General features: G+C 36.2%; 2 protein-coding genes across 11 annotated transcripts; one reads left to right on the forward strand and one right to left on the reverse strand.

Moving 5' to 3' along the window:
• The first annotated feature begins 44,138 nt into the window (after window positions 1-44,138).
• LOC138112513 (heparan sulfate glucosamine 3-O-sulfotransferase 1-like) lies at window positions 44,139-98,152 on the forward strand. 8 transcript variants are annotated; one of them, XM_069019756.1, is made up of 4 exons: window positions 44,139-44,227; window positions 48,402-48,560; window positions 49,727-49,830; window positions 94,517-98,152. In XM_069019756.1, exons 2-4 carry the CDS (start codon window positions 48,547-48,549, stop codon window positions 95,563-95,565), a joined length of 1,167 nt encoding a protein of 388 aa, XP_068875857.1. In that variant the 5' UTR covers window positions 44,139-44,227; window positions 48,402-48,546; the 3' UTR covers window positions 95,566-98,152. The 8 variants fall into 8 exon arrangements, with proteins under 8 accessions (XP_068875857.1, XP_068875864.1, XP_068875856.1 ...); XM_069019757.1 differs by having other exon boundaries at window positions 44,170-44,290; XM_069019758.1 differs by lacking the exon at window positions 44,139-44,227 and adding an exon at window positions 46,444-46,465.
• Window positions 98,153-104,886: 6,734 nt separating this feature from the next.
• On the reverse strand, window positions 104,887-116,952 carry LOC138112514 (endogenous retrovirus group K member 10 Gag polyprotein). 3 transcript variants are annotated; one of them, XM_069019764.1, is made up of 3 exons: window positions 116,758-116,952; window positions 112,335-112,433; window positions 104,887-110,386 (listed from the first exon to the last, which is right to left on the reverse strand). In XM_069019764.1, exon 3 carries the CDS (start codon window positions 110,285-110,287, stop codon window positions 108,548-108,550), a length of 1,740 nt encoding a protein of 579 aa, XP_068875865.1. In that variant the 5' UTR covers window positions 110,288-110,386; window positions 112,335-112,433; window positions 116,758-116,952; the 3' UTR covers window positions 104,887-108,547. The 3 variants fall into 3 exon arrangements, with proteins under 3 accessions (XP_068875865.1, XP_068875867.1, XP_068875866.1); XM_069019766.1 differs by having other exon boundaries at window positions 104,887-110,461; XM_069019765.1 differs by having other exon boundaries at window positions 104,887-110,472.
• Between the last annotated feature and the right edge of the window lie 4,944 nt (window positions 116,953-121,896).

Raw genomic sequence — 121,896 nt, forward strand, 5'->3', positions numbered from 1 at the left:
CCAATTTTATATTTTTCTCTCTTTTCTTTTTACCTTATCTAGCTCTTTATGTACATTGCCTGAAAATGGATTTTTGTAAGCTTTTCAGCACTCAAAGGTCTCTTATTATCTGTCAGTTAATGTCTCTGATTTCTCTATTGATCTGCTATCTTTTTTGTCTGCCTTTCGTTTTTAAACTATCTCAAAGAATATCTATCCCTTTCTTTTACTGGTTAGACAACAATGAGAAAATTGTTCTCCAGAATAAGCACAATTGATGCCATTTTTTGCTTGTAATTGCTTATTTGATCTGTCAGTCATCCCACCAATTTCAAACACAGAAATAAAAGTTGGACTAGAGAAAAATAGAATGAGGGTGAGTACTCTTTAGCCTTCTACACAAGGCTATAAATACAAAGAGATTTCTGACTGTAACTTCTGTCGTATCTTTGAATAATGAACTTTAAACACAATGGTTTTATGCATGATTTAGCAACTAAACAAAAAAAGGCAGATTTGGTATATTAAAATGTTTAAAAGGCAAAAATATCATTTTATGCAAAGAAAGAACAAGTCTATAAGGAAAAAGTTAGAGGTATTTTAAAGGAGGGAAATATGTAGAAGGAAAATAGAAAATCCTGGTTCCTCAAATTAAGCAGATATCCTATTATGGACATTTCCTTGGTCATTTTTCTGAAACAATTCCATGTTTTGCACTTAATTAAGTGCAGGTATAGTTTTCATATGGCTTTCCATTTTCTGTAGATTATAAACTGACTGGGGCTGCAATAACAGTAACAGAAACAGCTGTGTTAGAGCTCCAATTCTGAAGGAAAAACAACTGTACATCAAAAAATAACAAGTCTGAAGACAATTGGCTCCACATATTTGAGCACGTACAGAAAAACTCTTCCAATTCAGGTGTGACTACACACCAACAAGTGTCAGTCAAAGAAGATGGGTAACATTTAAAGAGATAGAGGACAAAGGAAATAATTGTATTTTAAGTATCTGGTGCAATCATAACATGCACACCACGTTATGCACAACATGACACTATGTAACACTTAGCATTCTTGTTCCCAATTTTCTTCTCTGTCATTTTGCTACTCTTTGTCATACCTAAAATTACACTGTATGTTCCTTGGAGGCAAATCCTCTGTCTTTATTTTGCAAACTGCCGACAGTCTTTAGGTGCTGTGTAATAATGAGATGTATCTCGTTAGCTTGCAGATGTATTTTGATACAAGTAACAGAATGTGATTAGGTTGCTAATAAATTTAGTCAAAATTAGGGTTTTATTCCCCATTATTTCCTGCTACCTTCTCCTCTTTCTGTTTAAACCTGTGTGCACTTTTATGCAAATACTCCTTTGTTAGACCTCAATCCTGCATATTTGTTAAAACAGGATAGTTTCAGGGTATAACTGGACAGAATCTATTTCTTTTTTGTATTTCAGTGTGGCTTGTGCTTAAAAGGAAACACAGGTGCTCAGTATCTCAAAGGATGTTCTCAGAAATTCAGCCTTTTTATGCTTAACTCAGGCAAAACTTAGGATGAAATCAGAGTGGCTACAGCCTGTAAGTCCATGAATATCTGCTGTTTCTAAAGTATCAGATCTCAGCTGATGGCTCAGTGGGAATTTACTTTGTGGTAATGTGGTACAGGATTTCTTCATCTCTCATTGGCTTCAATGACAATTCAATGACTTCAAGCCTGGATTCATTAGCTCAGTGGATGATGGTGGGTAGCAGTAGAAATTTAAGTGCCCAAATCACTGAGTATCTGAATATTAAGACTGAATAATAGTAGGTGTTATACCTGCCTAACAGTGGGATGTCCTCAAAAGGGGCAGTTGTGGTTTCTCTTCCCCTTCCTCTCAATTTAGTGATCTCACGGAAAACAAGTGGTTTTGGGGCCTTTGTAGTATTTTTTTTTTAATATTGAAATTACAGAGTAACTTCATATGTGATCACAAATTGAATAGACTGGATCCGAATATTAAATGAAGGATGGAAAAAGTGGGAACTAGTTGATAGCATCCTGTTCTTAGGTGTTCTTCAATATATTTTGAAACTGCACCCAGTGATCGAAGAGATCTCACAAAGTTCTGATTTTTTATTTACTTAACAGCACATGGGAGGACTACTTTAGATAGAATTATCAGCGTGATGATGTTCTGACAGTTTTGTCAAATCACTGTTTGGCATTAGATTGGTTCACACACCTGGAAATTTCCTTTGCTGGTTTTTCCATACAGATTTTGGGTAATTCTAGATTTTCAAAAATTTGAAATAAATAAGCTTCAGTCTTGAGCCTTTTTGTAATCAATTTGCTCTCCTCTACAGATGGCACGCTTTCTTCCTAGAAGCGTTGGTCTTTAAAAAGTAAATTTACTTGTTTGTGTGACAAAAGAGTTAGTGCACTTCCTTCCTTTATATTCAGATATATCCCAATACCAGTGGAATATATTATACTACAATAAATGGAGAATATACTGTTTGGTGGCCTAATTAACACAAATTGCATTCTGCAGTACACCAACTCTTTTGTACAACTGTATTATCTGCATCTTCCACTTTGAAAATGGTTATACAGATAAATTAAATCCAAAGTCAGAAGGAATGATTATTATTGATACTCATTGGACTCAGTGACTTCAAGCCTGGATTCATTGGCGTATTTAATTCAGACATGCAAAGTTATTTGTCACTCTGTTAGTCACCAAAATTCCCTTGGTAACCATCAGAGCAAAAGAGGAGCTGCCAGAAGGTTCAGTGCTTCCATCTTAAATACCCAATGAGGAATCATAGACAACAAGCTCAGTCAACCTGTTTCAAGATGACTAAATTTAGGTGAAAAAAATGCCCTTCCTTTGTTAATCTATGTTTGTTTAAAAAAAGAAAAAAAAAAGTCTTGAAGATTGATTTCAATGGAACAAGAGGTGTGTCCAGTGAGCTAGATCATTGAACTGGGTTTTAAAATTTGTTTTAATTAGATATTAACTGATTCTCACTATCTGACTGTAGAACTCTGTAGTTAGTAGAAGTTTATCATTAGGAACTTCATCAAAGAGTTTCTAAAAATATAAATCAGTAATGTCATCTGCTGTTAAAATTTGTAAGTTCCACTATAATATCCACAAAGCTAGTTGGGTAGAATTTTCCCTATGCTGTACTATGCTAGTTATCCCTTATTAAATTATTGCTATCCCTTAGAGGCATGCTTGAAATACCTCCTACCTACTTATTTTTTCAATGTTATTTCTCATTGCTAATTACCTGGAAAGATGTAGATGACATCTGACCCAAATTTTTAAGAGTAAAAAGGTGTTTTCCAATCTTTAAAAAGAAACTTGTGCTTTTCTTCTGATTAACATGAGATTTTATGTTCTGTATGATGAGACAGCCTCAAAACAAGATTCTGTCTTCTCAGACTCTTCATGGTTCAAACTGGAAGGCAAAGAAAAATAAAAGGAGCAAAGAATCAATTTTAAAAGTCATCTCTGCTTGCCATTTTGCCTACAGTTTATCCAGGGTCTGAAACAGCCCTCACAACTTAGAATAGTTTACAAGACAGTTTGCATGGTTGTGAATTTCTGAAGTGTGGTATAATCTGCTTTGCACTTCTCAGACCAAGTTCACCCAGTGATGTTCCTCACGTGCCAAACAAGTCAGCAGGTACTTGTAAGTCCAGTACTCAGACAGAAACATACTCTTCCTCCAGTTATTCCTGTAAGCACAATTTCTTTTCTGTTTGCAAAGAGGTTAGAGGGTGTGATGAGACTTGGCTCCAAGAATATGTGGCAAAAGTAGATTTTTGCTCCATAAATGAAAGCCTCTATATCCAGAGCTGCAGTTCAAACACTTCTTTGTCAGAAGATGAGGAGTTCATGATTCTCCATCCCTGTATCCAGGCAAATCATAGAACTTTTGGTTTGGAAGGGACCTTAAAGATCATCTAGTTCCAATGCCCCTGCTGTGGGCAGGGACAGCTTCCACTACACCAGGTTGCTCAAAGCCCCATCCAACCTGGCCTGGAACACTTCCAGAGGTGGGGCATCCACAGCTGCTCTGGGCAACCCGTGCCAGTGCCTCACCATCCTCACAGCATAAAATTTCTTCCTGATATCTAAGTTAAATCTCCCTCTCTTAGTTTAGAGCCGTTTCCCCTTGCCCTATGGGTACATGCCCTCATAAACAGTTTTTCTCCAGCTCTTTTGTAGGTCCCCTTAAGGTACTGGAAGGTGGTGCAAGGTCTCCCTGCAGCCTTCTCTTTTCCAGGCTGAACAGCCCCAGCTCTCTTAGGCTGTTTTCACAGGACAGGGCTCCAGCCCTCTGATCATCTTTGTGGCCTCCTTTGGGCTCACTGGGAAGAGAACCGGCAGTATGAGAATGACAACTTTCTATTTCAGTAGCTTCTTATGTCTAGTACTTTGCCTTCAGAGTTCTGCAGACAATCACTAAGTGCTCTAGGCGATGTTGATCAAGAAAGTTATGTAGAAATTGACCAGAACTCATAGTTCAAATCTTGCAAGTCTTAAATGGCTTGGTGTAGAGTGCCAGGGAATAGTGTTTTGTTGTTTTAGAAATTATGCATTTTTTCAGTGAAAAGAGATCAGTGGTGTCTAAGTACACTTCAAAGATCTGCTGGATGATTAAGGACAAGAGATTGAAGTGAGAACTTTACAAGTGTATAATGTTGCTCTGTGCCATTATTAATGACAGTCTTTGAAAAACAGTCTTTAAGTAATACTTCATATTTGTAAAAAATTTAAAAAATAATTATGTCGCTACTTTAAAATGATAAAATTTATAAATGAATGCAATACCAACTATGGTAATAAAAATACTTATTTTATTCTCAATATTTTTTAAAAATACTACTTTTTATAAAGTATTTTCAATTTATTCACTCATTTGAGAACAGATTTCTTCATTTGAAATTTTTAATTACCTACAATTTCTGTTTTTATCCTTGTTCTGGATGTTTTATTCCATGGTTGACCAAAACACTCAGAAAAATACACCACTTTATCAAAAAAGGGGACTTTCTATTTTCATGAAGGGGATGAAACTACTTTCTCTGATCTTCACTGGAGAGATTTACAGAGAATATTCCTGAAGAAATTGTATTTCTATAATCTGATTTGAACAGAAGTTACCTCAGCAACATTCTATTTTTCTTTCACTATCACTCAGTTTAGATCACCCATATAGGGTTTTATAGGTGGCATTATGGGGGTTTGGAGGTCAGTCATTATCACTAAAAAGACTCTAAAACTCTGTCAGGTTATTTTGCCAATACCTGCATTGCTCAGCATCCCTTGTAAATTGTGGGCTGGCCAGGGGACAGGGATCCTGCAATGGGAAGAAGCTAAAGCAACACCTGGTTGAGAGGCCCAGTGCTTACATATCCTTCTTACTCCCATCAGTCTTATCAGCGTTGTATTGGCATTCCAAAATTGTGGTCACCCAAATGTTGAATCATGAGATAATAGAAACTAACCCAAGATCAGAAAGGACAAACACATTCAGTGTTTTGAGCTGAGCCATCTGGCCGCAGAGCTGTAACTGATTTATTGGAAAACTCATTTTTGCCTGGGTAGGACCAAAGGCTGGTTGCAGGCCATGTAAACACCATATTGTTTAATTTATGACATGGCAGCTTATTAGCTTTTGGCAGATTTAGTAAGGTCTCTAAGTAAATAAATAAATACCTCTGATTAGTCAAGGAATTGAAAAGAGAAAGAAGAACATTACAGACTGCACTGAGTTTTCCTTTATTCATTTCCAGGCACCATTTACTTCAAGGAAGGAGAGAAGTGAATTTTTTGAGAAGAATTTAAAAAGTGACAGGATGTAAGCCTCAAACAATAAAGAGAGGTTACTTGGGGAAATGCCTAAGGTAGCCATTTTTTCCAGCTCAGTGAGAGATTTCTTCATACACATTGTTTTGAAGTTTGCTGTTAAAAAGAAATCAGTTTAATATTTATTTACATAGTCACATTTAGTGGTAGAAGTACTAATGACTGGAGCTACCTTATTGTTACTTTAATACGTATTGCAATAATTATATGAGTTGATATGTCCTAAACAAATGTATATCCTCTTCTGAGAAAAAATCCAAATGATACAAGTTAAATATATTAACACAGCTTTTTACACATAGGTAACTCATGCTGTATCATTTATTTCAGTGAGTTACAAATGACCTCGTAACTTATGAGTGATTGAGCAAAACAGAACTGGAAGTGACTTAGGAAAAATTTTCTGCAGAAATAAATAGCCTATACAGAGTCAGTCTGCTCTACCAGTTCTCTTTATGGAACACCACTTTTCATTGATGGACTGTAACATTTTTTATTAAGTGCTGAAGCATCATTGGTGCTTTGGTTGAAGGGTGGTATTGCCAGTGGTTTCAAAATAAGTAATAAGCAGGCATGTGAAGGTGAATGAAGGGTCATATTGTATTTTTTTATCCTTTCTCCTGAAACTATTACTACTAACACAAGCAAAGATAGACAAGTTTGAAGAGAAAACAAATGGTTTGTAATTTTTTGCAAGTGTATTATCAAACAGCACAGAGATCCTGTTTCCCAAAATTTTCAGACAGCCCTCTATCAAATACAGAGGAAGTGGTAGACCCAGAGAAGAAGTTCATAATGAGTTTAGAAGAGTTTTTTCATCCTATTGGCTGTAGAATTTGCAAGGAAATGTAATAAAATTCCAGGTTCATTGCAGAGAGCCGAATTGTCGTTGTGTAATCTCCCACTCCTACTTCTGGTCTTTTATTAATACCAAGGAGTTTCCAAATGAGGAGTTCACTCTGTCTTTACACAAGATAAATGAAGATAGCTCACTTGAAATATGGATCATCCTCTAAAGGAACTTTTCTTTGTATCTTGTTTATATAGGAACTATGGACAATTGAGTTTCCGAGTCTCAAGAGATGCGACAGAAGTGCAGCTCAAACTGGACTTCAGTACAATGCTCTGTGAAAATTGCTACTGCAAACTATGCACAAGGGGTGAGTGAACATGGGTGGAGAGGTTAGCTTTGCTTTAACCAGTTCAAGAATTGGGGGCATGGATTGCTAAAAACAGAAGGGTTAAGAAAAAAGGGATTATTTATTAAAGCTGGAGAAAGTTGACTTATAGATAGAGAGGCATGACAAAAATGAACTTGTTCTGCATGGTCTCCCAAAGAAGTGACTTAATGATGATCTAGAAGTACCAAAAAAAAAAAAAAAAAAAAAAAAGACAAAAAAAAAAAGCTAAATGTCAGAAGATTATTTAAGCTAGCTAGCAGAAAAAAAAATTAAAACTTCTGGCTGGAAGCTGAAACCAAACAAATTCAAATGAGAAATAAAGCACAATTTCACTGCAGCAGTAGTATTTAACCTTCAGAGCAAAAAGCCAAGGGCAGTGTGACTCTTCATCTCTCTGCCTTCAAATCAAGAGTAGATATTTTTCTGTAAGATGTTAAACATAAACTACTAAGCCGAGTAGAATTGAAAATGAAATCTAATGGCCTATGACATACAGGGTCAGAATAGATGATCTAATGGATCCTTCCTGTCTTGAGCTATATGAAAAAGTTAATGGGGCTGAACTGTTTTACAGAGATGAAGAATCCGTCTTTCATGTCCATTACTCAGCACATTTTGTCCTATTTTTTTCAACTGGTTTGCATAAGTAGATTGTAGAAATGGTTTTCCTTTGAAGACCTTATTCCATTTATTACTGTACTGAAACACAGATGGCTATCTCCTCACATTGAATTTATTTTTCAAGAATATTTCAATTTTCTGAAAGTATTAGTACCATCCTCATCACTATCTAATGCCAAACAAATATGCTCCTCAGTAGGGTCTTTGCTCTCAACATGTTTTTGTGTCTCTAATTAATTCAGATCTAATCATTCACTACATCTTCATTCCCATATTTCTCCTTCTCTGCATCTCTGAGGTTTTTGGTAATTAGAGGGTTGGAATTATGAATTCACATAGTCTTTTGGGGTTTTTTTACCTTCTTTTTCTTGCCTCATCTTTAAGCAGAATTTTATTCTCACCTCTCTTCTTGCCCTAGAGGTCTCTACAACATCCCTAGTGCTGTCCTTATTATTTTTTCTGTCTAGTAGCTTAATCCCAGATTGATTCATTATATTATGCTTATTCTCCAGTCATTTCTCTGAGGCTCACTATAGCAATTTTTCAGATCTGATTTTTCTCTTGATTCACACAGCTCTACTTTCCCCTCAGTCTCTTTCATGTTTTTGTCTTCCAGAAAGTCTGGAAGCCTTGTGTTTAGAATTAATATACTTTCTTGGGAATAAATCATGTTTCTCATGTAAGTACTACACTGCCATGCATTTGATTACCAGATGTTCATATTCTGAATATCATATTTCTGTAATGGCATCTTCAGAAACAGTATCCTGGTTACACGCTGGATGTAGAGGCACCCACGAATATTTCATAACTCTGCTCATGGAAGATTATACTAAAATGTCTTTTATAGATTAGTTACATGGTGAATCAGCTGTCCCATTGTTAAGGAAGTCCTTTCTAAATATTATGGTTGGTTCTATTAGTTCTGACCCTCAAGTCTTAATGCTACAGCTTAAGTAATTACGCAGTCTTTTTCTTTGTGTGATAGTGTGTCTAAAAAAGGGGGACTTGTTGTGACTGTTCTGGTCAAGAACTGAACTTTATGAAGTACAGTGGGAATTCTAGTTATGAGTAGATGAATTTTCCTTGAGTAACAGAACTAATGAGTCCTTTTAATTCAGTATCATAACTTTAATAGCAGGCAGTGTCAGAAGTTTGGTTGGAGAGTGAAACAGTTTTTCAAAAGGGAATTTTTTTTAAAACGTGAAGCACTGACTTACTTTTCAACATGAAGCTTATCTACTATTTATAAATTAATGTTTCTCTTTTTGATTTTTGGGTCATTTTCTAACTTCTCCTAATGCCTTTTAGAAAAAGGATATTTCATTAATTGTATTCATCTTTGAAGTTTATATAGAATGTATGAACTGACATACATATCTCAAGCCCAAGTATATTAAAATTATTTCCTGTCTCCAAGAGTTTAGCAGGTATACCACTCCCCCAAAATCTGTTTATTCTATATGACATGAGGAATTTTTTACTGATTTTTTACTGATTTTTCCTTACTGAAAACTCAATTATTTAAAATTGTAGCAGATTTAATTCTACTTATACTCTTCTCTACAGCTGAATAATTTCAAAGCCTTGGTTCTCTGAGGTTTTAGGTTATATGTACTTTTAACATTTCTATCAATTGGCAAACTTACTTGTAAATGTGTATTAGGGATGAAAAATTTAGTAGCTAAGGCTTTCAAATAGTAAAACCTTTAACAGCATGGCAGCTTGGCTCTGGGGTAGAATTTGGACCAGCAGACTGAGAGAAATAACATTTCTAAGAAATTATTTGTTCTGGTCCTTCTTTTAGAATGTTTGGAATTGAAGCAAATTTTACCTTGTAAACTGACTGTCGAGTAGAAAATAAACTGTAGATAAAGTTTGGGTGTGAGCTGGACCATTGTGGTTTCCTTTTAATGGCTAACACTTCATTAGTATCTTGCTTGTTATCAGTTAAATCGCTAACACTAGAACCTGGGGGGGAAGAAGACATCATTTTCCTGCCTCTAATATTGAAACTGCTTTCACTGTGAAGGATTTTAGATAGTGGGCTGCTTTTAATTTTTATTAAAATGTCTACCGGTTTTGACATTTTAACCAAAATAAGGTCGTATACTAAAATTCTGGGGGAAATAGGTCTTGGTGGAAATGTTTTTGTGGAAATAGAAATAAATGTTGAATTAAAAATTACAATGTTAAGGAAAACTGTATACCTCTCAGAAAACACTGGAAACATGGACAGTTTTAATTAATTTAATTTGGGAGGGTGAGGGGGTAGTATTAGAGTGAAAACCCTGAAAATCCTTACATGTGTAGCGGCCATAGAGACAGAAAAAAGTTACAAACCTTCAAAGTTCACCTAGACAAACATACTTGTTGGATGATGCAATCTAAGCTTATCTTCTTTCTCAGTCTTTTTGATACCACTGTAAATCTGAGAGGCTCAGGTATGCATGATACTCCAGTTGTTAAACACCATTTGCTTGGAAAGCAATGTGAGAAATGTACTAATTCCGTTGCTAAGAAATAACACCAAAACCTGAAATCCTATATAAGGTGCTTATTCTCCAGTCATTTGTGTATGTAACTGTAAACATAAAGCAATGGGGAAATTATGCAGTGAAATATATGCTTAAAAGGAAACCCCACTGAACATTTACTAATAATTCTTAACATTTGTTTCATTTTCTTAGTTATATTGGCTATCAAGCTGATATTTTTATAGAATTGTATGTCACAACCACAGGATCTTACTTCTTTTTGGTAACATTTTTCTTCTAGCTATCTCTTGGCTTTTTTCCCCAGGTGCACTACTTTACATTTATCTACACAAAATTTTTTCCACTGTAGGAGTTTGCAGTCAACTCATTCTTCCACAAATCAGGGTAGTTCATGACTGTGAAGGCTCAATATTTGAAGCATGTGCTAGAAAAGTTTGCTTAGGAGTACAATTGTCTGGGAGAGTAGTAGAGTTCAGAGGCAGCCACTTTCTGCAGTAGGTTTTCCATCTCTGCCAATGGGCAGTCATACAGATTTTATATTTACTTTGGAGCAGTAACACTTGAAATGGAGTAAGTACCACGGGAATGCAGATGCAGAGCCTAAGATTCTGCATTTTTTTCCTTTTTTTATTTAAAAAAACATACATGAAAAGTACTATTTTCAGCATTTCCTTTTCATTCATAGCAATTCTTCACCAGGATAATAAATACCAAATTATTTACTTCAGAGGATTGAGAGGATTACTTAGTTAATGTTTAAAAAGCACTTTGAAGATAAAAAGCACTATTGAACTGCTTAAGACTTACTGAATAGTTAATTATCTAAAGGTCCCATTCTCCCCCCTACAGGTTATTTCTACATAGGGGAGAGTAAACTCTGAGCTCCATATCATGACTTTCAAAGACAGGCGTTTTAAATCCTATTGGTTTCAAAATTTGGGTTTTTTTTCCAGTGGCCTGAATCTGATTCCTTTGAAGTCAATGGCAAAAGTCCAACACTGAAAAAAAGTCCACTAGAGCATAATGTAGCTGTTCAGAATAAACAAGTTGAAACTATGGTTAGAGCCCCTATCCATATTTACTTTTTGTCTTAGTGTGTATATATATGTATGTATAGATACACATATACACTCACATGTGCATAGGTAGGTATATGGACACACAGTGGATTGTGGACAAGTGAGATATGTTTTTTAATTTGGCATTTTAAGCATGTGGGACTAATTTCTTCATGAAGAGAAATTTTTAGAGGGACACACTGACCTTGCTGTGAACTTCCATGGGCAAAATGGATCTCATTGCAAGATCTGAACACAAAAGATGTATTCTTTTATAACAGGGGTAGGACAATATTAAGAAGTCTCCACAGGTGCCTGTTCTCTGGACCACTCACAGCTGACACAGATACCTCATACAAAGAAATGGAGATGAAGGAAACAGTTTTTGAACTCAACATTTGGAGTCAGCCCTTGTCCGTGACAGACTCATTGAAGGTAATTACTAGTCATTTTTCCTTCAGTATCTTAGCTATTAAAACTACCATAAGCAATCAGTGTAAGGTAAGTGTTACTCTCTGCTGAGGACAGGAATCTCCCTTTGAACTAGGTAGTCTGGAAAAAACTATTGCACACAAATCAGGTCTTGGCTGTAGAAGACATCGGTCCCCCAAATACCAGTGCATATATTTAATTTTGCAAATATTAAATACCTCTTGATTCTGATATGACTGATGAGGACTTAGATGTTAAGTATTTCTTAATACTTGCATAATTACAGCCTAGACTTATCAATATATGCCATTTGAGAAAAAGTTGCAAGAGTTATATATTTAACTGAAGTTCATAATTGATTCCTCCCTAAGACAAAGAACAGTATGTCAACCTGAACTCATTTAAGTTTGACCTTTTAATGTGCTACAGCAGCATACTATCTTATGATTTTAGCTGTGTTGGCTCTTAAATCAGGGTCTAGATGTAAAAGGTCGTACTGAATTCTTGAGCTGAATTTTTAACAAGGACAACTCTTAAGTTTTTTGTGATTAATACCAAGAACATGTAGGGATCATTAGAGGAAAGAGTAAAAGAGTGAGGAGAAATTTGATTAGCAAATTGCTTTCTGTATCCCCTATTCTGTTTGCAAACATACTCTAATTGGATGACATGAAGCACAGCTAAAGAAGTTATGGATAAAACACAATACTATGAAAAAAAATAGAGTTGATCTTGATAGTAAGAGTGTAAATCTTCAGTTAAAAAGAGAATGTTTGGCCCATGTGTGTTAGACATTTCCAAAGGGCAGAGGTAGTTATAAGTTTATGACTTTCTGCTTCTAAAATATTTCTCTCCCACAGGATCTCATGAAATATGTGTATGTTTACAGGAAATTGTGGAAATAGTGAGTCATCTTTTCAATAATTAACACAGGATAATTTCTTGAAAAACAAGATCAGCAGGGTTTTTTTATCCTGATTACAAAGAATTTTGGTTAGCTACTTTTGGATATGCTCAAAACAAGGAGAATTTTCAAAGTAGTATCTAAGTGACATTTGCTCTTTGGCAATACACCTTTACCACTCGTTGCTCCAGTTCTCTAAACCGTAGCTGTGTATCTGTCAATAGAATCTTTTAAAACTTCATTTTCTGACTGATGTTCTATTTTCCAAATACTTTTGTATGTAAATGTCGCAAGATGCTCCTAACACATGGAAATAGCTCAGGTTTCTCCAGTTCAGTAGGGTATGGTGTTTTTCATAAATATGATTGGAGCAATTGAAGGCAAGTGTTGGTCAATGGCTTCTAAAAAGTGATCGAAACCTAAATTGTCCGTTTTATCCTTAAACACTGCAAAAAGGAATGGAATGATGTCACACTAAATATTATGACTTTGCTGAGTTCAGTGTAAGTAGACAGAGTAACAAATAGGCTGTGTCAGAAAAAATTCACACACATGCACACTACTAACCAACCCTAGTAACCAGCTCAGTGAGTAGCACGGTGAAGTCCAGGGTTGTGTGACACTCTGTCTGATCAGTCTCTGTGCCAAGCCCTTGGGCAGAGGCTCAGCACCGATTCGTGAGCAGTTCCACCTCAGGCACTCTGCTTCCACACTTGGCTGTCCACGCAGTAACATCCTCCTCAACCCTAGCCTCTAGTACCAAGAGTCTTTATAGGCAAATATTGATGCAATCAGCTCTCAACATCCCCTTCCATCAGTTTCAGGTCCCATTCTCTGTCAGTTTTGATCCATGGTCCACACCAAGGCTCAGATCCTCTTTGTGCGTCAGATGTGGCTCATTATTCTCAGGCCTTGTTTGCAGTGTCCTCTTGACCATGGCTCATTATAGTGAGTCATTCAGGCCTTGGTTAAGGCAAAGCCATGATGTTGCCATGTGAAAGGAAGGACATTTTCTATAGCCCTCTACTCAAAGTAAGCATTTATCCCTCTCAGATGGTAGTTTGTGAAACTCTGGGATGGTTTTCTTCTTCATGTTTCTGCATACTAAATGTAAGAGCTGCCTGTGGATGGTCTAGTCCATGATGTAAATTACAAGACCTATTTGGGTTCCTCCAGTTCACATCTGAAACCAGAGCTCCAGGGGGAACAGGAATAACGTATGAACAATATAGAGGGGGTGTAATTTTTCCTTGGCTGCATCTCCTGTTGCAGGAACTGCAAGAAGAAGGGGTATAGAGTCACCAGAACACATAAAATGGAACCCCAGGATATTGTTATAATGATGTAGAAATATAATGAACTCTTTCAAGTATTTCTTATAGGCAGCCCTGTAGAACCTAACATTATTTTCATAATGAAGAAAATTCAGGAGCTTTATTGCTAAAAAATAGAGCAAGTTCTTGCAAACAGGACATGATGTCCAGTGTAATGAGTATGCTAAATGAATAGCCACAGGATACAGAAATTGTTCTACAAGTCTTCTCCATTAATCTTTTAAGAAAATGAGAATCTGCTACAACATTGGAATTTTGTTTTGGTACTTTCTAATTTAAAGCTTATTGTAGTCTTCATTTCATTTGGAGCCTGCAAATAGTAGCTAATGAAATTTGACCTCACAGAGAGAGAGTAAAATAAATAATATCAGTACTCATCAATTAAAAAAGCAAAACCTATCAGCACACATTTTAAATGTATGTAAAGAATACATTTCTGAACTGCAGAAGTATTTTAAATTCATGCAGTGACCTGTATGACCTTTTTATCAACATACCCCATATGAATAATGCAGCCATCCCAAACCCATGCCATTAAAAATTGTAATAGTTGTCTGACATGCACAAGCAATGTTACACCAGGGATCTATTTGGCCCAGAGCATTCCATTAAAAGTGAGTTTCAAATGTATATGTTAAAATGAAACATCAGCTATAATGAAAAAGGAAGCAGAACAGAGTGGGCTTTGGGTATTAGCGTGCATTTTCTTTTAGAAAAAATTTTGCCATGCTTGTACCATACCTAATGCCATTCTGTATTTGAAATAAAATCAATCCAAGTTTTATTTTGCTTTTAAAATTCTCCTATGAAATATATAAGGCAATCAATGTGCTGTGCTCTAGAGAGATGGTGGTATTATTGCAGTTGCTATTGCTATTTAATATTTAGTTTTCAATAAAGCGTTGACTATAGTCTATTGTATTAGCTACCATACAAGTACTGAGGAAAATGTGGTCCCCAATCTAAAGTTCAGCATTTCTGTTTGAATTATGAAGCTTAGGTAAGATTAGAAAAAGACAGGTAAAACACAATAGAGTGGACTGGTTATTATTTGTTCCTCATATATTATCCTGAACATTCAGAGACTGATCAGTCCACCATCTTCACATTCTTTGTATCAGCTCATGTAGCAGGATACTAAACCTTAGGATACCTAAGAAATCATCCTGTTGCAATTAGTGGGTTTTTTTAAAGTGATTCTAAACACCTTTGACACTACACAGTAGAGTACTGGACATTACACAGCTTTGAAGGATTTTCTTCCTAACACTGCAGAGTTCAGCCCTTCCCTTTAGCAGTGAGGAATTCAGTCATGGTGAGAAGAAAACTAAAAAAGTGTTTCTGGGTTTTCTACCAAGCACACAATCTATCTCCACAGATATCCTTGACATGAGAAGTGTATTCCAAAGTGTATCAGAGGTAAAGCAACAGTGGATCAATGACAGGAGAAGGTCATTTAAGACTTTAAAAATCCTGAACACACTCTGGGTTGACCGAAGACTGCAGGTGAAAGTTCTTTTAGTGTATTTATGTAACTTTAGTGGGGCTACTAGTGAGGAAAGTGGTTTTCCCTGATGCCAGAAGCACATGAAAATGTTAAAGCTTCTGTGAAAGTACTGGGAGGTAGACTTATTCCCAAAAGACAATACATGTAGCCTTTGGATTCCTACATCTATAAAGCCATTGTAGATAAAATGTACACTGGCATTCCTGAATCTCAAATATTATCGATAAATTTATTCCAGAAAATGAATACCTGTATTTATGCACTGCTCCCCACTGTAAGGTGTTTTTTTAATAGGAAGCAGCCAATGCTTCAAAACTTGCCAGCTTTTTGGACATTTGTGTTAGAGTTGATGTCTTTGTACATGTCCTGTGATTACTTTTATGCAACCTCACAGTTGTATGTTAAGACTAAATTTTTAGTCCACTTGTTCGGCATTGGCTAAAACAAAATAATTTTTCATTTTCCTGCTTCATTCTTCAAACTTGAACATAATAAACAATTTCTTAGGATTCTGAGAGAAAAAGGGCAGATTTTGTATAACAGAACAACACAAATTTTTAATATTTCAGATTAATGTGGTAAACATCAGATTTCAGCCTATAGTTAATTCTGTAACAAAGTGGTAAACAGGGATTTGGAAGAGAAGTACTGAGAGGTCTGTTACTAACATTTTAATAGTGTTGAATTTTCCATCATATGTAATTACTGTATTTGCAAGAGCATTTCCCAACACAGAGAAGGGCTATACTTAGTAACAGCCAGCCTGTTATCCTGCCTCATTTTTCAGCATTCCTGCTTATCTTGGAGGTCATTTTTAATGATTATGTACAAGTACCTGAAAAATCAGGCGCATAAATTGGCTACCAATTAAGGTAATTAAAAAAAAAAAAAGAAAGAAAAATGTAATTACTAGTTTCTATATATAAGTCCACTCATTGTCATGTGGGATGGGTGCATGTTTGTCTCGTGCATGTTTATCACGTAGCAATTACTGAGGCACAAAAGAAAAGTGACGCTTTCATTGTGCTGCAGTCCTGAAACTGCATGGAACATGAAGCAAAAGAACCTGCTCTCAAATTTACATGTCAGTGCTTACTGTTGAAAGAATATCACGATTTAATATAGCAAGTGCTTAATTATTTCTGTGTAACATTTCCCCACATTTAATATTACTGTCTGTCTGGAGTGGCTGTTGACCTAGTTTTCAATTAATTGCAGTGAGAATAAAAAAATGCCTTTAAAGCAGTGATTTTTTTTCCACTGGATTACCCATGACAACTGAAATGGTGAATTCATAATTGATAAACTTTGTTGCCACCATCAATAGTGAACTTGGCATTATTACACAAAATCTTACAAAATACTAATGGCATCAGAAAATATACAGAATGTTGAGAATATTCTGTGATTCTGTGAACAACCAGTATGCCTCTCCAGTAGATAGCATTTTAATATTTCTTTGAATATTTCACATAGGTTTAATCTTTGTTCAAAATGTAACTGCTGGAGTAGAACAAAAAGAAGACAACATGGTAGTGACAATGTCCCTTTTATATAACAAGCTTCGGTTCAATTCTTCAGTTATCTTTTATTTTAACTCATCTATCTTAATCTTATTTATCTTAACTCCCACTGAAACCCAGGAGAATCTAAATTCCTCTGTAAATATGATGCCTAGAAGTCAGAACCCTACTCAAAAATATTTAAGACCTAAAACTGAGGTTCTCTGCTGCCTGAGGGGATTCAAGCCCAGTATTCTCAGAGACTGAGCTGGTCCTGCCTACATCCAGAGTCAAAATACCACTTACCCATATATAGAATTTTGCTACCATCAGATGATATAATGATTTTATAACTGTATTTGTTTCATCAATTTTATTATGGATTCAAGGATTTTAATGTTAATAAGACACACAGATGGAAACTAAAGTCAACAGATGGTAAATACTCCCAAGTACCTGTGACCTCTCTGTTGTGCATCCAAGCATAATTCCTTCTACTTTTTTTTTTTACTTTTTTTAATGTTTTTACTTTTTTTCCCCAGAAACACCTCTCAAAGTAAACATTAAAAGAACAAGTGCTTAGCAATTAGGTTGTTGCTGACACGTCAGAATACAGGATGACTGCGTATAATTTAAGTAGCATGCAGACGGTAACTTACAACATTAGAGACATTTACTGTATGTTTTTTTCAGCACTGTAATAGCTATGGACTGTATTCAGCACTTGCTGGTAAAATTAGCCTCAGCTAACTGTATGTTATTTGTCTGTCTCTATTTCATTATTCACCACCACTTTTTGTTGATATCTACACTGTTAGCACCATGTGAATCACCTTAAAGTAATTTAATCAGCCAAGTTCTCCTGTCATTTAATCCTGGTCAGTTTAGGCTGCCCTGGTATTAAGTGAATGCATAATGTAGCTCAATGGATGAAAATTAAAGGAGATCATGTTGTTATACAAATTTCACTCTTATTATTTGGATTTCAAGTTGGTTGCCCTTTAGTAGGTTTTCCATCCTGCATAGCTCACTTTGGTGACAAGGGGTAACAATGGCCATAGTAGCTGTTAGTGTGATACAACTCACAGATACCACCCTCTGCTAACTGTCAGACCAGGTATTATTCCCCATAAAACTACTTTTAAGTATGCAAGTCAAGCTTGACAATATTGTTATGGTCAGGCATGGACAGTCCTTTATCTGCAAATATGTAAGAAATATTCTGGATTTTTATTAAAAAAAAAAAATCTGTATTTTTCTTTTTATTCACAGTGTTTTCCATATTGCTGGATAACAGAAGGGCAGAAGACAGAAATATATGAGAAGATCAAGGAAGATGCAACATGGGCTGGAATTCTGTACAGGCTGGTAAAATTATAAGGTCTCATATGATTAAACTTGTATGTAAGAATTTATTCGCTAATGTGAGAGGTTTCTGTGAATTTGCTTTTCTGTTCCAAAGCTCTCAGTCAGCTTTTGGCCTTAGGCAGAGAACCAGCACCTTCATTGCATTTTTGTGATCACATATCAGGGCCCAGGATATTAAAGCAATTTTGTAGGGTTTGCCAGTATCTTTAAGAACTCACTTCTAATAGTTTTCTGTAAACAGGAGAGAAAAATGTCTGTCTAATTTATTTTCACATCAGTCTTTTTTGCACAGATAATCTTCTCTGCTTAAGGTTTTTGTGATTTTTCTTTTTAATAGTTAATCTTAGCCCTTCTGACCTTTCTGCTCCATATAAATACAAGTGCAAGACTGTTTATTTTCATGACAGGAAGGTCAGAATTCTCTTCACTTAAGAGTGATGATTTTTACCTCTATGCCTTAACATGCATTAGCAAAGAAAATAATATTTAGAAGGAGAAAAAAGAATGAGGAAGATCTGTATTGTGCTATTGATTCTTCAGCTCCAGATGGTACAATACTGCAAATCAATATACTAACTCAGATGACAAATCTCAAAAGGAAGCATTTCCTTACCAGTTATGCCTTTTTATAATGCCACAGAGACAGATGTGCTGCATACCAAGAACAAGGGTAAGGCCACAGAAGCTGGAGTTGCAAGTAGATATTGTCCATAATTTCCTTAGGTATCCTCACAGTTTACTAGGAAGTCATTATGCAGCTGGAAGCAGAAAGGTACTTGCTTCTCCCCTGTGCCTTTTCTGTTTGACAGTTCCTAGAAAGGGAAATCTGGTGTCTCTGGATAACACATCTAGGATAAGGTTTATTGCAGTTATCCATGAGCACTATCAAAATACAAGATATCTGTAGGTTTTGAAAGATGTATTGCATGTAGAAGCTGATTTGTATCTTATGCACATAAATTTAAAGATAAATGATGCTTCTCCCCTACGTGGAAAAGACTTGGAAACTTCGGAGCTGCAGTTGCTGGAGCTGCCATCCTTCACTCTGAAGGCAGCTAAATGAAGTCACATGTCTAACAATACAGATATACTGCTGAGAAGCAGCCAGAGTGAGAAGAGAGTTTGCTGACAGGAAATGAATAGCAGGAGAAGGTAAAAAATCCCAGGCAGCACTAATGTTCCTCAAATAATCTTGTGTGAAGCAGAAACACTGTAAGTTAGAATTTTGAACTTTGAGGTTTGCTGTTTTTTAGCTGTACAATATTAGAAAACTTTAGAGCATTTTGTGGAAAGTAATAGAGGTGTTCCATAACTGATCTTTTAAAAAAAATTATAACGTTGGATTCTTCTTACACAAAATGCTTCAGATTTTATATCCACACTTTTACATTTTATATTTTGAAATTTCAATTCAACAAAACCAAGTAATATCAAAACAGCCAAGTATTTTAAGCATTATGTATATCAAAATCAAAAGGCATTTTTGTCTCTGATAAGAGCACATTTGGGGAAGGATAAAAATGCAAATATTTTCATCAGTTTTTCCCAGAATTGATAGAAAATGGATTTTTTATGTCTGCATAGTCACAGTCTTATTCCGGTCTTATGTGTTTATGTGACCAGATCAGCTTTGGAGGTTATAATGTTGTCAGAATATATATATATATATATATATATATATATATATATACACACAGAATACTTGAGCACCAATATATATAACTGCCATGACTTTATCATTAGGTACCTTTTCTACTCTTTCCACCATACACAGATTTTTACCAGAAGATTTTTTATTCTTTTTTAGTTCATTGGTAGAAGTACTGAGTAGCTTCAGGATTTATACTGACATCAAGAATGTCATCAGAAAGGTGTTTTTCTAGTCCTTCAATTAGTAACTTTTTTCTGTTTAGTGTAAGTGTATCTGTTCAGTTATTTTTATCAAATTTTGTTGAAGAATGAAATTACTTTGACAAGACAGAATATATTGTACATTTTCTACCTCATCTCTAGCAATTCCACAGTTTTTTTCCAAAAACATGTCTTTTTTGCCCTCCTAATATGATATAATCTAATATATTATGTAACACAATTAAAATATCATCCCTATTTTCCTTTGTTCGGCCATACATTTTCCTAATGTCTTATCAGCAAACTCCAAGTTGGTTCTACTGCTTGTGAACATTTTCTTTTCCTATTTCTGATATATTGACTTATATTAAAAATTACTGCATTCAGCTACCATGAACTTTCATCAAAACTGAAGCCCATAGTTAAAGGAACTATTTTTGTGTTGATTATTTTGGCCTTCCACTATCTTATGTTATGGATCTTGCAATTTAATAAATTTTCACTGACTTGTTCTGTGTAGTCGCTTCATGAATAATTTCCAGCATCTTAGGAAAGTTGCCACCAAGGATGTAAAAGCATGGATTAGACAGCCTTCTTTCCCACATCAACCCTGCCCAACACAGCGTGGTTTCTCTGTCACATGGCAGGGGAGAAGCTGCATCCTGTTCTTTGTCTTGTTTTTAATAAAACCAGATGATGATAATTATTCCCCATTTGATTACTGTCTTGAGAGTAATCCATTTTAATCCATGATTTTGTGGGCCAAAATGGTAATGTGTTGGGCAAAGTTTTGTTGGTTTTTGTTTGTTCGTTTGTGGTGTTTGTTTGTTTTAAATATTTTGTTTTAAATATTTCTTTATCACCACATACACAGAACTTCAAATGTATAGCTTCTATGTTATGTAAAAACAGTTTTTCTTCCTTATTGGAACACATTATTGACATGCCTTTTGAAAGAAACTCATCTGACTTTCTGATCTGATAGTCTGTAACAGATTCCTACTTTGGCATTGTTAACATTTTCATCTAGATGCGTGTAAAGCCTGTACTCCTGATTTACCAGGACTTCTAAAAGAGAGAGATGTAGAACGCTGAATACATACAACATCTTTTAGGTGGTCTATCTTTTTTCAATATGCAATAACCAGCTATATTAGTGTTCAAGCCATGAATCATCACATCAAGTCTCAGGAATGCCAGTTATGTTCAATTTCTTTTCCACAATGAGAATTTCTCATTCCTTTTATTATGGAGTTATTGTGGAGTCTCTTAGGATTTGTACATAAGCGACTGAAAAAGGTGGTCTTTTACTTTGTGGGTTTTGGGATTTTTCCATATCAGTTCAGTTTGTTCATGAGGGTGCAGATTTAAATCTAGTACAGTGATAACCAAGCTAGCTGTAAATGAGCTATCTTGGGTGTCAACAGCTACCAAGTTGCTACAGCATAAAATTCAGCTTAGGCTAATATACTCAGATATTGTCTGAGCTCACCTGAAATTGGGACTGTATTCTGTTTGCCTCCTTACTTCATAACATTGCTTATTTAGTTCCCTCTCATCTGGTTGAATCATCTCACAAGAATGCGACCCACAAGCTTGTTCTTTCTGCTTCACACTAGTTTCCCAATTAACAGTAAAATTTCCATACTTTCACTGCTAGAAAATCTTTCCCAATGTGGAATAAATATCCTCTCCCCTTCATGATGTAATTTTCAAAGACATTTCAATTACTTATAGTTCAGATCAGTTCAGAAACCTCTGAAGATGGAGATTCCCAGCACTGATAGGTCACTAAAACAGTGAAAGGGACCAGGGTTTATGAAACAATGCAACAATGCATTGATGTCTAGTGATATTTGGAAATCATGCACTAACCTTTTAAAAAATGTACGCAGGGCTTAAAACAAAACAAGCAAAAAATCTAAAGTCTCTCACACTTAGACTTTCTCTTGACATGTATATCACATTTTTCCTGTTACAACATTCACTTCCAAAGCTCTCTAACTGCTTCATTCTCATTTTAAACAAGAGTGCCAGATGGTACTTGCCCTGAGGCCAAACATACCTTCTATGTCTTGTCACTTCTTTGGTTTTAATGTGCCTCTTAAGAGAATGATACCTTTTCCAAAGCAGCAGCAAAGACATTAATGCATTTTTCAAAGATCCTCAGTTCCTGTAATTTATCCTTTGCTTTTCACTATCTTTATGGGTAGACTGATGGTCAATGTGCCCACTTCATGGCAATCTCCCTGTTCATTCACATCTCATTAGTAGGGTAGGAAAGGCAGTGAATTTGTTTTCTCAGTGTAGTTGAAATAATTATCAACCTACTCTGATGCCAAAAATAACTGAAGCAATTCCTAATCAATTATGTTGCAGAAGACTTCTGAGATCATCAAGTCACACCTATGACTGAATGCCACCTTGTCAATTAGCCCATGGCACTATGTGACATATCCGGTCTCCAACACCTCCGGGGCAGTGACTCCGCACCTTCCCGGCTGTCCATTCCAATGTTTAATCACCCTTTCTGTGATGAAATTCCTAAATTCCTCCTACTGTCCTACCTAAACCTCCCCTGGCACAGCTTGAGGCCATTTGCTCTCATCCTATCATTAGTTGCCCGGGAGAAGAGGCCAACTCTGCAAAAGGAACTCTCATATTCTGACAGTAACCATAAAAAATCATATTTGATATGTTCTGTTTACTTTGTTGTGCAATTAAGACCATACAGGATGGCAAATGGAAACTGATTTCAAACAGCACTTGATATTCCTCACTCATTACTATTTCATTGTTTTGAAGACTTCAGTATCTTCCTATCAATCCTCCAGCCCTATGCATCAAGTTTTACAGGGTATCCTCAGGTACAGTTGAGAGTTTCAGCTGCAATTGCTCTGGTGTTGTCTGCAGTGTCCAGTTTTAAGATGGTCCATGTCTGCTATCATATTTTCAGCCAGTGCCATCAGGTTTTTCTTTCCCTAACTGTCCAATACAAAACCCATTGAAGTCAGTGGAAGGGTTGTAATCATCTTTGGTGGGCTTTCATTGTCCACAGCCAGTCTCTCCGCTCACTATGGGCCTGTATTAGAATAACTGAGTTATAACTGAGTTATTCTAATACAAAGAAATACCTTGGAAACAAAACAGAGAAATATCTGTGGTCAAGTACTACAAAAGCTTATTTGACCAGTACTGCATATTCTCAATCAAAAAACTGTTTTCACTCTGGAGACCTACCAGTTTACCAGACAAGCAAATGAAGGCAGTGGATTAATTTATTATTTGTACAACAGTTTATGCTAATTTAAATCCACTTTATTGGTGCCCTTTGCTCAAGTTCAGAGAAGAAATAACAAATTTTTAAGAATAATGATTAGTTTCTTATATTATCTGTTTCTCTTTAGAGTTCTAGTAAGCCAAAGTAAAAGATGTTATTGAAATAAAGCTCAATCAGAAGAAAGCATTGGATTGCCTTGCCCTGTCCAGGTAGGTAAAGGGCCCTGGAGATCTTTCAAGACCAAATTCACCAAGGTGAGTTTAGTTCTGTGGCATTTTTCTCTGGACTAAACTTGATTGGCTCTTGGGGCGACATATTTTTGTATTTTGAAGCATTTAGAACTTTTTTTAGATACTTGGGAATGCATGATTTTTAACTCTACTATTGTTTTTTAAGACCCTCAAAGGTCACATCTATTTTGCAGTCAGAGCAACTCTGCAGGGAATCTTATCTCTGACATATGCCAAATTTTGTAGAATCTCAGCCATCTAATTGCACATCATGTACAGTGACTTTTAAGGAGTGTTTTTAGAGCTTCAAGACTGCTATTAACCTTTAAAAAGTACTCAATCCATTTGTTGTGTCACTGCCTATCACCTGTTTAATTTTGGTCCTGTATGATTGTTAAGTTAGAAAATATATATAAAAAAGAGACAACCAACAAACAACAAAACCCCAAACAAACAAAAAAACCACCAACACAACCCTCCAGCTTGACTAATTCCTTTGTGTGCTCAGAAAAATTTGCACCACCCATATTCAGGTGAATATTGAGGAGAATATCTCCTCTCTAAACAATCATGTTTTATGGCTCATACAAGGCACATCTCTGGCTTAATTGCAATGTCATCTTTTACAGGAATTTCAAAGATATTAGCCCCTTCATGTAGTATCTCTTTAGAAACCTCTTGCATGGCCTCTTCTAGTGCTGAATATTAACTTGTAGGACCAAATTTTATATGAAGATTCAAGCTATCATATTGATTTTGTCTCTGTGTATAAAGTGCTGAAATACACAGTTCTGAAGAATCTTCACTGGGATTAAAAGGAGTACATAGTAGATATTGAAATTCAATGGCAACTGAGTTCTTCATTCACAGAATTATATGTAAAGGTCTCTGCCAGTATCTTTCCTGTGCTTTTGATAAATTCAGGAATTGAACTTTAAAATGTGACACGGTCTTATTACTGCAATTTATACTTTTAGGAAAATTAATCATGCATATATATTTTATTTGTATAAAATAATAACAATGAGTTGATAAACTACTACATTTTCCAACTTGTTTAAACTGGCTTCCTTTTTGCCCAGTTTCTGCAAAACTGAAATTACTGTAGATTTCCAACATTGAATCATTCCTCTTTATATTAGAGGTCAGTGCTTGAGACAGATTCCTTAACCTAAAACTTGCCTGTCAAAAATTACAGACTCCTCCACATTCATGAAATCAAGAATAGTTTACATAGAATATGATTGCAGAAACGGATCCCAGCCACAATATGAAGACTTTGTATTTAAAACAAAGGAAAAATGAATGTATCATTTGGGTTACTTGTACCCCAAACAACTCAACAGAAATATCTGCCAGAATTAGCATCTAAGAAACTTGCATGGCTCAAATAAGAATGTTTTATCTACGTTAATGTTTCCTTAGCTTTGTGGATGACAATCAATCAAACCAGATTTTTTGGGGTTTTTGTCCATCATGGATAGACAGGTTTTTTTTAAATTCTGTATTTAACAGGAATAGAAATATTTCAAGTGTTTGCAATTTGCTTTTGTTATTATTAATCCCTAAATACTTGCCCTCCATTAAATGAAACAGAATAACTTTAAGGTTTCCTGTGCTAATATTTTTTTTCATAAAGGTGCAATTTGGAGAAAAAACCTGCATGTAATTCATTGTGGGACTCAATGTGTTTATGTAAATACATAGACTATAGACTAACAGACTGCATTGCTCTTCCTGACTCCTTCAGTGACTGAGACATTGTGGAAAAAATGTTACCTATTCTTTTTCCTAAAAAATTTTATGTAATTCACTAGGATCAGTTAGGACAAACTTTAATTTGGAATGTATGAAAACTGTCTAGTACATACACCACTTCATATAGTCAGTTCTTCCTAACAGCATTTAGGATTTCCCAGTGGTATCTGATTTGTAAAAAGTCCTTCTATGTACAGCATTTTTAGTTTTGCAGAAGCAGAGCATTTTCCGTGTTATATCCTGCAGACATGAACAGAGTTCATAGGCAGGAAATTGTACTGTGCAGAAATGTGAAGATGATGAATGTTTTTTATGTGCTGTTCATGCTTGGTTTAAGATTAATTTATTCAGACTGAAATGCTTTTCAGTTCATGATTTCATTTTAGAGTGATGAAAAAGAAAGATCGTTCCTTTTTAAGGCCCCCCGCCAAAAGAATAACTGCAAGGGTAAAGGGTGACATGATATGGTTAATAAATATCCCTGTATGTGTGACTACTGAACATCTTCAAAGGCACACAGAAAAATCCACATTAAAGATCAAGTCTGCCTAGATTCTCCCAGTTGCTGTATTTGGTAGTGAGAAGTCTGAAGTTCTAATCCATCCTGAGAACAACTGAAGTCTTTTCCTTCCACTCCCAATGAAACAGTAATGGAAAATGCTTTCTTTAGGCTCACTCTGCTGCCTAACAGCTGGCACATTTTTCACCATCTGTTGGTAGCACTGCAGTGATGTGTCTGTATCACAAACACCGAGGTGTTCTTTCTCTTTAGAGTGGTAAGGAGCACTTTTGCCTCTTTAGCAGGAGCACTACCTGACCCACAGTAACAGAAACTGTACAAAGATTCTTTCACTACAGGAATACCTTAGCATTGTGAAAGTAACTATGAAAACCATATTTTGTGCTGTACAATCTGATTCTGTGATGTGACTCTGGCAGCTATTCCTGAATTAAATGTAAAACCTACCCCAAGTGCGTTTTGTTGAAATAGCATTTGGCATTTAAATAGTCAAGATAAGTGTCCAGAGGTGTTTCTGTCCCAGACATTTTTTACTTTTGGACTGATTTTTTTTCCAAAGTAATTTAATTGTTAAATCACCTTTAATTCCCATATTAAAATTTTATCATTCTTCAGAAAAGTGGGAATGATTCTACAGTTTCTATGCTTGAAAGACACCTCTCTTTATATTTTATTGTTTTCATTTGTTATTCACACAAATATAAGCCAATAGTATTTCAGATGTATGTACTTCTGGAAAAAATTGATTGAAAAAATTAATAGCTGTTTATTGGCTTGCTGTTTCTTAAGGAACATAATACCATACGTTTACATTGCAGGAGCTAATAAATTATGGCAAATTCCTCAAGGCATTATCAAACTGTGTGAATTTGTGTATCTGATCAAATATTTATTAGTTGCAGTCTCTTCCTACACTGATTTTTCTTTTCATTTATTGCTCTAGGCCTTACTGCAGAACTCTTAGGTGATACTCATGGGCATATGCCCCCAAAAGAAAGGCAATCGTTATGAAATACCCAGCTTCAAAACAACAGCCTTTGTGAATTTTAATTTTTGTGGGGAATATTTTTTTAAAATTAACTGACACACTATTTAATTATCTTTTATAACTCATTTAAATGACCTATATTAAAATTAAACAGAAATGAAATTTCATCATCTAAGCTGCTAATAGATTTTAATTTTGATTGAGTGATGTCCTAAGCTTTTATACTTATATTTTTAATTTTATACTTCTATTTAAGCTCTTCTTATTGTGGTATAATTCTACAGAGAGTGATCTGATTCTTCATTCATTGTTTACACTCTCAGTAGAGGTCTGCTCTCTATTGTTTTCCTTTTCTATAAACATGTTAGGTGTGCAATGAATTCATTGCACTCAACTGGTGTGAAACTTTGGAACCAGTAAATGTAGTAACTCACAGTTGAATAAAAACGAAATATCAGTGAAAAAAATGAAATGTGTGCAAATTTCCCCACCACTCTCAGTTTCAGCACTGAAATGCTCCTTCCACAATGTTCATTTCAAGAAGGTTTTTTACTTTGTCATATGGGATAGTTTCACAGGATAGAGAACTCTCTTCTGGGCTGTGATCAATTATGCTTTGCAACAGGATTTTGCTTCTCTAAGCACCATGCAGCAAGTTGTCAGGATCTCTTTTTTAATTTGAACATCTGATGATTATTTTAAAATCAATTGAAAGAAAAAAAAATACTGGTTTTGGTCAGGAAAATAACATGTTCTTCGTTTTTCTGCATTTCTGTAGAGGCATAAGAAGCTCTGGAGTAACCTGTTTTCAGTACTTTCACCACAGGAAATGACATGTATATAGGGAAAATCAGAGGCACTATTTTCTTATTCCATTCTCTTTAATGTTCCTCAGAGATTCTCACCTTACCTCAGAGAGTATAAGCCAAAATAAGCCATGGAGACATTGTGTAAATAATACTCTGTATAATATCCCATGTTGTTTTAAATGGAGACATCTTCAGAACTAAGTTAAGCTGACATACTGCTGCAGAATGCAAACAAATGCACACAGGCAAAATAATCCTGAGTTACACTTACAAGAATTCACATTTCATAAAGGACAACAGGGAGAAAGTCTTGAGACAGAGCAAAAACACAGACTTGTGAGACCTATGTATCATTTAGATTCATACAAATAGATGAAGAAGTGCTTATGCTGAGCCCTAGGCAGCCTTAAAATTATGAATAAGCATAAGCATCATAAAGAATGAAGCACCCTGCAGCACTCTCTCCCATCCACAGCACTGGCTGTTAGACCTTACAGCAACAGGAAACAAAGAGAAACCAAGCCTCCCTTTTCCCTTTCTGATGAGGAACTGAGGTACTGGACCACACGATGCACATAATATTGGTTATTCCATTACCAAGATTTTCTTTATGATAGATAGATGGATAGATGGATAGATAGATAGATAGATAGATAGATAGATAGATAGATAGATAGATAGATAGATGATAGATGGATGTATCTTCTCTGTGCATATATATAGACTTGTATGAAATGTGAGAAATAATGGTCTGCATTTCCTTTGTTCAGTAGTAGTAAACAAATGTCTAATAAATAATCACTGACTGATACCTTTTTATAGCTACATAAACAATGTCTGTCCTGACAACTTTTAATTTTTCTTTTCTTTGTATTATCAATCAAAGATCCATATGGACAATTGATATAGCTAGAAGAAATTTAACATCAGTCTCAAGATTCCTTAACGATACATCAAGGATAAAGAGCTCTAGTCTACAATAATAAATTGGAGAAAAAGCAATTTTAAAATTTAAATTGTTAATAAAACAATAGTCATGCTTATATTATTTCATTAGTTTGGCTCTGGACACTGGTATAAGGGGGACAGTATTTAGGTAATTAAGTGGTACTATGTTTCATATTCTGAATTTTTTATGTCTAATAAACCATTGAAATCAGTGAAGCTTTTCCCCCAACACTAGGCAAATATCTGAAGTGTTGGGGGTTTGTAAGTCAGGAAGCTGGAAGGAAGTAACTTAATTAGGAGTTTCATTAGGAGAATGGTTCTCTTCTCTTGCATAGCAGCAGTTCAAAGTTATACAGAGCAAAATATTCTGTCATTCTGTCCTGGGGAGTGCTTCTGAATGCTGATCCTTTCCCTTCTTTGCTCTTTCCTTCCAAGTTCTGAGAAAAGACATGAGGGAACCATGTGATGAGGTAAGAGAGATGCGACTTTCTGTCTGTTTGATTCAGACAGGTTTGGATTTTCATATGCATTTGCAGAAGGCTAACTGCTGCACACAACTTCAAAAAGTGTCTGTTAAGATGATTACTCTTTTTTCATCTAAGTTCATATCTGTGTTTGAAAATTACACAGAATGAGATTCAAGATTTTGTAAATTATTGTTGCCTGTTTAGTTAAAGCAGCCGAGTATAAATATTTGTAATAAAATATTAGGATTTACACATTTAGTACACCTGTTTGTATTTCATGAAGTGTGCTATAATTTTGTAAACTAAGCCAAATTTAATTCCAACATCCTTAGTTTCTTTCTTTCTCCAGAGATGTCAATGTGCTTTGTTTTTCATACAGAGATGGAGAGATGATAACTAAATCACTTCCTCCACCTGTTTACATATGATATCTGGTATCCTTAAGGATTTACAGGAAGAGTTTCAAAGGTAGGAATTGCAATTAGGTATCTAACCCAATCAAGAAAACCCCAAGAACTCTGTTATAGAAACTGATAGAACATTTGCTTTTCCATAAGGAAAATGCAAATAAATTAATTTTGTTTGTATTTCCTCATATGAGCCCATGTTTCTAACAAATTCCATTCTGTAACTGCTGTAAAAATGGTTTCACACTGAAAATTTACCTTTATCTATACAGCTTTAATTATAGAAGAAGCCTAAACAAGATGAGGGGAAGAGTAGAATTTGTGATTGTAAATGCTTTGGTTGAAGTGGAGAAATGCAGAGATGAGCACTCTTATCTCAACATTGTCTACTGTATTCATTTACAATCATGACCATTCATTTGAGAATTAAATTTCATATTGCAAATGCTGTTAATCTTTTCTGATTTAAACAGTGACAGTTATTATATGAGTGGTAAAAGCATTGTGACTTAATATGAATGTTATCTTTAATCTGAACTACTTTTTTTAATCACACTTGCACTTTCATTGGGAAGCATTTTTGAGAGCAAAACAATAATAAATTTCACTTTATTTGCTGGAACTGTGTCTTTTTCCTGTGAAAGGAGAAAAAAGATGTTGGAGCAGAGTTCACTTGGGCTTTCTATCCTCACCACTTTTAACTGAATCAAAGAAGATGAAATAGGAAGTTGAGATGATGAAGACACTCACTGTTCCGAAAGTCAGGGCTACAGGTAATATGGAGGTTACAGGACTGGCCATGTGCATTTCTATCTCCCATTGGGGCAATCTCCTGAATTATCAGTTTTCTCATCATTCCTGGAAGCATTCCTTAAAGAAATAAGAAGAGAACAGCATTGATTCTGTACCTTTTTCATTCTTCTGGCAGCAGAAAACAAATGGAGAGCTGAACTAACTGGCCATATCCTTAGCTGACCAAAGCTTTGCCAAGAGGTGTTGTAGATACAACTCTTCTGGCATTCCCCAGCTTGTGGTGAGATTAAGAACAAATTTTGAAGCAACTTTGTGCTAGAGGCTGGCGTAGTAGAAGATCAGAAGAATGGATGACTGAGATTATTAAGTGTCTTTTCCTATTTGGAGCTTAGGGCAGACCTAGGGTCCTTGCCCCAAATCCCTCCTGGGCTTCTGCACCAGTTCTGTGGATTTTGGATAACGAGGCTGGGCTGAAAAATTACTGCCTAAGTAGCTGGGATAAATAAGTAACTTTTCTGTAAGAGAACTGAACTTTGTTCAAAAAATGGGCTACAATTCTTAGAGCAAGGCATAGAGAATTTTAAATAAATATTGAGTTTTCAGGATGTTACAAGTCGTATAACATCTGTAAGAATATAGCAGAAGTCACAGTTAGGAGGATGTGCTGAAAGCCCAGGTGTAAGGTAATATACGAACCAGCTTTTGTTTATCACTTTCTCCTCTAAGATACGATGTTCTGTTGTGTTTTGGGTTTTGTTGTTGTGGTGGAGGTTTTTCCCTGTGAGTTCTTTCCATTCCTATTCAATTGTATTTTCATTCATAAAGAAGCACCCTAAATTGGGATTTCTGGTGGTCAGTTGAAAGCTTCCTTCTTGGCAATATACAGGTGACCGAGTAATTGTGGATTAGTCACACAGCACAATGCGAGGCTCATTAGATATCTGTGCTTGTTCTGAACCAGTAATCATGGGTGACAGAAGTCCCTTAAATATAATTTCTATTCCAGGAAGACAGCAGCAGTATAATATACTGTCCTCAGCCTCAGCACACAATTGTGATTATGCTGTTCTTAAAACACAGGCTCCTGTCTGTATACTTAAGTATATTCTAAATGCAGTAACACAGTTCACTGGGCCTAAATCTCTATTGTCAGGCATTCAGAGATGCTCCGTGAAATATTTCAACTTGTCTTTTGATGATGTATTACACTGCATACAGAGGTAAAATATTCTTAAATCTTGCAGAAGAATATAGATTTGGTCCCAGTTCATTCTTTCATGGTGAATTTTGTTTTGATAAAATCACTCTGGTATATCTTTATTTGTAGTATCGTAGATACGGTGGCTTCAACTAGCATCAGAGTTCAGGCAATATAATCAAATTTGTGTCTTTGCTTGAAATAACAGCTAGAAAGCTAAAAGCTCAGTGTGAATGGAAATGGGAATTTCTAGAATTAGGAATACAAGCATAGTAACCTTAAATGAAGGTCATATCCTTACAAGGAGATTTATAATGAGGGTGACAAGTACACATGCTCCTGAAACATAACCCTCTGAACTGTACTGCATAGAAATTGTTGTAACAATTCATAGGATTTGTGGAGGTTTTTAATTGATTCAGTGATAGGTGAAATCTCTTGTGTCTTGCTTTTATTGTGTCTTTGTGATATTTGCCATATAATTACAATCTTTTAGTGTTTCACAGGATCTGCCAGCTATCTTTGGTTCTTGGTAAAATTCTTTTCACTGTTGCTCTATAGCATTATGATCGATTCTTTAAAAAAATTAGATCACAGTATTGTAGCACAGACTCCTAATGCCCAAAACTCAGGGCTGTAATAGGTGAGCATTTCCCAGGTTTCCAAGAGAAAGTCTTCTAAATTAAGGGTTTATAACTGGAGTTGTATTGCAATCTCAATTTTCTCCCTTCATCAGATGGTTTAAAAGGGTAGTAGTCTGAATGTCAATGATTTCTTATTCTTAGTCAAGAACCTTTGTTCATGTAGGTTTGAAGAATATTGATTAAATTACATTTCTGGCTAATTCTTAGTTGTAAAATTATTAAAAGGGGAAAATACTTGGAATCCTCTCAATGCTCTCTAAAATGTTCAGTGTGCTGTTCATTAATACCTCATACTTGGGTTGTTTCTCATTATATCTTTTGAAATTAAATAATTCTGCCTACAAAAATTAAATTCTTTTGCCTTATTGAACTTAAATTAACACACTGGATAAACTTTCCTTTGAAACTGTTCCCACAAGTTAGGTCAGATCAAGTCTGAAAAATATTAAAAACATTTCTCAGTTATTGTTCTAGTTGTATAGGTTTCTGTGCTACTACATGAAACTAGAGATTAAAATAGTTTATTTTGTTTTAATTTTATTTTGCAATTAAATATTTTTTACTTGAGGACATTCTTCCACAAATGGAAAAAAACAAATGTCCTTGATTAAATGTATGAGCTGTGATAATTAATGTATAGTTTTCATAGCACCTCACACATAAGCAAATATTGAAATCAGTGTATAAGATAAAAAAGTTTAGTACAACAGGTTGAAATATTTTGTTTTGAAGCTATGGAAGAATTAAGACAACAACTCTGAAAATAATTTTTAAAATTCATCCAACAGAGAAGCATAAAAGTATGATCCTCTCAGTGCAACTAAAAGCATGACAAAAGAAGATGACAATTATATCAGGTCAGAACTTGCAAGTGCACAACTTTGAAAGGAACTCCTCCAATTCAAATTATTTCAGCTGCTTCAGTTTTCTGTGGAATAGCAAACACTGTGTAAAATCATCATTTCCCTTAAAGCGAGGTTCTGTATTGGGTAATATTAGACACTCTATGAATTCAATTTATTACTTGAAAATATTTACATTTATATGTATCAGATTTGAGTTCTCAAACCTACTTAAGCAACGTATTTTTAAATGAGCTAAACTCTAATATTGCACAGAGACAACCATGGCATGATATGTTTTCTCACAGCAAAATCTGTTAATTGTACATCTTTGATATCAGTTTGGAATCAGATAGTTCTAAGACTGAAGGAATGCCACCTGTCTGGTGCAAACCCCATGGAACACTTATACAAGGTGTAACTGGTATCAGCATGCTTTTGGTTTTTGGGTCATATCTTAAATGGGAGGATTTTTGTATTGCAGTCTAGGACTGCAGAAGAAGCAGCAAATGGAGAGTGACATCCAGTAGTCTAGGAGAATGTTCTCTGACATTTTTAGCTTCAGTCAGCTCTGGCCAGTCTTTAGCTCATTGTGCTGGTTTGGCCAGTCACCCCAAGACACTCATATTGGTCAGCTGTAGACCCTCCCTGCAGAAGGAAGAACACAGCTACTGCAGACCCAGGTTACCTGTGAGATTTCAGGGTCTACATGTTGGGGGAGATCAATGCAAACATATGTCTCTAGCCATCAGGCCACTGCAGTAACATGCAGCTTCCAGTCAAAGCAGGCTGTTAAGGGCTATTTCAGATGTCTTTATATAATTTTTCACTGTGTGATACAGATATCTTCAGGTGGTTTTTTTTAAACGTGAGTTTAGGGTATTGCTTGATGAATGGGAATGGTAAAAGTGTTACAATTTTACTACCTCTCACTTTGCTGGGAATTATTGGTGGCTCAGCTGAGATTCACCAATGAAGTGTGTGTTTTCCATGTCCTTTCTTTGCCTAAGTTCCAGTGAACCTGTATCACTCTGCACTGAAACCAATGAGGATCGGTCACACTGTTCCTCTCACAAGGCCTGGATTACCTGTGAAGGGTAACTTTCTTAGTTTCTTTCACCAAATGGCTTGTGATTTTCTTATCAAACCAGTAACTGGCAATGTCACATGAATTTTTGAAAATGTGGAGATATCCCTTTACTAATCACATTTTTCTCCTTTCCCAACAAGGCCAAGCTCCTTCTGTGAATTTCACTTGACTTTTATTTAAATCACTGCTTTATAACAATTTAATCTTTTTTTTTCAGCACTTTCTTTCATAATTCACTGTAATGATCTAGTTTTTATCATAGTAGTACTGTCCTAAATTTGCATCAGGTAAGCCCTTTCAGATCCTTCTCTGTGTTTACAGCTTCACTGATACTAAAGATCTGGGGAAGAATATTCCAATTTAAATTTTTGAAAATGGTCCAGAGAAATTAGAAATTCTGAAGAGATTAGCATGAGAAGTAGATGTCTAACATAAAGGCATGTTAAGTAGCAAAAAGATTAATAACACTGGCAAAGTTTATTCGGCAGAAATATGTCTGATACATTGTTGTGAAGGATTATGGATGTCTTTTATACTTGGCAGAACTAATGGCTATGAGTCAGGACTGGCTCTAAGGTTTTATGCATGTGCAAGTTTCTTTAAGAAAACCAATTGAGAATGGAAACTTCATTAAAATGACAGCTTTTTTTAATCAGTCCCCTTCACAGCTGTCTTATTCTAAAGGGTACAAGAATGATAGCTGACCTTCTGGATATAGAAATGACATTTAAAAATATTAAAAAGTACAGATTAATCCAGTTATAAAAGGAAAACACATTATATCATTTCTTTGTCTTTGGTATTACTGTTTTGCAGTGATAACCTGTCTCAGTTGAAATCGGTGGGAATTTACAATTGATTTTAACTCAGCAAAATGTGCCATCTTCTGACATGGGAAAAAGACTGACTGGAGAGCTTAAGGTGTCTGTTGTATAATTTTATTTTTGGAAACTATGCAAATGGACTTCCTCATGTATTCTACCAAAACTAATGTTTACTGGGAGTGATTTGTGTTACTGCTTTAAGTATTTTTCCCACACTCACCTTCCAAGGATGTATTCTTGGGAAGTGGGAGGCATAGATTTGAATTTGCAGAGGCTAAGGAGAACAATCAGTTTTTATGCTTTTGAACAGATTAGCCTAATTTATGAGTTGATTTGAAAAAGGAAGGTATCATCAGCCAGCTAATCTTCAGAAAAAAGGGAGTCCCAACTAATTAAGTGCCTGTCTTCGGATAATTATTCCAGTCTGCAGAGGATGCATGTGTGAAGGTCCTTGATATGCTACTGGTACATTTGGTGGCATTATTGGCTCATTGCTATGCTGACAGTGGTTTAGTGGCTAGAACTGGTTATCTTCACCCCCAGGACCCCCCTCACAGAATGTTTTTTTGTCTGCTATTCTTCTGAGGTTTTTCTGTCTGTATTTACTTCTGAGGGAAACCTGGGTGTCTAACATCCCTGGATCATCTTGTGACTCCTTGGATCAACCTGGTAGAAACAGCCACCTACGTTTTTGCTGCTGCCTAAACTGAAAATACTTTGCCCTTTTCTTTTCATTCTAAGTTAATACACTTGATTTTCAGGAAATTGTTTTCTCACTGTCTATTGCTACATTTTTTTGTTCCAAAAAAAAAAAAAAAAAAAAAAAAGGAGAAAAGAATTTTTATATACTAGTATTCTTGCAGGGAAGTAAATCAGATGAACTTGATAATCAAAACTGATGTGGTAGTAACAGCTGTCCAAGGCTTGATCTGAAATTAGAAGAATAAGCTGGAATCAGTCTTTCAATTTTTGTCCCTGCTGTATTAACTGTGTTAGTGCTGTCACAAGTTAATTTATAACAAAGACTGGGCCTGGTTGGAAAAATTCTAACAGAACATTTCTATCAGACTGTATTAGTTTGTCAGGAAAAAGTGGAAATGTAGTAATTGTGTTCAGTTTTTTAATGAAACCAGACAAGTTTCTGGTAAAATCTAGTTTCCCAACAATTCACCTGATCTCATTGTCTCCGTGGTAGCCCATGGGAAATTACAGACCCAGGGACTGTGGGTTATCTGGATTCCCAGATAACGGACTATATTTAGTTTTCCAATCATAAAAACACAATTCCTTTTTTTTTTTTTTTATTATTATTTTTTTTTTTTATTTTAAGTCCCCAGCAGTTTTAAAGGGGAGTACTTTTTGCAACCTAAAATCTTTCAAAATGGATGTATTCCAGATTCTGGAATATGAAATCTCTTTACCTAGAGAAGAATTGTGGAATTTTTTGGTTCTTTTTTCCCAAAATCCTTGAAGGTAGAGAAAAGGCTGTTGGGGTTTTTTACTCCTGTAATATATAGGTTTTCATTTTAGATTGAGCACTGAGCAAGTTATCAGAATTTTGTAACTACCTGCTTCATGCAGTCCTTGATAATTATAATCATCACCATCAGTTTCGTGAGCTTGAAAATGTGCAGGGATTTTTGCTGTATCTTCTCTCACTGATTGTGTCTAACAGTATCTTTAAGAATGCATTGAACAAAGAGCGTGATAGCTGTCTCACTATACAGAAATCTGTATTTTGTTAAAATATGCTTTAACAAAAATTGAAAAGAGCATTATCTTTTCCTTTCTCTCTTCTTCAATGTAGTCTTTTCCTAAGCTGATGCTCAGGAAAAAAAATGACAAGGGCAAGAACTGCTCTTACTTTACAGCTGCAATATCAGCAAGAAGAAAAAGAAATTCCTGTGCTTTTTAGGCAGTGTCTATTCATGACAAATGCATCAATGAGTAGTATTGAGGGTTTCATTTCAGTAGTTGAATCATCTGATAAACCATGGAAACTTTTTTTAAAGTATGAATATAAGTATAAGCAGTTATGAGCAGTAGAAAACAGGGGTGGGCTTTGTCAGAATTTAAACCCACAAATCCTTAAGTTGTAGTTCCATCAGCCTCAATTTATAAGAAATTTTAAAGTGGTGGACGTCAGTAAATTCCCTCAGTGTGATAACAGTGAGCTGGATTTTTTCATTTCCTCATTTTTTCCATCAAAACCATTGTACCAGTGCAGAATATAACACATTATTGATCTGAGTTTCTCTGCTACCCATTCAGCAACGAGCCAGCAGTGTGCTGTAATGATGGCAGGTCAGAACACCATGTGTCCATTGTTTCTTTCACTGTCTCTCCTAAAAGAAGCCTATTTATGCCTTTAGTAGCAGATTCACTCATTTTTGCTTAGCAAATACAGAGAGTTTAAACTATTCTAAGACTGGCATAATAGTTGTGGATTTCTAACACCTTCGCACTTCAAAATCTACCTATTTATTACAGTGAGCAATTACATAAAGGCTTCAGTATCTTGGCTTGACACATTTTTCAAACTAGCAAAGCCTTACTGCATACACATGTTTTTCTATACGTGTGTGTATGGGTAGTTTTTTGTTTTTTTTTTTTTGTATTTCGCGTAATTAATTAATGCACAGTAATTAATGCCTTATAAACAAGCTATGGCTGCTGTAGTCATTGCAACAGAGATGACAGAGTTCTGTTGTTGCATTTGGCTTTTTGGCCTAAAGCCATTTAAAATTAGTTAATGGAATTTCATTTTTCACCCTGGTATTTAAACATGATACATTTTCCCATTAAAGATCCCTGACATTCTCATGTGACAGTAGATGAAACTGAGTGACATAAGCCTCTGCCCTCTTGTGGCAGATCAGGTTGATGAAGTAAGCAACGATTAGAGATATTTTCTTCAGCAGTGTCTCTTTTCTTTTCAGTGGTATCTCTATAAAACGATAAAAAGTTTTAAGGGTTCAGCTCTGCAGACACAGAAGTGTTTGCCTAGTTCCTAATGGAACTAGGCCCATAGGGAGAAAATGACTGGCATTTCTGATTCATCTCTGCTATTCAAACTCTGCTTTAAAGACTGATATTTTCAAATTTAAAAAAAAAAGGAGTCCCTATGCCATGGTGATGGATAAAGTTCTGCTTGCAAAAGATGTCTCATTTTCTGCAGCTTACAGCAGACAAATCATTGAATATAGGATTAATTTGTAACAGTTCAATCTTCTAAAGAGACCAGGAAGTGTTAAATGAAGGCATATTTGATCAATGGGTACTTCGATGTAAGTGTTAAACAGAGAAAACTAGTGTGTGAATGTCCTCGTATTAAAAGGAATCGGAGGAGTACAATTTGGACATTCGGGCAAGAAAGAAACTTTTCTCCTTTGTTGCCCTAGCAGCAAAGTACTTTTCAATAGTATTTTTCAAGGCACTTGCTGATTCAGCAAGTTCCCTTTCTTGTTTCGAGCTTCTGACATAGTTTGTGGGTGGTTCACTGTGAGAAGAGATATAATAATACAAAAATGATAGTGGCATGCAGGTGAACAGAAGTGAAAAGTCATGAAGAATTTGTGAAGACAAGCTAAAGAGCTCTGGGTACTTCAAAAGCTATAGGAGGTTATAGTAAATGAGTGATTCTGGTTAAAATGTAGAAATACAGAAAAATGTATTTAAAGAAAACTGGAGGTCAGGTTTTGCTTGTCTGTGTAAATCTGCTGTTCCAATTCACTCTTGGAACAAGATCAGAAGGATCATCTTAGCTCCAATTAAATATAATAAAAGGCTGATTAACTTTCTGAGGGGAGAGAAAGAAAAAATAAGAAATTACCTGTAAAAAAAATAAAACTAACCCCCCTCCAAAAATCCACAAATGAAAACAACCAAAAGAATCAAAACAAGCCTCAACCAACCAAACTACTCCAGGTTCAGCAAGTAGAAAAATAAGTTCAGGATAGGTATATAAGTGTAGTAATGTATTTATTTAGTAATGTATTTTATTTGAATTTTGTGACATGAATTTAGTCACAGATCTGAAGTACAACAACTAGTTCTGTTTCAATCTGGTGTTCAGTTCTTTAACATCCGAAATCCCCTCTGTTTAATGAGTAGAATGTGACACTCATGTAGCAGTTGATTGTTTTGAGCTCTCTCCCTCAGATGCTTTAGTGACCACCAAGTACTATGCTGTGCTACATGATTCAATACCAGCAAATGTGTCCACCATAAATAAAACCATATAATATTCAGATATCAGATTGCTGAATAAAACTGTCTGTAAGCAAAGTAAAACAAGAAAACAGCTGAAAACCATAAGAACAAAAAGTAAAAACAGGAAAATAAGAAATACCAGTTCTTAAAGTTTGTAAGGCCACTTTAACGACATAATGGCATCCTTCTTCTGGTTTGTTGTTTTTTGTTTTTTTTTTTTTTTTTTTTTTTGTAATGCAGTGTCTGCTGAATGTCCTGTCCAGTCAATACCAGGGAATATTCCAAGAATCAGTCAACAGAATGCTATTGATTTGGGGATATATGAGGAAAAACAAGAACAAAAGGCAAAAGAGAGGACAATGGAGCTTTTTCCATGTGTTTTGCAGAATGTGCCATATGTGTTTTGGCAGCTTTTGCATTTCTGTAGTTTGTAATGAATGGCACCCTTAATGCCTTCTTACCTGACCTTGCCACTCTGTGTTGTAGATTTTAAGACATCTTGACACCAAAATTATTATCAAGAAAAGAAGGAAAGAGTTATAAAGAGAGGGACAGAGGAAAGAGAGGGAGAAAGACAAAAAGGAAGAAAAAGGAAGGAGGAAAAAGGAAGGAAGGAAGAAAAAGAAAGGAAGAAGGAAAGACAAAGGGTGTGTGTACAAGGACTGAAAACAGGCAGAGCCCTAGCTAACAGAAGAAAACAAGGGCTGTGAGTGGGTGTTGGGACTGGGAGGGCCACACACAGACAGGATGGGTTAGAAAGCAGTGGAGAGAGGTGAATGGGAGAACAGAGGAAAGCCAGGAATTACTGGTGTCTGCAGTAAACTTGCTTACAAAAAGTATTTGGGTTACTGCTGGCTTATACATTTAATTGAAAATTTAAAAAAACCCCACTGTGGATTAGCATCCATGTAGCTGTGAGCATATTTATTATTAAATCCCACTTCTTCATGTCCTTTGTGTACTGCTACCATGAGCAGACAGCCTACCATTTTTCAAACATCTGTTTTGAAAGACTGTTGAATATTTGCTTACAGTAGCATGTATTTAACATTTAAGCACTTTCAGCAACTGTTTGAAACAATTAGCTCATAATGAGCAGCTTCTATGCTACCAACCTATGATAAAATGCTTATTAAAAACTTTAAAATGTTAAGACTGACTTTAACAAAAAGAGGCCACACAATCATCAGCTGTCCTGGGAATCTTTCTGATGTGTTGTTTCTACAAAGCAGAAAATAATTGCTGCAAAAGTTCTATTTTACTCTAAGCTTTTGTGCCAAGACCGTATCTGAAGGTACCTCAAAACCTGCTGAAGTGGAGTGCTTTGTGACAGATTCCTGAAGCATCATATGAACACAGTTTTGACATGGTATATCATAAAAGGGATTTGGAATTTTCTTGGCCTTCCTCATGAACTTTTATCTCACTTCCTTCATCATCCTCAGGCCCAAGGTGCTACCGTGACAACATAGCTGTAATAGTTTTGACAAAATACTCAAGCCAGATGAAAAAAGGGAAGGCAGAGAAAGCGTTTCCTGGCACCAACTGCTACAGAGAAGGCAGCTGACAATGAGGTCTTGCCACAGGGTTAGACCATCAGAAAGAGGAACTTGTCTCCCAAACAGGGCTTTTTCCTGAGTTTCTTGAGCACAGAATAGTGTTGCTGGTATTTGAGAACTTTGACTTCTTAAAGGTGTCCTTGAAAAATCAGCAAGGTTTCTTTGTGGAGATTGTCTCAGAGATCCCAGGAGTCTTAAAAAAACCAACCAAACAAAAACACAACCAGATGACCCAAACAACAGAAAAACACTTCAGCCTTGAAACTTGAATTCTTTAGTTAGCTGAACCACAGTAATATAAATAAATAACTTAAAAATCTCTCCTTCTTCCCCTGAAGCTTTAGGACTGTTTATTTTTGCTTTAAGATGTAAACCTTTCTCTTCTAAATGCACCTGATCTGTAGTTCGCAACTTCTAGACACTTTGTAAAATCAAATTCCTAAAAGACACTTACTAGTTTGTGTCAACTATTCTATTAGAGGTTTTCTTTCACATCAAATATGCATAAGAAGGAGTTATTTCAAGATTTTGACAAATTTAAAAAGCAACAGTGCTATGAAAAATATATGGAATACATGTGTGTGGAAATTCAAGAGCATTAATTTGTTATTGAATGGCCCCTTGGTCCAGAAGTCGCCTCTGTTCTTCTATGTACAAGAAGCAATTTTTGTCATGACTTCAGTGGCCTTGTGTATTTAGCTTAGATGCTTTACTCCAGCATCTTCTATCTTGGTTCCTTTTGTCTTATTATGTGAATTGCAGTCCCATATGTCATATTCTATGCTATTGAAAGATATTGCACTTATGAAGAAGCAGTGAAAACTGAGAGACTTTTATTTGTAGGGTCTGGGGTGCAAATATTTAAAAGTACTTCCCTTTTTCCTTCATATTGAAACAGATTTGAAATACTGTTCTAAAATATGCACCAAGAATCACAGTGATGGAATGTTTTCACATTTTCTAAATAGACAAAAGAGTTCTTCTAAATTGTTCAGATTCTACGTACATAAATTAAATAACCAATACATCTTCAGTACACCGTGTTTTCTGTGATTATCTACATAATTACCATAATTGCCCATTGTATTCAATGCATCTTGGTAACAGTCTAACTGCTGTTATATTCCTGAAAATGTCATATTACTAATCATTGTCAACCCGGGGACATATGTACTTGGCATCATAAATTATATATCATCTCAAAGAGAAATAGTCAGTTTATTCTTTGCTACCTGGCTTATTTTGAGGTAGAGGAGGAATCTACTTCTTAAAATTTTCTATTTTAAGTATCTGAGTATTGCTTTGGATCATGATTTTGCCTACATCGTGAAATAAACTTCTGTGAATAACTTCAGCTGAATTACTCACATTACAATTTGACCAAAACTCTTAACCCAGCTGTATGGATAAAGGAGCTTTAAATGGTCTGAACTTTACAAACATAGAGAAGTAAGTAAGAGAAAACACATAAAAGATGGAGTGAATAAGATAAAGGTATTATTCTGAATGTAATCATCTCTCAGTCTCTGTTTCATTTGATTGGTAAGACTACACACTTGAAAACTGTAGATTTACTCAGTTCTTTGTATTAGTCTCTTCTGTATCTTTTACTGTCTTAGGCCATAGTCAGTTTTTATCCTGATAAGAAGATAATAACCATTCCATAATGTTTGGACAAATAAAATCCCCATGTAACTATTTTTATGCACCTACAGGAAGAAAGCTGAGTTTAAAGCAACTTTCAGAAAAACAAACAAAATTGTAAGGAATTTCTGATTTCTTAAGAGACTACTTTGTTCTCATTTTTCTGTCTATCTAAAAGACACAAAATCATCTGCAAAAAAGCCTAACCTGGAATTGTGCCCATCATCATTTTACAGTCCTTATAAAGTGCAAAGTACAGTCCTTCAACTATGATCCCATAAGTTTATGGGTCAACCCTTTGCTATTCCCTGTATTCAGAGCTTCTCCACAAGGTCATACTTTTGGAGTTACGAGCTTGTTTCTGATCCCATATGCCCATATGCCAAGAAAACTTTACATTGATTCATGGAGTCTGATTCCCTGTTGTAGAAGTGTTTGCATCTGCCTCAGTTGTTTTAGGAGCCCTGAGAAAGGATCCATCTCCTTTCCTTCAAAGCTTCCTGTGAAGTGGTGTCACACAGTGCTTACACAATGGACTGCTGGTATCAAGGCAAAGGTTGTCCTGTAAATTATTTTGATGTGGGTATATTTCTTCATATTTGCTGTAATGCCCTTTATCAGAAAAATCTCCTGGAACAGCAGTGGCAGGGATAGTAACTTTTTAACCATGCTACCTGAACTCTGTTCAGAACAGATCTAAGAGCAAATTAGAGTTGTAATAGACTAATGACTTATCTATGGGATTCTTACTACTATTGTCAGAGAATTAAAACAGAAAATATTCTATCATGGATGGATTTAATGAGCCAGCTCAGGTTATTCAGTGTTACCACAGCAATCAGACTGACTGTATATAAAACACTTTTCCATGAATATTTTTTCAGCCTGAAGAATAATCAGTTGTGCATCAATGTAGACTGACTAACTGTCCCATATATCTTGCATTACAGACTAAACAGATGGTTTTGAATCCCTCCCTTTGATATCATTTTGGCCTCTGGAGTTCAGCAGTGTAGTAGATGATAACAAATCCCAGGAATGAGGGGTATGAAACTTTGTAGCTGTTGCTTCAAAATACAGGAGTTTAACATATGATGAATGGCGGTTTATGGTTTGTATAATACCATCTGTGTGAATAGCAATTTGTGCCATATGAACTAACAGGTATCTATCCTGATTTTCCAATCTAGTACTGAAAACTTAGTAGTGAGGGCTAGTTTCCTTCTTGTCTTTACTACATTTGTACAATTACTGTAGAATAAATTACTGGCAAGAACGAACTAAAAGGAAAAAATATATTGAGGAATTGTGTTGACATATTGTAGTACATGAGAGTAATACTATTGATACAGAGTGAAAAATAGATTTCCCTGAAGTCAATTAGAATTTTCTACTGGATTCCACGTTGCCAACATTTCACTGCCAGTATGCGATTTGGCTGTTTTTACCTTTAATTAATGTACCATTCATCTGTTTTCCTACCCTTCCCCACTTACTTTCTCATCTTCCTATTCTCCCTCCCTCCTTACATCTCTTCGGTTCCTGTCCTATATCTGCTGCATCTGCCAGGCAGTTAAATTTTAAAATAGCTTTTCCCTTTGAAGTGCTAATACCAGCACTGCTATTTCTACAGCAAGTAACTTCACTGACTGTTGTGGTTTGCTTTTACTCTTTGTTTTGTGTGTTTGTATATGCATATGTGGATGTTACGTGATTTTAAGAGTGAAGAGGTGGAAAAAATAGAAAGAAAGAAAAAATCTCCCAATTAAATTTTATAAATGAAAGTTAAATCCCAGCTGCTCCACATCAGGCTGTGATTTTGTCAGATCTCATGAGCTAAGCAGGTTGAACTTGGTGAATAATTAGATAGGAGACCTCGGAGGAAAGCCCAGGGTGCTGTATGAGGTGCACAGAAGATTCAGTATCTGCGATGGTTCCCCTTCAGAAAGGGTAAATCATTGCTTGTGTTGTTCTTCCTTCATTGAATCCATCAGTGGCTATGAAACATGACAGGTCTGTGCAGAAAATCTGTTTTGGAAAATAATACTTTTAATACTTTAATACTGCCAGAAGGTAGGAGGATGTTCTGAAAGGACCACTTTGTACACACACTCATTTACAGTCTTTAACCATCTGGCCATGGATAGGAAAGTAGATGAACTGTACACCAGAGGCAGAGTACTGGACTTTTGATCAGTTCCAGCATGTGAAGTATTCAATTTTTTTGTATTGAGCACTTGAGCAATCACTGTTGTCTTCTGCAAGATGTCTCTTTTAGCTGTTGCATATGATATGTATGTATGTGTGTGTTTATTTTAGACTGTCCTTATGTGACCATCTTACGCTGTGCATTTATTTAGCAAAGTGGGAAAAATGCATTCCATGCTTGGGTGTTAACCTTAAGGATTTTGTGAGTCCTGACTGATACTGTGAGATTTAGAAAGCTTAGAGGTGGACATTTTAAATATTTTTGCTTCATTCAGGAGTGTGTTGCATCCTCCAAAGAAGTTTTTTCATTGATTTACAGGTATAGAAAAAACCACACTGATTAATAATGAAGTTAGCAGTTAAGTGTGCACTGAGAAAATTAATCTTTTGCACTATCTGGATTACTCTTAGGGTTTTCTTTGGGAAAGACAATTTGAGATAACTGCTTCCTGCTATGTATAAGTCAGGAATGTACTTACACTTTGATGAGTTTAACAGTGGGTCAAAGCTTGATGGTTTTTGTAACACTAGGTCCTCTTGTATGGCTGTTTCTTTGAGATGCTTCTGCTTGTTTACAAGAAACTACAAAATCCTATTTCCTTGAACAAGGCACTGGAGTATTTCTTCACTCCTTGCTCCAAGCCACTTTCAGCCGACTACCCCAAAAGGCTCTCTCCTTTTTTAAGCTTCTTTCAAGCCACCTGGGGGCATCAAAAGTTACCTGCCTACATTGTGTCTAATCTTTTCCGAGGCTTGCTGGAGAGGGGATGTAGGTGTGTTGGGGAGGTTACAGAGGGAGGTTACGGACACCTAAATCTTCATATAAAAGTTGAGAATTAAAATCTTTTTCTCCTATACAGGAATGTCTTTTTTGATTTAGCAGGTCCTTGGGGTATTAGAAAGATAGCTAGATACAGCAGTTACAGCTCTCAAGGCGTAAATGATTCTTAGGAACAACTTGAGGGAAGGCACACTTCTGAAAATACGGGGTGGGAATTCTGTAAATCAATTAATAATGATATGTATGTTTCTAGCTGAGATTTATATCTTTAATAACAACATGTGTATTTACATCTGAGATTTATCACTCTGTCACACAGCTTTGTTACTGTGCCCAATGGCTGGTCAAAATTTGGAGGTTTGTAGATTATTCCCATTAGAAGGGGGAGCTGTTAATAGAGATTGATCTTTTATCAGTGCAGTCCTATTTCTAAGAAGCAACATTTAAAAAATATTGTTTCTTTGAGCATAGCAGAAATTATACATATTGAAAAAGCTTTTTATTTTTCAGAGATTCAGCCTGTGTCAGCTTGTGCCAGCAGCCCAAAACCTGTCTAGGTTTACTCCTTGCTACCTGTTCATTGGAAGTAATTTGACATGAGCTTCTGCATATTTCCTCTTTCTCCATATTTATGCACGTCCTACATGCATAGCCTACATGTGTTGTGTCAATTTTATTTGCATCCTTCTTAAAAAACAGCAAAACCACTTCACCCACTTCATTCATATTCTGACCTGGCTTTTTCAAGCTTTTGTTTTGTACAGAGATGTGTAATTGTGTTTGGGGTTTAGAGACTAAAGTCATTTCAGTTACTTGTTTCAGCAAAGGAGGATAATGACTTCTTACATCTATCTTAAATGAAGAGGGACAGCTATACCCAAGAGCTGCAATGAGGTTTACCTGACCCATAATTTTACAGCATTATAAACCACATTTCAGCTGAAACATCAGGGCTAGCAAAACAATAGCAGTCTTGGTTCAGTATTGTGGTGTAGTGAGTTTTCCTTCCAATGATCTCATGTCTGTTCTTCCACAAGCAGGAAGTGCATTGAGGTTCTGAAGGGCAAGCCTGCAATGTGCTTTATTCTTTGGCAAATTGCACAGCTTCAGGAGGATGCTCAGAGATTGTGTACTGTACACACCAGCCTTGTCTGCAACTTGCCCTACCTTTGTATAGATCGTCTGGGGCTGTTTTCAGGGTGAGAGAACTACAAAAGCAATTGCACTTTAGTTTACAGTCTGCTCTGAGTCTGCAGAAGGTACAACTCAGCTGGACCAGCAATTTGGAGTAATGTGGTTTTTTGGATCATCTTATTTCTAGCTGTGATTTTTCAGTCACCCTTCCTATTTTCTCTCCTTCTTCAGTTCATTTCCTCTGGTGGCACAATTTAGGGTAATGCAATTGGCATATGAGTGAGGGTATTTAAAATCGAGGGCAATTTTAAAACCCAGAAATAATGTATATAGCAAAGCATTTCAGCTTCAAAAATTATCTACACTTGTTTGGAATGCCTCAGAACCCTTCAGGAATGACAAATTTTCCCCCCTTTAGGAAAATAAATCTGTCGTCTTTCAACATCATTGATGTCCTATCAGTAATTTGTGTCTATTGCTTTACTGTTAATAAGGATTTTTAACAGCCTTTCTGGCTTCAGTAAGAAAAAGTCATTTAATGAAAATTAAATGATGTCAGAAATTACAATACTCGATGACCAGCTAAACATGAGAGAAGATGCACTTTGCTGGAATATTTCAGAGGTGGTTACTGTATTGAATAACAGAAGTTGCCTATGTCAAGCCCTGAGCTTTTATATGACAAAGTTCCCATAGGTTTTATATAGATTGAAATCCACATTTGTTTAGATAATCTGACTTTCATAAAGATGAGAAGAAAAGCTCTTTGGAGAATGAGGAGAAGTTGAGTCAAACTCACTCTTAATGAACACTGGTGCCTTGAGTACCAAAAGGTAGATCTGCCCCTTTATTTGTCAAATATTTAATGCACTGAAAATTAATTGAAAATCAAGGCAAAAGACACTCTTTATGCCTTGAGTTTTAGTCTGTGCCTCAGACTGAAAAAAAATAATAATAATTCATCTGAAATCACAGCTTCCATGTAGTGGCCAGAATTAGTCATAAATCAGATCAACTTCATGAACCTTAGCAGATGAGTAACTGTGACCAAGATTTGAATATTAAGCCTTGAATCAAGAAAATGTCATATGGCCTTCAGGCCAGGGATATTTCATATAGATGTACTATTATAATTTGCTTTTACTTTTACTAAATCAGGATTGATTCTATCATGCAGTATTCGTCCTTCAATATAATTTATTTTCTAGAAATAAACCTAGACACATATATGTTTATATTTTATATAAGCTACTGTAATTAGAGATTTCATGTCAAATGTAGTGAACCCTCGGAGAAAATTCAGTGAATGCAATCCTAGCTCTGATGAATTAACTAGCAGCATTTCTTTGATTTTTTTTTTGTGTGATTGAGATTTCAGACGAAGTGTTAGACAGAGATACACCAAGACCAAACATCTAGATGTGGCAGCACTGAAACTTGACTCACAATATTAAAAAAATATTACTTGAAATATTTCCAATTAATCTGTGTCCATATGACTTCAGAAGTTGCAGTAATGAAACTATGCATCCATCTTTTCATACCAGTAAGGTATCAGCAAGAATATCAATCATTTTGTAGAAACATGAAGTTGTACTTCAGTAAATAACAATATAAGAAATCCAGGCTTTGAAGTTTTGCATACTTTGATAGTTACATAGTTCTACCACTGTCACTGAGATGACATATGAATAAAATTGCCCAGGCAACCCTTCTGTAATAAGGAACCTGGAGAATTTCCAAAAATAGAAGAAACAAGTGAAAAGCATAGAAAATAGGTCCACTCTCCCCCCTCTCTAGCTGCAGTGATTTTTCATTGAATTGTAGTACTAGGCCATTTTTAAGTAGGAAATGTAGCACAGCAGATAGACTGGACTTTCACCAGGCCAGTCATGACTGGTTTTCTCCTTTATGTTTTTAATTATACTACATCTTTATCCCAATCTCTGTAACAGTTGACACCTCATACATCATCTCATTTAACACCTTTGCTTTCTCCAGAGTTCAAAGTTAGTAACCTGGAAGCAAGGCATCTGTGTATGGGCAGCTGTTGAAATGGAAGACAAGAAAACCTGTATAAAAGTTGTGAAGTGGATAAGGAGCTGTAAAGGAAGAGAGTTTATGCTGAAAAGAGATCAATGCATAAATGGAATTTGCTAGGTTTGTTAAGACTCAGTCCTTATTATTTCTGTATCCCTTAATGAATTCATTAATAATCTTAGCAAAAAAGAAAATGCGTAATTTGCTTGCAACTTGTCAATAGCACATAGAAAATATTGGAGCCAAGCAATGATGTTGTATTATAGGATAACAAAATTCAAGATTATGCACCACAGCCCAATAAAAACTTTTGGTATAATCTGGTAATTTGCAAGTCAAAAGTTGTATGGCGTGAGAAAGACTTGTTGGTATTGAGCAGAAGAAAAACCAAAAGCTACCTCCACAGGAAAGTCATGAAAGAAAGTGAGGCAAATCCCACCTTTATCAGTATTTAAATGGGGATGAAGAGACCATTGTGGGCATTACTAGCAAGAGTTTACTGGAATGCCATGTATAAAACTCTGTTCATCTGTCAGTGTTTAAAAATTACTAATTTGAACTGTAATAGGTCATAGACATCATCAGGGAAATCCAGAACTTGATTTATGGAAAGAGATCAAAAGAGGATCTGTTTCAATTGAAGAAAAACGTGAGTGTCAAATATAAATATATCAATAGGTGAAGAGAAGAGTATAATACTTAGAATGTTAGGGGGAGAGAAACAAATGGGACAATTCCTAATCAGAGGAGTGATGTTCAGGCACTGCCTTCACTAGGAAGAGTGAAATTAACTGATTTTAAGATGAAGCACAGAAGATATTAGGTGATGTCTGCTAAAAAGCAGAGTTTTGCATTGGTGATTCAGAGGTTTTAATCAAGTTCCACTTCTTTACTTTTTCAGATGAATACATCAGTTTTTGCAGGAAACTTTTGATTCTGATAAAATGCTAATTTTTTTCGAAAAAAGTAGGTAGAACAATTCAATCTACTATTATGTAATTATGTTGGAACACCAATACTAAGTGCAATTAAGTAATATGGTGCATATAGCCAGAAGTAGACAGAAAACAGTGAAGAAAATTAAATTTACTTGAAAAACAGATGCCACAATAAAAATTTTGCTTCATCAAAATATTAATTCAGTTGACACAATTTTAAAAACAAAATCAGAAATGGCTTTCTTTGAAAAGTCTGTGTCAAATTTAATTGGGCTGTGACAAATAATGACTTCACAAGCTTAATTTTAAAAGTTCAAAATTGGCTTTACTTGTGTTCTTTTCCTACAGTAAGAATGGCTTTGAATGTACATGGGAACCTTCAGAATTCACAGATGTGATGAAAATGGGAAAATTTGGAAAAAGAGGACAATTAAGATTTTTCTCTCTAGAAGGCAAGTAAATACTACTTTTTAAAAGAAAATTCAACTGTAATTCTTACGTGCTATTGTGCTGTGCAGTCTAAATGCAGCATTCCAGTGTTGAGCCTACAGATTTTTAGTCCCACTATAAGTGCAAGCCACAACACAGCCTTGACTGTGGAATTAATTACTCTTTTGTGTGTAACACAAAGCTATGCCATAATGCAAAAGGAAAATTAACATGTCACGTAAATGAATTTTTCCCACAAAGCTGCTCTACTTTTCATTTATTTTCTTCTTCCTCCTTACACAGCTTTAAACCTCTGCCTGTGATTAGCTATCTTAGGGTTTGTGACAGTTTGGGGGATCTCTCTATGTAAAGCTTATGAACTCTGTCTGATACTTGGAAATCTCTATATATAGCTGTGTCAGGTTGAAAATTCTTTGCTAATCTAAAATTCACAAGACGTGATTTTTGCTCCTGGCACATGATCAATAAGGAATTGTTAAACCTTGATAATACCTTATTCAAATACAGTCCCTTGGAGCATGACAATGCTGCCAGGTAGGCAAACCTGATTTTATAGATGAGGCAGTAATAAGTAGGTGATAAATCATCTATTCTACACAAATTTCATCACTTGACTAGGGAGCTACCTGACTTAGAAGGTAAGGTGGCTTCTTGCTTGGTGCTGTAAAGTATATCTTGTATTGGACGGGGATGGTGGAGTTGGAGGACTTCTACCTGTATTTGGAGTGGAAAAGGAAGACAGAGAAATGCACAGGTGTTCCTGCATTTAACAGCTGTTCTGAAACCCTTAAAGTCAGAGTGGTCTTTTGCCCCTTCTGTGAAGAAACTCAAAGTCCAGCGTACTGCTAGTTTAACAAATAGTATTTGAAGAAACCGGCACCGCCCTCAGAAGAGAGGGCAGCAAAGCTCTGTGCGGGGGGACTGGGGAAGGAGCCAGTGTTGCTGCCTCAGCAGACCAAGGCAAGCTCACATGGACACCAGTGATGTGTTGCATGGGAAAACCTGGCTCCAGCAACTGGCGCGTGGCCGAGCAGTTGTTTTCAACAAGGCTAAGGGGCGGTTTTGGACGCATTTGTGCAAATGAGCTTAGTCCTGCTACCGTGATCACGGCCACAGGGATGCCCGGGATGCTTGTATTGCCCGGCTGGCCCCTCAGTGCCGGCAGCTCGGGAGTCGCGGGGCTCTGCTCCACAGCCAAGGCGCCCGGCGGGCCTCTGGCAGCCAGGAGACAAGGAGGGGCTGCGGCTCCCGCCCGCGGCCCGTTTCCCGTGGAGCTGAGGATGCTCCCGCGTCCAGCGGAGCGGTGACTGCAGCCCGCTTAGTGGCGCGGAGCCTTCCTGACTGCCCACGGTTACCTCGGTCTTTCTTCCCCGGTCCCGCCGGCCGGGAACGGGGTGCCACCCGGTGACCTGTCCGGGGATCCCCCCGCCCTCCCTCAGACCGGGCAGCGCACGGGCACCCGCGGCGAGCCGGGAGCTGGCGCGGCATCCACCCTTCCGTCCTTCCGCGCTGGCGAAGCCCTGTGCCGGGGGCGCACTTCGGGAGAAGGGACCGTCCCGTGCGCCCTGCCTCTCCCCAGCCCCCGCGCCTGCCTCCTCCCCTGGTCACTGGGACTGATGAATTAATCATGATGTGGCTGCTGTTAATGCATTTATGTGGAGCGGGCTGTGCCAGTGGCTCGCGGAGCGGCGGGTGAGGGAGCGCGGGGAGCGCCGGCCCCTCAGCTCCGCTCCGCTCCGCTCCGCGCCGGGCGAGCCGCGGCCGCGGCGCTCCATGGCTCCGGAGGAGGTAATGGGAGTCGGGACGCGCTGCCCGATCCCCCGGCAGCCAGGAAAGGGGCAGGGCAGGTGGGGCGCGGAGGGGGCGCGGGCAGGGCAGCTCCAACTTGCCGGCAGGGGGGAGCGGAATGCTCGTGTTGCCGCGGGAGGTGTGCGGGGTGTGCTCGCTTCGCGTCCCAGAGGTCCCCCCAAATCCTGCCCGTGGTTTAAAAATCTCTCTCTTGGCATAAGTGCGCGGGAGCCAGGCTCACTTTATCGCCGCTGACGCTGTCAAAATCGCTGTGGTTCCAGCAGTAACAGCAGCGAGCCCCCTCCCTTCCTCCCTCCCTCCCTCCATCCCTCCCTCTGCCGGGTCACCCGCTCCTCGTGAGAAACCAAACGCTGATATTCCATTAGCTTCATCTTCCCCACGAAAGTGAAGAAGACTTGCTAATTAATTTACATACGAGGGAATGATGTCTGAAGGAAGGAAAAAATACCCCGTTGCACCTGCTCCGCCGAGACTTGTCATCTGAATCTGGAGGAGAGCTATAAATCATGTAAAGTGTTCGCGGTGGAGTCGGCTTCTTCTGAGAGCTGTAGGATTATGTATCCAAATGCTGAATTTATATTTCCCACTAGGAAAAGACTGAAACTCAGGTCAGATATAAACTACGTCATTTCATTTAAAACAAAACTGTAGTTATTTATTGTAATTCAAGAGGGGATTTTTCCTGATTAAATAGAAAGTACTATTAGAGCATGTAGTAATGATTTACACGTTATAGCCTGAAATCTCTTGCAGAGTTGGAGGTGGTGGAGTGTAAGGATGGTGCTTTAGAATCACATATGTCCTCTTATTTTTGCCACACGTGAAAAAACTGAGAATAACCAGGCTGTTTTACCTTCTGTTTTTAGTGTGTACAAACGCATATTTTCTGTCATACAGGATGGGGAAAACTTGGACAAGGGATAGCACAACTTCCAGTGAAAATGTTGACTTTCTCAACTACAGCAACTAAAATCTGTGTGATGTCTGCTTTGATTATTTCCACCCTTTGGAAAAAAGCTTTAAAAAATGTCATAAGCTACTTCCAAGAATTTCACTTACTGCCTCTAAGGCAGTACTGTAATAGTTCATGACACTTGCCTGCTAAATGAGCTGAACTGGGGAGACCTACTGTTCAGTAAGATGTTTGTGTTATTCCTGTGCCAGGTATCTCTTCATAAAATGCAAAATGATGGCTTTAGTCTGATGAGATAATGGTTTCATATTGCAGAAATTATTCATACTTTAGTTTTGTGACATTAGTGAATTTTCATATATTTCACTACTTTTGTTGCTGGCAAGAGTAGACTGAGGTTTTGTCATTGCAAATGGAACTAATTTAGATTGGGGTTAATTGCTTTAGTAGCCTAACGTATTTTCGACAATACTGTAAATGGCAAATATTATTAAGTTCTTTTGTTCCACTTATGTGAAAATATTGCTTTTTGATTAAAAAGACATTATGTGTTATAGATGGATCCTGTACATTGCATCAGAATGAAGGAATTAAGGAGTTTATGTGCTTTGACAGCACGTGTGATTTGCAAGTTTTACAATAAGTTGTGACTTATTGTAAAAGTGTGTGTATGTGTGTGGCAAAAGACTGCTATGCTAGTAGAAGAAACTAATAATAACACAGAAATCTGTGAGGTAAGCAAGAACATATGAGCCAGGCTAACCAGTCAATATGCTTATTTTGAAAGCAAGCCTGTATCCAGTAGTTTTCATATCACTGTTCTACAGCAACAAAATAAGGGAGAAAAAAATAAGCCCAAGGCAGAAATAAAAAGACAAGAATTTAAAAGGAGACTAATCACATGGGGAAAAATATTTTGAAATCAAGTCTTTCTGTCAAATCCAAGACTGCAGGTCATTGTTAAACTAAATCATACTCACATATACAGCATTTTTATGGCATTTAAGGGGGGATCCTTGGTCTAGTCTATAACCAACCAATTAAAAGAGATTCAGTTATTGAGAATTTGGTTTGTCACAGAATAAGAGGTGGTAGAGGTCAAATTACAGTCAATAAAAGTGGAGTTCATCTTTGAACTTGGAACAGGAGAAAAAATTTGTTTTCTTTTCCAAATCTTCTCTCTCTAACTGGAAATGCTGTCATGGACACCAGTCCACAAAGTGGCTGAAGTTTATTAATTGGTGAACATTTCTCATTCTAAGATACCATTATAATAGAAATACTTTTTTCTGTTTAACTGTCATTGTTCTGTCCAGTGCTTTGGCTTTGTAAGGTATAAGTAAAACATGGAAGTTCTGATTTGGTGTTTGAACAATATATGTCACTGAGTAAATTTCAGTCCAGTGTACATTTTTGTTTGGCTGTCAAGTGTTGGATCAACTTATATTGGAAAAGCATTTGCTTCTTTTCTGAAATAAAATGAAAAAAAATAAATTGTCAGCCAGAGGGAGGTGGGTAAATGTGTTTACACTCACCAGACTTTATTGGCCTTACAATCTTGACTTGTGTTTGATAGAAGGGATTGTGGGCTTGGTGACTTCAGTGAATGACAGACCTGCCTACCTTTTCAACAGTTGCAACAGGCTGAGCATGCTCTTTGGGTCAGGAAACCACAGAGATGCTTGTTTATTGATGGGCATAGCTTTGAAAGGAGCTGAATGGAGAAGAGTTAGTTGTCTGCAGCATTGCTCAGTGTTCACTTACTGCTATACAAATAACTATGTGACAACTGGCCAGTAGCTGTAGTCATGTGAATATGCCCTCTCTATTTTCTGTAGCTGTTTTTGATTTACGTGCTGCTGTAGAAAAGTTCTGAATGGGTTGTTCAATGATTAACATAAAAGTGCCACGTTGTGATGGGTGGGGATAGTTGTACGTCCTAACAGGTTAAATTCCAAGATTCTGAATAGTGACAGCGTTTGAGGTGTATATGCTTTGAGTAGAATCAAATTCCTCCTTTGACTGTTTAGATAGTAAGCAGGAATCCATCAAACTGGCAAGGAGGACAAATATTTAATGAAGACCCAAAGAGGCAATTTCATTTCACTATGTTTGCAGTGCACTGCTCTGTTTAGCTACTGATTAAATCTTTTGATCTCAAGGAGAGCTTCTAGTCATCTGCTTTGATGCTATATTCTATAAAACCATTTAAACTAGAGGGGTAGGAGTTTAAGTCTTAAGATTGTTTTTTTTCTTGGCGATAAAAAGTTGCATGAAGTCCTCTCATAGCCCTAGCTGAACTTCAGTGGGAATAGTGTGAACAAGAAGTCTGGGAAGGAGGGGAGCAGAACAGGGAGTAGTTGACCACCGTAGTAATTCAGGGCTGAAGAAAAGGCCTTTCTGAGTTAGACAACAATCTTATCTAATTCTAGTCATAAAGTCATCACAGTCTTACCTTTAGTACATAGCCCTGTTGCTCTTTCTGGAAAGGTATTTCAAAACCTCTCTGCTAATGCTTAGAGTTTTCTTTGAACTTTCAGCCTAAATATATTCTCTGATTCTTAATTTTTAATCTCTCAAGACTGTTGTTTAAAACCAACTCCTTCCTTGGTGGGTAGCCCTCAATAAATTATAAACATCGATCATGTGCTTTCCTCAGCTTTTTTGTGCTAGGATCAAACAAGCAGAGCAAGCACCTTTTAGTCTGTCTGGCAAAACAGAATAAATAGGAAGATACAGAGGGTAGTTAACTTGGTTCTCCTGACTTCCGAACCTTGTACCTGAAGTGTTTGCTCAAAGTCTTGAATAAAAATGCTAATTCTCCACCTGGTCTTTTGAAAGTATTTTGTCAGACACCGGTGAATATCAAGTTTCATTTACAGATATGCCAGGTTGGTTTAATCTGTTAGTAGTAAACAGGGGTGTGTGGTTTATCTTTTTGTGTTGCTCTCAAATGATAAGAGACCAACACAGAAATAATCACAGAAATTCTGCTATTAGTAATCATGTGGCGTTGAAGAGTTGCTAAAGGTTTTGCCATTTCTAATATGCCTGTGCAGATGCTCCTCCAATTTCTTCTGTAGGTTAGCAAGAACCTCCCCTGTATCAAGAGGGCTTCCTGTAACCAGTTTTTATCAAAACACCTCTGCTTTTCACCATGTTCACAGACATATGAGAGTGAAGAATGATTTTGAAGAAGTCCATTCACTATGTTATCATTTGTCACATTTATATCAACTTTATTTTTGTGTTATGCTTATATTTCCAATTCAGTAAATAATTGCTGGGTGATACCATATCAAATTCTTTACTGAAATCTGGAGAGAGTGGATTCTGAATTTTCTTTCCCATAATATTTGCTTTTAAAAGGATTGGCTTCTCCCTTCCACCAAGTATTTATAAATACTGATTAAGATCCCTCCTGAGCCTTCTCCAGGGTAAAGTAACTCAGCTCTTCCTGCCTTTCTTCATATGACAGATGCTCCAAGACCCATATCTTCTCTGTGTCCTGGATGTACATACTGGATGTACACCAGTATGTCCGTGTACTTTCTGTACTGGGAAGCCCAGAACAGGATGCAATATTCCAGATGTGATCGTGCTGGTGCTGAGGGGAAGGATCATCCCTCTCAGCCTGCTGGGACTGTTTTTCCTGACACGAAGAGTGTTGACCTTCATTGCTACATGGGCACTTTGCTGAGTCATGTTCAACTTCTTGCCCACCAGCACCTCCCCCCATCCTTTTATGCCCAGTTCTTTCCCCTTGGTTGGTCCCAAGACTTTTACCAGTGCACACAGTTATTCCCCTCTTGGTGAGGAGTGTGTATTTCCTTTTGCTGAACTTTATTTCTCCAGCCTGTTGAGGTCCTTTAACACAACTATTCCCTATTTCACATGCTCTGCCAACTTGCCAAGGGTGCCCTCGGTCCCATTATTCTGGTCTTTAAAGAAAATGGCCCCAATATCAACAGGAGTGCACAACTAGTAACATTCCCAGATGAATTTTGTGGCAATCCTCCGAGCCCAGCAATTCCACCACTTTCCATTTCACCTCACTTTCATGCTTCATTAGTAATAATGTAATTGTTAGTAGTAATGGTTAGTAACATCAGTAATGATTTTACTACTGCTGTGTGGCTGGGAAAATTAACAGATAAAAGTATTGCTTCACCAGCTTTCCTTGCTCTGGTTTAATAGCACCAGCACGTGTGTGTACGTGCATGCACCAATCGACAGTTGTCTTTTGGTCTGTTTGAGTGTATGACTGTGAATTACTCATACCATATATTTGACACAGGCAAGATACTATTTTGTATGTCACGCAGGCATCGCAGTTTTTTTGCATTAAATTTATTTCCCCACCTCATTTTTATAGGGAGATTGAACCTCAGAGCTTGTTATAGTTAGGGGAATTTGAAATGGGTAATCTTGAAATTGATTGCAAAATAGAGGTGAATTAATTGCTCTATAGCTGAAGTTTTTGAAGCCAAATGTCCTTTCATTCAGAGGAAGCAATTGAGTACCTTATGTTAAAAAATGCAAGGGCTTTTTTATGCTTCCTTCAAATAGCAGAAATATCTTTTGAGAAAAATTGCTTCTGTATTCCATATTTTCTCTTACTATCCACACTCACCTGCTTTGCTAGCAGCAGTGAGAAAAGAGACAAATACCCTCATTGCAAACAATATGTAAGATTTCTAGGGTGAGACTCAGTGCTCTGTGTTTAAGCTCAGATTGTTTAAGTTTGGTCTAGAATCAAGCTGTTTTGTTGCAGGAAAATTTATTCAATATTGCTTGAAGGGAAGGAGTTTTCTGTTGGTTTATCAAGCGAGTGATATTTTGCTTTTAGCTAAAAATATATATTTTGTTTGTATGTGCACATAGAAGAGTGATGAAAAGGAACTTTTTCTTCAAATGGCTTTCCATTTACAGAATACTGCTAAGATAGCACTTAAAATACTGAAAATGATGACTCTCTACTTTTTCTGCCTTGAAATGAGGATATGGTGTCCTAGGAACAGTGATGAGCTAACTGTACTTTCAACTTAATACCTTGACACTGATTTTGAGAAGCAATCTGGTCTTTGCAGTTTGATTCTGAATTCACATTCTGTAAGAACTCCATCAGAAAAATGGGAGAATTTTGCTTCTCTGTGTGATGCTAAGGCCTCTCAGGATGCCTCCAGAATTTGGAGAGAAATGACTCTTTACATCTAAGCTGCAGTGAACAGGTGGGAATTGAAAAATTGTGAATGGGCACCTGTGCAAGTATGCAGCTCTAACATTTTCTTTTAGTTCCAAAATCAATATAAATGCATATGCCCATCATCTGAATTTCAGAAAAATAATTGCTTTTGTTTTTTCTTCTTTTTGTTGTTTTTGTTGTAAAATTTCCTGTTAACAGTGTACATCTGTTTAACTTGGAAAGGTAGAGCAAATCCTTTTCAACTGAGGTTGTAAAAGGTGCAGATGTAGTTACTAAGTAAAATGTTACACATTATCTGCAGAACAATGGAGAAAATTGTTTAATATTTTTTCCTATGGATGCTAAAAAAGCTAGCAGAGAAATTTTCCTGCTTGCCTCCTGTGAAAGTCTCCATTCTCTCGCAAACTAGCTGAGAAACAGTTTGCTATTTTGTAAACCAAGACTTTATCTCACAGGTGCAAACTTGTTATGTATAGCCTTGTTGTCCACACTGAAGAAAATATTTTGAAATAGGCGTCATAGCATTCAGCCAATCACTCTGGGAGGTGTATGGTCAAGCACCCAATAATGTCATTTCTCAATTGCAAACCAAGTTATATCTATGAGGTGATAATTAATTAAATGATCCCATTCTATCCTGGACTGGAATTCCGTGTCATTCTTCGTGCCGTCTCTGCGGACAACAGCAACATTTTCCTACTATGATTCTCCAGATTGCTAACCAACCATTTTGTGTCATTTAAGTCTCTGCAAGTGAAGTCTTACATTTTGTCATTATAAAAACTGTTTAAAGAGGTAAAAAAAGGTGTTGAATTTAATTCTTTATTAACTGCAAATGGTAGACTTTTTTTCCCCCCAGAAATTGACAACAGAAATGTGTGTTCTAAGACTGTATTTATTTACAATGGGATCTTAGTGGATATCTGAAAAAAAAATTGAAGCGAGATATTAGGGGGATTACAATAGGAAATTGGGGAAATAAATAGGGGAAAACAATTAGGATTGTTTTGATAAATGGCAAAGTATCAGTTAGTAGAGATATTGGATTTTAGACATGAATTGATAAGGTAATTCAAATGCAAGCATAATGTTTTTGTTTCTGGATGAAGATAAACTGGGTTACTTCTATCCTTGTCATAATTTAGCATTTATATAGTGTTTACAAGGTAAAAAATTCCTTATAGATACTGATGATCTTCATTTCACTCTCTGAAGGCAGGTAGGTGTTCTGCAAATTAATGGTATAGGAACAATATATTTTAGACCTAGAAATCTGCTAAGAGTTTGAATTTTGGTATAAACGTGTTTGAAGTTTTTAAAGGGCAGACTATATCCCTCAGAATCCGGAATCAGCTCTTAGAAGATATGCTTTCATTTTTAAGGAACAAAGAAACAGGGTTTCATTCAGAACACTTGAATAACATCATGTCTCTTTGATAACAAAGTCTAGTCAGATGTAGTTTTTCCTGAATAAAAGTGTTGGATACTATAAAGAACATTTTTTTAAAAGTTCACGTGGAGTAGATCTTTAATTTACAAAGATTATATAAGATTTAGCTCCCATTTTTTTGTAGAAAGGTATTTACACATGGAAGGAGGGAACTTGTCTTTCCTGTCTCCACCCTCTGTGGTTATCAGACTTTCCCTCCAGCAATCAGTTGACAGCAATCAGTTTGCGGATTATTTCTGGAAGGAAAAAGTTTACAGCTTTACTTCAACAGTAAGATTAAAAATAAAGTAGCTGTCATCTGTTTCTGTGGCTTAACTAGTTAAAATCATAGCCACAAAAATGCCGTATTACTCAGCTGAGCTGTTCACTGCATTTTATACAGTAAGCAGCCTTATTAAATAAAGGCAGTCAAGCCTTGCAAACAGTAGTTTGTAACACAAAATTTTTAAAAATTAAGTTTTTATTGGAACTTCAGAATTTGCTATTTATTGCTTCTAGATAAAAAAATTCTTTCAAATAAGGCTTACACAGATATTGTAATGAAATATTTTATTCTGTGACCTTGTCATATATGAAGGACATGTAGGTAATTCTCAAGATGAAAGTTCATATCTTATAACAGCCAGATTCTTGAGCATCTTCCAGCCCTGACTCAGATTAATTCTCACAGAACTGTGTTTTCCACTGCATTGTTTACAAAGGTAAACACTGACAAGTTTAAGATAGAAAATAATTTTCAATTGTCAACTTTGACACTTTCTAGTGCTAGATTCTTGAGATGCGATATGAAAATAAACATTCGAGGGGTTTTTTTTTTTTCTAGGTTGCCACAGTCAGAAATCTTTTAGACCTAATCCCCAAACATTAGGCTATTTCACAAAGATATGACTCTGCTTCCTTTGCACCACATGCTGCCTTTGGTTTATTCTGTAAATAAATTGTTCAGTTTACTTAGATGGTGATTTTTTGGGGTTTTTAAATCTATCTGCTTAATTTGCAGAATTTCTTTTTATGGCTTTGATTTTGTTCTGTACTATAGAATGTGAAGTCTCTTAGTAGTTTTGGCAACCTTTGTATCACTGATTTTCTGGCTATAGTATTTTCCCTCCTGTCCTATAGTAGAGTAATGAAATATGCTCAAAATGCATAGACTTTTTTGTGCTTTTAGGATTTTCTAAATTCAAAATCTGACATGTGCACTGGAGAATGAAGAAGAACAAAAAGCTTGTTATTTTCATACTCTGATGCATTCTCATCTTAGCTCCAAGTTTCTGGATCCTAAAGTAATATCCATGCCTGTACACCGCAAACATTCCTGAGAGGTTAGGCCTCCTTAGCAGGTTAGAGAGCTGAACATTTGTGTTATTTTCACTCTTTTTTTAAATACCCCGTCTGCAAAATTATGGAAGCTTAAGACAGTTATTTAAATGTTTGATGGGTGGCTTTTTATGTTTGTACTTTATCTCCTGTATCCTGAGAGTAGAAATAGTGCCAGTGATAGAAAAGTTTCAAAACTAAATTTGTCCTGAAAAGAGAGCTGTTATGATAATTATGCATAGAGCTTTAAAAAATAGAAATAATATAAATCTTCACTAAATAGTCATTACTCAAAGTTAGATAATCTGATATTCTGAAAAGAGCACTGTATTGTTCTTCTTTTAAATCCTTGTGTGGTCACACACACAGAACATGGTGCTGTAATACTCCAAGGAATTGTTCTACTTTGCTTCTGTAGTGAAGCAGTTTCCTTTAATCAAATGGAAGCCAATAGAAGTACACGAGCATCGAACAGAGCTCTGTGTTGCCTGCTGGGAGATATTTAAATTTGTGCTAGCTTGCACTAGAAGGAAATGCTGTTAAAGCATTTTGTTTTGTTTCTGTAAAAACTCTAATTTTCAGTGTGTAAAATTGCCTTAAAAAAAATCAGATAATACCGTACTTACTGATTAAGGCAATTAACTGTTCAGCCAATAGTGGAATAATACCATACATGTTTTAACATGTTTATTCCTGTACAAGTTGATCATATTACTTTATACTATAAATAAAAAATATGGGCTACTCTGCTGTTTCTAATTTACTTTTTGTGATCCTATGGTATTCTCATTTATTAAATGTAAATAATCATTTTTATATATATGTGAGGAAGGAAATAATTACATAGGTCTTAAATTGCAAGTATTGCTTCGATCAAGATGATTTTGCATTTATCTATAAATTATTCCTTGCTAAAAAGGTTCAGAAAAAGAAGAATGCTAAGATTGCAGAGTAATTTTTAAAAATTATGAATCAAAAAATATCAGTTGTCTCTGCATATGGTGTATTATATGTGCATTAGTATTTTGACACATTCATTGTCTGTTCAGTCATGTGCTGTTGATCCCGGGCCCATGGAATGTGTTAATTGTGCACAGTTATTAATAGCAAGAGGTTCTTTATAATTTTTCTTTTGTTGATTTTAATGTGGATAGCATGATTCAATTTATTTTTTCAATTTTATTGTAATCTTATCTTTTTAAACAGATGGAGCAACCAAAGCATATACTATGAATTGTTATACAGACTCAGAATTGTTATAAGACTCAGAATTAAGTTTTGGGTTTGTAGCTATTGAATGAGACATCTTCTGTATGAGAACGTGCCTCATGTGCAGTGGTTTAAATGTATTGTAGTATAGTGTGTAATTGAGGTGAGCTTGTTCTTAGCACTTTAAAATGTACTTATGTAAGGCATGAAGAAATTTTAGGTATCAGCATAGGATTGGTGAGAAACTTTTGGAGGGAATGTACCTGTCCTCACAAACTATTTCAGCATAATATTACCTGAGAAAATGTTAATTATGTTTAATAGAATTACTGTCTTCCTACTCCTAACTAACTTTAAGAGAACTACAGGTTCCAGGAATCTGAGTTGTAGGGCAGAACTTACCATGCTGGCAGCAGGAAATCTGTATAATTAGTGGAGTTTATTTCACCTAATGTAACGGAAAATCTTTTTTCTTTTTTTTTAACAAAGGGCTAAGGGAAAACTTCTTTCCCCTTGTACAAATTACCTGAGGAATTTATTTCCTAAGTGAACTAATTTATTGTACTGCTGGAGCTTCAGGATTCCTCAGAATACAAATTCTACCTTCCAGTTAGTTAGATAAGTATCCAAGTATGAAATAATTTCATCTTGACCTTTTAGTATCTAACTTATTTAAATTTTGCTGCTGAGTAAATACCTACTTAGCTTTAATACATTCCTGTTTAATGTGGAATGGCTCTGAAAAATGAATATTACCATCTAATTGTTAAGGTAATAAGGAAAACATTTTCCCTATTTGAAGTTTTATACATTAGTTTCTTCTTATTTAATGTCAAGAGAATGAGTTTGGGAAGGCTGAGTGAAATGGGAGGAGCTATAAATGGTTTTCCTCCAAGGTAACTAGACAATCCTTTCAAGGTTAAACTGAACTAATAATTTTTATTTAAGTCTTAATTCAATACATATATAACACTTCTGTCTTCTCTACCTTCAGTGTATTTCACTGAATGGCCATCATATTCCTTAAGAAAGATCTGTACACATAGATCAATATTTTAGATTTAATTTGGCCTAATATTCCAGAGTTTTCTTGTATTGATGTGACCTCAGATCCTATCTGGCAAGGTAAGGTGTACTGTGTGTGCTTGTCTAAGAGCAGCTTCTTAATGTGCTCAAGTCATGGATCCACATTATCTCCCAGTGAAAATGCAGACAAGTTAAAAATACTGTGGTACCTTCTTGCAAAATATGTTTAATCAGCTGCATGTGAAACTTATTCTGGAGAGGCTAGTAGAGAGTAAATGGAATATAATAAAAGAATTCATGTACTGTTCTTTCTGGGGGGTGCAAAGAATATGAAACACATTGGGCAATAGGGTGGAAAGATAGATGTTCCTGTTTTAATGCAGTCTAGGTAAGAGGAATGTCTGGGATTAATCTAGTGGTAAATTACTTTCTATCCTACACTCATAATCTGTGCTTATTGGACTTGTTATTGTGTGGTAATCCAATTTCTCCATATGACACCAGTGTAAAAGTGTCTTTGCCTGCAGAGCCCAGTGCCATCTATTTTCCTGCTCATCTCTTTCACAGACCAGAAAATGATTGTACATTGCACTTCATTTCTAAGTATGGCCTTCTTTGCCCTTCATTGGATCTTCATTTGGCACAGAAAACTCAAGAACTGAGTCTGTTTTGATTTACTGGGCTTGACTTTATAGATGGGGCTCAGACTGGCTGTCAGTGGAAGAGCTGAGCTTTCTGCTGTGAATAATCAATAGCTGGCCATCATCTGTGTGTGGAAAGGGCTCAACTGTAGAGCCTTGTTTTGAAAAGCCAGCGTTTTATCATCCATATAATTGGTGTATGAAATCCATCTACAGCCATGTGTTAACGGATCGCTCAGGTTAGAAATTAACAATCTGTAGCAGTGACAGCCATTTCCTGGAGAAAACCATGGATGCTATAGGAATGTGATCATCTTGTGGTGTTGATGTTGAACCAGCACTAGAAGTCAGGGAGAAGGGCAGAGCCTTAAGACAAGGTTTTAATCCCACAACATTGGCCAAATATTTAAGTAGATGTTGTCTGCCTGCCCTGACTGTCTTATATCGAGAACAGTGTAGGCTGAAGAAATCGAAAAATGCCCATGGTGCAAAGGAGAAATTCTATCTGCCATTATAAAATATAAGATACCCAAAATTAAGCTTTAAGTTAATCTTGCATGCTCATCATACTCAGTTTTTTAACATTAGAAACTAGAGCATCTTTGCTGTGGCAAATGCTCATCTTTTTCCATGCACTTCATTTGTGGTCATCTGATATAAATTCTGTGTTCAGTCATTTCTGACCCTACTGTAAGAAATAATGTTTGTTCAGTTTCAGTTTCTCGCTATTTGCTTTTATAAAGTAACAAGCTCACTTTTATCCCTCTCTTTCTCTTTTTGCTTTGATTTTTTTCCCCCAAGCATTGTGAATGTTTTTTCATGGAAGACAGTATGCATGCCTTAAATATCACCCAGCTATTTTAATTCTTAAATTGAAACCTTTGGTTTTATGTTTTTCTTATATAATCTTGGTGTATATGCTGTCTTTCCCCTCTATTTGTCAGAAAGATTAATGTGAGAGTATTAACATAGCACAGCACAGGATTGTGTGAGCTAGTTCTTGTCACTCTAGAAAGGACCTCTATTCCTTTATTGTACAGTGTGTTTGAATTTATTGACAGTGAGAGTAGGATCCCATTGGGGGATAAATTTATCTCTTTGGAAAGCTAACAAAGGAACAATTTCATGTAACAGAAGTGTCATAGAAGAGTGGTCATAGGTTTCATTGCTTGCACCTTCAGAGTAAAAAGTAGAAATGGATCCAGTCATTTAGTGCAGTTCTTGGCTACTACAGTCACAGTAGTTGAGAGTAGTTGGATAAGTGGACAGACAGAAAAATAGGCAAAGCACCTGTCTTTTACCTAATACCTGTTTAGTACATAAAGTTATGTTTTAAATATTCACTGAAGAAGCATGGGGTCACTATTTTTCACACTTACTTAGGATGACAGAATAATTCAAACTCTATTTGTAACAATGCTAACTGAAGATGGTTAGCTACTGTCTTTCATTTAAGAAGCATCAGAACAAAGGTATGTGATTCAGTAAAATAGCAATACATGTAGCTGAGGGGGGTTGCTGAAATAATTCTTAGAAGAAATGAGAAAACGGCACAAAAGTGAAAAGTGGACCAAATGCTCATGACCTTGTGTAAATGACTACTTGAAGTGTGAATTCAGACACTGCTTTGTGAGAGCTTTTAGATGGAGTGGTAGATGAAGGGGAATAGTAAGGAACAGAAAACTATCGCTTGCTTGTGATTTGTTGTGCTAAGAAAAGCAGAACTTTAACTCTGTAAATAAGCAAGATTGTACCAGACACCAAGTTCCATCATCTGTTTCTTTTCTTAATCAGATAAAACTTGGAGAACTTTGTAATTTTATGTAGCTGTCTAGGTCAGCTGTAGTTGAGCTGATTCCACCTTTAGCAAGAACCAAATCTTTTCATGCTAAAATAATCAAGATAAGAATGGAAAAGACAGGCTCATCATGCTTTGAATCATTCCATCTCTAATCTGTGTAATTGGCCCAAGGGATTGATAGAGAACTTCAGTTTTCTCATTTATTTTTTTAGAGCACCAGGAGCATGTTAGTCTGTTGGGGAAGCAGCTGTTAAATCTGTGCAGTGCACTCTAACTCACTTTTGAAAGACTTGCACCTGCTTCCACTGAAATGTCTGAGAAGCCAGACATGGTATTGGACGAGGAGAGGTCTGAGCACACTTCTTGCCTCTGACTTGTTAAACAACTGTTGAGCAACAAGAAGTAAAATTGTGGAAACAAAACCTAGTCACATTGAAAGTGGGAAGAGATTAATTCTCTCAGAATGGGATCTTGATTTTTTATATTGTGGGTAATACAGCTTTTTTGTCTAGGCTTGCTTAAAAGTGTAAGAATCTGTAATCTGCAGCATATGCAGTGTGCAAGATAATAGAGTCTATGAAAAGTGTTGTTTCCTGCACCATTTTGTCTCTTGCTGTATGTGTAAAACTTGTTACAGAATTAGCATTTAACATCTCTTTCTCTTACCTACCTCTACTTTAAGACCCTTTTTCTTATTCCCATACAGCATGTTATTTGTGGTCATATTGTGTGTATTTCTAGAACACAGATATGAGGTGTTTTGGCTGGATTTTTTTTTTGTTTAACAATGGTAGAGCCAGCTCTGACCTTATTCTGTTCCTTTAGAATGAATTGTGAATACTTCTGTCATAGATTATAGGCTCATACAATAAAGTCAGGTTGGAAGACACCTCAGGAGGTATCTTGGTCCAGCCCTCTGCTCAAAAAGTGGTCAGTGTTGAAGTCAGGCCAGGTGACTCAGGGTTTTCCCAGTCTGGTCTGGAAAGCACCTGAGGACAGAGGCAGTACCACCTCCTGGGGCAACCTGTTGCCATGCCTGACTGTCCTTGGAGCAAAACCTCTTTTCTTTATAGACAGTTGGAATCTTGTGTCCCAGCTTACATCTGTTGTCTTGTGTTGTCCCACCAAGCAACACCCTGAAGAGCCTGACTTTGCTCTTGTGGTGACCTCCTTGTAGGCAAGTTCCTTTGCTGTTAGTAGGAGTTTTATAGATGTTAAAGTACTCTGCCTCACTTAGATTAACTTCCTTTTTTGTTGTTCTGATATCAAAAAGGTATTGGAGGCAATTTGTCCTGTGTCTCATCTTCTCACTCAAAGATGTGGGTGCTTAAAGAGAAGGCTCAGAAAGACCTTATCAGTGTTTATAAATATCTAATTGGAGAGTGCAAAGATGAACTCCTACTCTTCTCAGTGGTGCCCAGTGGCAGAATAAGAGATAACAGGCATAAACTGAATCACATGAATTCCATATGAACATAAGAAAAAGTTTTTTACTGTAAGGGAGGTTTGGAGTGGAAATGTTTGGATTTGGGTTTGGTTTATTTATTATTATCTGGAAAGAAGAAAAATAATCTCATGTAAATAAGTAAGTTTTACATGGTGATGAAAGGATGAGATGAAAGTTAAAGGGAGCCAACTGAACAATAGCTAAAATACTTTTGTAAGAAATAATTGTTTTTCATGATGTCTTCTTAATTGCCTTTTATTCAGAAGCACATATCTGCTGAAATGAGAATAAAATATCTTGATATTCTTTTTTCCATCTTTGAAACTACTGGGACTATTTGCTTCTGTAATGTTAAGTATTTTAGTAAAAGTTGTGGGTTATGTCTCCAATCAGTTCCTATTGTTCCAATAGAAAAAAAAGGCAGAGTATTCTGACTCATTGTATAACAAAAAAAAATTATTTTGGTTTTTATTAGCTCAGATTTTATAAAGCAAGTAAGGTTAGTAGAAATTTATTTTGCTAGGTGCACAAACCAGAACAAACATTTTGTTTCTTTGTTTTTTTAAGATAACTATTTAATATAAGTCTGAACTAAATTTTCCAGAGGACAAACTTGAAAATATGTAGAGACATTTTAAGATTTATGGTTTGTAACTGGAGATATTCAGAATTACAGAGTATTATCTAAATTGAAAAATAGTGTATATTGCCAAACAGTTCTGAGATGGTATTTAAGACCTTTATTTGCAGATAAATATGTATACTGAAATATTAGCATTCCTTGCTTATTAGGACAAGGGGAGTTGTGTCTCATGCAACAATCTCATGTATCTCTCCAGGATCATTTGGAGCTGATGATGCCAAGGGCTGTATTTAGGTAATGCTGATCCATAATTCAGAATGTTGAGGCTAGCTAGTCAGACAAAGCTGTTTCCATCATGTGATTACTCAAACATCCCTCTTCATGCTCTATAATTTTGGCACCTAATAAAGCTAAAATTAGAATTCTAGAATCTCCAAAGTCAGTGGTGGATTCAGAGACTAATGTAGCTGTCTAAGATAGGAACACAATCTGCACTTTTTCACAAAGGCTCCTCATTTCATGCCTCCTTAAAGAACAACTTTTTAATTAAATAATGACTTTAGGGGAAAGGGAATGTTCATTCTATCCCCATCTTTGCCTGACTCCTCCCTCACATAACTTGAATAGGAAAATAGTTTTCAGTACACTGTGCTCCTGCTTTTGGTGTTTGGGTTTTTTTAAACACGATCTTTTTTTGTATCTTGCAGATCAGCTGTTCCTGGCTCTTGTACTAGTAAATAGAACATCTGAGCGTAAGACTGAAAATTGTTTCAGTGAAGATTGGTCCCTGTGCCACCCAAAGAGGTGTTCTTAGCTATTGTCATCTAAGAAGCCTAAAAAGAGAATCTATGTGACTAATTTCATTTTTTTTTTCTGCAGCTGTTCCATATTATTTTCTGGCTAATTAAAACATACATAAAATAATGTTGCATGCCACTAGCAATTTTGTCCTAAGGCAAAACTCTGTTTAAGAAATACTCCTTCAGATCAGCTTTCCTCTGCTTGGAGATCACTTCCCCACCTGTGAAGTACTCTTAGGGAAACTCAGTAATTCAATATAAATGCGCCAGCAGTAGAGAGAAAACCACACACTGAGATTTTCCTTTCATTTCATGTCTGTCATAGAAGTTTTCAAGCAAGGATTTTTCAGGCTTCTATTTTTAGTTTTTAGAAGATATGTCTCCAGTAGTTTCGATGGCAGGGTTTTATGAGGATGTTATTTTGAGAATAGTGAAAACTAGAAACAAAAATTTTCTTTCAAAAGCTGAACCTCTAGTCCTTGATTACTTGGCTACAAAAGTTGCAGTTAAACCAATAGTACCATTAAGATTTATACCTCTGTTCTGGTTTTCTCCTTGGGTAACAAAACCCTAAGAATTCGGTATGCTTGTCCTATATGCTGCCCCTGCCAAAGTAGTAGTAATAGAATGGGTTGGGTTGAAAGGGACTTTACTCCCTGCCATGGGCAGGGACACCTTCCACTAGACCAAGCTGCTCAAAGCACCATCCAACCTTGAACACTGCCAGGGATGGGGCATCCACAGCTCCTCTGGGCAACCTCTTCCAGTGCCTCATGCCCATCATAGTGAAGAATTTCTTCCAAATGTCCAGTATAAATCTACCCTCTCTCAGTTTAAAGCCATTCCCCCTTGTCCTATCACTTGTAAAACATGTAAAAACTTGTAAACAAGCCCTTGTAAAAAGTCCCTCTCCAGCTCTCTTGCAGGCCCCTTTAGGTACAGGAAGGTACTATAATGTCTGCCCAGTCTCCTCCAGCTGAACAGCCCCAGCTCTCAGCCTCTTTTCTCAGCCTGTATGCACATGTCTAGCACTCAGTGATATCTGGATGAACTTCACCTTGTCTTCACAACTGCTTAGATAAATTTTCTCTGTAACAATACTCTTCAGTTTTACTGAAAGTTCTGAAAATGAGGCATTACATATTTCAGTGGCCTAGATCATATTTTAGCTATGAAACTCATGGTTAGAAGGGTCTACCTTTTGGGATTTAGACACTTAAAGTAGCATCAGAATCTGTATCTGTAGTGGAGTAATCTGATAAAGGTGGGGTTTTTTTTAAAAAAAAAGTATAAATAATCTTTGAATAAGTCCTGCAGAAGCGTTTCTGGTACTGTCAAGTTTTCTCTTTCAACCATGAAAGTGGTAACCATTGTCTTGAATAGAAGATTGCCTTCAGATTTTAAAAGCATTAAATTCACTTTTCGTTGAAAGTGAATTTTCATTTTTGTTCTCTTATTATCAATCTATGGTGACTGTGTTAGGTAAGGTTTTTCTCTGTATTGATAAGCTGTGCTAGGAAATCCCTTGCTGATCATATCACTTACTAAGTTTTAAAACTTTGCTGTCCTGGGTATTAAATGTAAATTGAAATGAAGTTTTGTTGAGGCTTGTTTTGATGCATTTACCAGAATATTAACTGCAAAGGCAAATGATGTTTTAGAGATCTACATAGAGGTAGATTTCTAGAGGAAATGTCTTTAACCCAATTTCAATTTCTGCATTTCTAAAACGTTTTTATTGGTATGTGATTATTGTAATTGCTTTTTCAAAGAGAGAAGAAAAATATATTCTCTCCACCCTAAAGTCACTGCTGTAGAAACACTGTTCACACCTTTCTTCCAATTTTGCTTTGTAAACATAATTTTAGAAACAACAACAAAAAAAAAAGCAAAGAAAAAATCAATGAGTAGAAAAAAATCATTAATTCTGTTTTTCCTGTATTATCTTCTGGCTTAATTATTATTATACCTGCAAGTAGGTCTAAAGAATGTTTTAACTCTATCATCTATCACTTTAAAAAATCGTATTTAAAATCTCTCCTGGAGTCATCATTTGTGTTTTTTTTTTAAATTTTAGGATTTAGTTTCAGGAAAACTGAAGAAAAATACACATATAAACTCACATTACAGATATATCTTCCTTCTTATCAACACTGTGTAAAATTTTGCTATATTGCCTTCTGTTTCAAATAGATTATAAAAAAATATTTTTTAATATCTTACATTGGTTTTAGTTCTGCCCTCTTTTCCTCAGATTATTTTTTTGGGACACTGGACACAGTGTCAGGCAACGCCTTTTGCCGTTTGATTATCGGTACCAGAGCAATGAAACTGAAAATGGATTTCTTAAAATGAAAATCAAGAAGGAGAGCGTAGGGCACGGATATAAAGTACTACAGAGTGCCTGGTAGTTGCTGATGTTTATGTGCTCGAGCAGTTGGTGGTGCTTAAACCTGACACAACACATTGAGATTTATCAGATTGATAACCATGAGTCCCACAGATATGCTGTGGGCTAACAGAGACACGGTAAAGTCTTGTCAGGAGTGAAATGTTGTGGCTGTAATTGTGACAGAGCAGAGCAGACATGGATGGCACTGCAGAGTGCCCGGGCAGGGGAGCTGCTGCCCCCCTGCAGTACCGCAGGGACATCCCTGCTTACAGTGATGGGGCCACCGCCCCAAAACTGCCTGCTCCGGCCTGGGGGCTTCTCTGCCTGCACTGGTTCCTCACCAGGAACACGCCTTTTGGAACACGACCCACTGCTGCCAAAAGCAGCTGGGAATCCTTTATTGCCTTACTAAGGCAGACAAGGCAATTCAGGAACTAATAACAGCTTACTTTTTCAGGCCTATCTCTATTACAGGGAGTGTGGGAAAGGCCTCCACCGTCCAGATATTTAAAGTACTAGACTTTCTAAACTTTTTCTGTGCCCGTTGCCTTTACAAGCAGCATAGAAACACCTTCTATTGCATTCTTGTCCTTAGGATATCTTTAAAAATGAAATTTTATTGTTATGTTTTTTGTCCAAAATTGCAAAAGGAACTTTTTTTTTTTTCAGTTATGTGAAATGTCCATTTTTGAGAAGATGAATATAAGGCATAGGTGGACAAGAACTGAAAAGTTGCAATTGCAAACTAGATATAAATTGTGTTTTATTTGTGTTTTATTTAAAGAATTTGTGTTTTATTTAAAGAATTTCTGTATGGCTTGTAGATGATCAAACATGCTTGGATGTGATAGTGCTCCTTGTGGAATGAGTTTTTGCTCTGTGAGAAGAGGCCTTTCAGTCACCTCTGGTAGTTACACTAATGCCTTTGCCATCTTAAGGTTTCTCTCAGAAAAAGTTTGCTTTTACCAGTGTGTTCTATTTCATTACAAGATTTGGTTACCAGATTTGTCCTCCCTGCATACAAGGGCCATAGCAAAACAGTGAGATCTCAAGGAAACTAATATTTTAGGGGTTATTTTATTTACTGTATTGCAGTGTGTCTTGGAATTCAAGCCTGGGACCACGGGGTGGGGCTGTACAAATGCCAAAGACTGCTGCCTACGAGTTTGTAATATAAGGATGAACTAAGAGACAACACATGGATACGAACCAAGGAGGAGGAGTAATAAAAGGCATCAATAAGATGTTAGATGATAATCATTCAGCAAAGAAGCAACTGGGTTTTGAAGGCCAAGGAAGCAAAGAATTTGAAACAGAGCAATGAAGTGGCTTTGCTGATAACTTTCTAGGATGTTTTTTCGCAGAAGAGCGCCAACTTTACAATGCTGCTGCAACTAAAGCAATGGACAACAGAAATAAAGTACAGCTGGATGATGAAAGATGTCAACAGGAAAGGATAGATTATGAACCACTGAAGAAAATGAGGAGAAGCAGAAGACAATACAGATATTTGGCCTATATTGGGATAGCTTCAAATCCTTTTAACTTTCCTTCTATTAAAGAATTATATTGTAAAACATCAGGGTTAAAGCATTCATCCTACATACAGTATGTTATAGTTTATCAGAAAAGTTGCATGTTAATCTGACAAAGTAATTTCTGTTATCTTTCAGTTCCAGTAACTACAGAATCCAAATGATTTAAAGATCGAAGTCTTCTGAGAATACAGCTGATTCTTTCCTTTTGTGTGTCAGGTTGTTGAAAATTTCACTCTGAATAGCTACTGCCATGCTTAATTAGCAAGCAGATCATAAGTGAAACTGCTTCTTCACCAACTGTGACCAGCAGGTATTGACAAGAAAGCCATGTAAACTCTACAAATGACTGCTGGTGTGCTTAAACCAGCAGAAAAATATGTTCACTTCAATGTCCCTAGGGCATTTAGCTTTGTATTAGACAGCAGCTTTTACTGGAAATGTGAGCACAGGGCTTGTGAACTTGCAAAAATCTATAATGTTCCAGCTGTTTGAAAAGGTCCCCACACACTTATTGGTAGAATGTTGTCAATATTTAACGCAGGAAGTTCAAAACTTTTCTTCTAGGGGATATAAAATCAAAAAAGAGATTGTCCATTTTTCCACTTTTCAAAATAGTTTTTGATCTATTTTTGTTACCCTTTTTCTTCCAGATATCAGGACTAAAGCCTTAAAGCAGTCCTTTTCCCACAACTGCAAGATCTTTTTCTCTCTACCACCATGAAAATTTTAATTTTTCTAGTAAAATTATTCTCATAAAGGAAGAAGAAAATACAAAGTTGGGGAGAAAAAAGTAAGAAGCCTTACTTAATGTGTATTAAATTCTGGAAAGAGTTGTTGCGTTTGCAAGTAAAATCCTGCTGAGTTTTATGTTGTTAGGAGAGAATTAATTCTTCATCCTTCTTGCAACCAACAGGGATTGTCAACTCCTGCTTGTGAATAAACTGTAATATTGACCCTTCAGTGCAAGTCAGGATGCAGACAGGTGACAAGAGCCACCTGGCTTGGCTAGACCATAGAGTCCTCATTTGTGACCATGCTAATTTCTTTATCATTAGAACCTTTGGCTTCAACAGACCTAGACACTTGGGAATACTTTGTGTTAGAAATTTGTATTAAACAACAGTCTACCCACGGGGGATGTGTGTGTATATAGTTATATATGTTCATGAAAATGTCTGTCCTTCTGTATCAAAGCAATATGAAAGTAAGTTAAATTTATTTAGAATACAGCACACTGTATTGGAGAATTCAATGCATCTGTACCTTGATTAGATGTGACGTTCTCTTTAATTTACTAATTTAAGAGTACTTGTGACCAGTTATGCAGAATTTCTCTTTTTACGTAATTGAAAACCAGCATACATTTTGTATGCCTGGGCATGGAGATATATGTGCATATTCATTATCTGCATGAATTCAAGAGGGCCATATTGTGGACTAAAACTGGAAAGAATTAATCTTGTAGACCAGTACCAGCAAGGACTTTTTGCTATCTCGAATAATCGCTGCAATTTCTAACAATGTTTTTTTCGATTGCCTAAGGAAGCAATGGATTTTCCATCACTGGAAATTTTATAAGATCAGGTTATACAAACATCTGTCAAGAATGGTTTCAGTATAGTTGATCATGCCTTGGGGCAGAGTGTCAAACTAAGTGACACTTCACTTCAGTGTTCTGTGACTCTGTGGCATTGTGATGCCACATATTGTAGAGATGTATATAGAAGTTACCCACTTATAAACGTTTATTTGTACTGTTCTATCCCACTCCCATTTCTTAAGGTTGCGGGATTTATGTGTATAAGTAGAAGAGAAAGGAGAATGGTTCCTAATTAATTATGGAAATTTTTGCCATTTAATTGGATTATGCATTTCGAGATCTACCTTGAGACCAAATGAAAGGAAGACATAAAAGCAAAGCAGCACAGATCAAGACTTTTCTTAACAGATCAAGCAACTTTTCTTATTTAAATGCCAGTATGTTTAGCAGAGTTGTTAGCCTTTACAAACTAGTGATACAAATCCCATGCTAATTCAGACTACTCTGTGCAGTTTGAAATATACATTTGCAGCCTCTCACCATCTGCCTTGTCCTGTTGATGGAACTAGGGTGCAGATACCTTCAGGATTCTTCAAAACTATAGATGCCAACAGATGGAGACAAACATATTCATGCCTCTGCAGCTATGCCTGCAATTTATTATCAACTTCCCAGTCTCAAAAACCGAAATCCCAAGGGAAGTGTTAATTAAATTGGAGTTGAAAAAGTATGCTGGATAGAAAAGCTGGGTAAGGAGGAGAGAACACAAATGTTGCTCTTGAAGTGGTCTGGTGTAATAATGGAAAATTAGTTCTCAGTCAGACAAATCAAGTGCTTGACTGTTCTCCCAAAGTCCAGACTAGTGTCCTAACAGCAGCCTTTCAAACACATCCTAATGACATATCACTTTTGTTAAGTATTTAAGTGTTTCAGTTTTGGTGTTCTGCAGCAGGAACATCAATTAGAAAACTTTGGAATGTAAATGGCTTTGCAGTAGTGATCTCCAGTACATGTTGTAGGTACAAGTAATGTAGCTTAGATGGTATGAGAAACACAATGTGGCTTTCTTATTACAAACCATGCTAAAATTGCTAGAATTAACTGCAGTGAAATCTCTTATGAAAGTGAAGCAGTAGTTTCACTGGTAGAACAGAACTGAAGTGTCTTGAGTCTTGAACAGTGCCTAATGGTTTAGTCATCTTTCAAGCTTAATAACAATTTGTATCTGTAGACATGCATGTCGGCGTTTGCTGTTTGTTGTTCAATTGAAGACATTGGTTTTAATTTATTTAATTGGTTTTATTTTGGGTTTAATATTACTGAATTCTGATTTTTTAAAAGTCAACATTATTTGATATTGTTATTTAATATTTGTCATTAAAATACATGCCTACTATTAAACATCCGCTCTTGAGAAAGTTCTTTAAATACTCCTATATAATAGACTGAAATAATAATCCTAAATAATAGACTGAAAGTTTTAGGGTTTTGAAACTGACCCATTTTTAGAAATTTTTGCAACATTTGCAGATTCAGAACACAAACAACTACTCCATTTATAGAACACTCATTAAAAATGAAGTAGCAATTTAGTACAGGAATAGTTAAGAGGTCAGTGAAAGTCCCTGCAGCCTGGGACTAAAGCATTGCCTTTATTTGCCATAGTACTTAAAATTTTTCATCAGTAAGATTAAAAGCTGGTAGTAAGAAAACAACATAAGCTGTTATTTACCTCAGATGTACATGCACAGTTAATTTTCTTATTCTGAGTAGACATATTAAAATAGTAAGTACTGATAATGTAAGCACATATGCAAATATTCACTTTCAAAGAAAACAATGAGAGAAAATATTTTCTCTTGCCTTGAAAAATATTTAACACATTTTAATTAATTATATATGCTTCTATTCTTAGCTGTTTTGTGTAGTTATTATCAAGTGATGTGTACCTGACTGCTCTTGCTAATATGGGCTATATTTGTAGAAGCCTTGCATTTGGAACTCTTGTAAATTAAAGGTTCTCCATTTAGTAGGAGTGCATTTTAATATTAATTTAGAAGGGATGCATTAAAATGTACTGAAAGTTTCTGAGAAACTTGCCATATGTTTCCATGTCTATGGAGTCTTGAAAGGTTGTGTGTCAGAATACAACTTTTACAGAAAATTACTAGTTTGAGCCTTTTTTTCTAGTTTTTTTCTTTTGTTCTGCTCGCTCATTTGTCACAGTCAATCAGGTATTTAAGAATGTGTGAGCAATTCCAACAGATTTTGAAAGGGAGCTATTAACATGAACCTTAAGAATCACCCTTGCTGAAGTGAAGTTCAAGTACCAGATACAATGATCTTGTTAAAATATCCCAGGACTTGATGTGGAAGATCTGCCAGCTGAAGGAGATGCTGCTGAAATTGCAGCATGATATTGGAAAAAATAAATAAATAAATAAATAAATAAATAAATAAATAAATAAATATATATATATGTATAGCCTGATTTTCTTTGGTAACAAAATAATGTAAGCAAACAGTTTTAGACTGAAGTATGGCTTTTTTCACCTCAAGGAATTCTAATGTGTCCCTAAATTCAAGAACATGACTAAGAGATTTATTGAATATCTCTGTTCAGTCATGTCTTGAATAGAGAGAAAAGTGAAAATATAGTTCTAAAAAGACAGCAGATCTTCAAGAAATAATTGCTCAGAGAGGTTGCATAGCCTTAACCAAATAATGAAATGTCAGGTGTAAAAACATTATTGCTTTATTAGCATTTAACCCATTCTTATGAACTGTTCCAAAGCTATTAAACTGAATGCAAACAATTCCCACTGGCAGGTGGGGTTTGCCTTCTATACTTATTGTAGAGGATGTTTATTGCAAAAACATCAGCAAATCTCAGCAAGTGAACTGATGATTTCATCTAGGCCACTTCCAAAGCAGTGTATTGGCATCTTGAACTGTGTGGTTGGTTTTAGTCTTGGACTTCAGTAACAAATTAAGATCCTCTAGAATGCAAAAAGGTTCCATTTAATTATTCTAGTTCATATGATTATATATTAAATGGCTCTGTTCAGCTACTTTTGCTACATCTCTTAGAGGTTAATTTAGTCTGTTCTAAAAATTAGGTTTTGGCTAAATCTTATTACAAGGAGGCACCAACAAATCAATGTGTAAGAAATTAAGGCAGGCCTGTTACTCCATTATCCAGGAATAACAGAAACATAAAGCCCAAAAATACAATATTAAACCACAATAATGTAGACTCAAAAAGAGCTTACAAAGCTATTTGTTAAAGACATAAGACCAGCACTATTTCAAGTGCATTAGAACAGGAAAATTTATATAGGAAAATTTGCAGCTAATAGTAAGTTATTTAGAATAGGAGAAATGAAAGCCAACTGCAAAGAAGTATCTCAGTGATACTGAGTGATAAAGTGACAAGTGAAATTCACTGTAAATAAATACAAAGTAGTTCTCAAAGGGTAAAAAAATTATAGATTTGTGTACAAGAATGGACTTTAAATTGTTTAAGAATTATTGTTTAAGAACTTCACTGTGAGATTTTCTATTCATGGTGTATTCACTGTGAGCTATGAAAATAGCAGCAAAAAAAGAAGCAAATTTAATATTACACATTTTTAGAAAGAAATAGAATAAATTAGAGAACATCATGGTTATAAGCAGGGTCACAGCACTGCACCTGCATCTTGAATAGGTAAAGAGAAGAATGGGTAGGATGAGTAAAGGATGATTAAATAGATCTTTTAAACAAGGAACAAGTAGAACTACAAGCTTTCAGTTTGGAAAGAAGAAAATTGAAGGAGGCTATGACAAATTTATTAACCCATGAGTGGCGAGTAAACAGATTATGAGTGATTGTTCACTGGCTCTTTACTGCAAGGACAGTGGGCACTAGAGGAAACTAGCAGATGGTGTGTTTAAGTTGAACCAAAGGAAGTATTTTTTCAGTTTCATAGTTACACCACAGAACTCCTTGACAGAAGCCATGTTTACAGTGATTCAGAAAGTAGTAAAAAGTAGTAAGACTTACAGAATTACTAATATTATCCATTAAGGACTGTAAAGCTCATTATTCTGTTCCAAAGAGTCACTGAAGCTCAGATGTGCTGGAGCCTAGGAAAGTGCTTGGAAAAATTGCTGCATGTTTGCCTTGGCTTTGTACACTCCCTTAAGTGTCCTGATGGGCCACTGCTAGAGAGGTGGTACAAGACAAGTAAATGCTTGGTTCAAACAAGTATGGCCTTTCTTAGATGAAGCTTAACAAATTTTTCAGTTAAAAACACTGCCAGGATGCAAGCATGCTTCGATTTGCAAGTAGCTTCAGAAATGGAGAGCTGGCTTTGTTTCTTCTTTGTTTGTTTTAATTTGACTTAATCTGAAATTAACATCTCCATTGAGATGAATGGGATAGGATTTCTAGATGTTTGTTGTTTGTCACATGAAATTATGTTCCTTTCATGGCTAATTATATTTTAATTTGCTCACTGCATATATTCATATCTTTTTTTCTGCATTTAATCTCATATCAACTCTTGCCTTGTATTTAATTCCTGTACTTTCTTTTTAATAGATCTTGATTGAAAGTTATGCTGAGGAATTCAGTGTTCATTGGCAAAAAGACACATTGGACTCCACAATTTTTAAGCATAAGAAACCCATGGTGGTATCTTTTATTAATTACTTGGATTTGGGGGAGACAAGGGCGACTTTAAGACAGGAAGGGTTCAAGCATACTGGAGAACAGGACTGGGTGTCAAAATGCTGTTGCTATCTCCAATAAAAGGTTTGCATTAAACAGGCTGCAGTTTAATAGAAACAAGTATAAGTAGAAAAGAAGTGTTTAACTGTACAAATCCCAGGTGTGGAGTTGTTGGCTAGATAAGAGTGCTGCACTGAGGAATTTCATGTGATTTGATGGATTAGAAACTGTCCAAGAATTAATTCCATCCAAGCAAAAAGGCAGGAAGAATTTAAGGATTGTTTACATGGACCGTAATTTTATTATACTCTGTGTTAGTGAGGTGTGATCTGAGGAAAGAGGCCTAGAATTTGGTGTCTTGTTTAAATATGAAGCAACAGAAAGTTTATAGATCAGTGAGAATGGCCAAAATCTAGAAAACATGACTCACTATTTGAAATTAAATGAATTGTGCTTGCTATTACATGTCCTCTTAAGTTTAATCACTTAATCATGTTACTTTGTGCCCTGGCATCTATAAAACATAAAAGCATCTGAATTCCTAAGTTTCTCTGTTAGCTTGCTTCACTTTTTATATTTGCAGCCTTTTCTCCTCTGGAATGTGACTTCAGTCTGGCATGCTGCTCTGTTTTTCCTTGTCCTCTGTAAATCCAAATTTGCTTGGACTTTCAATATCAGTGTCAGACTGTATGCTCTAATTGTATATTTCCTAGTCTTTACTAAATTAGTGAAAGACAAAAGTTGGGCTTTGAGAGATGAGAGTGGAAACTATGGTCATTTAGTCAGAAATGGAGATCTTTCTCTCCCCCTCTTTCCACAGAACTCAATAAACAAACACATCCAAATGCATTAAAAATTATTTAGACTTTACTTATATGAAATTTCTTAGAAAAGTATCTTTACTAAGTTGCTACATATTTTTGTATGATATACCTCTAGTTATTATGAAGCTAGAAATGCAGTCTTCTCAAATTGATCTCTGTTTTGCCTGGAGCGCTTGTAAAATCTTCTTTTATAGTAGATTTTTTATATAAGAAATTAAATACTCTACTTTGAAATATAACTTAAAATGTCCTTTTTTTGTTGGCCATTGTTTTCTTTTTGTTTATGTTACATAGATCTGCAGTAATATTTAGTGGCAATGACACTCCTAGATTAATTGTGCATTGTTTAGAGCACATAACTTTGTCAGTTTTAATTTTGTTGCCTTTTTGTTTCACTGAAATAGGTTTTGTGAACTTGTGAGGGAATGAGAAAGGGTTATCTTAGTTCATTTATCTACTGCAGCAAAGTACAGACTCTGCATTTTTTTACTCTCTCCTTATATTAACAAATTATTTATGCTTGCAATCTTCTGTTGACAGCCACCCCTGAACTCTACCTTTTGAGAGAGATTGACCAGAATGAAACACACTGTGCTAGTCACTCTGAACCATTAGTTTACCAAAATACATTAAAATTGTACTGTCATTTTCTTTTACTGCTTTTGCATACTAATAATGTGCTGGCCTTTGACCACTGTTGTGCATCCAGCTGGAGTTTTCATTGAGATTTTTGAGTGCTTTGCAAAGAATCCTAGGGGTAGGGCTTTCCAGGAAGTCTGAGGGATCTTGGTGTCCATCTCTAATTTGAAATTCAAATTTCAAATGAATCAGTAACTGAAGCTCCTTGGACTCCTTTGAAACCCTCAGTCATTCTCTTTTTCTAAAGAGATGTCTGGTGCAAGGTTGTGAATTAACTGGGTGTTGAGGATTTCCTGTGTATTCCTGTACTTTGCTTTCTGAGCTATATTCTTAATCCACATTGAGTCTTTGCTTTTTTACCCTGAAACTAATAGTGAAGTATTTTGTCAGAAGGGCAAATAAACTTTGTCAACCTGTTTTTTCACTCCATGCTATTTAGCTTGCATGATCGATGGAATCCAAAAGCAGTGTAAAAATTTTGCTCAGCAAAATAGGATGTGTTTGTTCATATGGGAGGGAGGTATAATCTAAATAAATTGATTTAGTTTTAGCATATCATCACTCCTTTCCATTTTCTCATTAATTTTGATGTAATTTCTCTCAATTTACATCAATGATCATGACACTTTTGGTACTGTTCACAGGTTTAAAATATCTCTCAACATGTGGGCTGATATTGCTTGGTAGTTTGTCAGCTCTGTAATTTAAAATCCCTCCAGAACACCTGGATGTATTTCTAAACATGCATAGTGATTTAATGTTTCCTTTGTTGTTCAGCTGTAGCAATGCAACTCAGAATTTCAATCTTAAAGAATTCATTTTATGGTTTCCTCCACTTTTTTATCACCTGGACATTCAAAGTGTTTGAATTTGCCTTTGTAATATCGCTACAAGGTGAGAAATACAATTCTGAAAAGCACAAGATGAGGAAGAGAGGGGAACGTTTCAAAATGTTCCTAACTTTGCTACTAAGTAAATAATTCTATTACTGACTTCTGTGGGACTAGAATGAGACCAGCGTAAATGGTTTGGAAAAATGGTACTCTCAAGGCATATGTTCAAGGGGATATTACTGTGAAAAAGTTGAGGTGTAAATTTTAAAACACATTAGCTGCTGAGCATTAACTCCCCACGTGTATAAACAGAGTTTGAGTAAGTTGCTCTCTTTGGGAAGCATGTGATCAACTGTAAATTCAAACTCCCTCTCACTTTGTTATGGCATAACTTCCCAAGGTATGTTTGATCCGGTCCCCACAAGAACATGTGAAATTCAATTTCCACTTGAATCTACCATAGTACCATCCTTAACCACTTTTGCCTCCCTTTGTACCTGCACTATAGTAGAATCTAAATTTTCTTAAGGTTTGATATGTAGTAACAAATGTAAGTTCTTCTGTACTTGAACATTTGATTCTGACCATGTTTCCAGTGTACACTCATTTATCTATTTGCAATGCACTTTTATAATCTATGTTTATTGGCATCGGCTGCATTGCTCATAAACCCAAGTAATTTAAATTCTTTAGTCTGTCTATATTGTTTTCTATTACTGTCTGTTCTTTATTTCTCTGTGTGCTATATATGTGTGTCTGTGCATATTTGCACAAGTATAGAACCTAACTCTGCTCACTAAAATGATTAATAACCTGGTTTTTCCTACAAATGTTTCATATTTTGCTTTTCACTTCCCTTTATTTCTCCACTCCTTTCCTCTTTCACTACTGGCTTTGTGGTGCTTTTAGTAGAAGATGGTTACATGTTATAATTTAAAGTATTTCACATTCAATTTCTCTTGCATACTCACACATACACAGCAGATCATGGTGTTTTATGAAATAGGTTGGACTTCACGACTTATTTCTCCTGGTACTTTTATACTTGACTGAAATATTTCCAGACTCTGAATGACAGCTATATCAGCTATATTTTTTTTTAAATGCCAGAGGAAATAGCTTTATTTTATGATTTTTTTTTGACATGCTAAGCCCTAATTTCTTATATAATTTTGGTAAGCTCCATAGCATAGGAATCAAGACTCTTTCACATTCAGTAATTGAACCCCTTATTTCTCACACACTGACACTTCAATGTTGTTTGATCCTAGCATCTTGATTGTGACCTCAAAATTTGCTCTGAACTGTTTATTATCTATAAACTTAAAGTGACTTTTTCTTTTGACTGTAACTCCTCTTAAGGTATCAGTAGGTGTAATAATTTTCCTAGTACATCCATGTTCTCTCCCTGGACAAAAAACCTTGCAGAAGAAATTTAACCTTCACTTAATATTGTTCTTTTTGCTTAAAATTGATAGATTCCATTAAGACTATGTGGGACATGAGTGTAAAATCATTTTAGCTAAGAAATGTCAAATTACAAATCTAAGATGAAAATTCAGCATTAAAAATGTGAAATAATATATACAATTTATAGTTTGTAGAAGAAATACTGCCCTCCCTTGAGAGGAAAAGCTATTACCATTGCTTTAAAACAGAGCTGGCATCAATAACCAGTAGCTTACACTGCGTATTTGCACTACCTTTTTTAGTATGCTATAAACAGAAATAACTATTCCATATTTTATAGTTACAAATTAAATTTCAAATACAGATTTATTTTCCCCTGTGAGCACATATTTAAGGTAAGAGGAATGAACATAATCATAATCAGAATGCACAAAAAAAATCCTTTGTTGTCACAAAATTAAACATGATGTTGCTTTAAATAGAAGTACACATTTCTCACAAACTGGGCTCAGGGGAAATAGTATTATGACTATGCTTTCAAACCACTATATGTGGCAATGGCCAAATACTGAGGTACTAAACCCTGAGAGCAGGAGGATGGATAGGTTGTGGAAGTAATCTGGAGATTCCACCAGTGATCCTCTTTCCCTAATTAAATTTCATATTAATCTTGCTGAACTACTGTGTCTATGTGAGGCTTTTTCAAAATATTAAAGTTCCTATGAAATGGTACGAGGTTTGGACACATCATCAGCTGCAAAGTGGGAGGCTGCAAATGTCTGCCAGAGAATCTTTACACATACTGGCATAAGTTTCTTCCATGTTGCTGAGTTGGAAAGTTGTTGTACCAGTGCCTGAAAACAGGCAACCTTCAGTGTTCTCAGCCATCCTAAAATGCAAAAAAAGCCTCATGTGCTCAATATCTTTAAAAATTGCACCACAATTTATGTAGTGAATGAAGGTATTGCAGTCTTAGCTTCAGCACTATCCAACTCCATCTCTATTTTATTAAAGGAGTGAACTCCTGGTCACTGCAGAAAATGGCAGCAGAACGTCATTCTGATTTTACATGTTTCTAGGCAGTCTGATTTGAATGTGTTGGTTTAGTGCTTCACTTTCCTTTTTTTTTTCTATGAATCCCACTGGACTTGCAAATTAACTGGTATTCACATGTTGACATTTGTTCAAAATGTTTAAAGTAACTGCTAAGACACCAATGAAGGATGCTGCAGAAAAAACTGCTAATAATATACTGTTAACACTGCAAAAACTCAGAATGCATTCACAAGGAGGAAAAATGTCAGATGTAAAAGGTGCAGTGAGATAATTATTTTCTTTAAAATTGCACCATCCATAGGGACTGATAAGGGGGTTCATGGGGCAAAGAAAGAAGGATCAGGATGCACAAGATGTGTATTTTATGTTTAAAACCACCGCACACTAACACCTACATCTTTGCTTTATATAGCAGTGTTTTACTGGTAGTGGAGAACTGGGAAAAGAGAAATGAGTAATGATCAACAAACTTTCTTTTTTTTTACATTTCCTGAGAAAAAAATTAAGTGGACTAGAACAGTATGGAATGTGTGGATCATGAGCTAGATATAATGATAAGAAAAAATTACCTGCAGCTAGAACATGGATCTAGCATCACAAAAATGATCACCTCCTCCTACAGAAAAAGTAAAGTTTTTTGCCAGTTTGGAACTAAAATAAGGAAATTTTGTGCTTTGAGGGTTTTTCTCTTTTATTTGGGAAGGAAGGAGACTGAGAGGGAGAATGTAAGGTAATGGAGGTACCTTTCTCCTTTTTGCTATGTTGAAGTATTGGTCCTTGGGGACGTATCCAGTTGTTGTGGCACTATGAGACCAGTCTGCTGTCATATTGTATTTTGAGTGGCTTCAGCTTGAGTGGATGAAATCAGGGGATTTAGAATCAATTAAAGTGCATGTGTTGTGTACAGTCTACCCAGTCTTAAGAAAACGGCTTTGAACATTCTAACTCTTTATTGCTCTAATTAATATGCAGTTAGTTATGAGAACATATTAGAGCCCTTCCCTACCTCTACCTCTTTCTCTGCTATAGGTTTCCTAGCACCTTACCAACTCCCTGAATACTGGTAAGACCATTCAGATTTAAAGAGAAAAATATGAAAAGGTCATTATAAGATACCTAGGTGCAACAGATGTTTTCCAAATTGATACTACAATTTCAAATAAAAAATTACTACTAATAAATTTTATTATCAAATAGAAAACACAGTATTTGAATCTGAGAGCAAATCTTGCCATGCTCTTATTTTGTCTCCAACCACATCTATTGTAGCTCTTTCTAGTCAGAGTTTCTAATGTGACAAACCCTCACCATTTGTCACAAGTCTCACAAATCGGAAGTCTTAAAGTCCACATCCTGAATGTATGTGATGGCTCCTAAATATGATTCTATCTTAAAGACTTAGGTGAAAATTAACAGAGCTTAAAGGTGCCAAAAAATTGCTGTAGGCACTCTCAGCCATTAAAGAGCCTTTCTAAGAAGCTGTAACTTATTTGGAGTGAAGTAGCATTAGAGGAAAAGTGTAGAAGACTTGTTTGGGTTCACCATGGCACTGAGCTGTGGGGCAGAAGTGATGCTGTGTGGTGAGGAGCATGTTCTGCTTGAATTAACCGTGCTATTTAATGCAGTGGTGTAAAAACAGAAAGCGTTTTTTTGAGGACACCTTAAACCTGTAGATGCAGAGAATGTTTTCGCACAGGGAAGTTGTCATAAATGTCTGGACTGTGGGTAAAGAGGAGAGGGAGTTGCTTTGTTTTCCACTGGAGTGTAAGGATTTTTAACATGTGTAAGTATATCTTTGGTTGGACTACTGACATGCCTACAGGTTCAGGCTGCACATCAAAGTTTGAAAAATTTGGACTGCATAGAAGCTTTCCTAAGTTCTGTCTTTCCTAACTAAAAGGTGCAAAAGACAGTCAGATAGGACCCTACTAAATCTCAGAAGTCCTGGAGAAAAGCATTAGAATTGCTTGGTAATAGTCATCTGTTCTCAAACTCTTTGGAGTGGCGAGTATTCTTTCACTGTATTTTAACGTGCTACTTTGGCAGTGGAAGAAGGTTTGGTAAGGAGCAAGGATCTGATTTCTGACTTTCCATCATAGCCAAAAAATAATCTGCCTTTTACTTACTCCATGTTTTCAGACTGTCATCTTTGCCTCCCAGTGCCATCCCAAGGAGCAGTGCGAGAGACGCATGAGTGTCGCACCCTGGGCTGTTTTATGTGTTGTACTGTGGTTATCAGGCATTTTCAAATGTTCCTTAGACTGCTTTCATTCCTGTATCTCTACAGCTATCTACTGGGCTGAACATGCACATAGCTTGATGATGAACATGTGTTGAAGGCACTGAGCCTCTATTCAAGAAAAGTATTACCTATTTGTTTCTTTTCTAATATGTTTGCCTGCTCTGTATTGCAGTATATTTACCTTTTTATTAGCAAGGATTTGTTTACTAGGCTCAGACAGAGTTTTGACTAATATATTTATTTTACTAATATATTTTTATATATTTTACTAATATATTTATTAATCAGTGTTAAGAATTGCTAAAGAGTTGCTTTCTGTGGTCTCTTACTTCAAGTCGTACTTGTTTGTTTACTTTGAGGAAAGATGGACTATAAGGTCTTTTGTATAATTTTTGATTCTTTGATGCCCAGAATCTCTCAGCATGCCTAAACTCAGTGTGGATTTAGTATGTTTCTTAGTTTTGTAAATCCCATTATTTTATCAAACATTCATACTCACTCACATTTTTTCTCTGATATTTATCTTGATCTTGTGTCTTATCAGGGCCTATGCCAGTACCCAAAATTTCAAGTTTAAATTTTCAATCTTAAGTTCATCATTGCTTTATTATTTCAGCTTCTTTATATCCTCTTACAACCTCTGTTCTGTAGTCACTCTTTAAAAAAAATTGCTCCTGAGCTGTTATTTTGTCTTGAATTTTGTTCAGTCATCCTTTACAAGGCCAAAAGATTTCAACTCTGATCGGCCTTTCAGCTGCTTTGTTTTATTCTGGGTGAATTCCCTGCTCACTTTACATATGTGCTTTACCGTGTAACCCTGAGCCAAGAAGTCAGATCCTTCTCTTACTGTTTGCATTTGACATTAGAAGGTCTCCAACCTGCTGATTGTTGGATAGTCAGACTTATTACCAAGGGAAGGATCAGTTTGTTTCATGCTTTGTATAATGTGAATATACAGCAGTTATAGAGCAGTTATAGACACCCAATAGAGCACTTCTTATCAGACAACATCCTAGAACTACTTCCCAGGGACTAATGCCAGAGCCTTGGAAAAGTTATTCAAAAAGACATGAACAAAGAGTAAGACACTGACCTTGGCTCATCAGGCTCATCTGAGATGTTTCACTGTTGGACAGATTTCAAGGTGGGGATCCTCCCTGCCTGCAGGAGTTTTGCTGCCTGGCTTCTCTTACTGCCCAGTTTCCCACACGTCACTCCTGGCTGTCTGAGGGTGCCACTGTCTGATGAGCTCTGCCTACAGAACTCTTCCCCTGCACTGGGGCAGTGCTGCAAACAAAAGGTATAATATTGGCAAGTGCTGCCCAGAAGAACTCCTCTGTGAGGCAAGATATCTCTTTTGGGAGTCTTTGAAGTTGTAATGCCTTAAAACCATCACGGGTTTGTGTTTTTTCTTTGGCTTTTGGTCGGGGCTTTTTGGCAGGGGTAGGATTTGGTGGAGGGGTTTGTGTGTGTGACATTTTGGGTTTGTTTTTTTAATACCAGGAATCTGTGCTCTTTTCAAGAACATCAAAGCTGTTAGGGTCAGTTATTTGACATGGATGTCCTGTAGGAATTTGCTGGTTTGTACCACAGAGTTAACCTGTCCTCATCCCTTTTGAAAGCTTCTCTTGCCATCTCTTACCCTCTGAGGAATCTCTTCCTTTGAATGACAGGTCTCTCATAAATCCTCTTCATCAAATTCCAATTTTATTTCCTAAGCATCAGTGAGTATTAAGGTGTTGTTCTTTGTGACAATGAGTGTGGGAAAATTAATAATACTGAATTAATTATAGCAGAGGTAGAGAGGCTGAAGTTTAACCTTATTGTTGTACTGTAGAAATATACACAAAAGCTACTTATCAGCCACACATCGTTACATCTTGCACCTTTATAGTTACATGATTACTGCTTGTTTGGCTGAAGAACTGGCATGGCACCTTTGTTACTTCAATTTATATTAATTCAGATGCTTAATTAACAATTAGAGGTGTAAGTTTAATTCAACCAAATGGTAATGCAATTCCATTTGAAATATGCCGATGTGATAAGTAAAATTGGCCTTCTCATCTGTGCTAATCTGACCACTATCCACTCTTTACATCTTAATAGGAACACAATTTTTATTTATGTCTCTTTAGAAGTATCCTTAGAATGTACCTCACTTTATGGACTAAACATATTAAAGATCTTTATGAAATTGTAATTCAGTGACTTTTATGTGGATGGTTTGAGTATGATATTTTTCAAAGATGCCATAAAATATAAGTGTGTAAGCTACAGATGTAGAAGGTTTATTTAGCTCAGAAATTTATTAGTGTATTTATGCTGTATATATTACTCTACTGCTTTATATTTGCAGTCAGGCAATTTTCTATCTTGAATTATCAGAAAAGGGAATTAGGAAAAGTAATGCTAGCCTTAGGGAAGCAAACTTTTTTCCAAACTCCTATCTGTTAATATCACCTGCCAATGATTTAATGGTGTTTATAGTTTATGCTAACATTTCTTAGCTTTCCTTTTTATCCATTATAGACTGTGTACCTGGTAGAAGCCTGCAGCCAATTGCTGTTACTTTGCAGCTCCTATCTTTACTCACCAAATAGCTATTTTCTTTTTTATTCCTCTAAGGTAGTAACTGTTGGCTGTTATAAAACTGCAATCTCATTAGAAAAGGTTCACACAAATAAATTCACTGCTGAGATTAGGACTTTAAAATGTTAATGTCTTTGTCTTTCTTTGTGCTAACATATATTTTTGTATTGATACTTAAAAAGAAACCTATAAACTCTTTCATTACCCAAAGAGGTGTTACAACAGCAAGGCAGAATTTCTGGACAGTCTGTGGGATCATGGATTTTTAGGCAATACATCATTTAGGAATTCTTAGTGCATCTCCCTAACAAAAATACATCCATAGTTTGAGTAAAGTGAAAGTGAACAGAATTCTTAGGTGCCTACAAGACTGTTAAGGTTCTTTATCAGCAATATCAACTGCTGCAATATTTATCTGACTTTGGGTCTGTGCTCCTTTTTGTACTTAGTCCTCTGTTCCTTGTATGAAAAGAGATCACTAGAGCTCAACTTGTAGCTCTGTTACAAAACTCCAGTGTTGTATTTTACCACCTCTTACCCTTTCTTGCTTTCTCCAGTTGGCATCAGACATTTTCCATGGCTACAGGTGGGAGGTGTTCTTCATGTCCATCTCTGTATACTCATGGAACTGACTGACCTCTCCTACCTGATTCTGATAAAGCCCAGTAATGTCAGTGCAAATGTTATTTAAACTGGGAAGTAAGTTATTTAGTCTGTTACTTAGTCTGGGAATGGAGCATAGAGTAAAAGTGTAGCAGAAAATTTTCATGCCCTATAAAGGGTTATCCTGTGCTGGGATAACTGTCCTCTCCCACACAGTCTTTAGTTTCATGTAATAGTTAATTTGGGATTCTTCTGAATCAATTTTCACTTCTGGGGCACAGCTCTAAAACTATTCCATTGCACCTGATTGATCTCAGCCTAACATAAACCTGAAGTAATTGCTTTAATAAAATTGCAATAAAACTAAGACTTACAATTGTTTTTATGCAGGAAACTTTTCCAAAATTTTAAGCATTATTCACACTCAGAAATGTGCTCTCATTGTCTCCTGAGCTCTGCCTAAGCATATCTCACATGTGTGGAAAGAAGTAGCTGAACTGTATTTGCTTTCATTTAATATTAAAGAGGATACTTTTCTGTTCAGCCATTGGACATGTGCCAAGTATTTTAAATGTCCATTATTTTATGAATTATACTATAAATCAGAATTAAGGTATTATGAAGAGGACTTTTGATGATAGTATTACTTCTAATATTCAATGCTTAGAATTAATAGAATTAGTCATTGCTTAATTGGATTTGAATATATTGATACTGGATTCTATTAGCAATGTGTCCTATATGCACTGGATAATTCATTTGCCTGTTTTTAAGAAATATATAGCCCATACTGAGTGCAGATTTGCATTTATTATGCTATGCAGCTAACTCTAGTTTTGCTGAAGGAAAATCACCAGCCTAATTGCAGATATTCCAAAACTTTAAGAATTATATTGTTGTTTAGAGTTATTTATTACATAAGCCAGTCTTTATAGGGATACCTTACACTGGTCTGTTCTGATTGTCATCACAGTATGATTGTCCTTCAAAACATTTCTGAAAGAGTTCACCTTATATGACCTTTGGTTGTGAATACAGTTAGGCTGCAATAGTTTTTCTGTATTGTCAGCATTAGAGATGTTCTTAAATATAGAGATATAATTGAGCTGTTACAAGTTTGTGTGGCAGTAAGCCTTAACATGTTTGAATTGCACTCTTCACAGTGATTGATCTTTGTGTTGGGATCAGTTCATATCTAATAGGAATTAACAGGAAAAGTGGTACCCTTTTTTGAATCCCAATATATTTTTAAAAATCAAGACTTAAAAATCAATTCAAAAATTGGTGTTTTGTTATACTTACTCTGACCACCTCCCCTTGTTGCAGTTTTCAGTCACCAACAGAAGTATTTCTGCACAAATACCTTGAAACAACAAAATCCTAAGTTTGTACTTGATTCCTTTTCTTTTCTTTTTTTTTCCAAGGAGCAAGTGGGAAGAAATAGCTTTATTCCAAAAAACGCTTGCATGTTATGCTGAAACATTGAGGAACCTTTTGTTTTTCAGTTCAGCATGTAATCCAGCTATAAGTTGTCATAAGGGTTGTGAGAGGCTGCTGTGGAATGGCATGAAGTTGGAATTGGAAGGGGAATTGGATGGAGAATTAGAAGCCCCGGGGTTTTTATTCTTGGTTGGACTATAAACCTGCTGTACGACCTTGAGCAGATCAGATTAACCTGACTTTCCAAAGCATTTGCACTCCTGAACTGGCTCTATAGGTTGATCAGTTGCAATTTCCTGTAAGGTGAGAATGGTGCCTTAATAAGGTGGAGGCAATTCATTAACACAGAGTGCTGCAGAATTCTCCAGTTAAAAGCATCACAGGCAGAGGGAAGTATTATTAGGAACTAATAATGTTATAAATTATTAATAAAAATATATTTAGGTTTACGCTATGATTTTGTACTTTACCCCAAAGCAAGATAAATCATAAGCCACTTAGAAGATTTTTAGAGTAGAGTGCAGCAGTTAAGGGTCTTTAGTACATTTCTGTAATATTAAAATGATTTTTCAGCCAGCATAGAAGCTTCTCCAGTCTAGTCCAAGGTTTTAAGAAAGGAAAACAAACAGCAGCCCAAGGTATTATTTACTTAATTAGTCCTTTCTGCAGCATGAATTTATTTCTGAAGTTCATTTCTGCTTAATAAGTATCATATCTGTTGATGTTCCTTATGTTACTGAACAGCACCAACACTACCAAATAATGGGGAAAAATGGTAATAAGGCACTGTAATTCTGATCATGTGTCATGGGGTTAATTTCAAAAGAATAATTTCAGATTCTTCATTGGTGCAGTGCACCAATGTAAAATATATTGTTCTCATTATAAAAGGCAGTTAATATCTTCTAAAAATGTACATTTAATTGCATAAAGGCATAAAAGCAACAACACAAAAATTATTCAAGTAACATTCCAATTATATATGATAAATCTTCTTTAAAACCTTTACATTTATCTAGCAATTATAACCTAACCACAGGATATAACATCTTAGAGCTTGGCTGGAATCAATCAAATATCTTAGGCCAAAGCAGGAGTGTTGTTCTGACAGAGCTGCTCCCAAAGGCAAATTTGATCTATTTAGGCACCAGTTTTACAGCACACTCTGAATTTGATTTTTTCTGTAGTTTTTCCTGGGTAAGGCTTTTTTCTAACAATGATTCTAAGAAATTTGTAAAACAACTAATTAATTTGAAAGCTGGTTAAACTAGTTAATAACTATGTTTAATTCTTTTTCAAACAGTACTTCAGTCCATAGAAAATGTAGAATCCCTTCTGCTACTTGGTGTCTGAGTGTGTCTGAGATGGTAAAATTAAGCAGACTCTCACTCACATCAGAAGTGAACCTGAGAATATTTTGGAAGACCAATCTTTCCTCAGTGATAAGTACGACTTTCTCATTCAGCTTACAGTCTTTGGGTTTCAGTATTTGCACCTGATTCTTAGGTGCATGAAACTAGAAAACTCAGTTAGTTAGGGATGAAATAATGTTAGTGTGTTTGAATTTTTTAAACAAAATTAAAAAGTGAATTTGAGAATTTTTTTACCTGTCACCAGATCTAGGAAGAGCACATCTCTGTCTATACTACTGCAGAGTCCCAGTATCAATTACTTCTGTTCCTTTTTTACTCTGGTTTTAGTTTATTTCAGAGAAATTCCTGCCTTTTCCCTCTTCCTTTCTATTTTTTCAATTTAAGCTACTAACCTAGTTAGTCTCAAGAACACTTATTCTCAAAAAATCTAAAAATAGTTTTCTTTCTGGTTAAATAAAGTTGCCTAAAATGCCTGTCAAGAATCATTTAATGAAACTGTTTCAAAATGGGATAGTTACAGAATTTAAATCAAATAATGAACTGTATGTCTCCATGTTGGTGTTTATAAGTAATCCCTTGCTTGGCAGATATTTATGCTGGTCTTGCCTCAGTTCAAAGTACTTGTAATCTAATGCATAGATGTGTAAGTGTATTTATAATGTATAATGTGCTGTATTAGCACAAAAGAAGTAAGTTGAGAAAAATTGTAAGATTTTTACAAAAAAAATTCCTCAGCCTTCCTGAAAGAATTTTAATTTAACAATGAAGATGAATAGAATGTAAACTAACACTGGGATTTCAGAACAGGTTAAAGGGAAGATTAACTGCTCCCTTGGCCCCCACTCCCAAATCCCAGCCTGCTGGCATCACAGGTTTGGAAAGCTGCCATACTGTCATATGTTGGTACTTCCGAAACAATCTTAGGCATAGCTGTGCCTTTCCTCAGACTGAACTGTTCAGGAACCTTGTGATTCATGAAGAATTTGGCTTGAAATTATTAAAGCAGAGTCCCTTCTTTGAAAGCTGGCATTCCAGGAATCATCTGGGCTGTGACGCTTCAAATTTCATGCTCTGTGTCCTACAGAGCTTTCCAAAACCAACATTAGCTGCCATTATAGCAAAATGCATTTTAATTCCTCAGCAGCACCAAACTTGCCATCCAAAGGAATAGTAACTATAAATGGTTTTGGTATAAACATACCTGTTCTGTCCTCCTGTTAATATTTGCTATCTATCTGTGAGTTTAGTGCTCATTGAAGCTGACAAGAGTCATTCCCCAGATATCCAAGAAGTTGGAGAAGTGTTGGGTTAACAGGTGTTGGTGTAAGAGTTAAACAGAGAGCGACAGCAGCAGTGCTGGCAGAAGCAGTGGAAGGTCTCTCTGACACAGCGTGCGCCTGAGATAGAACTGAGGGAACGAGTTTCTGCTTCTACATCAAGATAAGACACACACACTCTACACACACTCTTCACACTCCTTTACCATGGCCTTGGAGAGAACAATGGAAAATGTCAGGAAGACAGATTTATTGTAGGACTGTGATCACATCTGTAAATTGTAACCAAAAAAGCTCTTAGAAGTATGGATATATACATGTACTGGTGCTTCTGCATAAACCTTAGATTCACCTGCACCTCTGCTGTTGGTGAGTCTTGTTCCTTCATGTATCATAGAGAAGGTTTCAATAAGATTTAGAAAACAGATCTAATGAATCTGCTGCCTTGCCCAGACTGTTACCAAAAATTTAAAATCTTTAAGCCTGTAAAGTAAGACTCAAAGTAAACAATTTTTAAATAGAAATATTGAATGCTCCTCAGGGCCATGACAAATGGGAATTGGCTGTGTTTTCTAAGAGATGAATTACTGTGACCAATATATTCAGAAAAAGAAAGGAACAGTGAACACTGAAGAAAGAGCTAAGTAACATTTCTGAGACTACTTTAAAATACTAGCCATAATTCAAAGCTATTCCAAAAATGGTTATTGTTTTTTAAATGACTGCTGCTTCACTGTATGAAATAGCTTGTTTCTGCATGCTACATTGAAAACAAAATAAGTTAAGAATGCAGATCTGTCCCACAAATCTTAAAATTCTATAATTGCTCAGAAATCAAGTGAAACTCAAGAATCCTCTCAATGGGAATTTGTCCTGTAGGATTTTCAGACTTAGCAATAGGCAACCCAAGAACAGTGGTTCTAGAGCAGATGTTGCATTGATCTGAATTTATCACTGCTGTCGTGATGGCAGATCTGTAAGCAATCTGTTTCAAATGTTATATACAAGAGTTATCCAAGAGATTTCAAATGTTAGTAACACAATTACACTTACAGAGACGTTTTCTTTCGCTTACATGTGCACATGCACATACCTGTGAGCCTAAAGTTTTCACAAATTTTGAAGATATTTAACGTTTGCCACGTCTTAAAATAACCATATGCGATGTGGATTAAATAAAAGAAGCTATTTGGCTTCAAGCAGACTTGCTTTCCTGCAGAAATCTCTGAGTGACCAGAAAACATCTGGTTATGTCTTATACAGAGCTTTGGAGGAACTTCAGAATACTATCTGAAGATCTGATTTTGCCAAGATTTTTTCCAACACTTATATGACTATGTATCACAACACTTGGATAGTTGTAGAGAATCCATCCACCCTGAATCATTTATTTTTTCCCCCACTTAGTCACTTTACTCTTGCTTTGACACAGTTAGTTTTCTGCTCTAAAAGTCTCAGATTCCAAAACTTTGCCTATATCTGTGTTTTGTTTTCTGTGTCAAACTAAACAGAATTTTTTGGTATGATCCATAGCTCACTAGAACCCAAATGGTGGCACCATCATCCATGCCTGTTATTTATATAAGAATATACTATTCTAGCAGGGAATTTGAGGAAAGGTGTTGACATTCAAATATTCTTTCGAGTTATTATTATCATACTGGGTATGGTTTAGAACAAGAGAAGTATGTGGTATATATGGAAGATAATTAGAAAAACCAAAGCAAGAGACAAATGGTCAGGAATTTAAAATCAGATAAACAATTCTAGTCTGCTTAGAGGAAATAAAATCTGTTGAAAGAAATCTGTATCCATCACTGGTCACTCAGGGTAAGGAGAAAAACCCCAACACATGGGACTCTTGTCCTTCTGAAATAAAGTCAGGAAAAACAAATAACTTCCCTATACATTTTCTACTGGGATCACAAATTAGATATGTGAACTGAATTGTGAGTTGAATTTTCAACTGATGATGAGTTTAGAAAAACTGACTTGTCTTATTTTATTTTGTAGATGCTTCAGAAGCTTGCTGTGGGCTTACCACGGGTTCTGCCAACCACCTCAAGAGGGGACTCACCTATTCTTTCTTTAGTCGAGCAAAACATTATCTTGAAATAATTATTCCTCTCCACATGGCCTTCATACTCGTGTCAGCTTATCTTCTGCTGACTCATGCTCAGGGTGCTCCTGTTGAGAATGGGGCACTGTTGGATACACTGAAGTCACAAGTGGGATTATTCAGCAATAAAAGTGAGCACTATTCAGCACAGGTGAGACCTCCTGGCACGAGCCGGCAAATACCTCAGACAATCATCATAGGAGTTCGTAAAGGAGGAACGAGGGCTTTGCTGGAAATGTTGGATATTCATCCTAATATTGTGGTAGCAGCTACAGAAGTCCACTTCTTTGACTGGGATGAAAATTACGTGAAAGGAATAGACTGGTATAGAAATCTGATGCCATTTTCTTATGGAAATCAAATTACAATTGAGAAAACACCAGGCTATTTTACATCACCACAGGCTCCAGGAAGAATTCATGACATGAATAGTTCCATTAAACTGCTGCTCATTCTAAGAGATCCCACTGAGAGAGTTATATCTGACTATACCCAAGTATATTACAACAGAGTAGAAAGCCACAAGCCTGTTCAGCTCTTTGAAGATATTGTTATTAAGAATGGAGTGCTTAATACCAAATACAAAGCTATTCAGAGAAGTCTATATGATGTTCATATGGAAAAGTGGCTTAAGCATTTCAGTTTGGATCAGATTCACATAGTGGATGGCAATACTTTAATCAAGGACCCTCTTCCTGAATTACAAAAAGTTGAAAGATTTCTAAATCTTCCTTCCCGAATTATGTCTTCTAATTTTTATTTTAACCAAACCAAGGGATTCTACTGCATCAGAAGTGATGGGAGGGAGAGATGTTTACATGAATCCAAAGGGCGTCCCCACCCTCTTGTTAACAGCACTGTTTTGGAGCAACTATATTCTTACTTTAGAGAGCACAATGCAAAATTTTACAGGATGGTTAATCATTCCTTTGACTGGCATTAACGTATTTGGAGTCAATGTTTCTTAAAAGGGGCCTGAGACAAACTTTCAGACACATCTTTCTAAACTGTAAGGACTCGTATTATGAGAATTAACATCCTGGTTACATGCTTCATTGGAACAACACATCTGTTGACTCATTGAAATGGTACTCTCTATGTTGGGAATAATAAGTTTTATGTATTTGTATGATTACTGGGAGTCATATTCTGATCTTCTTTCTCTCATCATGCAAGTACATTAACTTCAGCAGACTTAGCAAAGATATCTCTACAAGATTTCTGCTGCTTTGGAAAAATGCATCTAGCTGTAAAAAATGTAAATATTGGAAATGGTATTATTCTAACTGTTCTGTATTTTTTGTTGTTAGTATTTTTTTATATCCCACGATAGTGGTGTTGATTTATAGATTTTTGCATAAAATAAGTTTCAATTGTATGTTAAAATAGGGGCATACCTAGTAGCTCCAATAAATAAATCATCCTCTTTAATATGTTGAAGTACTTAATTAAAAATAGAAGGAATCTATTTCACCTGTAATTTTGAATAGGTGAACTAGAAGTTACCTGTCTGTATGACATTAATATTAAACCACACTTACTATCATGGGTTTGCAAAAAAAATCTCCAAAGTAAGTATAGGAACTTTCTGAAGAATGTTAAAATGAGAGTTCTGAATGTAAAGAAATTAAAATATCCCAGGAACACCGATACTCTATACACTAAAAAAGATCAATGCCAAAAAATTATTAATATGAGCAATTGTACAAATATTTGATTATATAAATTATGTCACTTTGCTCTTGAATGGAAAAGCTCTTAGTACTACCACATGAATTATGTTTGTACTCTGTGACTAGTTATTCTGTTGTTCTCCTGGCTTTGGTTTATATATCTCCATTGGCACAATGATTCTTGTTTAAAAAAAAATTATTATTTGCTTGCCCCCTGAAGCATGATGTAGTTTTATTTTGCCATTTCTGATGCAGACCATGGGATAGTCTCAACATTAAAATAACCTCTTGTTTCATTACTCAGACACGCTGTTCAGTACACTCAGTATGACATAGGTTATCTCCAAGAACCACAACCATTTATAGCCTTGCATCGGGATTTTATTTTCAATTTTTTTTAACAATATTGTGCTGATCTTTTCTGCTTTTTCATGTAAACATTTTATTGTATATCAATACCAAAGAAGAAAATCTGAGCATCAAACCCCACTGAACCCTGACAAGGGTCAAGCAGCTGTGTCCTTCTGTCTAAGTGACTGCTCATCCTAAAGGAGTATATGTTCCTACCATGGGATTCTTCCACTTCCAGGCTAAAAGGTATGTATTGCTGGGCTGACTTTTAGGCTTTTAATACTTTGTGAGTGGGCTACTTAGGCAGATAGCAGTATTTCTCTGAAGCTGGATAGAATTGGACTCAGATTATGTGGAAATAGCCTTCATCAAATATTCTCTCAATAAATGTAAAATGATAAAAATAATATAATAATTCTTATTCTTTATCTATCTATTCTTTATCCATGACTTGCATATGTATGTATGAAAGAAAGTATACTGTATATATGAGAGAAAATTATTTTCATTAGCATATAATTAATCTCTGAAATTACCTTTCTGAAGTAGGTTTGTTTACTACAACTCTGATTGCTATAGATGGCTCAAATTTTCTTTTACTTCTGCCACTTTTTCTGAGATTGTGGCTTCTTAATTATTAATATTGATCCCACATAGGATTAATATTAATCAATATTAATCATTAATAATGATTAATCAATCATTAATATTGATCCCACATACGAAGTACAATGTCAATAAGAATCTGTGGAAATACAAATGTATTTGTTTCAAATTAATCAAAGGACAAACAGGATGTTTATGCTGGTCTTCTACCATCTCTACAAGGACATTGGATAGGCAAACTTTAATAATTACAGTTGTGCAGTCTAACAGAATGTTCTTTGTCTTTTGTCAAGTAAAAACCTAAACCAGAAAATTTCTGAACTCTGAATTAACAGTGTGATTTTATACCAGAATAACTTTTTCTATTTTGTGGGCACAGCTCTTTTGTTTGAAAACAGAACACTCAAATCCAGATTCCCAGTATTGTCTAGCATGGCCGGTTCTTTCTGACCAATCTGATCTCAGTGATAAACAAAACTCCTTCCAGTCCACTCATTTCAGAAATACATTATTGAAGGGAGCAACATAAGTGCAGCTTGTATCAGACAGAAATATATAACTTTCTGTTTCTTATACAGTCAAAAACTCTCTTTTTCTTTTTTCTCTTTTCTTATTTTTTTTCCTTACAAGAAGCAAATTTGAAAACAATGTATACTTTAATAAAAGTTTTAGGTAGATGCTGGTAATTGAAGAATTCAGATGTCTATATGCCGCATTAAATTTCATAGCCTTCCAAGAAAAAGGAAGGGAGAAAATTCTAATGTCTTTCTATATTTACGCTTGCAGGCATCAAGTCTTTCTATTCTCTTCTCTTTCTTCTCTGAAGTTTACAGCTAATCTTTAAATGAGCTGAATGCAGGAGCACCAGCTAGCAGAAGCTATATGCATCTTTGAAAATGCAAGTCCCTTTCTGGAATTTACATTTCAAGGAGAGCTGAGCTGTATGGATTAGTGATGCTTATATCTATTTGATTTGTTATCAGTCCTCATTCCTGTTCAGCATTTTGGGGAAGAACAGAATTGATGGAATGAATTTAATGATTATTTTAGAGTTTACTAATATCATGAGAAATATATTAACCATAATATAATCTGGGTGAGGGGTGGTTGGTTTGAATTGGTTTTATGTAAATCAGATTCTCATCAGAAATTTTATTTTGATAAATTATCAAAAATCATACAATTTAACCTCTGTATAACAGAGGTTAGACTGTAATTTTACATTGCAGGCTTTCAATCAGTTTCTCATTTTTTGGTCTGAAAAATACTCTTTCATGCCATCCTGACCTTTTCCATTCTTAAAGTCTTTAAGAAAACCCTCCTTCCCTCATGCTCAGGAAAGGAATCAGATAACCTTAACAGAAAATCCACTGAGCCATACTTGGGTAATACTGAAATAAAAAAGTACTCACTTTTTGACACTTGGAATTCAAAAATAGTCAGTTTTTTGGGAAGACCTGTCGGCTTGCAGTCAGTATAAAGATGTTATTAACAAGACAGTTCTCAATTTAAGCAATTACACACATGTCATGAATTTACACAACTGATAGTAAACCAGAAATTACTTTTCTCTAAATTGTTTATCAGAGAATTCTCATCTCATTCTCTGATACTCAGGAGTTGTTTGCAAAAGTAAATTTCATGTGGGAAGGTCACTTGAAGAAATCATGCAGTTGTTTCAAAGGTTTTTGGGAGCATCTGGAACAGATGATACAATTATGTGTGCAAGACTACTGCAGAATTTATGATGATTTGACCAGCTCTTTGATGTTGTTTTACATTCCACAAATACTAAACTTTAAATACTGTTCCTTTCCTTTTCTAGTGAAAATGCCATAGTTATAGTTTCTTTGGTTTAATGTTGCAGAGAATTAACCATATCAAGCAGCTGTAACTGGATCAGTTCAGCCATGATAAGCAGCACACACTTAATATCCAGATGAGTCTAATATCGCCTCTTCTTTTTTTTTTTTTTTTTTTTTTTAATTTGTACTATATATACTACCTATAGTACATAAAGGAAATTACTGGGAAACTTAAAAGCTAGGATTTTACCCCAAAACTCCTAGTACTAAACTAATGGGAAAGAAGCAAAGAAGTTCCTGCATTGCACTCTAAACCATTATTTTACCAGGAAAAGGGTTGGATTTTTTCATTGTATCCCCTGTATACAAATGCTCAAAGGCCTTGGACTTTGGCTTCTGGTCTTTCACAATTTAGCCTTGAAAGCTAAATTTAGAGTTCCTCTTCAAGCATACCTATTAAAGCAGAGACATTTTCTTATTGTTGAGGACTTTACAGAGGGCACACACATCTTTACATGCTGCTCCACATCAGCTCCTTCACTGTCCTCTTGATACAAAATTAATAATCCTATGAAGATTATCTATTGAAAGCTGATCAGATTGACTACTGTAGGGAAGCATATCTGCATAAGGAGTTTTCTGTCTTCAGCACATCTAAAAAAAATTTTAAAAATTTTTTTCTATCAAATTTGACTGCTTATTGCCTTTGTCAATTCAAATGCTTTCATGAATTGGACAAAAATTTTCATTTTTTTATAATCCCTATAATTTCTTGCTTAATTTATGTAGTCAAAACCAAAAATATGATTTATCAGTTTACTTACACAGTTTAACTGAAAAATAAAAAGAGACTTATCCCTCAATACTTTGATTCATAGTAAGAATTGCACAACATTTCCTTGCAGACAAAGAAGTATTTAAATTATTAAAGTAATATACCATTATTGATTATTATTTTCTATACTTGTGCATTTGATCTTCATTTCCTTCATAAGCTTGAATTTTTTCATAGCTATGAACAGACACATTAGAAATAAAATCAGTAATTAGCAATAGGTAATGAGCAGTATTTAGTTACTGGCCAAATAGTTTCCATTTTGATTATTTCAAGTTTCATGGTGACTTACTAAATTGTTTTGCTATTTTCTAGAACTAGTTTAGAAGTTAGAACCAGCAGTGCTAAAAAAGACTGTAGTATCATTCTGTAATTACAGAGGAATTGTATTGTCTTGCCTTTAAGGTTAATTAACAGTGACATAAGCTTACCACAATTCCTGAAAGCATTTTGGAAGCCAAGACACTAACAGAACTGTATAAATTAGTCCTTGAAGATGAATCTGCTACTTAGGGAAAATACAGCAGATTAAAACAGACTAATGCAAATAATAGTTTTCTGTGAAAATAGATGTGATGCAAAATGCAGACTCTCCTGTATTAGCCCACGTAACAAGTACTGCAAGGTCTATTTTCTGATGCAATATAGTTTTACACTTATACATTGTATATTCTTTCAGTGCCGTTACAAAAACCTCTTAGGAAATGTTTAGAAAAAATACCTTCATGTAAACTCTTAACCAGGGCTACAGTTTTTCTCTCAAAGGCCATTTCCCTAGTTTTATACTGTTTCCTCTGAGATAAAAAAGTGTTTTGAGTCACGCTGCAATAAAAGTAGTGAGTTATTATGCCAGAATTAAGAATATTACCTCAATTTATTACAGTTCTCAGTGAAAAACATTTGTATACAGGGACATATAATAGTTTAACAATCTCAGTATTTTCTCTCTCTTCTTTAGATAACACAACCGTGTTCCAATTTTTCTTGTTCTGACAAATGTTACACTAAACACATTGTCACTTTAAACCACTGCCCTTAAAGATTTAAATCAATGGTAGTAATTAAAGGGAAGCACAGGTAATTAAGGATCCATTCCCTTTGCTACTCGGACTGGACAAGGTTTTCTTTTTGATCCATCATAAACTTTCTCTTAGGGATGTACCAGCCAAACTTGCAATAGGAAGAAATAAGACAAGGGCAACTAGAACACAGTAAAACCTGAGCCGAAGGCCCTCTTCTACTAAATATTTGTTAACCCAATATGGCACAGTTACAATCAAAATTATGATTGGCCTGCTAAGACAATGCACAGGACTAAGTAAAATGCTACTTCAGGGATTTAGCTAGGTATTCCACATGACTGAATGACTTTTATGATCATTAGGCTATTAGAAATATACATGAATATACATTTTCAAAGTACTCTATTTCACCTTATTAGAGAGTACTGCAGTGCTGTAGGACAGGTTGAGTGTATTATGCCTATCCTTGGGGAAATTCTGCAGTGATACCCTAGTAAATTGGATGGGAAGTAACAACTGTCCTCACTAAACGTTGGGCATTTTAAAATGCCTTATGGAAAATCAGCAGCACTAGATGCAGCAGGGTTGTTGTTGATTTGACAAGGACTGTCAGCCTAGAAAAATGCTGTGCAGCTGTCATGAGAAGATTGAAGATACCTTTTCTATACTCTGCCATGATAGAAATCTACAATTCAAGACAAGTGATGCAGATGGAACACTGCAAACTGTGGGGCGGCAGTGCTGCCTCAAGTGAAGGAAGATTAAGGGCTCATAAAAAACATATGCTGTAGTTACACGGGTGCATCATACACAGCTTACAAAATACACTGAGTCTAAAACAAAACCAGGCAGAACCTACAGCTGTGCACTAAAGTGTTGCTGTTGAAGGCATACCAAACCAGAGGTAACAGTTACATATGAGCTATCTGTAACTTATTATTTGTCATATTTATTATGTGTTTGCCAGACTACCAGTGTTTACATGACTGAAGTTCTCTGTCAGGTGTACATATGACAAATGAATAAAACAGATGCACAAATTTTCTGGGGAAAAAACAGCCAGTGGATCATATACTTAGGGCCTACTTATGCACAGGAAGCACACCAGAACAGGGTTCGAGTAAACTGCCTTTCACACTTTTAAAAAAAAATTTCTCTGTGTTTTAGTTTCCTTTAATGGTGTGTGTGTATGTGTATGGGAGTGTAAAACCCTCCTCTTCATTTTGTGGAATTTTAAAATTCAAATGCATCTAAGAATTTAAAAATACTTTGGTTTCAGTGTCCTGAATAAATTATTACCATTCAAAAGTTACTACATCTTTAGCAGCATTAGAACACCATTTACTTCCCATTTAGTTCCTTTATGCCTTGCACTGCTCACTCTCATCTCTCCCTTGAAAATATATTTTCGTAGGAAATACCTTTTTTGCCAGCTGATTTCAATGTCATATGGCTACAGTTCACAATATGCATCACTTGCATTAAAATTACAAATATGAGGCATGGAGATGGCCAAGTCTTACACTCCATATGAGTGGGGAAAATGGCCTAAGAAATGTAACAGCGGTCACTTAAAATGGCCACCTGCTGAATCATACTGACCTGTGTGCTCCAGATTAGAGAGACCAGGGCTCCTTCAGCAGTCAAATGTCTTGAAACAGTTTTTGGGAACTTGGGAAGAGTGGTTTCCCCCTTCCATCAAACAGAGGTTCAGGCTTCAATCTGAGAAAAATCTTTTTCCAGTTGGTAGGGTGCTTGTGTGCCTTTTTACCCCTCAAGTCACCCACAAGACAAATTTTCACCAAATTGCAGTAGGTATTCCACTGGTAACAGCAAACTAAACTTGGAAGCCCCATTTAATTTTTTTTACTAGATTCTAGATCCTCCATTATTTTTGTCCAAAGCACTGGTTTTCAGAGACGGTAACTATGCTAGATAAATAAAGCTACTCAAGTATGAATAAAATATACTAATCTGGCTTTCTGTACCTACTGGTTACAATGAGCCAGAAAATGCACAACCTTGTTACCTGTCTTCTTAGTCATTTGTCCATGACTCCTTTTAATCAAATAAGAATTGGGTACAGTTGCATATGCTTGTACGACCCCCTATCCTGATTATCTGTGTATTGTGATCAAAGGGAACAAGATTATGTTACCTCACTTTAATAGTAAATCCCAGGATGTTTATTTCATGTAAATACAACTTTCCTGCCAGTCACCCACTATCTTTGATTTTCTCTATCTAAAATTCTCCCTGTGTTTGATTTTGTTGTTGTTGGGTTTGGGTTTTTTTTCATTTATTAATTAATTCTGGCTTTTCTCTTTTATGGAATAAATAGTTTTGATCTTAAATTGAGCTTTCCTGATCTGAGAATGGTAAAAGCTGAAACATACACTGTGGTTTGCAAAAATAAATACATTTTATCTCTGTGCTGTGTTAGTATTTCAGGGAATCAGATTACACACTTGCAAGTGATTAAGACAAAATAACAAATCCTAACACACACAGCAAGCATAATTAAAGATATTTGGGGGGGATAGGTTAAAAAATATCACCTTCCATTAAAAAAAAAAAAAAAGTATTTATTTGATATTTAACAGAAGCATTTGGATTAATGTGTTTTAATGATGTAAAGTGACAATGATGACAGTCCGCTACAGCAACTGCAGTAAAACTACTTTAATTTTGTTAAGAAACCAGCCTGAAATTTATATACCTAGAGAATATTACTTAGTCTTAGGCAGCTGATAAACTAAATTAAATAGCTGCACTTTTGGAAACACATATACTCCCATCACCTAACACACAAATTAAACATTTGGTAATAATGCTAATATAGAAGCTGTTTCTCTCCTAGTTTGATTTTTTTCTGCAGAAATTCTAGTCAGTGAGTTAGTCAATGACAAGCAATAAACTGCAAGGAGAGGAGGGGGGAGAATTCCTTTATTTGCATCGCTGGCCTCATTCTGTCAACATATCACCCAGATTGCTGGAAACACACAGAGATGCATTCTGGCAATGCTAGGAAGGGACCTGCATTTCCTGCTGTCTATTTCAACTTATTAGTAATAGGATGATGCTTCTGGCACATTAAAATAAATTAATATTGGATTAATTCACTTCAAAAAGGTGTCAAGAAAACACGTTGCAGATTCATTCATCACAAACTTGAGACTAATATGTTTAAAAAAAGAATACCATAGTAATTATATTTACATGTATAATTGCCTAAAGCTGAGCCAAATGACAGAATATATTCTAACACTTCCCAACATGCCTTCAGTGCTGATTAAACCACCAGTTCTTAAAATAAATGTAGTATTTTCAATGCTAACAATAACAGAATGAAATTATTTTAAACAGTCTTGTTTTACTTTAGAAAATGTTTTATCTGAATTACTAAAAGATTTTTTTTATTGCTATTGATTCAAAGTTGTGTTCAGTTACTATTTCTTTGCTTTTCACTGATGGTCATTTAGATATCTTTGAATATCGAGGAAATACAGTTCAGCAGTGCTCTTTTAGTGGTAATAAGCTGGGCAAGGACAACTGCCAAACTTCACATAATTGCCTTAAGTGAAGTACTGCTTGGAACATTTTATAAGACTATAGCTATGTTAAATATAGTATAATACAATGCCAAAAGTAAGAGCAACAGAAAAATCTGAATAAATGTTTTAGCATTTCCACTACCTTATTTATAGGAAGATCAAAATAAACAAAACAAATGGGAGGCTGATTCTGTGCCTTTGACCAGAAAAAAATCCTACCTGTTACAGACCCAACACCTGAGCAGAAGTTGCAGATCTGGACCCCTGATTTGGATGTGCCACTATTCTGATATTTTATTCACACTACCTGCATCTTCAGTAGAAGCTCAGGTACAGTTATATTCTGCTCAAGTTAAATAAACCTGTCAGAATTTCACTGAATGTGGGTGCAGTGTATGAATGATGCACAGTCCCCAGCTGCAGTATAACAAGAAACATTTATTAAAAGTGTACATAGCTTTTATAATATTTTCACTATCAGATTAGAATAACACACACCTGAATAGCCAATAGTGTAACTGTTCATGCATCTGCTAACCAGTAATATAAGTGCTCACATTCCTAATATTCACATCAGCTAGTCTTCCTTAAAACAAGTGGTTTTGTATAACAAAAGCTGCTGTGGTTCTGCTACCTGTTACATTTCAGAAACTTTGTTACATCTCTCCTGCCTTGACTGAATAGCCCTTGTTTTTCTTAACCAAGAGGTCTTTGTTCTGTTATTGCTAAGCATTCTTTGTTTCCTTGCTCCACATCGCCCCTTTTTTTATTTACAAAGCATTGCAAAGTGAGTACAGTGTGTGTCTGCATGAGCATTACCTGCTTTATGTTTTGATTGAAAAGCCGTTGAATTCAAGAAAAGACACATGGTGAACATAACATAATCATCAAAAGTGCTCTAAGTCTTATTATCGCTAAACCAACTACATTTAACCCAAGGTCCAAAACTGAAACTTCCCAACCAGGAGAACAAACCGAAAGGATTCCATCCCTGGTTTTGCTGCAGTTCTCCAGGCAGTTCCTTCAATTCCTGGATGCTTTTGTGAATGGATTCGGAGTGGTCACTCAGGTTCATACAGCACATTCCATCAAAGCCTTCACATCCGTGTCCCTGGGCTAACAATAAAAAGTCTATTGCTGCTCTTTTGTTTAAGAAGCATATTCTTTAAAAGGGCATGTGTGTGTTCCACAACAGCTTGACCCGTTGAGGAATGAGGTATGCCAGTTAAGTGACATATACCCCAAAAGTGAAAGAAAGGTTTTCATTGATTGTGAGACATGTGCTGAACCATTATCAGTTTTCACTGCCTTAGGAGCTCCTAAGGTAGCAATAGCTCACAGCATGTGCTTAAGACATCTCTTGCCTTTTCCCCTTTATGAGCAGAGGCAGCAAAAAATTTGGAATATGTGTCAACTGATACACACACATATTTTAAGGTGCCAAAAGAAGAAACGTGTGTAACATCCATCTGCCAGAATTCATTGACACCTAATCCTCTTGGATTTGTACCTACTGCAGTAGCTAAAGGTGTTAAACATGCACAATCACGCCAAGAATTAAAATTTGTCTAGCTTGAGAAAAAGTAAGATTAAATTGTTTACTCAAAGCTTTTGCATTCTGATGATAGAATTCGTGACAACTTTGCTTGTGTAATTTGATTTGGAACTGTTGCCATCATAGTTAGGGGTCTGCAACTGCATTGCCTTCCACCAGAGGTCCAGGCAAAGATGAGTGAGACCTAAGATGCATAACAAAAACAATGAGATCGGCATTGAACATGATCATACAGAGCAGATAACAGTATAAACAAATTCTTGTTGTGCACTTGCTTTAGAAAGGAGTGTTCAATATGGTTTAAAATGCCAACTACATACAAGGAATCTGATGTTAAGTTGAAAGGCTCATTTTGAAACAATCGAAAAGCCTCTACAGCGGCTGCTAATTCTACCAGCTGTGTCAACCCTGGGTGAAAAATCAGAGTTTTCCCAATCCCCTGTGGAATTTTTCCAGGCAACAACAGCTTTCTGAGTTTTCCCAGAGCCATCGATGAAGACTGTCTTTGCTCCAGACAGGGGCTGTGACGATGTTAGAAAACGCGGCTGTAGAGAAAGATCTTTTAAACATTGGAAAAGTTTACTTTTCGGCAAAGAATTAGCAATGTTTCCCAAAAAGTCTGTCAGGGCAGCCTGTAAAGATTATGATTCCTGGAATATATCCTGAGAAGCATCTTCAGGCAAAGGAATGTGGATATGAGAAGGATCTTCCCCACTTAGAGTTTGGCATTGTTTTCATCCTGTGGAAACAAGTCTAACAATCATGTCAAATAATGTGGTTACTGTTTTTGAAAATGTGTGAAGTAAAAATACCCACTCTAGCCTCCACAATTGTTGTTTATCATCATACTGCTGTGCAAATGCATACGATTGGAATTCAGCTATGATAACAAAAAGTCTCAGTAGTAACTCCTGCTTGTTGTTTGGTTACAAAGGATGTCTGAATTTTATCTGTCACAATTTGCAGTTCTTCACAGGCATCTGGATTGAGTTCACGAGGAGATGTTAAATCTGTGTCCCTTAAGTACATTAAATAAGGGTGACAGTTCTTCAGTGGAGATACCAAGGGGAGGTCTGAGCCAATTAAATGTTCCAAATAATTTTTGCAAATCATGTAGTGTTTTAATAGAGGCCCACAGCCCAATGGGCTGAGGAACAATTTTCTGTTCAAATAATAGGAATCATAGGTATTACCAAGGTGGGACAATTTGAACTTTGTCTGCTGCAATACAAAGATCAAATTTGTCAAGAAAATGATGCAAAAAGGCAAAATGGCTTTGCAATACAACAAGAGTCATCCGCTGCTAGCAGTATATCACCCATATAATGATACAATAGAACTGTTGAAAATTGTTGCTGCAGAGGTTGTAAAGCACTTGCTAACACAAATTGGCATACTGTAGGACTGTTTTTTCATCCCTTGTGGTAACACAACCCAGTGATACCTTTGCATGGGTTCACTGTTGTTCAAGGATGGTAATAAATAAGCAAAACGAGGTGCATCATCAGGATGCAATGCAATTGTGAAAAAACAGTCTTTTAAGTCAATAATTAACAATTCCCAAGTTTCAGGGATCATTGCTGGATTAGGAATTCCAGGTTGCTGTGCACCCATCGGGGCTGTTACTGCACTGATAGCTCTCAGATTTTGTAAGAGTCTACATTTGCCAGTCTCTTTTGGAATCACAAATATAGGGGTGTCCAGCGGGGTAGAGGAAGGAGCTGTATTTCCCAGATCCAATTGTTCCTTGACCAGCTTTTGTGCTTGTTGAAGCCATTCCCCTCTGAGGGGCCACTGATCAATCCACACAGGAGTATTAGTGCTCCATGTGAGTTTAAGTCTCGGCTGCACATCAGTGACCCCTTTTGAAATTTGTTGTCAATGTCAGTCCCCACTGTGACAACAGATGTCTTCCCCACAGTGTACATGGAGTAGAAAGTACATACGGTTTGAGCTGTGCTTGTTTCCCTTCTGGCTCACGTACCGTGAGTTCTTTCGCTGACTCCTGTGGCATCTGCTGACCTCTGATGCCTGCAATTATCGCTGCTGGAGTTGTTAAGGGCCATGTGGGTGGCCATTCACGTCTATTGATGATGGTTATGTCTGCTCCAGTATCTATTAATCCTGTCAAAGACTTGCCATCTATAACACAGGTTAGAAAAGGTTGTTGTACTGAAACACCAGTACTGTTGTACTGAAATTTAGACCAGTAAATGATAGGAATGCCTGTACTTCCAAAACCTCCAGTGCCCCTGTCAGCATTGACAGATGGTATCAATTGCATATCTGGCAATATAGGGAGTGGTATCAGTTGAGCAGTGCATGATCCTGCTGGCATAGTACAAGGTGGGTTAGGAATCCAAGCTATGATTTTTATTTCACCCCTAGAAGCAGAGTCGATGATTCCTGGTAAAGTAAAAAGTCCACTTTCAGATGATGAAGACTTCCCAAGTATGGGAAGCATGGCATTTAAAAGGAAGGGGTCCATTTAAGCCTGTGGGTATAAGGTGAACCAATGTGTCATTTATTGTGGTTGTGGTGGAAACTGCCAAGTCCAAGCCAGCATTTCCTGGGCTTCTCCTTCTGTAACTTGAGCTGTGTTAGTTTGCTGTGGCTGGATCCTGTTTTGTTGTGGGGCACCAGATCCTGCTCCCTGCTTCGACTTTCCCCGTTGTGGCAGAGGTTTGCCATCTTTGTCATACTTGGAATGGCATTCATTACTCCAGTGGTAACCTTTCTTGCATCTGGGGCACTTTTTACTAGGTTTTTTATTCCCTTGCTTTTTCTTTGAGCACTGCTTTTTTACGTGACCTTCCTCTCCACAGTCAAAGCATTTAATTGCTGCCCAAGCCACTTTTAGCTGTTGAGCTAAGGCAGTTGCTAGTAAATCTTCTTTGTATTGTTCTGTACCAACATGTACACAAGTTTTGATAAAGTCAGTTAAGGAAATACCAGGATTGTTTTTGATTTGATCAAGTGCTTTACGACAGTCAGTATTAGCATTTTCATAGGCTAAGGATTTCAATAATATTTCTGCTGCAGCTGGTAAATCAATTTGCCTGTTCACAGCTGTTTGCAAGCGATCGATAAAAGTAATGTAGGGTTCTTGGGGTCCTTGCCTTATGGTGGAGAAGCCAGGCTCAGTTTTGTCAATGTCCGGCACTCTTTTCAGAGCTCTTATAGCCAGCCCCCTCACTTGGTTATATGTCTCTGGGGGCATTCTTAACTGATCTCTTTTGGTTGCCTGAGCTCCAGTCCCTGCCAAATGATCCTTTGTTATTCCAGCATTACCAGTGTTCATGTTAGCCCATGCTTGATTTTCACATAACTCTTCATACTCTGCCCACCATATCAAATATTGTCTTGCTGTCATAATAAATTTAAATAAAGCTTTCCAGTCAGCAGGTAACATAACATAGTTTTTTGCTATAACTTCTACAACTCCCATTGTATAGGAAGACTGCAGACCATATTTTTTGACAGAATTTCTTAATACCTTAACCATTTCATAAGAAATTTGCTCATGACGAGGCTGATTGCCTTGATAGACTGTGGGCATAGCACGGAGAAATTCAACGTCCCCAGGATCTAATGCTTGTCTTTGGCAGGTGTCTAGGAAGTGTTTTGGCTCAGGGGACAGCAAAAGTTCATTGTCAGTCATATGTCTTAAGGGCTCAGAGGGTGGGGGACATGAGTGCTGTTTTAGCACCTTTGCATCAGTAGATGGTGATGCAGCCATAGTTTTCAGTGGCTGTGACTTTATGGCAGGATATAACTCACATTCCTGTCTTAGATCAATAGCTCTTAGATTTACGAGATTGCCCTCCAGTTCCTCCCCATTCATTCCCTCCTTCACTTGCAAAACAGCCAAATCAGGATGTGAAAGCGGTGCTGTGTGTTCAGGGGAAGAGTCTGCAGATGAGTTTATGGCTGGGTGTAATGTTTCTTCTGAATCGCGAGAAGCTTGTAGTGCAGAATATACAATTCCCCATGTAATAAATTCATCACAGTTAACCTCATGACTGTCTAATTGATGAGTCTTTAGAGACTCCCCCACTTGCCTCCAGTGACAGAGGTCATAGGAGCCATCAGGGGGATACCAAGGACAGTAAGTTTTCACCCATATAAGGAGTTGTATAAGTTTGCTTTCTTGTATATTATAGCCTTGTTCCTTTGTAATATGCAATAAACAGTCTTTATGGAGAGTTTCCAGTTTACTTATATTATTGCCCATTTTTATGGGGAAATTTTCCTGGCTGCTCATAAGGCTAACCTGTTCCTTAGCCAGTGATGAAAGGAGTCCTCAGTGATCCCTGAAGGCCACTGTTGGTACAGTGGGGATACGCCGCAGGTCCAGGATCACCTAGGAGATCGTAAATCCCTGTTCAGGGAGCTGTTTGCAGCATAGGAATGATGCATGGTCCCCAGCTGTGAACAACTAGAAAGCATCTATTAAAAACATTTATTAATATTTTCACTATCAGATTAGAATAACACGTGCCTGGATAGCCAATACTGTAACAGTTCATGTGTCTGCTAACTGCTAATATAAGTGATCATGTTCCTAATATTCTCATCAGCTTTTTTCTCCTTAAAACAAGTGCTTGTATAACAATTTTTTCTGCAAACTACCGTGGTTCTGCTACCTGTTACATTTCAGAAACTTTGTTACATCTCTCCTGCCTTGACTGAATAGTCCTTGATGTTCTTAACCAAGAGGTCTTTGTTCTCTTATTGCTAAGCATTCTTTGTTTTCTTGCCCCACATCTGGGGATGAGTGTGGATCTATTCTTCTTGTAGTTATGACAGGCAGATGAAATACAGATGGAGTAATAAAGATACCTCTAGCAAAAGAGTCTCAGCATACTTAGTAGCTGATCTTTGTGCACTTTACAAGGGAAGACCATAAAAATCTTATTTGTCTGAAGTACTTAATATCTTATGATTTTAAAAAATCAATCATAAAAGCCTCTTAAAGATTCTTAAAAGTACTGGAATATTTCATAACCAGTGTCCAAGGCAAAGAGTGATGTCTCTAATAAGACTAGGATATTCCCACAGTCTTTCTTCCTTAGTCTGCTGCTTTAAATCATAACTGCTAACAGTTAAATAATTACAACTGATAGTATTGTCATGCAAAGCTTAGGTGGAAAATATATTTTTAAATATACTAAATTTATCACACATCTGAGCTCTGGAGGGAAAAATTCCACACAGCCAGTACTCCAGAGGAAAAGATACTGTATACTCTCAGCAAGCTCATTTCAGAAAGCCCTCAGGCCCCAAATCTCTCCCTCCTAGCCATCAAGATTGAAATGGAATACAGGGCATCAGAAGCTCAAAAATGCACTTGGGATGCAATCCTCTTGGGACTTTAAATATTAATACGAAGAATCTTAAACCTTCGGCTACCGGGCAGCCGAGACAGACAGCAAAACATTGTGAGGAGTCACGCCCCCTTCTGCCGATCTCTCCTTGCAACAACAACGCAAAATTACAGTGAACCAGCTGCAGGCAACAGATCATGTATGCAAGATGCCCAACGTGCTGCCTGTATTTCATTAATCTGTCTGCCGTTTCACAAAGATATGCATGGTGATTCTGATAAGGGAATTCAAACGCAGCATGGTCTCATTTTCATCGCTGTGAAGTTACCGGCTGGCTTCAGGTCTGTGTGCTGCAGCCTCTGGTCAGTAACTGCACAGAGCCTGCACAACCTGCTGGCCCTCAGGGACAGCACCTCACCACCAAGCGGGGGAACAGCACCTTCCTCAGAGCTCCTGCCCAAACCCACCATTAAGATAAATCTGCAGGGGTTTGGCTCAGCTAATCTTGCCTTTTGATCACATACTTCAGTCATATAAAAGCCTTGTTTAGTTGCAGCTGGATATAAATTACACTAATACTAACTCAGGCCATCTTCCTCCCAAACTCTCAGTAAGTCAGATTGTGCTTTCAAATAAGTGCAGGAACCAAACCGGACCCCTGTGACACACAATGCAAAAACAGGCAAGAAAATAACTAGGTTCAGAAATATTCTGGCACCACTTGCCACCCCAGGTAGCTCAGGAAAATAAACCAATCCCAAAGAAATGCAAGACTGAAAGAAAAATCATAGGTTTCTTTATGCTCATAAGTTTGATACAACCCTCTATTGTTTAAGCCTTCAGGGTGTTCTAGTGTCATATTTCCATGCTTTTCTCTCTACAACCAGAAAACATAAATGCATGCTTTAGTTAAAAAAGAGTAAGGCAAGACACTTACACTAATATATTCCCAAATTTTCAATAGCTGGAAAAAAGAGCAATTACCTTGACACTTGAACTTCAAATGTAGAAGCTGGCAAAGTGGGAGAGAGATTGATCACACACTTCCTATTTCTAGTTTATCAGCTGGAGAGCTATCTGGATCTGCAGCACCAGAGAGAGAGAGAATGCAAAAGGTGGTCAGGTAAACAGCTATAAATCACAGGGGCCATCATCTACTCATCAGATACTCATTTTATTTTATTTTATGCTATATGCCATAATTCTAGACCAGATTCCTCTGCTAATTTAATCTGAATTTGGGTCATGGTAGGAATTTACAACACAAATCAAACTCAGTGAACAGAAAATGTTTTATTATCTAGAAAATATACTCTTTTGTTGACAATCATCAGTGATACATATTCCTTACATTCTTTTTTTTTTTTCTTCTAATGAGACAGGTTATTCTTTAAAAAGATATGTCCAACACATTCAAACAGAAACTCCAAATTTTCAAACTCTGCCCTAGAGAGCTCTTTAGATTATGCACATTTCATGTGGATTTTGCTATTACTCAGTCATGAAGCTTTGTAGTATGCTTATGCAATAAAGGAGTTAAACCAGATGAGGGCTGTATTATTGCTCCAATACTGTCAGGCATTCTGCATACAGGAGTGAAATATAAATTGCATAATTTAATAAATGTTTAATTTGATAGCCATCATGGGTGTGTTTTCTTGATGAATAATATGTAGATGTTAGCAGTTTTCTTATGGATGGAAATGACACTGACCTTGTATTTATAAGCCCATCAACAAATCAGAGATCAATTATTTCAAAGAGCTGAGAAGCAAGAATAATGAATTCTTTAGTTTATCCTCAACTAAATACCTGTACTCTGACACTTTGTAAAACATCACAGTGTGAAATTTCCTTCTAGTCTTTGGAAGCCAGTAGTGTTTGCTTGTAGATCCTAATCTCTCCTCCATCCAATTCTCATCTATTTCAGTTTACCCTTACCTCAATCACTGCAACCAAATAACTGAAGAGAAACTACATTTTTTTCCCCAAGCTTTTTGTAAAGAGGAAGGAGCAGTTTTCTCTGTAAATCTCTAGGCTTACCAGCCAGCTGTTAATTTACTGTGACTTCCTTCTGCAGATCTTAAATTGGATGCATGTTTAACCAGGGAAAATGTTGCAAAAAGCAAAGGCAAGTACTGCTGGAACAATTTCTTTATGTGATGTTACAGAATTTTAAATAAAAAATTAAAAAGCCACACTCCTTTTGCAGGCAATGCCTCTACTGATGTGAATGACCATTGGCATCCTTTATGCACGGAACTCTGCACCAACTACTGCAGACACCAGGAGAGTTGTTCCCTAGGCAGCATCCTGGACTGTGCAGGCAGAACAGCCACACTGTGCCAACACCTCTGCTGTGGGCAAAACCTCCCCAGGGACAGGGAGCTTCTTCTCTATAGTGGTGTATCAGTGGTGGTTTATCAATCTGATTTTCTGCTAGCACACAACAAAGAAAAGCAGAAGAGGAAATAAAGTCTCTTCCAAATTTCTCAAACAAAATTGATCCATATCCTTCAATACTGTGGGGTAGGGGCTAGAATATCACACTACTGGGAACGTCTGAGAAAGGAGAGAGAAAAAGTCATGCATTTATTGACTCCAAAAGCAGACATTCAACTAAACTTCTGTACCAGGAGAAATTTCAAATCCCCACAGTAAAAGTCAGCATTTAAAGCATTCCTGTCATACATGGGGAATATAAAATGGTCCCTAGATTTCATGTTGAAAAGGTTAAAATTATCCAGATTTACTTTGATGCTGGGGGTCAAATCAACAAATGTTAAATAGATCTTAATTTTAAAAGAGAAAAGAAATAATGAGTTAAACAGTAAAGAAAAAAATTACATATCACATAATGAGAATATTTACTAGATTAAATTTAGTGGGGGACAGTTTCTCATGTATTTTATGTAAATACGTTATTTGAATGTGTTCAATCTCATTCATTATATTGCTGTTTGTAGGTATAGCAGATGATTTTTACCTCTCAAGATTAATCAGTGTTTAAATATTCACTGTGATCTAATTAAAATACTGACAGTTTTGGAAATATTCTGTATTATAGGAATTATCTCTCAAAGGAATTTATTTTATCAAATATGGTTTTAATGATAGAAAATGATAATATGAACGTTAACAACCAAACATGTTGAATCATATGCTGAGACATTAAGAACATTTTCCAGAAAAAATAAAGCCACGGTGGCTTTTAAAGATACATCTTGGCTGTACAAGTTTCACCCAGCTGATTAGAATGACTAGCAGGCTGAACTGACAGATACAATTACTTTTTCCTGCCACAGTAACAGCTTGGTTTTTTTTCTACATAGTTGCTTGTGTTTCTTTTGTGAAAGCAAAACAGAAAAAAGAGCAGTACAAAATTGGTTTTCATTGAAGAAACCCTGCCTGTTTGGTTTTTACTAAAACTAAGTCTTAATTACAAATATGTTATTTGTTCAAATATTTTTTGCATCTGTGTATTATCTTTACTCACCATTGTAAAACAGACCTGCAGGATTTTCTAGGTAGTCATAAAGAATCTGGCACTAAATACGGATTTTTTTAATGTATGCAAGTGTGCAGAGCGTGTTTCTATATAAGTATTTTAGAATTTGTTATTTCCATGTAAGTATAAAGAGAAGTGTAGCATCAGTAGATTTTTCAGATCTGTCTATTTAAAATGCAAAGATGTGCATATGTGAGGGTAAAGGTCTATGTCTATAAAAAGCCATTTTAAAAGCTCAAATTCCTAATTATTTTTTTAAAGATTCATGGAGATTCTTTCATTCAGATCACCTTTCAATTTTTAATTTACTTTATTAAGATCTCAATAAATCATCATATTGTGAACTTCTCTATCTGGAATTCATTAACAGATCAGAAGATAATTTATCAACCACATCTCATATATTGCTTCTCATACATCAATTTGTCATTCTCTGCTTTTATTCTCTTTTATGGCTAAGAAATCTTATCTAATTTGAAATTTCTATTCATCCAGGACATATAAATTTTGACTATTTAAAGTCATCTAAATGCTTAGGTTAACTAAGTTTACATATGCCAACTTTTTAAACTTTTGTGCTTGATAGATGAAAGTCTTAAGATACCAAATACTATCTGAAGGAACAGAAGTATATTTTATAGAATTCATTTAGAGTATGCAGACTATCATTAGATAAGAACTCCTTGTGGATTAGCAGAAACTGGAAAGTCACAGAGACTTTACAACATTTAAACATACTATTGCCTAATTCTGAAAAACACAAAAAAGGCAAGTCTTAACAATCTTAGCAGGCCAAAAACAGTCCCATTTAAAACTTTGTAATATAAACAAAGGAATGATTCCATACACATCTGATAAAACCCATCAGCAAGGATAATAAAAAGTATGTGATTTTGTAATAGCACCTTCTCAGGAGGGAATATAAAAGAATTTATGGAATGGAGACATGAAGTTGAAGCAGAAGAAGCTGTAGATAATCTCTCAACATTTTGCAAGACTGCAACTATGAAATACAGTTGTGAGAAACTGTGAGCAATGATCAATATAACATTAATTCCCCCTAAATTTTCATGCTTACGTTGTAGCTACCTGCATATAAGTATTGCCTGATTTTTTTTTTTTTTCAATTAGAAGTAATATGCAGAAGGGGAAGAAATATTCACTTATAGAACACAGTTCATCTGACCTATTTTAAACATCTGTGCAAAAGAATACAAATAATGCCCTAAAGATATCTGTTGCCATTCACTGAAATATACATAAGAGTTAACATTTGCAAATATATGCACTGAAAGTGTTTAAGTTCAACCAGATGAATCTTACTCAAATTGTTATCAATGAGAAGAGCAAATGAAAATTGTTTATATATAAACTTGGATGAAAACAACCATATTGTCTCACTCTGGCAACCAAAAACATTGTTGTGGCCATAAATAATTGTGGGAGTTCAAGTAGAATGTATTCTCTTTAATTCACATACTGCCTATTTTTATTTGCCATTGTGCTCAAGGTCTTTGCTTTTAAACCTGCATCTCTTTTATCCATTCTGCAAACTACTCAAAGGAAAAAAAAAATTACTAACTGCTGTTAATGAACCCTTAAAAGCTGCTATGATCAGCTCCTGACTTGCCTCAATGACCTCCTGAAACAGCAAATGCTAATGAATGGTTATACTCCAGGAAAAAAAATTGCTTTGGTCCTTAATTTCACTTTATCTCCTTACTTCATACATTGAGATAGTGGTAAAAGGAAGACAGTAGTCATTTCTTACTAATCTTCTCACTTCAATCAAATCCCTATTATTCACCTTATTCAGACTGAATTAGCCTTGCTCTTTTCAATCACTCTTTGTTCCTATAGAAGTTCTACCATACTCTTAATCACCTTCTTTACACCTACCTGGATGCTTTCAGTCTCAGCTTTATCTTCCTGAGGCAGCTGCCAGAGAAGGCTCTGGGATCACAAACAGGTACAGAAACTGCAGAAACAGTTTCTTACATAGGGTTTTCCAGATTCCCCGTGAGCTCGTGCACGCAATTGTTCATTCCTCCAACTTGAAAAACGAGTTGTTCTTGTGCCAGTTTGTGGACTGTAAATAATCTTCTAGATTACACAATAGGCTGTAGAATCTGTGAAAGTTTCTAATGACAACACAAACTTGTGAACTTTGTAAATAAAATATAGTCACGAGAACAAAGAGGCAGTCTATCAAAGTAAATATTTTACAACTCCATGGGAGTAGTGTGGGAAAATACTGTGAATTGTATGATAGAAAATGCAGGTCAAGCAGCCACAGGACTGAGAGAAAGTATAAAGAACATGAAGAGCTGAGTGATGCCTGAAGAGGGCACCTAAAACCAGAAACTAGACAAGAATAAGGGAACAAATGTAAGTATTTATTTGAAGGGCCTTCAAAGGTACACCCTGGGAAGTCTAGGGGTTACTGCCAAAATGGACCCCAAGATGGACCACAGGTCACGAGTTCTTCCCAGTTTTATAAGTTTGGTTCATTTGCATAACAGGGTTAATTCTCCAATTAAAGCTTCAGTTAATTATGTAGTTTCCCCAAGCTTCCCCCTCTTTAGAGGCTTTTGGTTTATACTTTTGAGCCTAGGACAGTCTGAGTGTCCTTGGAGAGCAGGCCTGGAGAGGCTTTGTTATGTCTACCTGGCATGAGAGAGCAGAAGTTAACAGGCTACAAGAAACTTCAGAGTTACACACTAGGCAGTACAGGATTTGAAAAATATGAAAGTTAAAAACCTAAGGCATCAAGAGGAAGTCATAGGAAGTCATAGGAAATTTTTAAAAAGAGTAGAAAATTAGATGATCTAGGCTACCTGCCTCGGTGGAAGGAGAAATAGTGGTAGGAGAAAGACACTGAGAGATCAGGGGTATTTTATTCTGGTAAAAGTATCAGAGGAAATTAATTCTGACAAAATCCTTATAAAATTTTGTTCTGAATCCTATGAAGTTTATCTGAAGTTTATATCTTCTGCCCTCCTCACCAAAAAAATGCATAATGATCAAGTGAGACATTTTGCTCCTTTAAATTAAATTGGATGCCAAGAATGAAGCATTAAAGAACAATGTTTCCTGGACAAAATTATAACTGCATTTGTAAAGTTTATTGATGTTCATAAAAAAAGGACAGAGGTGGCATAACCCAGCTTAATGATCTTGGAAGTAAAACCATGACTGAAAATCTTGAAAGATTTCCTACACATTTCAGTGTACATAACATCGATAGAGTATTTGGGCTAAATTAATCTGACTGTTGATATCAACCTAATTACACGAGGGACAAAGTGAAGTCACATTTTCTTGAAAAATTTACAGTTATATAAAACCAAAGAAAAAAGAAGTTACTAAGCATTTTGTCATAAAGCTTCTTAAACAGATTCTGCATGGCCACAGGAAAAATAAAAATAAATAAATTTTTAAGAAAAGAAAAGCTACAGTTAGCAGAGAACTGTGATACCCAAAGGACGAGATCCACCAGCAGAGATGCAGATGAATCTAAGGTTTTATTTGGAAGCATCAGTATATATATCTCTACTCCTTAAAGCTTTTTTTTTGGTTACAACAAATGTTCTGTGTTGACATGGAAATTGGTTCATCCAGTTGTGTCTCAGGTGCACACTGACCAGGGAGATGCTGCTGCTTTCTGTTTAACTCTTTCCTTACTCCAACATCTGTTACCCCAAAAGAAAACTGTTCACCAGAACAATCATTCTCTTTGAATCAAAGGTTTTTAAATGGTTTTTAGACAAATTCTGTTGCACCAGGATGACATCAAGTGGCTACTCAAGCTAATTACTCTACACTTGCTGGAAACAGTCATTATGACATCTCTTTAATAAGCTATTCCTATTGTGTAAACATAATTGTATTACCAACAACTGCCTCTATTTTAAATTCAAATTTTACATGTTTTTTTTTTCAAATCCTCTGTGCTTTCCTCAAGCCTTTTTAAAGAAATAATAAACCTTCCAATTCATTAAATAAATGACTTTTCATATAATACTTTTGAATTCAGGGAATCATAAATGCAGGCTTCTGTGGATTTAACAGATTTATTAAATTTTATAGTAACTGGAATAATTAGACTTAGCCAACCATTCTTTAACTAGAGGGAAGAAATTAATCCTTGAAAGATCTTCTTGGTATGTAAAACACATGATTAATAATTGAAACTAGTCTCACATTTTAAGCCAGTGAGAACCATCAGTCACTGATCCACCTCTCCAGAGACATGGGAGAGCTTCCATCACTGGAGGTTTTCAGGATGTGGTGGGATGGGTTGGAAATAATCTCATCTGTGCTTCCTTTTGCTATGAAAGGCTGGACCAAATGATCTTTCAAGGTTCTTTCTTGCATAGGCTATTCTGTGATTCTGTATTTTAGATAAAAAACAGCTGTGGCTTCTATAAACTTGTATTAAGGCTGTAAAAATATCATAATCAGTTTAGAAATGGATAAAAATTTCAAGCACCTTTTGACTTTAATAATAATATGGTTCACTACAGTTTGTATTTCTCAAAACTTTATTTCAAGAAATGTCCATCTTCAAACATGGCAGTAAGGATTATAATCCAAATTTGAGTTTGCCAAAAATCAAATATTTCCAAGTATTCATAAGGCAATCTTTTTACAACATAAAGGATGTGATCTTACAAGTTTACATGCATCCTTCCTAGATGCTGTGCAGAATTTAAGAAAGTCTCCAAAGAAAAAGAAACTAATTTTTAAATAGCAGAAGTAATGAAACCTTCCTATGAATTTGTATCACTCGCTCCCCCTACCAAGCTTTACTCACCTCAAGAACCTCACCCTTACTCCAAAGAACCAGGTGTATTCTGCCTACTTTTCATTTTGTGCAACATTATTTTGAATAAATCTGCTGCATGTAAGTACCAGAGATCTCATAGGAATTGAAGTATATTTCAAATTTGTTTGAAAATAGCTGTCATTTCAACAGTTATTATGGGTGCAATGACCAGATAGAGAGAAGCAAAGAAAGACATCGTTGCCAAGTAAGCCCTGTCTCCTCAAGGAGGTAGTAAAAACAAAAAACATACACAAAAAACCCCACAACCACCACAAAACAAAACAAATCTCAAACCCCCTTCTATTGCCCTGAACAGATATCAACTTTTAAGGTGTCTGTTTCCATTGTTTCTCTTGCTCTCCCGATGTCCTATATGAATTTATTGTAAGCTAAGAGTCTTCCACATTCCTTTTATTCTTTCATTTTCACCAAGTCTAAATGCACTTTAAAAGATCACCCACTCTGAAGATGTCTTGCAGAATATACCTACAGAAGATTTGTCCAAACCTTGTCTTGGCAGCAGTTTCTGCTCTGCTTGCACGTCAACTGACATCTTCATTCAAATACTCAAATGACACCAAGCTGCCAAGTTCTGCCAAGAGTTCCTCTAAGTTATGTTGTCATGTTTTTATTTAAAAATCTCCGATTGACTCTTGGAAGGATGTTTTTATCTGCTATGAAGCCCACAGTAAGCAGATCTATGCTAACCCCTAGAAAAGCAGGCCTGAAACAAGTACTCATCTAGAAGAACTAAGCTGCCCTTCAGAGTCTGATTCACCCAAATGCCCTCAGGGACTTTTCTAACAAGACAGTCACCTTGTCTTTTCTGAGCTTTGGGTTTCAGAGCTGGAGTTGATAAGAACTGACAGCTCTTAGTCATGGCAGACTCTGGAACTAACAAACTTCTTTTAGGTGGCAGACAGAAAACTTGCTGCACTGAATCCATGATTTTGTGGTATTGGGTATAATACACTTTTTCAAAAGTATTTGCCCTCTAAATACCTGTGTATTTTTTTTCTCCAATCATTTATTCATATTGAAAATAGTTTTAGAACAATATAAGCAGGAGGGTTGCATTATCAGGATTGATTTAACCAGTGTTATAGTACCAGCAACTTAGTAATCACCAGAAGAAACAAAAGTGCTTGATTCTGTTTTCACTGAGTGTCACAGCAAAATGCATGAATTTTAACAGGAATACACTTGTGGTCCTAAAATTTTTAATACTTTACCTTTGAATTTTTAAAGTTTTTCCTTTAGTAGCACCCTGAAAGTTCAAGCATCTGTTAAGTTTGGGCCATTATCCATTTGAAGACTTTAAACTATTGCTAGCAGCTTAGTCTTACAAATAATGAGCCACATATTTAGATGAAGTAGTTCAGATGGCTTTTTCTAATGGTGTTTCCTTGTAATGTCCACCTTTGGTAGCTCTACCAATTAATTTTCTTTCCTCCCTGCAAGATCAAAAGGACATTTGTTCATTACATCTTCGATTTTCCTTGTTCCAAATAACTTTGGCCTTCCATTTTTAGGATAAGTTAGAAGTGAACTGTGATTGCCATGATGCACAGATAAGAAATTATGCTCGTATTTCAGTCACAAACTGAAATAAAGAATACAGAATTAAGTGCTAACCAATTAGATAATTCAGTCATTGTCTGTAGAACACTGTCAGAGAATGGAAACCTGGGACACTCATCTAGAGCACTTTATGCACATTATTCCAAACAGCATTTGATAAATAACCATAAACATTCAATAATCACATCACAAAACCTAAAAGATAGACAGGACATCTTATCTATTAATAAAGGACAGATATAACCAGACTTGTTTGGGTTGGAAGTAACCTAAAGACTGTCTAGTTCCAACCCCCCTGCCATGGCCAGGGACACCTTCCACTGAACCAGGTTGCTCAGAGCCCCATCCAGTCTGCCCTTGAATGGTCCCAGGGATGGGGCAGCCACAACTTCTCTGGGAAACCTGTAACAGCATCTCACCAACCTCACAGTAAAGAATTTCTTCCTAATATCTAATCTAAACCTACTTTCTTTCAGTTTGAAGCTGCTCCCCCTTGTCCTATCACTACACACTCTTGTCAAAAGTCCCTCTTCAGCTTTCTTGTAGACCCCCTTTAGGCAGTGGAGTGTGCAAAACCTGGTGCTGGTGTTCTCCAGGGTGAACAGCCCCAATTATCTCAGCCAACATAG

This window comes from Aphelocoma coerulescens, chromosome 6 (genome assembly GCF_041296385.1).
Source record: "Aphelocoma coerulescens isolate FSJ_1873_10779 chromosome 6, UR_Acoe_1.0, whole genome shotgun sequence".
NCBI classification, from domain to species: Eukaryota; Metazoa; Chordata; class Aves; order Passeriformes; family Corvidae; genus Aphelocoma; species Aphelocoma coerulescens.

Excerpts from the sequence above, each read along its gene's own strand:
- LOC138112513 (XM_069019755.1), top strand. The coding sequence starts at position 44,178 with ATGAGGTGCACAGAAGATTCAGTATCTGCGATGGTTCCCCTTCAGAAA. Across the intron at positions 44,228-49,726 it reads ATGGTTCCCCTTCAGAAAGG|TAAGAATGGCTTTGAATGTA; the intron begins GTAAATCATTGC and ends CTTTTCCTACAG. Across the intron at positions 49,831-94,516 it reads AAGATTTTTCTCTCTAGAAG|ATGCTTCAGAAGCTTGCTGT; the intron begins GCAAGTAAATAC and ends TTTATTTTGTAG.
- LOC138112514 (XM_069019764.1), bottom strand. The coding sequence starts at position 110,287 with ATGAGCAGCCAGGAAAATTTCCCCATAAAAATGGGCAATAATATAAGT.